This window comes from Pelobates fuscus, chromosome 2 (assembly GCF_036172605.1).
Source record: "Pelobates fuscus isolate aPelFus1 chromosome 2, aPelFus1.pri, whole genome shotgun sequence".
In the NCBI taxonomy this organism is placed as follows: Eukaryota; Metazoa; Chordata; class Amphibia; order Anura; family Pelobatidae; genus Pelobates; species Pelobates fuscus.
In genome coordinates this window covers 87,406,424-87,550,602 of record NC_086318.1, presented here as the reverse complement: position 1 = coordinate 87,550,602, position 144,179 = coordinate 87,406,424, and the positions used below count along the sequence as shown (strand labels likewise).

The 144,179-nt window shown below is 42.6% G+C and overlaps 4 protein-coding genes across 6 annotated transcripts; 1 reads left to right on the top strand and 3 right to left on the bottom strand.

The window, feature by feature from the left end:
* Positions 1-4,225: 4,225 nt before the first annotated feature.
* WDFY1 (WD repeat and FYVE domain containing 1) lies at positions 4,226-40,497 on the bottom strand. The gene is made up of 12 exons (XM_063442449.1): positions 40,326-40,497; positions 33,811-33,878; positions 32,462-32,535; positions 23,400-23,454; positions 23,165-23,315; positions 20,219-20,331; positions 18,006-18,132; positions 16,041-16,146; positions 13,716-13,817; positions 13,408-13,538; positions 7,991-8,099; positions 4,226-5,593 (listed from the first exon to the last, which is right to left on the bottom strand). The coding sequence occupies exons 1-12, from the start codon at positions 40,457-40,459 to the stop codon at positions 5,534-5,536; spliced, it is 1,230 nt and encodes a 409-aa protein (XP_063298519.1). The 5' UTR covers positions 40,460-40,497; the 3' UTR covers positions 4,226-5,533.
* Positions 40,498-55,843: 15,346 nt separating this feature from the next.
* Positions 55,844-86,016, top strand: LOC134585547 (dysbindin domain-containing protein 2-like). Of its 2 annotated transcripts, none has more exons than XM_063440978.1 (4): positions 55,844-55,939; positions 56,466-56,601; positions 83,073-83,210; positions 84,464-86,016. In XM_063440978.1, the coding sequence occupies exons 1-4, from the start codon at positions 55,922-55,924 to the stop codon at positions 84,667-84,669; spliced, it is 498 nt and encodes a 165-aa protein (XP_063297048.1). In that variant the 5' UTR covers positions 55,844-55,921; the 3' UTR covers positions 84,670-86,016. The 2 variants fall into 2 exon arrangements, with proteins under 2 accessions (XP_063297048.1, XP_063297047.1); XM_063440977.1 differs by lacking the exon at positions 55,844-55,939 and adding an exon at positions 56,162-56,309.
* A 12,133-nt stretch (positions 86,017-98,149) lies between these two features.
* POLR2D (RNA polymerase II subunit D) lies at positions 98,150-109,653 on the bottom strand. The gene is made up of 4 exons (XM_063440976.1): positions 109,514-109,653; positions 107,840-108,020; positions 98,723-98,818; positions 98,150-98,430 (listed from the first exon to the last, which is right to left on the bottom strand). The coding sequence occupies exons 1-4, from the start codon at positions 109,584-109,586 to the stop codon at positions 98,352-98,354; spliced, it is 429 nt and encodes a 142-aa protein (XP_063297046.1). The 5' UTR covers positions 109,587-109,653; the 3' UTR covers positions 98,150-98,351.
* Positions 109,654-114,268: 4,615 nt separating this feature from the next.
* On the bottom strand, positions 114,269-134,358 carry AMMECR1L (AMMECR1 like). 2 transcript variants are annotated; one of them, XM_063442448.1, is made up of 7 exons: positions 134,170-134,358; positions 126,848-127,174; positions 124,304-124,414; positions 119,714-119,828; positions 119,230-119,320; positions 116,459-116,555; positions 114,269-114,681 (listed from the first exon to the last, which is right to left on the bottom strand). In XM_063442448.1, the coding sequence occupies exons 2-7, from the start codon at positions 127,159-127,161 to the stop codon at positions 114,570-114,572; spliced, it is 840 nt and encodes a 279-aa protein (XP_063298518.1). In that variant the 5' UTR covers positions 127,162-127,174; positions 134,170-134,358; the 3' UTR covers positions 114,269-114,569. The 2 variants fall into 2 exon arrangements, with proteins under 2 accessions (XP_063298518.1, XP_063298517.1); XM_063442447.1 differs by having other exon boundaries at positions 134,236-134,358.
* Positions 134,359-144,179: the final 9,821 nt, after the last annotated feature.

Sequence of the window (144,179 nt, the reverse complement as noted above, 5' to 3'; positions counted from 1 at the left end):
GGGTGGGCTAGGACAGTGTTTAAACTAGGCGTTACACAATACAGGTTGTGCATACATATATATATAGCGTTAACTGTGCCAGCATGCTAGTGCTTTCTAATCATGTATGATATACAGGCTAGGTCTTGAGAGATTATTGTATACTTAAATAACAGATTAATAAAACATGCTGGGTTACAGATTAACTGACTGATGTATTGAGGTGTTGGTGTCACCTGCTTAATCGCCTGAGGCATACCATATTGATGTGGTTTAAGAATAAAAAGGAAAATCACTAAGCATAACATTGCTATCAGATAACAGTGCTAGAACAGGCTAAGACTTCTATGCCTAAGAGCTAATAAAGAGAGAAATATATCATGCTAACAAGACATGTCTGGGTATCATTGCACAACGCTAGGCTAGTGATACATGCTTATGCAGGGTATGTTAGTGGGCGAGTAAGTATTCTTGGAATTACAACGTTTACTTAGCAGGTAGCATCTAGAACGTTGTACATATTTAAGCATATTGCATAAAAGCATGGTTAGGCTTGTTACTAAACAAGCTTGGCAACGAATATGCTCGTTATCGATTATAAAAGAAATATGTGAGTGGCAGGCAACAAGCCTCATGGGGACATGGCCTCGTGTGGTGAACATAAAATGGTACAATAAGGAGATTATTAGTGTGAGAAAACAAAGTAAAGTGTTGAAGGGAGAAGCATAGGATATAAAACAAACATTCAGGCAGTGAGGGTTACTCAAGTGTCAAGTCCAGCTCGGTTGTGGAGGCTGTTGTAGGGTCTGGGTAGCGTCCTGAGCGGCAGAGGCTCTATTCAGGTGCTTCTGCACCAGACAGGAGTATGGGTGCTCTGTCAGCCTATACCACGCGTGGGAGAGGACTTTGCGGGCGCTTGAGAGTCCTGCTGGGATCGAGCAAGGAGGGACAGTGTGGATGCAATTGGTGTTCTCAGCCGCCTGTCGCCATGAATATCTGTGCCGTTGTTGACGGTGGGTGGTCTCTTTGTCTGGGTCACTGTGGCCCTCTTTGGCGGTGGCTGTGCTCGGTGCTGTGAGGCCGGCCCGCTGGCTGGAGGTTGCGTTGTGGTTCTCAACCGTGTGCCGGGTCTAGTGGGGGCCCTTGGGCCCATTCGAGCTGGCCTTGCCATGTGGCTCGGTCGTGGGTGTTTGCGTGCATGCTGGAGAGGCCTCCGTCTGCGGCACCATCTTTGAGATGTCGTCGGGTGCTTGTTAGCGCGGCTGTGGCAGGGGCCCTTTAGTTTGCGGTCAGGTGGGGTTGCCAGATTGTGTGTTGTAGCCTGTTGCTCCCGGATTGCTATCTTCCTCCAAAACCTGGCAAACAGCTCATCCATTTTGGCCTCGAGGTCAGTTTTCTCTGTGCTTCGAGCACACGTGGCATCGGCCATCTTGCCTGGCTGCGCCCTTTCTTGCTGCTCGCTGGGTTCCACCCCTGGAGTCCGGGCAGAGAGGTTGCCCCTCAGGGCTGGACCGGGATGACCCCCGCCGGTCCAGGGGGGGGAGCAGGGCATTGGTGGGTCTGTGTCAATACCGCTTGGGCAAGGAGAGCGGCCGTCTCTCCCCGTTCCCACCATCAGTAGGCCGCAGCTCTCCACCTTGGGTTCCCGGTCACCAAATCGCTTGTGACAGATATCGGGCTGATCCCCGGGTCACCCCTGTTGTAGGGAGTGTACCCCGGTTTGCTTGGTTTCTCGATTTTAGCAAGTATCTGTGTGTTATCGATAAGTAAGGCAGGAGCCCAGTTTACACACGTCTGCTCAGTTTGCTGGCTTGGCCCCGCCCCCCAAGAACGACTTATCTTAAGCAGGGCAGTGGCGGGTTGACGTAGGGGGTATCAGTGGCTCACACATTGTGTTCATTTAGCCTGAAATTTTATGTTTCACCTATGCATAGCGAATCTGTAGTATTTTACTTAGCAAGTTCTGTAAAGCAAAGCATCATTTCGCAATCACAGTCTAGTAGCTCTTATTACTGAATAGGCGTTCTTTTACCTTTCACAGCTAAACATATGTGCCAGGCTTGTGTTTAACTCATATTTAAGTAACTTGTCCAGTCCAGTTAATCAACACTACTGACCAGATTAGAACGCATCTCATGTCTAGACAGGTCAGTCTAACTTAATCATAATAAAAAAAATGTGCAATTGTTCACCATGCCTTACAACTGTATTATGTTGAACAATGTTAATCTTGCAGATGCTGTTGGGGCAATGTGAGACTGTCTGCCTCTCTTTCGTGCACAGAAAAATAAAGAATTTAAAAAAAAAAAAATACTGCATTGTAAAAAAGAAAAAAAAAAGAATTTAAGTCAATACTAGATAATCTGTGGAAATTAAGAAAGACAGAATTATCAGTGTAGTTTCCAGAATAATTTTATTAGAAAAAATAACAGATAATTGACAATGACCACTAAGGAACACAAAAGGCAGATCTCTGATAGTCTAGTAAAATGTTTTTAAAGGTAGACCTCAAATTTTCCGTGACTGGGATCACTATTATCACATACACAAATAAAAAAATAAAAAAAAAATCCAAAGACTGTTATTGTTATGACAGTCTTGTCGGTAGTTCTATAAAGTAATCTGGAAGATAGAACAGAGCAAGCATATTGTATGAATCTATTGCTGACCCAAAAGAACCAAAGTGCACCAACATACAACCATGATTGTGTGAGCTGTCACTTAACATTTATTCCATCATACGACGGCAAAAACATTGATAAAGATGTGTTCCACTAGCACCTAGCAATATTTGACTAAACGTATCAAACAATCCAACCGTAAATAAATTCAGACAAAATAGCCAACAAATGTGTTGATTTGCAGACATAGTGACAGATATTGTAGGTGCAATAGAACACCAGTAGACTCCACTGGAATCCTCAGAAGAGAATTGATTGTCATAATAAATCCTGTACATGTTGTTCTTGAAGATATAGAGCAGCACTCCTTATTTTGGGTAAATACTATTGCAGCAAGATACGCCTTAGTCAGAAGCACTAAAGTGTTCAGACATTCTAGAAACAAAAACAAAAAAAACAACAACAAAAAAACATGAGAGTGTTTGAGAATTTCAAGAATTAAAGTGTTTGTTGGAAATTCTGTCTGGATATCAGGAAGAGTTTAGCCAGTGTTCATTCTAAAAACAGTGGAGCCCAAGCAGTCCAATAGGACCGCCGTCAATATATGCATTTAAACACACATGGAGAATCCCTAAACTCTAGACAGTTGGCAGTTTTTAATACCTGAGTTGAAGTGGCACTACACACCATAACCACTACAGTTTATTGAAGTAGGCATATGAAAGAGACTTACGGGGCCCATCCTCATTTTAGTATACACTGGAAAGCAATTATAGGTATTAAGTCACTGGTAGATAGGCTGTTTGAGTGCAGTGACCCCCAGTTTTTGTCAAAACCATTTGATAAAACAGGAAGGAAGGCACTCAAAGACTGTTTGCAAAATATCTCCTACAATAAGCTGTAGTTGTAGCGTTTATGGTAGTTTCCATTTACAGTTAAGCCAGGCTTTATAACTGACTAACTTGGTAAGGAGATTGATGATCTGTTTTTGGGTACTTTAAATAAAATTAGGTAATTTACCATGAATTTACAATACAGATCTGGCAAAGATTAATGATTTGGTTGTTAAGAAGATATCAATACATAAATTCAATTTAAAATGATATCACTTTAAGAATATTAGTTCTCTTTGGATAAACCAATCGTTAGACCATAAACTGATTGCATTTAACATATTGTTAGAAAACCGTAAACTCCACCCTCAGAGATGTTCTAAAACAAAAAACAACTCACAATCACATATGCTCACACTTATATAGAGGCGTGGTGTGGCGACCAAGCCACATACGATATAGAATAAATCACAGGCATAACTCCATGTGTATTATATTGTACTGAAAAGGCAACCTACAAACGGAGACAAAGTGACAAATTACAAGGCATAATACATTTGGTTTACAGTTTGAGTTTCTTTTATTTAACAATTTTGTTGCAGTTAGTGAGAAATGTTGTGAGATGGTTTCAAGGCCAAAGGACAGAACTATTGCTTCCTAGACAATAAGTAACATGAAAAAGGTTAGTACGTAGTAAAATGATCCACACACACAATGCATTAAACATTAGAAGTGTGGAAAAATATAGATCGCCAACTTCACCAAGTAACTTTTCTTGTTTTATTGCAATCTTTTCATAAAATAGTTTTTTCCTTATGTGGAAAATGGACAGAATGAAAATTGTAATTCAGACCCGTGTCTTCAAAGCGACAGACTGAATAAGAATGTGTGACTGTGATGCTTAATAAGCTTGTGTGCCCAGTAAGGTAATTTTTCTGCATTTAAATTATCACATGAACAAGTTATTTTCTAAATAAGTTATCTATGTACCTGGCAAGCCGCCTCCAAGCACAATCTGTCACTGTTAACATGTAAGGATCTGCCAGATTCTTGACTGCCGCAAGGAAATGATGGTGATTCAGGAAAAATGTTCTTCATTTCAACAACTAAACATCCAGAAGGGATTACTTCCAAAGAGCAATTCTAGAGTTCTACAATGGAGGAGTCAGAAGAAACATTCCACTGGTTTCCCTGGTGACCGTTCCACCTTCAGAATTTTGCCCCAGAATTTAATTGATTTATTTGCATTGTATAAAAATCCCATCCCGGTTTGCACATAGGAAAGGATTTTGTATACATGTGCACATGATTATGTATAACCACACTTTTTACAGCTAATGTGTGTCTGTCTAGATCAGGGAGAGCCAAACATGTAGCTCTCTCCTGCAAAAGAAGCTCAGCTTCCAGTCTTGGAAGTTGTCATTCTATAACTATACGAAAGTCTGCTGTTTGCCACGTCTCACCAAGACCATCTATTTAGAAAACAAAAGACTTAAACATTTTCAGACACAACGAGAAAGACACCAAGACACACAGCGTTCCATACATTCTCCAAGAATGTGAGAGAGCTGTCATGGAAGTATTGTGGTTAGAGCAGGACCTAGCAAAGAAGCCATTTTAAATGGTAGACCTCATTAGATATGTTAAACCAAATATCTAAGAATAAATGTTGATAGTTACTAAGAGATCTAATCAGAACAATCACATGTAACTATATTTAAATTCAATAGGATCAATGCTTCCAAGAAATTATTTGTATTGTTTTAAAATACTGTCCGTTCGTCTTCTGTTTCGGCAGGTGCATTAAGCTCACTGTGGCCATAATACAGAGATAAATCACTTTCTTGGCTAAAGAAAGTACAGTTAAGACTATCAAACCTCTCATGGGTTAAGTGCACAGAATAATCATAAGAGAACATAAGTTGTATGACTTCCTGGTGATTAAGGCATCTCCTTGTTGAGGTGGGAGAGCTCTATTTCATTGACTTGCTGTCATAGGCTACAGAGAACTTAAGAGATTACAAATGGCTGGCTTGTGGTAGTGCACTCGTGCGTGGCTGTACATAAGGTGCATTCCTCAGGACTTCAGAGTTTAAGGTATCAGCGTGGTGAGAATCCAGTGGCCAGACTACAGCCAACTGTGGGCGTCATGTCCCAAATCTGAAACGATAAACACTTAAATTGAAGAAGTCACATCTGTAAATGCTGATAATTTGATTTCATTCCAATGCAAAATTATATTCAGATACATTTCTTGATTATAAGTGCTTTAGTTTTAAATGTCCCCCCCCCCCCCCCCCCAAGAGACAGATGTTTGCTTTTTCTAGCTCTATAATAAGTGTATTGACAGAACTTATATCACATATTCCTTTCATCATAAAGCATGTAACTTCCCATAGGATTTATAAACAGAAAAATACCAGCTGTGCCAGGATCTTTGTACGTCAAAATAAGATCTCGAAGTCTAGTGCTTCCCAAACCAGTCTGCAGTGTCTAATGGAGTTTCATAAATTTGGGGTTTCCAAATAGGATACTGATAACACCACTTCTTTATTCAAATAGCGGTTATGCCAACTCAGAAACAGGGACCTTGGTGTTGACATCTTTATTGATGTACTAACATATTTACTGACTAACTTGTGAATTGCTGGGAATTCAAAGTGAATTTCAAATTTTAAGTCGACATAGCCAAACAGAAAACGGCCAACTTGGAGAAATTTTCCTATTTACTTTTAATTCCCAAGAAGTCACACTTCATTGATTCATCATGTTAGAAAATGATACCCCTAGGAAACAGGTCTGCCTTGTTTTACAATTGGCATGGAAGAGAAGTAAAACGCTTGGCTTTTAAACAGATGTCAAATGCCACCATTTGGTAGTAGTCTACCAAATGTCCGAAATTCCAACTGGAATGGCAAATTTCATATTCACTAAAGCTTTTCTTGACTGAATTCAGCCAACTCCACTGAAACGGCAACTGACCAGTTAGATGCACAAGAGTTTATTATGGATTATATCTTGGAAATCTGATGGTAGGTATGATTAATAAAAAAAAACTTTTTTTTACAGTTATATAGTTACATAGCTGAAAAGAGACTTGCGTCCATCAAGTTCGGCCTTCCTCACAAAACCCAGTCTGAAGCGCTTCCAATTTTGCAACAAACTAGGAAAAAATTCCTTCTTTACCCAAAAATAGCAGTCAGATGTCTCCTTGGATCAAGCAGCTATTACCCCACTAATTAGAAATTATATCCCTGTATGTTCTGTTTTTGCAAGTATTTATCCAATTGCAGTTTAAACATCTGTATAGACTCTGAAAAAAAACACCTCTTCAGGCAAAGAATTCCATATCCTTATTGCTCTTACTGTAAAAAAAAAAAAAAACCTTTTCTTTGCCTAAGAGTTATTAGTGGTATTGGGCCCTCCCATTGCTATTATAAGATAAAGGGGCGGTAGGTAGGTTAGTTGTATTGGAAGGGAGTGGCTATGGGCTGGGGGATCCCTAGCCACCTGAAAGAGGAAGAACAATGACAATTTAGGGGAGACTGGGCAATAGTACATCCACCCCCACCCTTGTATTTTCAACTACAGCCCCAACCTGTTGCCTATGTGGGCCCATTAATTGGGGGAGACTAGGCCCCTCCCCCTTTATTCTACAGGCCCTCTCTAGTGACTGAGCAGTAATGGTGGGCCAATCTCTAATTAATCAATTTATTATTTTTTGGGGGGGGTGGCTGAGGGCTGGGACCTCACTTTTTTAAATATGGCCCCACCAGCACATCAGGGATGTTTATAACCTCCCTTATAGTAGGATAGTGGTCATACTGACCTCCCATAGGCTTTTTACATTTATTATTCTAAACTTTAATGTGACAGCTGGCTAGCAAGCACAGGCCAGTGACCACATGGTTAACTATCGCAGCAACAAGGTTTCGGGACCAGATTTAAAGCATCCAGGCCTGGATTTTCAGCATTTGTGTCCAAATTTCAGCCATCCAGATGTAAATCAGGTCCATTGGGAGCCTGGTTAGCAATATTGTTAAATAACATGAACAATGCTGGATTTTTTTTATTCTGAATGGCCCCATACAGCAGCAGACCGTTTTACCTGATTCAGTACAGGGCCATTCAGAGTTTAATGTTTTATCTTTATTGGAACATAAAAAAAAAAACATAATTAAGAAGAGTGTTGTCCGTTTACTTGCATGCTGTCTATGCCTTTTGTTCATAGCCTTGGAATATATTGGAACTGATATATATATATACATACACATATACATATATATATATATATATATATATATATATATATATATATATATATATATATATACACACACACACATATATATTTTAAAGATATGTTCTGTTAGTAAAATCGGAAAACTATAATAAGTTATTAACATGGCCTGCACTTCATTAAATAATTTGTATTTCCTTTAATTAAAAAAGGAGAGCTGGATGCTTCATACACTAGAATGATATAGAGCTATGCATGTATCTGTTCAGCTAAATAGCACCCCCTATTGTTTGAATGTTTGCTCAGATTTGGCATACCTTCACCAGCCGGTCTGTACCAGAGGTCACCATAAGCCCTCGAGAGATGTCCATTGTCATGTAGCAGATGTTGTGTTTGGCCTCATGGAATGTGGCCAGCGATGTTCGACTTCATGAAAAGGAAAGATAAGTTTGTGAATCACAGAAGCAACAGATGCCAGTAGCTATTTACTGTTAAAAGGAAGGCAGTTAAGGGAAATTAATTCTGCAAAATAAAAATGCAAACAGAATGACCATCATTTATGTGCCGAAATTAGTCCCACTTCCCTGGTCCGGCAGTTGTCACATAGACCACATCCTAGCCAACATTTTGTTGTAAGGAACACTGCAAACTGGGTGTCTAGCTGTGATACAGTGAAGTATTCTTTGCCAAATGAAGCAGTTTTTTTAGAACAGCAACAACAACAAAAACATGTGAAGAGAAGCACGTGAAGAGAAAAAAAAAATAGAGAGGACAATAATGGAACAGCTACAACATCTAAATGCAGTATTGTACACTCAGGGATATTAAAATCATCTCCCTGGGTACAGTAAAGTTTAAACTTAACGGTGGGGTCCATGCCATCCTCCACAGAGTGCGCTTTAATGACATTAGAATGTGAGCACGACTTGGTGTGAGCAGGGTTAAATTCCTGTCTCACACAAGGGAGACTTTGGTATCAATCACTTCCAGTGGTGTCCCCTTTGTCAGCTGGGGACATATTTAGTGGCCAAGGTGGACAGATAAGCTATATGAAGCACTCTGCATACAGTCCTTTAAATCTAATGAAATTCTGGCTTAGTGATCATGCAGCTGTGATTTTGAGCCTGCCCCCAGTTTGAGGGAGACCCTGTCAATGTCTTTTCAGATCCTGGGGGTCTCCCTCAAACTGGGGGCAGGCTCAAAATCACAGCTGCATGATCACTAAGCCACAATTGACGATTGTGATATGTGCTGGGCTTCGTCAGCTGTCCAGGACCAATCACATAGTAATCGTCAGGCACAGCAGGATAGGGAGATTGCACGGTTATGCTGAAAACAGCCAGATGGCGGCAATCGGACAGTACTCTACTGATTTAGCAGAGAAATCCCTTGTTATGGGTAGCGTTAGTATTATTGTAGGGTGTAGGGAAAGGGTTAATACGGAGGTAATCATAGGTTAGGGGTAGGGTTGTTAAAGGGTTAGCGTTAAGTACCAAAATTTCATTTAGATAATAGACATGAGGCATGGATCCATTTTGAAAATTACACCCCCCCCCCCTCACCCAAAATTGTATTCAGAACCAATGTTGTGTATACATTATATATAGCATATTAAATATGCCCTTTCTGTCCTTTAAAAGGTTACTCCAACCACCATGACCACTTCAGTGATTTCAAGTGGCATAGTGGCAGGAGTATGTATGTGTAGTATTTCTGCTTTAAAAACTGCACATACAGAAATCATTTTAATTGGAACTTCTGAGCTAAGCGTTCGAATCCACCGGGAGCTCTGTCGCAAGCAATAAACACTCACAAAACCAGCAGAAATTACCTGCCTGGACACCAGAGACCCCGCGGAGGAAAACAAAAAGCGGACAAGCCTAAGATGGGCTTAAACATCGGGGAAATGTGGAGACAGGCACATGGCACAGCCGGGCCCAAGATGGCCGCCTACCCTGATACATTCTCAGAGCTGTCGGTCGACCTGTGTGTCGAGGGGGAGATGGAGGAAATTCCCATCACGCGCTCATCCCAGTGGCCTCAATGAACTCTGATACATCACCAGTAACCACCGCAGTCCTAAAAGAACTCCTGGCTGACTTACAGAGAAATATGCTCAAAGACATCAGAGCAGATTTACAAGGCCTGAAAGGCCGGATTGGAGACCTCGAAAATACCTCCACCATCAATATGCGGCAGATAACCACGCTCCAGCAGGCAGTACAAAAGCTGCAACAACAAGAATTGAACGACAGACATTTCTAAATGCTGGAGGACGCCAGGCGCAGGAACAAAAGTAAGAGACATCCCAGAGAACATACCGGAGGCAGAAATACCCCACCTCTTATGGCGCCTAATGAGGGCTCTTCTCCCTCCGAAGCAGGCAAAAGCAGTAGGGGTGGATGGCCACTTCAGGGTAACAAAGTCACCAAAAGCTCCTGCGGAGGTACCAAGAGACCTAGTGGTCCGATTACAGCACAGTAGAGACAAAGCTGCGATGATGGCTGCAGTAAGGGGAAATACACCCTACACCTTCGAGTCAACGTCCCTGACCTTCTATGCAGATATCTCGGGCAGCACACTAGCATGAAGACGCACCCTCCAGCCATTCACCTCTTCTTAGAAAGCACAGAATACCATATCGCTGGAACATATCACGCACACTCCAAGTAGTCAGAGACGACGAGCACCAGGTCACAGATCTCCGTGAGGCAACAGCCCTTCTACCAGCTCTGGGACTTTCTCGGGACTCTATAACACAACCTGAGCCACAGACCTCGGTGAAAGCACAGCAGAGATGGAACCCGGCGACCGAATTTGTCCCGCAAGAACGGCGCAAGGCCGCGTATGCAGCAACAACGACTTGAACAACTATATGGTTTTAAAGTTTAGTTTAACCTGTTTATGTTTATAACCTACTTGCCTGACTCGTGTGACACTCAGTTTAACTTACACTCACCCCCAGCTCGGACGGTCTAACGAACAATACAACCCCTCCCCCCCCGCCTACTAGACACCTTTAGCCGCCACTCCCCAGGGCCACAGATAGGTAGGCGGAAAATCTGACACTAACAGCAATGGGACAGTATAGGAGATGTGGGCAAACCTGACGCATGTATTCCCTGGCTGGCCCCAACTCTCCACTAGAGACCTAGATGACACACCATCAGATGACGGTGGACGACACGTCTCTCTGCCTCAAAATAGTACTAACAACTCTCCCACAGGGGGAAAGGCATCAGACCTACCGCACTACTCTCCCCTTTAGCTCGACATCACCCCCATTAATCCAGACTACACATTCATATAACTTCTAACCATTGAGCAACACCAGATACATTCAGCGTGCTGTATAAATCATAAAATGTGCAACCGGACATGCCACTGCCTAATCTATATGTGTATAGCTATACTGTTGTGGCGTTTGAAAAGGTTTTATTCTTCCGCACAACCCCCAAAATTATTATTATTTTATTAAAAAAAAAAAATAGTTTTAATTGTGTGGTGGGGGCTAGTTGCACTGCCAGCACACGTGACTTAGGTCTGTCTAAATGTCAATTCTGTGCAGAAATTAGGTCTGTCAGCGCGCACTGCTGACAAATGTTAAAATCTTCACCTTACATATACATATACATATATATACACATACACATACACATATATATACATATACATATATACATACATATATATATATATACATACATACACACACACACACAGGGATGCTTAGAGAGAAAACCTTAAATTATGGTGGGAAAAACAATACACACAGCATTGGGTGGGGGGGAGGGGAGAGGATCATATCTCTGATCAGGATATAGGCACTGATAAAACTTACAAGGGAAAGGTAAACATGTATAGCTTGGAGGAAAGACGAGATGGGGGGATAGAAACATTTAAATACGGGGGGCGGAGTTTGAACTCTGAGCTGAGCGGACGTGTGCTGTATGAGCTCTCGCTCGATGGACTGGCCTTCTGGGAAAAACCCCGGAAACCTCCAAGCGACTGACGCCACACTAGGCTAAATCAACCAGGGATACTGCGATGACATGGCAGATACCTTTCCCAAAAGCCCACGGTACCGTAAACCGCGGCTACACGTTGAGGCCTGCAGACTGCTAGGAGGGGGAAGGGCAGCCGACTTCCCTGCCGACTGGTACGTCCAGCAGACCCACTCTGCTCCTAAACCCCCCCTCCCCCTTGGACCGGTGGGGGTCATCCCGGTCCCCGCTGGCCGGCAACCCGGAGTCTCTCTGGGAACAGAGACGCGGAGGAGCCGCACCCAAGATGGCGGCCCAGCAGCAAACCACAGCAACAGACACAAGCACCAAGCAAGCGACAGGGCCCCTGGAGGCTTTTGATCAGCACTGTAAGAGCTTCTGGACGAAACTCTGCAACCAGGGTCTAACCCGCAGACAAGCAGTGAAAACGGTGGCCCCATGGATCCGCCCGGTAACCCGGCGCCGCTGTTGTGGGCCCCTACCTTGAATCCCCAAAACTGCCGCCCAGCAAAGCAGAAACCAGCGACCAACGCGGCGGGCGGGGGAGCCGCATGGCATGGGTGCCGACACTCGCTCCCAAAAACACAGGAGCTGGAGCGTCAGGCAAGCCCAACAAACATGTTCCTCATATGACACCAGAACCTGGGACCGGCACGGCGTACCTCCACACAACACATAAGCCTGTGTAAACTAGAAATTCACTTTCAATGCTGGAAGTTACTAAATATGATTCCGCTTGTTTGCATGCTAATTTTACTTTTACTGCTGACGCTTTACTGAACCAAGCCTGAACACATAAAATTCTGCTAGTTAATTCAATGCCCTGCATGTTAAACGGGAACAAATGCCTGAGGACTGCTTTTGGGGCACCTCAAGTCTGTTTGTAATATTCATTTGCACTGCAAAAAAATAAAAAATAAACATTTAAATACATAAAGGGAGTCAACACAGTAAAGGAGGAGACTGTATTTAAAAGAGGAAAAACTACCACAACAAGAGGACAGTCTTAAATTAGAGGGGCAAAGGTTTCAAAATAATATCAAGGTGTATTACTTTACTGAGAGGGTAGTGGATGCATTGAATAGCTTTCCAGCTGAAGTGGTTGAGGTTAACACAGTAAAGGAGTTTAAGCATGCATGGGATAGGCATAAGGCTATCCTAGACTTAAGATAAGGCCAGGGACTAATGAAAGTATTTAGAAACTTGAACATACTAGATGGGCCCAATGGTTCTTATCTGCCGTCACATTCTATGTCCCTCTAAAGTGCCATAAACACACAAGAAATTAAATTTCCTAGGGTGAAAGCCCCCTCTTGCTCTATGCCAAAAACACCCTAGTGGATTCCTCTGTATTTAAAAGTTCTGATAACATGCAGTGAGCTTTGCATCAATATATACAGAACAGTGTTAAGAGGTCAGGCAGCCAAACGCAGTTCATAACCATTGAAAATGAGTGCTAAGTGGGTCATTTCTACTATGGACCATTTATGGACTACTTTTGGCACTACAAGTGCAATTGACTACCTTCACAATAACAACAGTGCAAACTGCTCAAATCATTGCACTTATTAGAAGAAGAAAATAAACCAAAAAAAAAAAATCATAAAACAAATCACTGGATTAATTGCAATTGGTCCAATTCAGCAATTGGCATCCATGTTATTATTTAAAAATTAAAATAAATTAAAATAAAAGAGAAAGAAAATCTCTCCAGTTCCACTGATACTCACTCTTCATCTTTGATTGTCTCGTAGCATGAGTCGCAAACTCGCACTTGAAACTCGAACCCCATGATGGGGTAAGTGGATCTCTTCGTGCTGCACTTCCCGCACACAGCCTGGCCACACTTCCTGCAGTGGTGCTGTTTGAAGAAGAACAGGTCTCACATGAATAAATACACCAGCTTTTTCAATGAGGCAAAGTAAGGAATGTGAGACAAATTCATAAATAAATAGAAAATAAATTACTGCAGACATGAGGCAGCAGTCCCAGAAGAAAAAAAAGAGCAAAAAGTTCACATGAAAAACTATTACAATACCTGTCGTAATCCCACTGTCTTCGTATCCCACATCTGCTTTATGTTCCAAAAGAATGGCTGAGAGCATTTTTGGCAGGAATCACTTTCCAGCCACTGAGGAGCCTGAAATATAGCAGGTGGAAGAAGGATAGCGCATCACACACAATGAAGAAAGATAGGGGCAATACCTGTGCATTTCGCAGAGATCAAGGCAATCAACGCTTTGAGAAAGATGAAAGGACATTGTGCTAGCTTGGGGAATGAGTGCCTATAGTGTGAATACTAAAAAGCGTTAGAACCAAAAGATAACCAAGATTGTCTCTGCATTTACAATGTGGTGCTTGTTCCAATAACTAGGAGAAACAGGTAACGCCAAGCATTGCCCTTCAGACAAATCACGTCAAAACAGAACTATAAAATAAGCCGTGACTTTCAGATGATGTGAGTTATACTGTAAAACTGTATTATAACAAATAGTTAATATCTACCTCTCCTCAATCGGATACTTTGTACTTGTAAATGAGTATCCTATTACCTAATTTAAAGGTACTCTCCAAGCTTTCTTGGCTTTCGGGAAATATGGTAAATAATGTAAATATGTCATTATCGTACATGACCCTTTGTGACGCTTTCACTGCAATAGCTTTACTCTACAATTTCTACTGGAATAGTTACTTCACCAAAAAAACAACTAATATATCTAGATTAGGGCAGCATCACTGTCTACAGTGTATCCAAGGTTTTTGATATACTATGACTTCATCCTCACCTGCATGGTACTGAGACAAACCCACATCAACTCTCAGCTCAGAGTGTAATGTAAAACCATTGATACTCTAAGCTATTCAATCAGTTCTTAATCAGGCAGCCCAAGTTCATACCTGATATAATTTTTCTATTCTTTATTTAGAATTTTTCAAACAATAAGAATAACAGCAGAGGAATAGTAAAAACAGTAAAGAATAGTACCCTGGGTTGCATTATACGTCACAACAAGTTCATAATCGGCATTTGTACAGTGCAATCCACAGCAATAGGCATGTGTCAATACATTTGTCTCATACCAGTGGTATTAGAATTTTAACTATATGTTATCTGTAGCCTGAGCACATGGAACGCACCACTTGGTCTGAATTCTCTAGTCTCCCCTCTGTTGATCTCTGCACACAGTGTCATTCACTTAAAGGGACACTATAGTCACCTGAACAACTTTAGCTTAATGAAGCGGTTTTGGTGTATAGAACATGCCCCTGCAGCCTCACTGCTCAATCCTCTGCCATTTAGGAGTCAAATCCCTTTGTTTATGAACCCTAGTCACACCTCCCTGCATGTGGCTTGCACAGCCTTCCATAAATACCACTCTAGTGCCCTGAGTGTGCCCCCACCCTCAGGGTCCCGCCCGATCCTCCTCCGTTCCGCCCCGTCGGCTGAATGTGCACGCGCGGCAAGAGCTGCGCGCGCATTCAGCCGGTCGCATAGGAAAGCATTTACAATGCTTTCCTATGGACGCTTGCGTGCTCTCACTGTAATTTTCACAGTGAGAATCACGCGAGCGCCACTAGCGGCTGTCAATGAGACAGCCACTAGAGGATTTGGGGGAAGGCTTAACCCATTAATAAACATAGCAGTTTCTCTGAAACTGCTATGTTTATAAAAAAAAAAATGGGTTAACCCTAGCTGGACCTGGCACCCAGACCACTTCATTAAGCTGAAGTGGTCTGGGTGCCTAGAGTGGTCCTTTAAGATTTTCTTATCCCCTGCTATGTTAATAGCTTGCTAGACCCTGCAAGAGCCTATTGTATGTGATTAAAGTTAAATTTAGAGATTGAGATACAATTATTTAAGGTAAATTACATCTGTTTGAAAGTGAAACCAGGTTTTTTTTCATGCAGGCTCTGCCAATCATAGCCAGGGGAGGTGTGGCTAGGGCTGCATAAACAGAAACAAAGTGATTTAACTCCTAAATGACAGTAAATTGAGCAGTGAAATTGCAGGGGAATGAGCTATACACTAAAACTGCTTTATTTAGCTAAAGTAATTTAGGTGACTATAGTGTTCCTTTAACACTGACAGCAATCATCCTGTTTGGCTGTTTAGAGAGTATTTGCATGAGTCTGCTGTGCAACTGCCAGTACCATTAGGAACTTTTACTATTTTGTATATTTTAATAGTTTATTTTTGTATACATTCTTTTAAACTCTACCAACTACAAGAGTAGAAAAACCTACCATAAAAAAAGCAACAAGAATCCTTTCTATCTAACTGCATTTCTTCACATGAGTCTTCTCACCCTGCCCCAATCTTTACTAGGTAATCCAGCATGTAACCGTACTATAAGACTATTACCTCTTCTCTGTCAATATCCATGTTCCAGACACAGATGCATCCATCGGCTGAGCAGGAGACTAACTGCCGTGTGAGCTGCAGGTAACACAAACCCTGCACTTTTTCACTAGAGGGGAAAAAAGACAAAAAAAATGATATATGAAATTAAACAGATCGCAAATTCCATCAATTCTACTGAAAATAAACAAACAAAATTTCTGGATTTTGTATTTAGTTTCTGCTCTATATAGAGTGGCATTGCCTCATACCTTGCACAGCAAAGAAACGGTAATTCTAAACCAACAATCTATGGAATCAATAGTTACACATACACTGGCTCTGAGTATAATAGTTTGCGTCAAATATAGGGTGACAGCTCCCTTTGGAACCTGGGCAACACTGAAGACTGGATCTATTTTTGGTAAAAATGCACAAAAAAGTGCTTTTTAATGAAAGTAAAAATAAATATCGGCATGCCGATTGAAAAAGCCTACAGGATAGGTGAAACGCGTTTCGGAGGATCTACACATCTTTTATTTGTATTTTACTTGTATTTATTTTTACTTTCATTAAAAAGCACTTTTTTGTGCATTTTTACCAAAAGTAGATCCAGTCTTCAGTGTTGCCCAGGTTCCAAAGGGAGCGGTCACCCTATATTTGACGCAAACTATTATACTCAGAGCCAGTTTGGAAGGCTCTGAGCCAGGTGAGCAAATTCTGTATTTTCCAATATTGTGTCTTACATCTACAGATCTCACTTAGAGTGTGTACCCCTTTATGTATCCCTTCTCCACAATATATATTGGAAGCACGACCTTTGAGGAGATCCAAAAGGGGGGTGTATGTTACCCTAAAACATACCAGCTGAAAAGTTTAGAGCCTATCCCTGAAAAGGCTCGTTACCATGTGAGTTTGTTATTTTACAGATAACTTCATTTTGTGGTCTAAACAACTCTGCACTATATAGTCTCTATTTTGTTTTTTCCATACATGTCCAACTTAGTTGAACCACCCAACCAATACTAATAGGGTGAGTCTATTTTATCCTTAATTAGCGCTGCACTACTATCGCACGGAGTGGAGACGACTCTCTCACTCTCTATCATCTCTGTGTGTTCTGTTTTGTTTTCTAAATTGGTGGGTGATTTTTGGAGCATCCACAAAGTGTTCAAGCTGCTACTTTTGAAAAATCACTAAACAAATAAGCGCCTGTAATTCACACATTTGTTTTTCTTGTAGCCACTAGAAGTGGCGTTGTCCCTCTAATGTAATTATTGCAGTTTAGCAAAAACTGCAATAATCACCATTGCTGGGCTAAGGAACCAGGGACACTGCATCCAGACCACTTCAATGAACTGAAGTGGTCTTCGTGCCTAAAGTGGCCCTTTAATTGAATTTGGTTTGTCAAGTCAAATGGAAAAATACACTATTTTACTTGAATTTATATAATTTGCACATAGTGGATAAACTTCCTATAGTTTAATCATTTACACAGAGTTAGATGAGCCAGCAATGTCCTTATTTTTAAATATCACCTTAATCTAGGACACCTTAATTTCTAAGAAAATTTAAAAATGTTCTATTTCTGCCACTTTAAACAGAAAAATGTCCTTTATCTAATGTACGATGACAGAAGATCATTAAAACCATGGTACACATACTATTTATTCAATAGATAATTCACTTTCTCTCCTGCTATTGGTCTATAAGCACTTCTTTTAGAACCTTAAGTCCAAACGTCAACCAACACAAATACGTAATCATTGATTTAAGCTTCACTAAATGTAGGCACTTAACGAGATTGAAAATATTTGGCCTTAAGCCAGGAGAACCAGCAGAGTGGTCCAAAATCACAGACTGAAAGGAGGAAAATAAATAAAATAAAAGAGCTAAGTTACATGACGTTCAAGCCCAAGTAGACCAACTAGCTGGTGGAGCAAGATAATCTTGACTACAGTTCAAAACATGGATTGGAAGGATACTAACTGGTGTCCTTGGAGAATCAGCGTTCGTCCTTTCCTTCCTCCAATATCCCACAAGATAATGCTGTGATCGAAGGATCCTGAAAATAAAAACCTCTGGATGGGATCCCAGTAAAGACAGGAGATGCTCCCTAAAAGAAAGATAGTGATTGATTAAAGGCATCTTTTGTCTTATGTGCAGCACATTTTTGAATAGCATGAATGAAGCTTTACAATACTTCTACTTTATGTACGTTACAGGTCTCTGAGATGTAATTTAAAGACTATCAGAGTTTTTCGCTCAAGCGAGAATTCAACATGAATTTAAAATGTTATGGCCAATGTAGCGGAACTAGCAGCATATTTGTTCCAATTGGGATCGTTTGGCCTTAAATTTAAAATTCTAATTTATCGAGTGGATATCCGCCCCTGTATTTATTACAGTTAATGTACGCAGGCGAATATAGGGGTTTCCTTAGTCATAGCTAAAAATTAATTATGCAACTAAATAAGCAAAATGAAGGCAGACTGGTTTCTGTTGACATGCTTAATATAGCATTAAACCATTTCAAACAAAATATATTTGTAAGTAATTTGAGCTTTTATAATTAAAGGCACACTATAGAGTTAGTAGTACAAATTGGAATTTCTAATGCTAGAGCGCCCTTCTAACTACTTAGGCTACCTTAGGTTACTGCAAAACGCCATGCTGTGCCAATCAGATGATCTGATAGAAATAGCTGAGTTTTATACAGCTATATTGGAGGAAGTGCCCAACTGGCTGTCTGAGTGACAGCCACTAGAGGTATTTAAACCCTGCAATGTAAAAATTGCAGTTCATGCACAACAGCAGTGTTTACATTGCATAGTTAAGCAGACATGCACATGACATTCTGACCACTTCATATTATTATTAGACCATGTGATTGTATTAAGTGTGAATTAATTCAAAGATTATTACAATCAGCATTAACCAAACAAAAGTTGTGTAACCAGCAGTTGGAGATAAAACTCAACCTGGTAATACTTGCATTTAGCCAACAGCTCAATATAAGAGATCTTTCTGTGTCTATAACCCCAGAGTACTGACCTCTGATCTTAAAAGTGGATCGGTCACTTTTCAGTATTTCATAAATATATAATGTTTATGAAGTAACGATTAGGTCTCTTGTCTTATGTTATCTTTTGGATTGTTTTGGAATTTCAATGAAATTCCAACGCAACCCAAAATATAGCATAAGACAAAAATATGGACTACATTGTCTTACAGTAAAGCCCAAGTTTGACAAAAGGTGGAGCTACTCAACATTTGTCCAATCCCAGCAGCCATCACAAACAACAGTGTGGGATTCAGGCTCTGAATATGAAGGGTCCTTCAAGGACCCTCCATAAACCCCTGTGTTGCAACTCTTGTGAATGCGTGAGAGTGCAGAACATACGTACTCCTGGCAACTAAAGCGCCAGGAGCTGAAAAAAAAAAGTGACAAGGTCAGCGAACATGAGGGACAGCCGGAGTTAGGTACTGGAACCACACTGGATCTTTTTAAAGCAGATCTATCAATTGCGGGAATCTATCCGTTTCCGGGGGTGAATGCATATTTTGCAAATGATAGATCTGCTATCTTGAAAAGTAATATGACCCATAGTAGTTTACAAATATATTCAAGATAAGTATGAGGACAACAGAACTTAATACAGATTGATTAAATAGCCAACACTGTGTTTCCAGCTTACACACAGGAAGGGATTATAAAGCGCTAAAATGAATGTATAAAATACCAAAGGCAGTGCACATGCTATTAATCCAGGACTCCCAACAATCCCAGTTTTGGTGGGACAGTCCCTATTTTAGGGAGCTATTTGGTATCTCCATGCTTGGCATGAAATCAGCAAACTTCAGTCCTGCAATCTTTGTAGCTGAAAGTGCCTGTGGTGGCTGTCTGAGTAAACCACTAGAGGTGTTCTTAAGGACAAATGCCAACATGGCCTTTTCAGAGTTAACACTGCAGAGACACTCTTTGCAACTAAACTTCTACATGTAGCTGTAGTGGTCCTGGTGCTTTTAGAGGGTTTCTTGAAATTCCCTACAAACTTTCACCTGATGTAAGTTGACATCACAAGTAGGACAGGTCACTTACGTGTTGCATAATAGAATGGCAGAGTTATATAATTACTAAGTGTTCACACGGAGATCTATAATACTGTGTTTATTATTTAATTCGTTTTCTAGAAGCTTACCCTCATGTCCTTTAAGTGTAGAGATAACAGTGCAGCTGCCCTTCTCCAGTTTCAGCAGTGTGATTTGCCCAGAGAAATCTCCAACAAAGGCATATTTGGTGTCTTCATCATACCTGCAGGCATACTAGTTAAGAAGTAACTCAATCAATGCACCTACATAATAAAAACGATGCACAATGCCATTTCCAGGAAGTTACTGGGGAACATCAGTAAAGTAAGTGGAAAGGTGACAAAGGATTGATATAAATAACAACTAATAAAAATGTGCACGACTTAAAATGAGGGGGAGGTGGGGAGGTAGGGAAACGACAAAGATTATTTTGTCATTCTGTGGGTCATGTTTTACTATGAATATTAATAGAATGAGCAACAGGAAATTGGTGGCCAAACAATTTTAATCCTTGTCTTGGTCTCTAGAGAGAAAGATTTTTATTTTTTTAAATGACATTTAAAATGTAGCCAGAGAGCCCCACCAAATGTGTCATGATTAAGTCGGAAAAAACGCCAAATACTTCCACAAATGCTCTACAACAGGAAAATGTAACTATTTATTGCAATATTTTGTCTTTGTTTTTAGCAACCAGGAAGTACTTGACAGCTGTAAATCATTTGTTGCATCCTTTGTTGAAGAATACTGAACAATTGTTACACATACATACCCTAACAACAAATGTTTAAAATTTAAGCCAAAATAGATGGGTTGGAAAAGATAATAAAAATATACAAAAATAAATCTCAATGCGTGAAGAAACACCACACTTAGTTCGTTAACTTAGATTTTTCTCATTTGGTAGATAAAACTACTGAAACCGACCACCCCCCTGGCTCATTAACTACAAAGAAAAACTGCAGATTAAGTTTTCTCCCCTGTGTTCACACGAAAAGAGGCACAGGACTTGGTCGTCGAGTGTCTGGAACTAAAATCGGTCACTCGACTTCCCGAACGCCGGTCAACTTTGCGAACACCTGCTTCTTTTCACTGACCAGTCAGGAGAGCGCTATTCAGTAGTTTTGTTCCCACAAATTAGGGGAACAAATGCTACCCGTGACCCAGGGGTAAAGTTTGTGAATTTGTTTCGGTTTTTAGACTTCCCGAAATAGACCAACCGCTACCTTTGAAACTGTGGAACTAATTTGGGCATAGGATCTTGTGTGCAGTCGGTCAAATTATGACCACCATGGAAATCCCGAACCCCTGAACCAATATGGGTGATTTTTGTATATGTTGGTCCCCCAGATCAGGGCTATCAGGGGATATGACTTTTGTGGGGTTTCAAGGAACTTTCTGGGTTTTGCTGAAATGTATGTTTTTTTGCCTGGAGATAATTGAGTTTAGTACAATCCTTGACTCCATTATCTCCCAAGCATAGGGGAAGGATTATCCTATTTTATGTGCGAGGGTCCTGGACGTGAGAGCCAATGTACTTACAGTATGTATTTTGTCATAGTCCCCTCTCAGGTCCAGTGGGGAAAGCCCCTGGAATATGTCACTGTTAACCCCGTTCATGGGGACGTGCATATAAACCGGCCAGTTGGCCTGAATAAATGTATTCCTGTTGTACCCTTCATCTAGTCTAGGCTGATGTTTGGGTATATGTCTGATTTGCTTGGTGAATTTACTTGGATGCTGTACTTCTTCTGGAGAACGTTTAACCCCTTAAGGACCAAACTTCTGGAATAAAAGGGAAACATGACATGTCATGTGTCCTTAAGGGGTTAAATCAACACCCGAACTGCAAGCTATAATCACTCAGCTTCTAGCACTTCGGGAGGAAACAAATAAACGGGTATCTGAAATATCAGCGTTCGTTACAGTAGTATTCTTGAAGATTCAGCAAACATTTTTTTGTTACCTTTACCCCTTGGATAAGAAATCTCTCAAACAGGGTATACTCCAAAACATTTACTATTGAATGTGTCCTTTAGCCTCTTAAGCCATTTATATGTACCACTGTAAATAATGATTCTTAGTAAGTATGTACACATTAAAAAAAAAAAAAAAAAAAAGAGAGAAATAAATAAAGTGCCTTCCGTCAAACTATATTTAATAAAATAAATAGGTTTTACAGTTTGATAGAATTCACTCTCAGACAGTAATCCCAAGATTACTGCATGTTCGGTTACTAGCAATTACAAATTGAGTTACTGTATTATGTGGACAAGTTCTTTATTTCAATAGCTACAACAGTTGATCTTGTAAAGGGACATTATAGCGTAGCATTAGGAATATAAGCCTTTTTAACGCTATGGACCCTTGTCCAAATTTGTATTAAGCCCACCCCATTAAAATAAAAGAAACTGCCTTGGTGCTGCGAACGTCTCAGTCTGCCGTAACGTCACAAAGCAACCATGGCCTCCACTGGCTTAGTCCAAATCCAAAACTCCTCATAGAGGAGCATTGAGGATCGAATGTTTGTAAAATGAATGGAATATTTCTAGGTATGGACTTGAATTTTTTTTATTTTTTTTCATAATGCAGCAGCACACATCCACTTTACTACAAACTGTCAAAAGATGTTGACAATATAATGGTAGCATTAAAGTCTGGGCTTCTTAAACACACTTTGTGACAGTTTTGGGCTCAGTGAACACTATTATATTTACAGGCAGAGCATTTAAAATATTGCTGACTTGCTGTGAAACAGTAAATCGTGCTTTTTAATATTTGACTTAACTGCAAATAGATGAAAATCCACAACAGCAGATATTCCCATAATCAGGACAAATCCTTATAATCTAATGCATGTACATGTACAAACTATTCTAGACAAACTGCATTGCTTGCCTCAGACTACCAAAACCAGTTAGGTGATACCCTTAACTTGCTACAGTTATAAAAATCTAAAATATTGGAAATATGAATACCATCTGAAATATTCTTCTGATATTGTGACCTAACCACAGACATGAACTTGGCACAACACCTTAAACACGTATTAAGGATACTGGAGGCAGGATGCCCAGGAAGTGAAGCTGTGTCTTCCTACCAAGGAGCCACTCTGTGTGCACATCCATGTGATAAACTTATCGTGTCCTGTGCTAATCACCCACTCGGGACCCGGAGAGTAGATGATCTCAGTCACACGACTCTGGTGAGCTGGGATGGGTAAAGGAAATTGTTAAATTTGCATGGGCAGGTACAGAAAATAAAAAGGGAAATCAGGGAGGTAAAGCCACGTACCTGGATACGTCTTCACAAAGTTCATTTTATTGAAGTCGTCTGAGATCACAAATTCCTACAGGAAGAAACACAGAAGAGCTTAGCGACACCAAGGGTCTCCTTTAAGGAGGTCCAGCTAACTATCCATTATTTAATGTCATGGTGTGCTGTGCATCAAACAAGAATACAGACTATACGAAAATGCAATATATAAAGTTATCAACAGTTTGAGTCATACTCCAAAAAAACTTTACTTGCACAATGCAACAAAAAGCCATTATTTACTATATAGTACCACTGTAAACAGCTTTCCAACATATTATTAAATATTATTTACTGGTAACTTACGCAAGGGCCCAATATACAGACTTTTACTTTGACAAATAACCTAGCATTATCTAAATGTTGAGTGCAAAGTTGCCAGAGTTTTCAACCCTGAGGTCTTTAATTAGATCTATATCTCTGCAGAAATAGAAAGCATTTTGTGTCTGCATCCTGAATAATTAGTATTATTATCCAATGTAACTATTTTTAAAGACCTTTCAAGCATGAAAGATGAACTGGCCTTGGTGGGTTTCAAATCTGAAATTCTAATGTCCTGTACCTCAGTCTTTAAAGAGTTACTCTCACCTTGTTTAGCCAATAATTATTGCTCCAATATTAACACATGCCATTGTTACCTAGTCGCTTCCCCTTGCCTTTTCACTATATAACATGTTAACGTCGTCAAAAACCTCCCTTGAATCCAGTGCCAGATCAAGTTCTCATGATCTATTCCACACCTTCTTCCAAATCAAAATTTGTTGTTCCGTGATCCACTTAAATGCTTCTCGCTTAGAAGCATTGTTGCCTTAAGTGCATGTGAGGCGAGCAAATGTGCACATTCTTCCTATTAGGAGCGTTAAATGCTACACTGTGCATGTACATAGTGTGAGCACGTACAGGCGGTGAGATGAGCCGGGTGACCCACTCCCACTCCAAAAAGGCAGCTCTTAGAACAGATTTACTGCTCAAGACTCAATCTCTCCACCCTAATCAAGTCAGTTTTGCTCCCATCAGACAATTGTATGAGAACACATGAAGAGGGGTGGACTTGGTTTGGTGGTTGGTCTCGTCTGGTCTTTTCCCTGGACACAGAGAAGGCATTTGATCGGGTAGAATGCCCTTAAGGACTGAGCCAAATGTACACGCTGTGATCAAAATAAAACGTAAACTAAACCTGGAATTTGCGCTATATGTCTGTTCAGGCATAATTCACCTCTTTCATATTATGTGCACCCACACTTATTATATATCATTTTATTCAGGGGAAACCGGGCTTTCATTTAACATCAAATATTTAGGTATGAAACAAAATTTAATATGAATAAAATATTTTAAAAAAAAATGTTTTTAGTTGTGAATGTCATAATACTGCTTGCTTTTACTGCAATAAAAAAAACATTTGTATTCAGCGATGTCGCACGTGTAAAACAGCACCCCTATGTACAGGTTTTCTGGGGTTTTGAGAAGTTACAGGGTCAAATATAGCATGTTACATTTTTCAGTCTTTTCACATTGAAATTCGCCAGATTGGTTACGTTGCCTTTGAGACCGTATGGTAGCCCAGGAATGAGAATTACCCCCATGATGGCATACCATTTGCAATAGTAGACAACCCAATGTATAGCAAATAGGGTATGTCCAGTCTTTTTTAGTAGCCACTTGGTCACAAACACTGGCCAAATTTAGTGTTAATATTTGTGTGTGTGAAAAAAACTAATTTGAACTCCAATTAATACCTTGGGTTGTCTACTAATGCAAATGGTATGCCATGATGAGGTTATTTCACATTAATGGGCTACAGGATGGTCTCCAAAGGCAACACAGATCCATCAAACTAATCTGGCAAACTGAATTGAGCAAGCCCTATATTTACCCTGTAAGTTTCTAAAGCACCATAACACCTGTACATGGGGAGTATTGTTATACTCGGAAGACAAATATGAGTGTTTAAAACAGTAAAATGTATCACGACGATGAAATCACCAGTAAAAGTGCAGTTTTTTTTTTTTGTTTTTTTTTTAAATTCTTTATTTTTCTTAGTGCATAGAGTAACATTTTTGCTTGTGATGCCACGACAGCATGACAAACATATGGCAAAAATCACAGGTAAATACAGTGTCGTGACAAATGAAGAACTGCACATTTTTATGGTTTAAGTAAACAGGCTGAAACATAAGTTTGAGCTTAGGACCTGAGAGACTACAGGAGGAAACATAGACATATTAGCATATGATAAACAAGCTTGATGAATCATGGAAGATGTGTTTCTAGTGCAGGCTAACTAAAGGTCCAAGCTTAGCTCCTGAGTTGGTGCAAAGGTAAGAGATAACGGTGCTAGCAATCAAGGGTATCAACTATATGGTAGTTGGTTTTAAGGCTAACCAAAGTGGGTGCCAATATTAGTAGTAACTGTTGCTTGTGTTACGGTGCATGGAGTTAGAGTAAAACGTATTACCCAGATTGCCAGGTGAGTATATTTGGCAGTTATGGGTATGCAAGCTTAACAATACATGTTTGGCTGGTCTGTAATTGCTAGGCAATATCAACTGTGAGTTACATCGAGCCCATCAGTCTAATGTGCCGTATTAGTAGCGACTATAGAGCATGTTATGGTGCATATCAAAGGAAACATATACTGGCAAAACCTCTGGGTATGACAGATTGACGCTCTCGCTAACTAGTGGTAGTCTAGGTCAGCGAGTGCTGCAAATGTCCTTGTGAGTGTTCAGCCCACCCCACAGGGTGGAATTGTGCTGCGGCATGCGAGAACCAGTCCATGTGGCTTCGTAGGGGTGCTGCCTTGGTCTCTTTCGCTGTTGGGGGTCCTCCCGGCTACCCCTGTATGCTTGCCCTTACCAGCCAGGTGCTTGGCCCTCCGTGTTGCAGCTCCCATGTTGCACCTCCCAGATGAAGAGTGGGGGTGGCTGCTGGGTGTGTGGAGGGTTCGCAGCACTCTTTGGCTGTGTTCTGGTGCTTGGTTTCTTCCAGTGTGTTTTCCTGCGGGCGGAGGGCCTCTCCGTCTGCGGCGCCATCTTGGGGCTCTGTGCAGTTTAGGGGTAAGTCGCTTGCGGCTGGGTTGCTTTGGTTTCTCGTTGCTCCATTGTGTGCTCGGTTTATTCAGCCGTGCTCGGTGTTCTAGCTTCGTCCAGAAGGCTTCGAAGATAGCAGTTAGGTTGGCTGTATAGGCTGGCACTTCTATCTGGTGTTCCGGTTTCTCGCATGGTGTGCTTGCTGCCGCCATTTTGGTTGCGCCTTGTGATCGCCTACCCTGGTGCTGTGTTACCTCGGGTTGTAGGCTCTGCACAAAGCCACCTCTCCAGGCTCTTGTTGTGGACCGAGATGATCCCCATCGGTCCAGAGGGGGGGGGGGGTAGGAGGCGAAAGCCCCGAGGGGTCCCCATCCAGGTCAGTCAGCGCGGGGAGCAGCCGTCTCCCCGCTGCTCGATCTCCGGTGGGCCTCAGGGCACTTTGTCGGGTTCCCGGGGGGTACAGGCTTGGTTTTGGTGTCGGTCTATTGCCCCGGGTGTCCCAGACATGATATCTCCTCACAGCTGTGCGTTTGTGCTGTTCTTTGGGAGGGATTACCCCCGAAAAGTGCATTAGTATGCGGGAGCTGAGGTGTAGCACATCCGCTCAGCCTGGATGCTAGGCTCCGCCCCAAAAGTGCAGTTTTTGTGTAAAAAAAATAAATAAAAAATATATGAACGCTAACTTTAGCAAGCATTTGTGGCTAAGTGGCTACTACAAAAGGCTGGACATTCCCCATTTTGAATACCGTGGGTTATCTACTTTTACAAATGGTATGCCATGATGGGGTTAATTTTCATCCCTGGGCTGCTATACGGTCTCAAAGGCAACATAGGCCCAGCAAACCAATCTGGCAAATTTCAACGTGCAAACATGAAAAAGGGGAAAGCCCTACATTAGACCCCTGTACGTTTGCAAAAAAGCATAAAACCTGTACTTTGGGGGCACTGTTGTACTCAGGAGATGTTGCTGAACACATATTGGGATGTTCTTTGTCAGTAACACATAACAGGAACTCAGAATCCATGCCTAAAGTACAATGTGAGAGAAAAATAACAAAAAAATGACTACCCAAAAGTTTGACAAAGACTGGTGGTAGAATTAGTGCATGGAAAGTGTTGAAATACCCTAGGGTGTCTACTTTTCAAAAATATGGCTTGATGGTAAATAACAATGGCCGGCTTCACAAATGTCCCAAATAGGACATGGGTGCATGATGACCAGCTATGAAAATTCCAAGTTGGAAAACTGGAATGTGCACCCTCCAAATAAGGTCTTTTAGCCCCCAGAGAACCCCTATACATGGGGGGTTATCACTGTACTCAGGAGATGTTGCTGAACACATATTGGGGTGTTCTTTGCCAGTAACCCTTAAAGTTCTCCGTACATGTGTTTTTAAATTGCTATGTGCGTAAAAAAAAAAATCAGTTATTTTTAATTTGGCATAGATTGGAGGTAAAATGGTTGCATGAAAAGAGTCAAAATACCCCAAGTTTAATACTTGTTTAAAAAAAATAATAATAATAATAATAATAATAATAATAATAATATTATTTATATAATATATATATATATATATATAATTATTTTATTTTTTTGAGTACACACACACACACACACGTGAAGGGATATTCAGGGATTCCTGACAGATAGTGTTACAATGTAACTTGTTAATTTTGAAAATAAATGGTTTGGAAATAGCAAAGTGCTACTTGCACTTATAGCCCTATAACTTTCCAAAAAAACGCTAAGAACATGTTAACATTGGGCATTTCGAAACCCAGGACAACATTTTTTAACTATTTAGGATAGGTGTTTTTGTTTTTTTTCTTCAAATGTCTCTTTTTATTAAGGTTTTCTTTTTTTGCAGAAACACATATAACATTAGTACATCACATTGTCATAGCCAAGGTGGCTGTTTTTCCACATACATATACAGCTTGATGTCCTGATTGTGTGATATCATTGTATAGTGTAGTTAGTTGTGGGCTGAGTATCGACTCTAAACGTATATAATAGTAATTTGGAAACCCGTCTGGGCCAGGTGCCTTGTGTTTTGGTAAGGAAAGGATAGCCTTCCTCACTTCCTCTTCCGTAAACGTAGCATGCCACTTTGTTGCGTAGTCAGGCATGGTAGCTCTACCTTGTTAAGAAAGGTTTGAATAGTGAGGTTGTTGTGTGGAGGAGTCATCCCGTAGATTATAGAGTTTGGTGTAAAAGAGGGCTAGTTCGTCCACTATGTCAGCTGGATTGAAGATTTTTACATTGTGGCTAGAATTTATAAATGGTATTTCAGAGTGGGTATATCTCGTTTAGTTTGGCTGCTAGTAGTTTCCCTGCGCCTTGCTGCCTTGTGTGTAATAGCGCAGTTTAAAGGGACACTATAGTCACCTGAACAACTTCAGCTTAATGAGGTTGTTTAGGTGAGTGCTACAGCTACCCGGAGCCTTTTTCTTGTAAGCACTGTATTTTCTGAGAAAATGCAGTGTTTACATTGGAAGCTTGGAACACCTCTTGTTGCAGTCAATCAGACGGCCACCAGAGGGACTTCCGAGTTCAGAGGCCCTAAAAAGGCCTCTCGTCCGATGCATTCTGGGTGAATGCATCAGACGCGCTATCAGCACACAAAGCACTGTGAACGCGCTTTGTGTGCTGACAGCCTGTCAGCACTGCTGTGGGCGTGGCTTCAGCTGACAGCTGAAGCCGAACCCACAGGGATGCTGTCTGGCCACAATAGTGGTTGAAGGGGGGGGGGGGGACCTACTCTCCTCCCCCCCCCCCCCCCCCGGCCCTCACCCCTGAGCGGTGGGTGGGGGCCCTAAAAATAAGGGTGGCACATACTGCCCCCCCGGCCCCCACCCCTGTGCGGCGGGTGGGGGCCCTAAAATTATCAATAAGGGGGGACCTATTGTCCCCCCCCGGCCCCCACCCCTGTGCGGTGGGTGGGGGCCTTAAAATAAAAAATAAGGGGGGGCCATACTGCCGCCTCCCCCCCCCCCGGCCCCCACCCCTGTGCGGCGGGTGGGGGCCCTAAAATCAATAAGGGGGGACCTATTGCCCCCCCCCCGGCCCCCACCCCTGTGCGGCGGGTGGGGGCCCTAAAATTCACAATAAGGGGGGGGCCTACTGCCCCCCCCCCAGCCCCCACCCCTGAGCGGTGGGTGGGGGCCCTAAAATTCACAATAGGGGGGGGACCTACTGGTCCCCCCCCGGCCCCCACCCCTGTGCGGCGGGTGGGGGCCCTAAAATTCACAATAGGGGGGGGACCTACTGGTCCCCCCCCGGCCCCCACCCCTGTGCGGCGGGTGGGGGCCCTAAAATTCACAATAAGGGGGGGGACATACTGCCCCCCCCCGGCCCCCACCCCTGAGCGGTGGGTGGGGGCCCTAAAATTATCAATAGGGGGGGACCTATTGTTCCCCCCCCGGCCCCCACCCCTGAGCGGTGGGTGAGGGCCCTAAATACAAAGGGGGTGGGGACCCTAGTTAACACTCTCCCCCCCCCCCCCCCCCCCAAAAAAAATAACTTATCTCCCTACCTACCCCCCTCACCCTAAAAATAATGAAGGGGGACCCTTTAACTAAAAACCTGTAATGAAAAGAAAAATAAGATAAAAACAACTTACCATTCGATGTTTTCTTTCTTCTAAAATCTCCTTTCTTCAGCCCCAAAAAAGGCCAAATAAAAATCCATAATAACCGACGCAATAAAAAAAAAAAAAAAAAACCCGAGCGCAAAAAAAATAATCCATCTTCACCCATGGAGGGCTCCGCGCAGACTGAGCTCCGCAGGGCGGGGGAAGGCTTATAAAGCCTTGCCCCGCCCTGCAATTAGGCTAAGAACACTCTGATTGGTGGGTTTAAGCCAATCAGAGTGCTCTTTGTCATTTTACAAGCGTGGGAAAGTTCTTTGGAATTTTCCCACGCTTGTAAAATGACACAGAGCAATGTGATTGGATGGATTTCAAGCCATCCAATCACATTGCTCTGTGTCATTTTACAAGCGTGGGAAAATTCCAAAGAACTTTCCCACGCTTGTAAAATGACAAAGAGCACTCTGATTGGCTTAAACCCACCAATCAGAGTGTTCTTAGCCTAATTGCAGGGCGGGGCAAGGCTTTATAAGCCTTCCCCCGCCCTGCGGAGCTCAGTCTGCGCGGAGCCCTCCATGGGTGAAGATGGATTATTTTTTTTGTGCTCGGGTTTTTTTTTTTTTTTTTTTTATTGCGTCGGTTATTATGGATTTTTATTTGCCCTTTTTTGGGGCTGAAGGCCGGGGGGTGATAATTTTAGGGCCCCCACCCACCGCTCAGGGGTGGGGGCCGGGGGGGGGACAATAGGTCCCCCCCTATTGATAATTTTAGGGCCCCCACCCACCGCTCAGGGGTGGGGGCCGGGGGGGGCAGTAGGTCCCCCCCCTTATTGTGAATTTTAGGGCCCCCACCCGCCGCACAGGGGTGGGGGCCGGGGGGGGGACAGTAGGTCCCCCCCCTATTGTGAATTTTAGGGCCCCCACCCACCGCTCAGGGGTGGGGGCCGGGGGGGGGCAGTAGCCCCCCCCCCTTATTGTGAATTTTAGGGCCCCCACCCGCCGCACAGGGGTGGGGGCCGGGGGGGGACAGTAGACAGTAGGTCCCCCCCCTATTGTGAATTTTAGGGCCCCCACCCACCGCTCAGGGGTGGGGGCCGGGGGGGGGCAGTAGCCCCCCCCTTATTGTGAATTTTAGGGCCCCCAAACGCCGCACAGGGGTGGGGGCCGGGGGGGGACAGTAGGTCCCCTCCCTATTGTGAATTTTAGGGCCCCCACCCACCGCTCAGGGGTGGGGGCCGGGGGGGGGGGGGGACAGTAGGTCCCCCCCTTATTTTTTATTTTAGGGCCCCCACCCGCCGCACAGGGGTGGGGGCCGGGGGGGGGGGGACAGTAGGTCCCCCCCTATTGTGAATTTTAGGGCCCCCACCCACCGCTCAGGGGTGGGGGCCGGGGGGGGACAGTAGGTCCCCCCTTATTGATATAGTTTTAGAAAGCGAGCTGAGCTGTCAGTCAGACAGCTCAGCTCGCGAACGCGCATTCCGCGCACATGCGCGGTAAAGCGCTCAAGTTCTTCATAGGGCGGCTGTCAATGCCGCTCTATGAAGAACGCGATTGGTGCAGCGCGAAGCCGCGCATGCGCACCACATCGCCCTCTCCATTGGGCCCCGCGATTTCGTCATTTTGACGAAAAAGGGGGCGCGGCCTGGCTGGGAGCTCGGCGCTGGAACGGAGGTAAGTTTTTAATATAAAAACACCTCGAATTTTTTTTTAATTAAATGTAAGTTCATATAAAAGCAAGAAGGAAGGCTGGGGGACCTGTCTTTCTTGCTTTTATATGTAGACTATAGAGTCCCTTTAAGGGCTCTCTCGCTGCCTTTCCGTTTCTTGTAGTGATATGGCACGAAGCTTGTGTTGTATGCTGGTAATCTGTTGTATGGTATCTTGAGAAAAAACATTTAATGGCGAGAAAAACGGTATATAATATGTGTGGGCACAGTAAATGATTAAGAGGAAAATTAAAGCTAAACACAAACACCGCAGAAATGTAAAAAGAGCCATGGCCCTTAACGGTAAGAAAATTGAAAAACAGTCTGGTCACTAAGGGGTTAAAGTTAACATCTAATTAAAAATGAAACCATTTTGTTTTCATGCAGGCTGTGCCAGTCACAGCCAGAGGAGGTGTGGCTAGGGCTGCATAAACAGACAAAAGTGATTTAACTCCTAAATGGCAATGAATTGAGCAGTGAAATTTCAGAGGCATAATCTATACACCAGAACTGCTTCATTAAGGTAATGTGGTTTCTGTAAATGGACTGTAAATGGACTACAGTGCCCCTTTAAATTAACCTTCTCAATGCAGTAGATAAAAACAAAACCCCCCAAACCAATGTTGGGGGGGGGGGGGGGGGGTAAAATTGAGAATAATAACATGAAATAGAGAATATTCTTTAATAAAATACTTACAATAAAAATATACTCACCACAATTGCCCCATTATCTTGTCCCACAAATATCTTCCTGCTGTCATGATGGTACCGCAGTGCTGAGCAAGGAGCTGGAAGAAGGGTCATAGAAATCTGACATGTAAAATGAACGCACATGGATTTATTCACTAAACAGAAATAGCCAGACTGTGTGTATATCTGAATGGCAACGGAATGTTTCCAAATCAGCGATTATAGCTTCAATTGTGCCGGTCTTTAGTGTATGAACCACCAAGAGTTAGTCACTAGACTGGGGATTGCTGGGATCGGCATATTTTAGGATGCCATTTCCAAGCTAATTATAGAAGAATTTTTCAAGCTGGCTGATTTTGACCTAAACATGACATTTACAGATTAATTTAGATTTCAGTAAAATACCCTGTAAATAAGTGTATAGCCTCTTTAACCACCCTCACAAAACCAAGTAAATACTGAAAAATAAAATGTCGTTAATTAGTAAAGCATAATACAACTTCAAAGTTACATTTCAACCAAATAGAAATATTAAGAGGTTTACATCGGATAGTGTGAAAAGATTAGAAAATGGAAGAAGAAAGAGACCTCTCAAGTGAATATCAGCTTAAGGTGGCTTTTGTTTCTCGTTTCATATATTATTATAGATTTCAGGGATACGCAGCACCATCTATTTAAAGACATAGTCAGGGATCAGGTAGATCGGTTGTTTTCTCCAGGCTGTTCGGATTCTTATAACAGTACTAATTGCAAACAAAGATTTAGTACTCTCTTTCTATTGACCCGACGGGGTATAAAGTACACTGTAATGAATATGAAACCAGGAAGAAAGAACTTAAGACTTTTCATTTTTTTGCAGACTGAACTGAAACCCGAAGCCAGTTTGTTACATATACAAGTTGCATTTATCTAACACAAATTCACAATTCAGGAGGATGGTTAGAAGCTTGAAACTTGTACAGTTGACATATAAAGGGATCTTGTGGGTTTTATCCCAGCTGTTTACACTCATTCACAAATGGCAGGTCTTATTTAAAAGATGCTACTTTGTGCTGCAGATGTAAAGGCATTTAGATTTAGAGATTTATATATTTTTTTGGTTTTAACCCCTTAAGGACACATGACATGTGTGACATGTCATGATTCCCTTTTATTCCAGAAGTTTGGTCCTTAAGGGGTTAAACTTGCTAGTGGTCAGATGTGTGCTAGTGGTCACAAAGACATAAGATCATTTCCTTTGCCTGAATTCACAATGAAAAGGCCAAATGAATTTTAGTAAGTATTGTTTACAAAGTACGGTAAGTGATATATGATGTGCTGCCTTTCTCACTGGGGAGTCACCTACTCCAGACAAAAGACACTTCTCTACTTGCCTGATAAGGTGTGATAAATGCTTGGCCAATACTGCCCGCTGTCTCTTTTCAGCCATACTCGCAATGTTCTAAAGAAATAAAAATATTCACATCGATTATATTCCAACAAAAAACACACTTTGAAATATGCATAACATTAGCCGTGATGGCCTAAATAAAATAATGAGGCGTTGGGAGGGAATTTATACAGTACCCAATATCAGGGATGTGGAAATTTAAGAAATATGTACATGTCCAAGAGTATAAAGTGGTAGCCCAATTTACTTGTCCTGACACACAAAATAATTTAATTGGAAAAAGTTTGGGGACCCTGCTTTGACCTGGACATTGCCAGAGTAATTCATTAAAAAGGGACACTATAGGCACCAGACAAATTCAGCTCATTGAAATGGTTTGGGTATGGTGTCCCTATTGCACTTAGTGCTGCAATGTAAAATAATGCAGTTTTAGAGAAACTGCAATGTTTACATTGCAGTACTAAGACTGCATCTATTGGCTGTCTACCAGAGAGATGCTTCTGAAATGTTACCGGATTTTTGGTCTGCTGCCGCAGCTATTTCCCCATAGAAAAGTATTGATTCAATGCTTTTCTATGAGAAGGCCTAATGCTCCTTCATGCTTAGCTTTTCTGGTGAATTTTCATGGATCCCTGGTAGTCCCGTGGGGTAATATTTTTCCTGTGTAGCAGGGGTCCTGGATCCCTGGTGGTCTAGTGGGGGAGCATAAGGTGTGCACTTCCAGCTGATGCAGACCTCAGTAATCGCTCCCGGCACTGAGTCAGAGTACATGCTGAGAAGTACAGCAGCTGCACACTGACTCACTAAAAAGCACTGCATCACAAGGGTGCTATTACTAAAGTCTACCTGCCGGAGGTACATAACACGTTCCTTGGCCTGACCTGTCCTCCCTCCCTATAGCGGTCTTCCCCGGTCTCGTGCCCCCCCACCAAAAAAAAAATTAAAAACTGTCTACACAGCACGTAGAAATATATTGATCCTAACGACAGGCACGATACAAATCCCTGGAGATACATCTGAAAAAATACCAAATATGGAGTTTGTTTGTTCACCAGCATGGGAATTGTGGAGAATCAACAATGGAGCAGTGAATTATGTGTCAAAATAGCTGGATTTGGAAAATAAATCAAAAGCTGAATTTTTCAAGCTTGACAATTTTTGTAATTCCCTTGTTAATTCTCCATAATTGCTGGTTTATCTAATAAATGTCAGTATATCAGAACATTTTGTTGTGTGTATGAACAGGTATATTGGTATATTAAATACCCACCAGTGCTCAGGTGTGTGACCTACTTTGCATTAAAGCATAATATATAAACACTAGAAGTCATTGCTGTCACCTTCCCCGGCTAACCTGCCCATGTATCCGCAATGGTCTGCTTAAAGCCACCACCCCTGTAAACTGGCCAGGGCTAGCTTTATTGTAGAGTCCTTGCATGTCGTCGTTGTCCCTTTTTATTTTATTTTATTTTTTTTAAGACATTTAGCATTACAGACTTTCAAGAAGACCCAGGAAGCCAAATGCCATTATCATTCACACACTAGTCACCCAGAACCAAAGGCCTGTGAAAACCACTTCCTACAGTGGAGTGGCAGTGACAAAAAAAAGGATCCTGCAGGTCCCTAGGAAGGTAACCACCTTTATGCTTCACAAAGAGATGAATAATGTGGTTAAGCAAAAATTCATGTTTCTAAGGCCTTGGTATAACCCGTGGGCGGCTTTATGATTAATCCTGCTCTGATAATGGCTGTAACTACCTATGCATTCCTTCCTACGCCTTGCCTGCACTTTCTCTAGACTCCAATAATTTTGTTTACTTAAGTTTAATTATATTTCCTTTCATGATCTACCAAGCGCTAAAAATGCTAGATCTCAGCTCACAAGCAGGGTCCTTTACTAATCTTCATACACCATAGTATCTATCCATTTCTCCCAAATTGTAGAGCACTGCTGGATAACTTGACTCTAAAATTAGAACAAAAAGGCATTCATAAAACGCTAGAGCATGTTTAAAAGTTCATGGTAACAAAAAGGAAAAAAGTGTAAATGAGAAAAAGAAAAAAAAAAAAAAAGTGAACGTGTCCTCCAAGTAAAGGAATAGTATTCCCAATCACAGGGGTTAAAGGGACACTATAGTCACTCAGACCACTTCAGCTCAATGAAGTGGTCTGGGTGCCAGGTCAGAGAAACTGCTATGTTTACATTTGGGGTTAAGCCAGCCTCCAGTGGCTGTCTTCCGGACAGCCACTAGAGGCGCATCTGCAACGCTGGAGGCATATTATGCCTCCATCACGCAGAGCGTCCATAGGAAAACATTGAAAAATGCTTTCCTATGGACACTTTGAATGTGCGCGTGGCACTGCCCCCTTCAGCACCACGGAATGGGGACCCTGAAGGTGGGGGCACCCTCAGGGTACTATAGTGTCAGGAAAACCGATTTGTTTTCCTGACACTATAGTGATCCTTTAATGTCTTAGGCCATGAAAATGGAAATTAAAACTAGAGAAATTAAAGGGCCAATATAGGCAAACAGACCATCTCATTGAAGTGGTCTGGGTGCATTGTCCGTGTCCCCTTAACCTTTCAGTTTTAGAGAAACTGCAGTGTTTCTATTGTAGAGTTAAGACTGCCTCTGGTGATGGTCTACCAGACAGGTGCTAGATGCGCTTTCTGCCGCTTCACGGAGTTTGACTCTGTGAAATGACACAGGAGGTTCTCACTCTTTAAATGAGGACATCATGCATTTTCAAATCCTCCACAGGAAAGCATTCACTCCATGCTTTCCTATGGGAAGGCCAAATGCATGCAGCACTCACCACATTAGAAATCCCCTTGGCGTTGACGTCGGAGTTCTTTAACTTTCGAGAATCGTGGGGGAGGCGCAGAGGAACACTTTAGTGTGAGGAATACAAAGCTATATTTCTAACACTACAGTGTTCCTTTAATAAAATAAAATTTGGAAAAAAAATGAAAAGCCCATAGCGAACATTTAGTGAGCTTTTCGCTTTTGCATACATTTCACATGTGAAAATTCCAGTTTTAAGTGCCAGTAAAATCTGAATTTACTTCCTGGAAAGTACGGCCAAATTGCAGTCTGCTGTCAGAAATGAAACTATTCAGTTGTCTTTCACAATTAAGGCAGCTAAACAGTCATACCCATTATAAATCAAATGATCTTTGTTCTTTTAGTAATTTTACCTTCACTGTTCAATTCAAAAATTGAAAAAAGAAAACAACCACAAACCATTATTAAATCTTATTAAATAGTAATGTTGCCAGCGAGGGGAGGGAAGGAGTGTTTGTATTTTTTTTACACCAATGTGCAATGGAGGGAGCACGAACAGGAAGGGAGGGGAGGGGCCTTATGTCGGCAGTGTGCAGCACAGGCTTAAAATAGAAGTATTTTATGCACAGAACTAACATTAGTCAGCCCGGAAAAGAGGGGGCAACCAGCCCCAAACACACAATTATAAATATCTCATTATGTGCAGCATTTCAAGCTGAAACACTGCACATACTGACTCCGATCACCACGAACACTTTAAAACCACTGAAGTGGTCATGGTGACTGGAGTAACCCTTTAACTCTTGTTTGGGGCTGGCTACTGACATACTAATGACACTGCTGGAGATGCAGTAACACCTCTGAGAGCAATATAAAATATCTTGGTATGTGCAGAGCTGCGTATTGAAAAGCTGCACCTACAGACTCCAAGCACCATGACCACTTCAAAACACTAAAGTGGTCAGGATGCTTAGAGTAACCTTTTAAGGTGAGCTGTTAATTGTGTGTACATAGATTTGCAGAATAACAATGGGATTAAGGTAGTTTTCTGAACTATGTATATTTATTTAGTTCAATTAACTTGAATTAATGAAATTTACCAAAAAATTTTATATTGCAAGAAAAACCACAGCCTCATGCTACATAACTAATCCATATTTCATGCTGAACAATCTTTGAGCAATTATGTATCTTAAATAAAAGACTATTGTTAGATAAGATTTTTATTTAAAGCACTTCATTCAAAGAAACCCAATGTAAACTTTAAAATAAGAAAACTCCAATTTAAATGAAATGTAAAAAATAATCATTAATTTTTGTCCACCTCACTTATGAAAAATGGTTAGATCACACTTTTTTTCCAACGCTGGTTCTGTGAACAAGAGCCCAATTTAATCTAAAGAAACAAAAATGTACAGTGCCTACAGCAAATTCGACAAAAAAAAAAAAAAGTAGATCATGAGAGGGGTGAGGGGTTAAGTGTGGTCCCTTGTCTCACATGTTATGATGAACACAAGAGATCCTTGTTCACTGAAAATAAAAGTACAACACCCCCTTTTATTAGGAACCTCTTGATATTAGTAAGTAGTTCTGAAAACAACTATTAGCACTGAATGAACATTGTGATCACGGATTCCATGCTAAAGAGAAGCTATAGACAAACAAGATAAAGGACTAAATGAAAAGGGAGCCAGGGTGCTGTGATGTAATGAATCAGCTCCAAGAGGCTTGTGAAATGTAGAATTGTTGGTCAATGTTGCATAAAGTCTTAATTGCTGTATTATGCATAGCTTTAATGATGCTGTATTTGTCACATTGAGAAATGGACCTCTGCTGTGGTTGCTGAATAGTAGTTGGTTGTAAAGCACAGCCTGGGAGAAAATTGATTAAATAAGCTAAATAGGGCATGTTAGGATTGAATGCCAGGATATGATAATAATGGAATTCAAGTTAGTGTATTTTTGAAGAACATAGAAGTTAAATAGAAACCATTAAACAACACGTTTTTCTTGTACTTTAGCTAACTTGTTAGTAATTGTTGGTTACAAGCACAATGTGATTACACTCATAACAAAGGAGCATTCTTAAAGGGACATCTAATTGAATTGGCTATAATGCCTGGCATCCTCTGGCACTGTCTCTCCCTTCAATATTAAAGGGCCACAATAGGCACCCAAACCGCTTCTCATTAAAAATTGATCTGGGTACAGTGTCCCTGTCCCATTAACCCAGCAGAATAAAACATTGCAGTGTTTATATTGCAGAGTCAAGACTGCCTCTTGTGGTTGTGTACAAGACAGCAACTAGAGGCTCTTCCTGCTTTACAGAGTTTTACTCTTTGAAACAACGCTGGATGTTTTCACTCTTTGCATGAGGACATCAAGCATGTTTAAATCTCCCATGGGATAGCATCGGTACCATGCTTTCCTATGGGGCAAGTTTAAGGCGCATGCCGTTTATACGCATTAGGTTTCCCCCTCGGTGCTGATGTCAGAGGAGGCAAAGAGGAAGCCAGTGGGAATAAGATGAGTGAATTCAGAGTGGAGACACGGCGTCTGTACCCCCGGCTGCGGTGGAGACACAATGTGTACCCCCGGCTGCGGTGGAGACACAATGTGTACCCCCGGCTGCGGTGGAGACACAATGTGTACCCCCGGCTGCGGTGGAGACACAATGTGTACCCCCGGCTGCGGTGGAGACACAATGTGTACCCCCGGCTGCGGTGGAGACACAATGTGTACCCCCGGCTGCGGTGGAGACACAATGTGTACCCCCGGCTGCGGTGGAGACACAATGTGTACCCCCGGCTGCGGTGGAGACACAATGTGTACCCCCGGCTGCGGTGGAGACACAATGTGTACCCCCGGCTGCGGTGGAGACACAAAGTGTACCCCCGGCTGCGGTGGAGACACAAAGTGTACCCCCGGCTGCGGTGGAGACACAAAGTGTACCCCCGGCTGCGGTGGAGACACAAAGTGTACCCCCGGCTGCGGTGGAGACACAAAGTGTACCCCCGGCTGCGGTGGAGACACAATGTGTACCCCCGGCTGCGGTGGAGACACAATGTGTACCCCCGGCTGCGGTGGAGACACAATGTGTACCCCCGGCTGCGGTGGAGACACAATGTGTACCCCCGGCTGCGGTGGAGACACAATGTGTACCCCCGGCTGCGGTGGAGACACAATGTGTACCCCCGGCTGCGGTGGAGACACAATGTGTACCCCCGGCTGCGGTGGAGACACAATGTGTACCCCCGGCTGCGGTGGAGACACAATGTGTACCCCCGGCTGCGGTGGAGACACAATGTGTACCCCCGGCTGCGGTGGAGACACAATGTGTACCCCCGGCTGCGGTGGAGACACAATGTGTACCCCCGGCTGCGGTGGAGACACAATGTGTACCCCCGGCTGCGGTGGAGACACAATGTGTACCCCCGGCTGCAGTGGAGACACGGTGTGTACCCTCGGCTGCAGTGGAGACACGGTGTGTACCCTCGGCTGCAGTGGAGACACGGTGTGTACCCCCGGCTGCAGTGGAGACAAGGTGTGTACCCCCGGCTGCAGTGGAGACAAGGTGTGTCCCCCGGCTGTAGTGGAGACAAGGTGTGTACCCCGGCTGTAGTGGAGACACGGTGTGTACCCCCAGCGTCATCAGTGTGAGTGAGTGACAGCTGCCGCCCGCCTCTCCCTGCAGTCAGGACATTATCACTCACCGGTCCTCGCAGGCCGTGATGACGCCGTCCTCGCGCGGGATGAAGCTGGCGGAGGTCACGTGCTCCCGGTGCCCGGGGATCTTGGTGAGGAGTGCAGGGCCGTGAGGGGACCGGGAGTGGATCTCAGCCGCCATCGCTGATCATGTGACCGGGACAGCAGCAGCGACCGTAATTGAGGGTATAGCGGCGCCCGCCGTCTCTCCGAGGACGAGATGACTACCGTATATACACTAATAGCCGGGGCTGGTATAGCAGGAGAGGGATAGAGTGACAGGTTCATGAATACAGCGTTATATCTTATTAAATGTTCCACATTGGACAATGATCTCTCTTCTAACACTGTATGGGATTAAAATGCAACTATCTTCATTAATACAATTATTTTACATGTATGAGTGACACAGTTATCTGCACATACAGATATATATTTTAATTGTGTGTTGGCGGCTAGTTGCACACCCAGCACACATGATATTGGCTGCCATGTACTCTGTTCCGGCTGACTAATGTCAATTTTGTGCATAAAAAAAGTCTGTTATTCAGCATGCACTGCACTCTGCCGACAGACATAGTTTATCCCTGAGCCTGAAGAGTAGAAACCGAAATCTATTGTGTCTCCTCTCTGATAGAATACCTCCCTCCTACCTATCCCTCTGCTATTTTTTTTTAATTCCCCATACTTCCTCCTCCCTCCCACTGCTTCTCCTCTTGCAGTTCAGAGCATGCACATGCGCTCTGAGCTGGTAAAATGGTCCAATCAAAGGTTTCTCTATGCCAATAGGGCATTAGTTTAACAACTATGACATTGCAGGCATCCAGGCCACTTCAGTTAAATGTCCGTGTCGCACTTAGTCCTGCAATGGAAATCATTGCCGTTTTAGAGTAAAATTAAAATTATATATATTTACAATGCTCTTACCACAGATTATTTAAATACACTTTTGCTTATTTAGCAATATCTAATTTGTCTATTACGTTTGAATTAGTGTAGGACCCACCGATATTGGGACACTGTGAAGTAGTGGTGGATTTAACACAATATGGCCATGTGGTGGAACTGAATCCCCATATTTTTGTTTGCTGAGATAGGTGATTTTAAGTAGCCTTATAAAATTAGAAAATGTATTTTTATGCATGCGCTGTTCCTTAATCTGTATTATCTATGAATTTTGGTAACTGCGACAGCACCATTCCTGCAAAATGCATGTCTACGGTGTGCCCCCAATTCCTTTTTGTCTTTATTAAATAAATACACACAAAAAAATCACACAGATAGAAACACTGACCCGGAAGCAAACACTGACACATATGCAGATGAACAGACACAAATACTGACACACATACAGTTGCACAGACACACTGATTCACATACTGACACATGCAGATACACAGATACAAACAATAACACATACAGATACAGACACACAGATACACAAAATGGCACATACAGGTGTACAGTCACACTGATACACACATAGACACACATACAGATGCAGACACATAGATGCCCCAGACTGCACATGGCACCCAGACCACTTCATTGATATGAAGTGGTCTGGGTTCCTATAGTGGTCCTTTAAGTCTTTCTCTGGAAAGCAGAAAAAGGGAGCTAAAAATAAGGTGAGTGGCTGGATGGTGGTAGGAGTTGTATTCAACATTTTTAATATGCTTTGTTTAAAGTGTACGTGTTATGGTACCCACAACTTTATTTAAAGGAATCATCTGGGCACCACTACAACTACATCTGTATGAATTAAGCACTAAACCGTTTAACAGTTAAGAAGTGCCTTAGTCCTCTTCTGCTCTGGCCTAATGAGGAAGCATTAGAACAAGCAATGAAGAGGCGGCAGTGGTTGGCTGCCCAGAGGATTCTCTAAAGAGATGCATTTTTAGAAACTTTGTAAAGAACTGGAGATTAGTGGAAATTCTTATAGAATGTTGTAAGGAATTCCGTAAGATCAGTGAAGCCTTTGAGAAATTCTGTAGGTGAGAGTTAGCAAAGAAACACTGCACCGAGACCATTTCATTTTAGGTGTCTTACTAATAGCAATTTATACAACTAAGATGTATTTTAGAGCAAGAACAATGTATCTTATTTACACAGACTGGGACACTTGGGAGGTATGTGATTCCATTTAATTGTCAGCTCTGTTAAGAAATCCTCTCGACCTTTAGACATTTCAACCCACCTCTAAACTTTTCAAGCTCAAACTATTGACCTAAATCCTGTTTATTCAGTTGCTGTATTATTTTGAGAATCTCTTTTCCACACCATCTAACACCAGGAGAAGTCAAAAGGAGAAAAGACAAAATTAAACCTAACATAGTGGAAAACCAGATTCAATAAACAAAATGGGAAGTGTGTGTGATTCATATGCTGCAGGATTCTACAGTGAGTAATTACTTGATTTCCCTGCAGCAGCATATGAATACTATGAAGTGCCGTTTTCTTACTTTGATCATCTATATGTATAATTGATGTGTACAGGAAATTGTGGTGGGTCGGTAAACCAACGCATTGCAGGGTACAATGGAAAGTCAGTTTCAATCTCACTGCTTAATGAATAAACCCTTGAGAGGAAAGTCATTTAGACAACAAATGCATGTTTTTCAGTTTAGGGTATTTAAACTTCACTTCCTCCTTCTCAGTGTTTATTTCTCTTTGTCTTTCCCACAATGACATCACCCAGGCTTTAAAGAGCCCAGCTGGATTTGGAAGCAAAACTCTTTACATACTATTTCCAAGAAATTGCAAATCAATGTGATACAATGTGACCAGTTATAACATACCAAGACGTGAAAATCACTGACACCGTGAAAACAGAAATATACATTTTACCAAGGATATAGTTAGTAAACACATATTTTACTGTGATGTGCATATTCTGTAAGATGGCATTCCAAACCTCCCAGGATATTAAACTGTTGAATATAGCAAAAATTTGCATTGTGCTCTGAAATGAGACCACTCTGACCACTTGTCATAGTGAAGTATGACAGGAGCTGTGTTTGAGTCAGAGGGTCCAACCGACACCTGTCGCCTTTGCAGGCACCATGGGGCCTTTCCTGGATAGAGCTTGCAACAGGACTGCAGAGAGGCTCGCCAGGGAGAGACATTTATAGTACAGAACACTATGGACTCAGAGTGAGGATAAGTGTATCTATTAGACATGTGCAATTCGTTTCGGGCCGAATATGAATTCGGCCGAATTTCGGGCAATTCCGACATTCGGGTACTTCCGAATGTCCGAAGTGCCAAATTACAGAGGTCCTGAAGTTCCAAAATTACTGAATTTCCGAAGTGCCGAAGTTCCGAAGCACAGTATTGCCTAAGTACTAATATACTTACCCAGTGGAAGAAGAAGAATGTTACACTGTATACAATTTTAAATAAAAAGTATGCAAACATAGCAAGGATTCAGCTGTAAGCATTTGCAACACTTACAACAATCAAGTAACACAGAAATGTAAGTTACTTGGCCAGTCAATGTAATGACAGGAATGAATAAGTAGATAACTCCCTAATTCCCACTAGGCATGTGCATGGGGAAAATTTTCGGTTCGGTTCGGCATTCCGAAATTCGGAATTTTCACAATTCGGGACTTCGGCAATTCGGAACTTCAACACTACGGAACTTCAGCACTTCGGCAGTTTGCCACTTCGGAAATTCGGGACTTCTATTGTAGCCGCTTAGTAGATAATTCCCTAATTCCCACGGTATTAGGGAGTTATCTACCAAAAGGCTGAAAGACCTAAATTGGTCTTTTAGACAAATTTACTAATACTAAGTAAAAATGACTTAGTATTAGTAAATTTTGCCCCTACTCGCTATACCGCGAGTAGGGGCATGTCTAGTAAACAGTGAACAGCTTGTGGCTGCTCACTGTTTTAAAAAAAAAATAGCCCCCCCAGCGGGTGGGGGCCCTAAAGTAAAATGATGGGGGGGACCTATTGTCCTCCACCCCGCCCCCACCCCCTGAGCGGTGGGTGGGGGCCCTAAATATTAATAAGGGGGGGACCTAATGTCCTCCCCCTGGCCCCTACTCCTGAGCGGCGGGTGGGGGCCCTAAATTGGTATAAGGGAGGGGACCTAATGTCCTCCCCCCCGGCCCCCACCCCTGAGCGGCGGGTGGGGGCCCTAAATACTAATAAGGGGGGACCTAATGTCCTCCCCCCTGGCCTTCACCCCTGAGCGGCGGGTGGGGGCCCTAAATTGGAATAAGGGGGGACCTAATGTCCTCCCCCCTGGCCCCCACCCCTGAGCGGCGGGTGGGGGCCCTAAATTGGTATAAGGGGGGGACCTAATGTCATCCCCCCTGGCCCCCACCCCTGAGCGGTGGGTGGGGGCCCTAAATACTAGGGGGTGGGGGCCCTAAATACCAATGGGGGGGACCTATTGTCCTCCCCCCCGGCCCCCACCACTGAGCGGCGGGTGGGGACCCTCAAAAAAAATTCGTCCCCCCCAGGTGACTAGGGGTCACCCTCCCTCCTAGGGGTCACCCTCCTAGGGGTGACTAGTCACCCACCCCCCCAAAAAAATGATCTCCCTACCTACCCCCCTCAACCCCTCACTAAGAACCTGTAAAAACAAAAAATAACTTACCATTCGATGTTTTATTTCTTCTAAAATCTTCTTTTTTCAGCCCCAAAAAAGGCCAAATAAAAAAACATAATAATAAAAAAATAAAAAAAACGAGCGCAAAAAAAAAAAAGTATCCTTCTTCACACATGGAGGGCTCCGCACAGACTGAGCTCTGCAGGGCGGGGGAAGGGGGGTAGGTAGGGGTTAATTTTTGGGGGGAGGGGTGTGACTAGGGTTTTGAGGACCCCTAGTCACCTGGGGGAGGGAGGTTATTTTTTTTATTTAGGGCCCCTACCTGACACTCAGGGGTGGGAGCCAAGGGGGAGGACATTATGTCATTAGGTCCCCCACCTAATTAGCATTTAGGGCCGCCACCCACCGCTCAGGGGGAGGACATTAGTTCCCCCCCATTCTAATTTAGGGCCCCCACCCATGCTCATGGGTGGGGGCCAGGGGGGAGGACATTAGGTTCCCTCCCTCATTCTAATTTAGGGCCTCCACCCACCACTCAGGGGTGGGGGCCAGGGGGGAGGACATTAGGTCCCCCCCCCTTATTATAAGTTAGGGCCCCCACCCGCTGCTCAGGGGTGGGGGCCGGGAGCAATATTTTAATTTTTATTGTTTTTTTTTGTTTTTTTACAGTGAGCAGCCACAGGCTGCTCACTGTTTAATAGACATGCCCCTACTCGCGGTATAGCGAGTAGGGGCATAATTTACTAATACTAAGTAATCTTTACTTAGTATTAGTAAATTTGGCTGAAAGACCAATTTAGGTCTTTATATATCCCTGGAGCACCTTCTCTGTCCAATAGAGCCCTAATAGGAGAATTCATGCCTGAGTTACAGCATGTTAAATTGTTACCAGGTCGTGTTTATTCTCCGATTCAACTAGAAGTTCCAGGCATGCAGTGGCTTTGTCCCAGTCTCCAGAAAGGGGATGCTGGAGCTCTTGGGAGTGTAGCAATGTCAAGCCCCAGGTATCCTTAAAGATCATTTGGACCTTGGCACAGTCCCGATCCAAGGAACAGTTCCCAGTCAGGTACTCAATGTGTAAAACAAGTCCAGGAGATCCCTAGATGCCCTAAAGTACGGCTGGGCAGCAGAGTAACCGTCTGGCCCCCATACACCTCACCACAGTGGCAATAGCCCTCAAGGGGCTCTTCGGACCAGTACCATAGTCTTTGCAGAGGAGGCTGGTCCTCTCCAAAAGTCCACGGCATGGGAGCTTCCATCACAGATCTGGGCAGCAGAGTAAGTTGCCCTCCCCCAGTCCAACCCCCCCCCCCCCCCCTCTCAATTTTTTTTTTAAAAAGTCCCAGCTGGTAGAGGCTCAATGCTGTCTCCATCTAGGTGCCACCTCAATTCACTAATAGCCATTTAGGGCTTGCCCTGGATGTTAAGCATTATTTGAGGGAAAGCGTTAAGACTGTGAGTAGCTGTTATTCTCTTAAATACTAAATATGATGTTCTGCATTGACTTAAAGGAGAACATTTACCTGTCTAAAATTACACCATTGAATAAAACATTATGTTATTCTAACTTGTCTTAGTTTCTTTTTCCATGTTTAATTTTTATTGGGTTTTTTAAAGCAAACAAAGCATACATAGCCAGATAACATGCTTAGTACAGTTCATATCACCCTGTGGGTCATCCCTCTCACTCCTCTCACCTTTGCTTCCCTTTCCTTCACCTACCTAGACAAATTCACAAGATTGATGCAGACACATGGTATTCTGTACATTGATTTTTTATACATATGTTTATAAACACGTACTTAACGAATGTGTGATGTGATGCTCTGATTTTCTCAAACACATATTAAAGATTTAGCAATTTACATCACAATCTAATACACAGGCACAAACAGGGCACACATTGCTTTCGGGAGGAGAAACAGTAACATTGAGGGATATTTATCAAAAACAGAGAATATAGCTGTGGTGCAAATAGAGATCGGTAAAACCTAAAAAATAATGTTATCAATGACCTTTCCAGGTAATTCCAGGTGTGACTGTAGACACTGAGTCCCCCTCCATGAATATTTGGAGACTACTTCAGGGCAACTGCCTTCAATGAGCCTGCACTCTCATATGTTTGCGTCCAAGCCCCTGACCTTTTTTCTGCTGGAGGATACACCCAGCTGCTTCTGTGTCCCATACATTTGTACCACAATTTTGTTGCTGTCGATGTCTCTGTATACCTGCAGAGGTTTTGATTATATGTCATTATTAGGAGACTGAGTAAACCACTAGAAACTGTACTCCTCTCCCCTCCCTCCCCCTTCTTGAATGCTTGAAATAATAAAAAAAAGATAAAAAAAAAAAACTTTAAATGGAAAAAAAAGAACAGCCAGAGAATATGAGAACTCTGAGAATCCATGTCTGGATTACCGTTTAACTTGGGGAGAGCCAAGTTAATGCATTGCAACAAAAACAGAGAATATGAGAACTCTGATAATGGACAAAAGCTTAGAGAAACTCAGTAGTTTGCCCTTCAGTAAATCTTTGCTCAGGTCTCAAAAGATGTGTTTGGTCACTTGAACCTTTACAGAGTGAACCTATACCATTGCACATCAGACTGATCTAACCCATCATGGCAGTCCAGAACCGAAATGCCGGCAAGTTCTCTCTGTACGAGAGACACAACAACCCCAGACGATCGCTTTGTAGGTGATACCCCTCAAGGCACAGTGAGCACGGGGTCCATGTCTAGATTACCCCTTCTAGATTACCCCTTTTGCTTAGAGAGAGCCGAGTTAATGCATTGCAACAAAAACAGAGAATATAAGAACTCTGACAAAAGCTTAGAGGAACTCAGTCGCTTTCCCTGCTAAGGTCTCAAATGTTTTTGCTTACTTGTGCCCATTACAGAGTGAACCTGTACCCATTACACTTCAGACTAATCCCACCCATCATATTTATCAAAGTGTTCTATTTGAAATAGTCGCGCAAACTGTGAAAGGGGAGGAGTCACCAATGGAATGTTCCCATTGGTTTCCATGTTGATTTTCCCATTTTTAGTATTTTAGACCACTTTTTAGAAAATAACATGTTGGTTTATCTCTCCATTGTTCTGCACATCATCCTTCCTCAATACTGACCAACAGGCAAAGGATTTTTATTTTATTTTAAAATTTTTTATTTGTTGGTTTTCATAATGACAGGAAAGGGTACAGCATATAACAAATATTGTCAGGAAGCCAAAATGGAGATACTAAGTTCCGTGATAGTAATAAATGCAGAGGTGTGAACTTCTACATTTAATTTTACTGTACACATATTGGCTAAATGTAAGCAACGAGCTTTCTAATCAAACCATGACAGCACTGACTTACTCCTCACAGCCCAAATGATAGGAAATAGGACTGTGAAAACTGTGAATTTAGTATAAATAGTACTGCCTGGGGCGGAGCCTGGCCGTCGACCTAAGCAGACGCAGGGGACTCGAGCTCCTGCTTCCCGGGCAGGAAAACCGGCATAACCGAGGGCTGAATAGCCCAAGGACCCACCAGGGTGCGACTACCAAGTCGGGGGTGCACCTCTGGGCACACCGATACCCTTTCTGGGCTCGTAGGAGCCGGAAAACCGGAACGGCAAACGCGGCCTACAGGGACCGGAGCTGGGGAGAGGCGGCCGCTCTCTCCGACACCGGATCCCTTCAACGACGAAGCAGGGTTCCAGCCCCCCCCCTTGGACCGGTGGGGGATATCCCGGTCCTACTAGCTGGACGGACCAGACAGGCTGCCCAGACTCGAGCACACACTACCGGGAGAAGCAAGCAGGAGTCAGGCGGAGCGTGTCCAAGATGGCCGCCCGCCATGATTCACAGAGGGGAGCCACGAGCAAAGGTGTGCAGCCCTCCTCCCTAGAGGCCCTCGACAGGCTCTGCTCGGCCTTCTTCAAGCTACAATGTAGCAGGGGCATGCCCAGTCTTCCAGCAGCGCGGGCAGTGGCCATGTGGATTCGACCGCTGACCCGCCGACGTTATTATAGTGCCCCACTACAAGCACTCCAAGCGGGTGTTCGCCCACACAAGCACAGACAAGCGACTAAAACAGAGACAGTTCACACCAACTTGGGCACCCCAACCTACTAACACGTAAGCGGTAAGGTGCGAGCCGTATCACCCAAAAGCCCAGAGCGCACCTCCGACCAGCTGACCACCATGCGGCTACCTGACACAGGAGTGGCACAACAAGCATCGCCGGCATCACCCGCCCGCCGCACGACCATCACCGCTGAAACAGACCCGCAGGGAAGAGGCGCTCAGTCACCAACCACGCACCTAGCCAGCAACCACCTCTTACCACTGCAAGGGACGAAGATGCCACAACGGACCAGCACCTCCCTAGCACCCCGCTTCAGATCCGCATCCACGACCTCCAAAGCAGCGAGAGCGGTTGGAAGACGGAAGGGACAGACGGCAGGGAGACACGGAACTCACGGCGACCCGGACTCTCCTTCCTACCTCATGAGGGGCAGGCCAGTGCAAGCAGATGCAAGGAGTCAGAGGGACAAGCCGGGAGACTCAAGCTCCCCCACAGGTGGATCTGGACTGACAGCCGCGGGCATAGGTTGAGTCGGCTATGTGTGAAGGGACGCTAGTTATATAAATGCCAGAATCCGCAGCTTCTTCTCCCCCATAATATTGCTCTTAAGGTGCCTTGTATACTTCCCACATACTATGCATAGCCTTGCTTTATTTAGCACGCACACAACCCTTCAATAGTTATTGCCACCGCGACTCTTATTTACATATTTATCTGTATTACCTCCCAGCGTAATGCAGATAACCCACTAGCTTATACTATAACACACAATCGATTTACTAACCCTGTTCCATGCGCACACATAAGCCTTATGCTGCCCTACAGAATTGTGATGCATTATAAAAAGGTGCAATACACCTATAATCATATGCACAACTAGTAGTGGTAGGTGCACACTTAGCCTAGCACGATTTACTGTAATAATTATATATTGTGTAAACTCCAAAGAAGCTAAGAGTTATTATGTCCGACGCATGTATATTTTGTATGTTTAGTATAATTATTTTATGTTTGACTAGCTTATGACATAGCGTAGAAACCATTATTCAGAAAGTTACAAGCGATAGTATTTTGTGTCATGTACTGAAATGCAACACTGAGCTGAGCCACTAGGGAGCTTCACTGTGACTGAACTATTCAGCAAGCAACTATAAAACTAGTAAATTAACTGTAAGATGCGACATACCAAACGGGCAGTAGCGCAGTAATTACACAAGCAAACGCAATCGTGCCTTATTTAGGATGGTACCTTATTTAGAATGTATCCTTCTTTAGCAGGTAATCAAGCAATTGAGCAATGCCCAAGCAGTTCACTCATATTTACTCCACGACAGTCTTACCCATGTTATATCTCAAGCATGATACATGCCTTAACACTGTTTTAACATGTCACTCAGAACACTGACAATTATTGTTGGGGCACCAGGGCCGTCTTTAAGGAGGGGCAAACGGGGCAGCTGCCCTGGGCCCAGTTACTCATGGGGGGCCCAAAGCAGCTGCCCCGTGGGCCCCGCTGCCTGCAATAATTATTATTTTTTTTTAAATATTTCCCTACCTAATGGGCCCGTGGTGCTAGTATTGCGGCTGCACCGGGGCCACCCAGTGAGCATGTTCCAGCAGGGGTCCAATCGGCGCTGTGGCCCTTTAGCAGCACAACCGGGCCCTTGCTTAACAGCTGCATGGGAGGAAGTGACGTCCGCGAATCACTTCCTCCCACCTCACAGACATCGGGCCGCGTGGGAGGCTGTTGAGCCAAGATCCAGTGAGGAGGGGGAGCAAGCAGAGCCAGACTCCCAACTACCCCTGCCAGCACACTGGACCCCAGGGAAGGAAGCCTCTTTCAAAGGTAGGAAACTGAAGAGTGTCTGTCTGTGTGTGTGTGTGTGTGTGTGTCAGTATGTTTGTCTGTGTGTGTCAGTATGTCTGTGTGTGTGTGTGTCAGTATGTCTGTGTGTGTGTGTGTGTGTGTGTCAGTATGTTTGTCTGTGTGTCATTATGTATGTCTGTGTGTGTCAGTATGTCTGTGTGTGTGTGTGTCAGTATGTCTGTGTGTGTATCAGTATGTCTATGTGTGTGTCAGTATGTATGTCTGTGTGTGTGTCAGTATGTCTGTGTGTGTGTGTGTGTCAGTATGTATGTCTGTGTGTCAGTATGTATGTCTGTGTGTCAGTATGTATGTGTGTGTGTCAGTATGTCTGTCTGTGTGTCAGTATGTCTGTCTGTGTGTCAGTATGTCTGTCTGTGTGTGTGTCAGTATGTATGTCTTTGTGTGTGTCAGTATGTCTGTGGGTGTGTCAGTATGTATGTCTGTATGTTTGTATGTCTGTGTGTGTCAGTATGTATGTCAGTCAGTATATGTCTGTGTGTCAGTTTGTATGTCTTTGTGTGTGTCAGTATGTCTGTGTGTGTTTCAGTATGTATGTATGTCTGTGTGTGTCAGTATGAATGTGTCAGTCAGTATATGTATGTGTGTCAGTTTGTATGTCTGTGTGTGTGTCAGTATGTATGTCTGTGTGTATGTCAGTATGTCTGTGTGTGTCAGTTTGTGTGTCTGTATGTATGTCGGTGTGCCAGTCAGTATGTCTGTGTATGTGTCAGTATGTATGTCTGTCACAGTGTCAGTATGTCTGTCACAGTGTCAGTATGTCTGTCACAGTGTCTGTGTGTGTGTGTCAGTGTGTATCTGTATGTTGTCAGTATGTATGTATCTGTTTGTGTGCCAGTGTGTTTACCTGTGCATGTATCTGTATGTAGCCAATATGTGTATCTGCATGTGTGTCAGTGTTTGTATCTGCATTTGTCAGGTTATGTATCTGTGTGTCTGTGTATCTGTATGTTGTCAGTGTATCTGCGTGTGTGTCAGTGTGTGCATCTGTGTGTTTGCATGTGTGCCAGGTTGTGTGTCTGTATGTGTGTGTGTCAGTGTGTGTAAATGTGTGTCTGTATAGCTGCATCTGTATGATTGTGTATATCTGTGTATCTGCAAGTGTTTCTGTGTGTGTATGTGTATCACAGTGTGTGTGTTTGTGACAGTGCATGTGTATTTGTGCATACATCTCAGCATTCAACACTACACGCAAATACACACCTGCATTCAAACTTTAACACTACATATAAACACACCTCTTTTTTTGAACAACAAAATTATATATAAACACACCAGTGTATTCATAAACCAACACTACACATAAATGCATACTTGCATTTAAATGCCATCTCCACATACAAACACACCCCTACATTCACACAAACATACTCCATACAAAAACATGCTTACACTCAAACACACAAATACTGCTCAGTGCTAAGTACAACCCTGCATGCATGGGAAAACGGTAGCGCCCCAGCTGTCAAAGCATTATTGGAGTTGCATGACAGATGGGGATCTACATTTTGCCCCCTCTTGCCAAAAATAATTCATGCACCAGAGCCCTCTCTACTTTACGTCCGCCTCTGCGTTGGGGGGGGGGGGGGCATGATTGCATGCCAGGGATGGGACGACAGGGTTCAGGGGGCCCAAGCAAATGTTTGCCCAGGGTCCAATCCATATTAAAGACGGCCCTGTGGGGCACAGTGAGCAATGGCACCGTATTACCTGAGCTCCGACTCCTAGTTACCTCTTAAACTTGTTGTGTTATATCCTTCCTGTTTCAACGCACTAGGCGCTAACATGAGTAGACCGGGCACGTAGCCGTTCATCCCCGACTTAAGCCTATAAAACGATGTTTTTAGCATGACCCTCACCTTTATTTTGTCCTAAACCACACTATCAAGCGGTAGACAAAGCGACTGTTCATTCTAGGTGGTTAGGAAGTATATGATGCTAACCTGATTGTTTTTTTTTCACTTTACAAAAAAAAAAAGTGCAATGTCTCTAATGCCAAGTAACATATGTGAATGCCAATAGATCTGCACCAGCTGTTGTGGCAGTGCAACTTGCATGTTTTTCTCTCTGCACGAACAAAATAAAGAATTAAAAAAAAAAAAAAAATAGTACTGCCTACTCCGTATCTGTCTTTTTTAGATTATCTGTCCCTCGCATCACATATATAGCTGAGTATTACCCATAAGTCAATGCTGCCATGGTTTGATTTCCTGCTTAAAACCATGGTAGCATTGCATTCTCTCCCTTCTTGAATATGGATTGTGCAGTTAGTTATGCAGACCTCCTGACAATTTTATTTATACTCATTTTACAATTGTGTTTCCTGTTCTTTCTGCCGTGAAGGGAGGAGCTAACCCATAAATCAATATCACCATGGCTTTAATCAGGGAAAAAATATGTTAAGTATAGAAGCCATTTTCTTTTATTACAAATTATGGGAAGTGACATTTCTCCTTCAATCACAAATCTTTGGTCAGGAAAGGGTAAAGTAATGGAAGGCTAGAAGACTAGAGTACGATCATTCTCTTCTTACCATGTATGGTTATCAAGTGCGTAACTGTTTCTTCTGTCTGTGTTGTGCATATTGTAACTTTGTCCACATGCATTCAGAATATGGAATTATAGGCTAAATGTCACTGATATAAGAACGTGCAGAGACAAGAAATGACAGGAATTAACGACACACGCCAAAACACAACTTCTATATAATACACACTTGAGATGAAGCAGCCTGTGCATGCTTTGCAACAATCCATTCTCTGGGTTATTCACGAAACAAAGAATTGTGTCGAATGGATAAGGGGATTGCAGATTTCAGACCAAAATACACAAATCAGAATATATTTTCATATTTTGATATCTTGGCTAAACAAAATCCTACAGGGTTTTTTTCCACTAAACTCCAAACTGTTGCAAATGCTAAATTCAAATGTAAATATTTAGGACAAAATCAATTATTTGAAAAATTATCCAGTTTAGCAATAGTCTCAGCTTTACAGTTTTAACTGAAATGTTTTTATTTAATATTCAGTCCATTACATTTCACAGACATTTTTACAAAGGACATCAAAGAATATCAGAATGATACATGAATACTGCATATACTGTTTTACAAAAAGGAAATAAAAACATTAGAGACAGACCAAAGGCAGGCTCGATGCTATGTATATCAAGTTAATAAGGAGAAATTGATGGACAATTTGTATCTTTAGCATCTACAATAAACGATAATGTGAATATTGTTGAGTATAGTTTGCAGATCCAAATAAATACCTTAATGATAAAAGGAATGCTTCAATTTAAATTCATTTTTACAGCAGACTGGGAGCAGCCAGCTTATTCTCATTAATAACATATTCTGCAGTGCTTTCCAAATACGCTATGGGTATATACTGTATAACAGTAAGCATGCTGTGATGGTTATAGTGCCAGAAGTTCTTTGGTTCTATCTCTGCCATTTGAGTACAGTTTGAATACTTACCTGGGTTCCAAGGGCACCTGCGCTCCAACAGATTGTAGAATTAAACACAGTTGATGCAGCGCCACTATCTCTGGCTCGAGTTCTTCACTAAAGCTCTCAGACACTGAGTGCAGTCCTACACAGCCTTTTTATTGTCTACAGGGCAATTGGGATTCTCCTGCAGGAGAAGAATGAATACAGTGAGTATGACACCAGGCATCCAGTGGGACCCAGGTAGGTTGTCAAACCATTCTAAAATAATTTTACTTCGTATTGTGGGACACCGCCAGGGCACTGTCTTTGATTGTTCCTTTAAATCAGGGGTGCCTAAAAGATAAATTCCCAGATGTTGTAGAACTACAACTCCCATGAAGCTTTGCATGACTTTAGAATGACATGGAAGCTGTAGTTTTAAAACAGCAATGGATCTAAATTTTGGGCACCCCTGTTTTAAATGATCTATCAATATAGAAACCTGTGAAATTCCTGGTCAATGACCATGATGTGATTTAAATCAGAATAATTCTAGCTTTCATTTCTGATGGGTCTCCTCTAGACTGAATGTTCTTCTATCCTACAACCTTTTCTGCAAAATGCAGGGCTTCTGGCAGCAGTAATACCCACTACAGGTAAATCTCATCGTCTTTTCTTATCTAACTTGTAATATGATAGCTATTTATGTTCATCCATGGCTGACAAAGTACCATATTGTTGAAGTTTGCCCTGAGCTCCTTTCTAGAATTCAATGACTTAAAGGACCACTATAGTGCCAGGAAAACATACTCGTTTTCCTGGCACCATAGTGCCCTGAGGGTGCCCCCACCCTCAGGGTCCCCCTCCCGCCGGGCTCTAGGGGGAGGAAGGGGTTAAACTTACCTCTTTCTCCAGCGCCGGGCGGGGAACTCTCCTCCTCCTCTCCTCCTCCATAGCGCCGTCATCGGCTGAATGCGCATGCGCGGCAAGAGCGGCGCGCGCATTCAGTCAGTCTCATAGGAAAGCATTCTCAATGCTTTCCTATGGACGCTGGTGTCTTCTCACTCTGAAAATCACAGTGAGAAGCGCGGAAGCGCCTCTAGCGGCTGTCAATGAGACAGCCACTAGAGGCTGGATTAACCCATTTATAAACATAGCGGTTTCTCTGAAACTGCTATGTTTATAGAAGAAAGGGTTAATCCTAGCTGGACCTGGCACCCAGACCACTTCATTAAGCTGAAGTGGTCTGGGTGCCTATAGTGGTCCTTTAAACAGTCTTCTAAATTCGGTCATATTTAGTGTCATTTTTCATTTTAGGAGAAAACCAAAAAAAAAAAATTTTTTTTTCTGCTTTGTACAGGCATATCAAGTATTATTTTAAGAAAAAACGGTGAATTCCTAAACTCAATGTGTCTCAATCTGATGAGGAATTTCCCTTTTTAAAGAAGACATTTAACCCATGCACTATCACTGATTGCCAAAAAAAAAGAGCTAGGCTGTCTCTGTGACACACACCACCCGCCTATGAGTAATGACATGTGAATGCACCCTCCCTCTCCACCCAGCTCACTGAGAAACTAGTAAAAAAAAAAAAAAGTCTTCAAAACACATGCAGCTTTGATTGAGCCTCAGGACTCAGCTTCAATATGACAGCAAGATCACAGGTAATACCTTATCTCCTAATATCAGCTATAGAATTTATACCCAACTGGCTGTTTGTCAACATTCTGAAAACTCTAAGAGTAACAGAATTCGGAGTTTAAAGGGATGACCTTCAGGGATGAGCAAACTGTGTGCAGCCTCCTCCCCACCGGGGTCCATGAGGTTATTCACTGAAATAGACTCATGCTGTGGAGCCTAAATGAGGAGCCAGACAGGGCAGATTTGGAGGGACAACAGGACACTTTATTTAATTCACTGCTACAAACCAACACCCCTTAATTCAGTCTTCTAGAAAACTGTACTCTTCTTCTTGTGCAGTAGGAAATGACTTCACTTTTTCCTTTCCTCAGTTGCCCAGTTTGTTGTTGGAAGGTGATATATATTGTTTTTTGTATTCCTGTCATGATTTAACCCTTTGAGTGACAGAAAGAGGAGCCGTGCATTGTTGGAATCATAGTACGTCAGACGATTTAAACTGGGTTACAGAGTTTGTTTTTCACGCGTTTTTTGTTCTTTTCTCCCATCCAGGGTCACCCGAAGTATCAGCCACAGACTCCCACATCGCAACTTCTGCGGGAACGTCAGCGATTTTTTGAAGATGTCCTGGATCATGATGTAGATTTGTGTTATCCCCAAATTCACCTGCTGAGAGGGCAGTGGCGACGTGAGTAGCATAGGGTGCAATGAGTGGGTGCACTATCTGAGAAATTGAGAAGGGGGGCTCTTCATTTTGTATATTCATAGGACACGATATAGATGAAGTGTGAAGATAAAACTAGTTAATATTGTCATACATAACATGCACAAAGGGAAGCAAAGCATGTCATTATAAATCAAACGTCTGCTTATCTATCTATCTCTCTATCCTTCCATCCATCCTTATTTAAAGCAGGTCTCAAAATGTCAGGTTTTAATGTTAAAGCCTGCCTGTGATGTACTTGGCACTGCCAGCAACATTTTGATGCAACACATGTCCATAGCATGGAGGATCACTATGTGTGAATGCCAGCCTTTGCTTGGAGGGTCACTGTGTGTGAATGCCATCCTTTGCTTGGAGGGTCACTGTGTGTGAATGCCAGCCTTTGCTTGGAGGGTCACTATATGTGAATGCCAGCCTTTGCTTGGAGGGTCACTGTGTGTGAATGCCAGCCTTTGCTTGGAGTGTCACTATGTGTGAATGCCAGCCTTTGCTTGGAGGGTCACTGTGTGTGAATGCCAGCCTTTGCTTGGAGGGTCACTGTGTGTGAATGCCAGCCTTTGCTTGGAGGGTCACTGTGTGTGAATGCCAGCCTTTGCTTGGAGGGTCACTGTGTGTGAATGCCAGCCTTTGCTTGGAGGGTCACTGTGTGTGAATGCCAGCCTTTGCTTGGAGGGTCACTGTGTGTGAATGCCAGCCTTTGCTTGGAGGGTCACTGTGTGTGAATGCAGGGGTGTATTAAAAGGGGACGGTGAGGTGGTTTGCTCCATGTGAAAGCTACCCATTCTCAGCAATGAATTGTCACTTGTCATAGCGTGGCCGAGAAGGATTATGGCAGAGACCTTATATGATCCTCTCTCCTGGTCACCAAGCGAGAATTGTGCATTGTAACTGAAGGGGACTATGAATGCATTATCCCACAATGATAGCCTGTGTGCGGTCATTCTCATGGGAAGGTACAGGAAGGGTTTCAAGAGGGACACACACACACAAGGAGTGAAAAGACACACACAAGGTGATATGTGAAGTGAAAAACATTCTTGGGATGAAGAGAGACACACAATTCATAATGATATCAGGGAAAAGAGACAAAAGTAAGGGAAAGAGATGTATGAGAGATTGGGGGCAGAGAAGACATGGGGGGGAGGGGGTTACATGTGAAAAGAGATGAATTGCTGCCTGTGGAATGCATCACGGGGAAATTTAATCGCACCACTTGACCAGCACACCTTCCTCTTGCCACGGTAAATGGACGAGTGTAAATGTCAGAGATTATTGTTAGAGGCATACAAAGTGAATCATTATTGTATGATGGAAAGATCATGTAATTTGCAGTATCAGGCCAAGTCTGTAGTCATTTTTTCCACTGGACAATTAAACCACAAAAGTTTACAGTTTTTAATATAAAAGGAACACTGTAAGCACCATAACAACTACAATTCAACAGTTCACTGTTGTAATTGGTGCCAGGAGTGTCCCTTTTGCAAACGGTTTGTCTTATCTGCGGACCGACTGATGGCTAGTGCCAGTGTCATCCCCCAACAGAGCTGAAGCTTCCATTAGCTCCCCTGAACAGAGCCCTGCAGGGCTGGCTGTTTGGCTGAGAGTGCTCAATCATCTAAGCCCACCACTGTCAGGCTAGCTCCTGGAAGAGTTCACTGGCATCCAGCAGACGACAGGTAATTTGTCCAACTGTTTGCAAATGGTTTGACTAGGTATCCAGGAAGGGCACTAGAGCAGACGTGGAAACGTGGCCGCTATAGCACAATGTAGTTGTTATGGTGATTAGAGTGTTCCTTTAAATATTTTTCTTGCCTAGTATAATTCATAGATAACAATAAAAGCACATTAATCTATAACTAATGTTAAGAAATGATCCTGACAGCTTTAAAATATACAGGCGACATGCAAACATATTTTTTAATTTGAAGAAAGCGTATTTTTGGTTGTAGAATGTAATTGTTTGATATATGTACCAACAGCCTGGCATTCTATCTGTGAGACCACATGAGACTGTAAGACATGATCACAATCTGCCATCATGTCACTGATCTAGCAATGGTAGTTTGGACTTGTCACGAAATAGCCTTGATTTGTCACATGACAGCCGTTAAACACGTGATCTACTTCATTTTTAGAAGGTCAGGCATAAAATGATTTTTAAGACTACCATTAAAATATTATAAACAGTTTGGCATGTATGTATAACTAAAATAATGATGTAGAGCCATAACTGTACTTTTCTCATGCATTACTTAAATGAACACTCCAAACACCTTAAAAACTACAGCTTTTTATGGTTTAAGGACAGTGGGTGCAATTTCTTAATTATTGCACCATAACTACTCCGAAAAGTTGGTGCATGGAGTGTCCCTTTAACTAATGTAGTAGAAAGAATCTTTATAATGTTTTAACCCTACTTGTTTTGAAAGTTGTTATGCCATGGAAGTTTGGAGCGCTTGTGTTTCCCACAATTTCCTGTTTTCTGTACCGGTTATAAAAGATAGGAAAAAAAGTAGCGAATCAGGAGGAGGAGCCCCAGTGCATGCCGGGAGTTATGTACTTCACAGCATTTGAGACAGGAAAAGTGCAATGTATTTAAAACATATGTAAACATAGATATACTTTTATGCAGCAATGGCTAATGACAATTTTTTTTGGTTTGCTTTAAAAGATAATGCTGGTCATTATATCAAACATCTTCACCATGTATGTTATAGCGAGTTAGGCTCTATACTCTATATCAGGGGTTCCCAATTAATTTTTCCCATGGAACCCTTTGACATATTGTATCAACATCGTGGATACACACAAACCTTGACTCACAGATACACACATACTTTATGACAGACACACATACACTCTCACTGACAAACACACATACTCTTTGACAGACACACATACACTCTCACTGACAAACACACACACTCTTTGACAGACACACATACACTCTCACTGACAAACACACACACTCTTTGACTCCATTTGACATGGAGTCCCTGTGGTCCAGTGGGGCGGCTGGCGAGCGGTCCCTGGGGTCCACTCGGGCTGCTGAGTGGCTGATGTGTGGGCGGCGAGGGAGCAGTGATCTCCCTACTCAGCTCCCTTGCGCGCCTCATAGTGATGTCATATTCCGGCTCCAGCATCACTGCTGTGTGCGCGAGGGAGATGACTGCTCCCTTCCCGCCCCTGGCCATTTTATTTAAAAAAAATTTGGTGGAACCCCAATAAGTGTTCCGCAGAACACGAATTGGGAAACGCTGCTCTATATAGTGCAATTTATTTTATTGTCAGGCTATGTTCTTGCTGTCCATCCAGTGTATACAGTGCTGATTACCTGCATATTTGCTGTAAAGGTGAGGTAATGTGTACAAAATTGCTAATTTTGCTAATTATATCTGTCTGAGCTCAGCAGCTATATTCGCCTCCTTTTGTAATCTCGTTCAACTTGTTGCAGAGTGTAGTTTTATGCTTTTTAAATTAAAATTGCCCAATTTGAAGCTTTGGCTACAGTATCAACAGATTACATTGGTAGGGCATCATTTTCATTTCAGTTTATGTAAGCCTCCAATTATCTACGTACTTATCTGGTAATTTGGATGATTTGTACACTTATATGTAATTATATATTTCTTGCACAAAAAGATAGGGATGACATACATCGTTAGGCAAATGTAAACTCCTTAATTGCGAGGGTAGTTATCTTTGTAATAAACTTACTTTAAAACTGTTTAACTATACACGAATGAACAAGCCACTACCAGAGCTAAGCCATAGGCTACTATATGAGAGACCTACCTTAAAACTACGCCACATACACTCACTAAAACATCTGCATTGGAACATACATATTTCTCCGTTTTTCTCTTTTGAGCTCTCACACAAAGCCTGACAATTGAGAAAGTTGGTCGAAACCAGGTTTTGGTATTTGTACACCAATGTTCCTCGTACTTGCCTGTCAGGGCTCGACCTACCCCCGAACACGACTTTCTAAGTGAACTTTAACGCCACTAGACTTACTCCTCTAATGTGTATTGTTTGCCAATCTCATGTTCAATTGTTTACCACTATAACCATTGTACAGAATATGCAAAGTATATACTGTTTCTCTTTTGTTACCCCTGAAAACTTAATAAAAATTGATTGACACAAAAAAACAGTTTAACTATTTCAGACCTAACTGATTCTCATTTTCTCAGGGCTGCTATATGAAACCATATTGCCCCTTACAAAGCCAATAGCTGGGGCCCCTATGAAACATGCTCCATCAGAAAAATGCTACCAAATACACAAAGCTACATGCGGTCAGGCAATCACACACAACTACACACTGTCAGACACGCACAGATGAATAATGTACAGTGCTAAGGAATTTGCTGGCGCTTTATAAATAAAAAAATAATAACAATGTCAGACAATCACAGATATTGTATTTAATTGAATCTAATGCACACCTTTTCTGGAAAAGAAAGTTTTTAAAATTTGAATGCGCAATAAATTCAATGGCGTATTATATTCGGGACAAATTTCAAAATTTTTCGACGAATTGCATTCCAGCAAAGTCGCACAGGCGAATTAAAACTGGTAACTTTAAACTAGTGAATTAAAACAGACAAATTTAAACAGGCAAATTAAAACTGGTAACTTAAAACTGGTAACTTAAAACTGGTAACTTAAAACTGGTAACTTAAAACTGGTAACTTAAAACAGACAAATTTAAACAGGCAAATTAAAACTGGTGAATTCAAACAGGTGAATCTGTCCACCAAACTAGTCACATTCACCAGTCAATCATACCACAAATATGAACACATCCAATTGTTACTATACTATATAGCACAGGGAAGGGGCATTAAGGACACCTGTCTTGGGCCAGCCCTGACTAATCCAATTAGTGAGATCTCTCCTCGTGGCCCTCAGCTGCATCCGAGGGGCCCCTAATTTCTCTGGCCACTTACTGGGGTGTTGGCCATACACCCCTGATGGAGGCCCTGCCCATAGTGACAAACTGCTTGGAGAAATAAAAAGCAGTTGCAGAACCTTTAAATATGTTTTCACTAGATCAGGCCTTACCTTGCTCATTAATGTCGAGTGGCCTTCCGTTTCATATACAACAATAACATACTAGAATTCAATAATATTACATTTCAAAGTGTGATTTTTGCTTTGTCTGGGTGGTATAACACTGTCATCGCCTTTTAACAACTTCCTGTCCTTTGATTATAATTTGTTATTGGGTTTGCCTTGCCCTACAGTGGCAACAGACATATAGCTATTTTCCGCCCAATCCCAAGTTATAAATCAGATTTATTTGTGAAGTTTAAAATCTAGAGTCTAGAGATTGATTTGCTCTATTCTTCAGTTAAGAACTTTCAATTTTTAAAACTAACTAATTACTCTGAACAGACTTTTTTATTGAGAAAATGAGTATTACAGAGAAATGATCGATGATTTATCTCCAGATTTATCTCCAGACAACGGGAAGTCATCTGTATTGCTTTTACAGTGAACAGGTAATCATAAACATTCACTGTTCAATTTTATAAGAAAAAAAAAGGAGGGGGACAATAAAATGGGAAGGGGAGTGAGTGACAAGGAAAAGTATATCAACAAGCCAGCCAACCCTGAAACCCGTAGAAGCCCACTATTACTTCTAAGGAGTACCAAACAGTGTATTCTAGTACCGATTGTATTGTGTGTTGAAATGAGGGATCTGGGGCCATAATGTAGTTTTTCCAGGTTTAAAGACATTTTTGATCCATGAATTTCTTATTAGTTATGGAGTCAGTCCATTTTGAAAAGACACTTGAATTTTGTAAAATATAGTGATAGAGAGGGGTTGACTCTATATCTGCAAAATAGTGTTCCAATCAACTTCTACTACAACTATGGTGATTTTTTTTTTTAATTAAAGTAATGTTGGTTTGGGATTGGTCTCATATCAAAGAATTCAGGTTTTAAATGCAGGCAGTGAATTTTGAGGGTGTTTAAATAGTTTTGGACCTACTTCCAGCGATCTTCAACCTCAGAGCATCCCCCCCAAAAAGATATATCTGTGTTTATGTTTTAAATTAAACATTTGTTGTTGGATTTCCAGCCCATTGCATGCAGCTTATTAGGTGTAAAATAAGCATAGTGGGTACGTTTAGGGCTAATTTCTTGATAAGAGTACTTAGGTAATAATTTGATTAAAATATGTGTGCTTTTAGAATATCATCTGGTGTCAGTGTGGGAATCTGAAAAGCCATTGGAAATACCAGCTTTGATCGTCTGCAAATTAGGAGTGTAGAATATGAGGGAATATTACATAGATGTCAAATAGGAAGGATTGGGGTGATGTGGAAAAGTTGTTATGAGGATTAGTCCAGAAAGTGGGGTTTTAGTTTTGAATAGGAGAAACCTTCTTTGCTTGATTTTTTTGTAAAGTGTTGTATTTCTGAAACATGGGGTTATTAAGTAAAAGAAGGTGGAGTGACTTCGTAAGGTAAGCTCCTCGTTTGAGTCCATGCCTTTATTGTGGTTGTTAAAAGCAGGTTTGCAGCTATGTGCTAAATGCTACGGGTAGTGTAGTAAGGCTTGTAAGGCTATAGCATGGGCCAGGGCAGTTTCCAAATGAGCTGTAATAAGATATGATAGGGATCCTATCCAATCTACAGCGTGCCTACTTGGACTTGCCTACACTTGTTTCCATTGGGTAAATTGAAGGCTCTGGAAATTTTTATTTGGATTAGTTTAGTGAATTTTATTTGAACAGGAGAGACTTTCCATATAAATTGACATATTTTCAAACAGTATTTTTAAAATGTTACAGTATCTATCCTTGAATCATTCCGATTACTTTAGTCTGTTAGTTTGATCAACTACTATTTTTGTATCGAGCTATGCTAATGGTTCTGCTGAAAGGTGGTAGGTTTTCTTTATTTAAATTACTCTCCCCCTGTCTATTGTTCTGTTGATCAGTGGGGAAGAAATCTCTACTCCTTATTGTAAGATGATTAGTGGAACACTATATGATTTTTTTTTTAACCAGTACATTTGTTTGGCATGTATTTCGTAGATTTTTTTATGGACTTACTCTATGCTAACATCTTTTTGTAGAAAAAGTCATGGCCTGTTTTATCACTCAGTTCCATTAACGGCTTGGATTGATCTAGTGAGCAAGAGGATCACAGTCGAACGGTGAAATATTTATAATATACCCGTTACCCACAATTCTAACTGTCAGGCAGAAAGTAGCAGATACCATTGCTATGGATGATACTTGAAATTATTCCATAAAATCTGGGAACCACGGCTGAGTATCCCTCTTATGAAGGAATGCTCAAGTAGCATAACCACGACAGCACGCTCGAAGGGTCTCCTTAACTTTATTTATTTATTTATTTGTTGTTGTGATAATGATTCCTTCTTCTTTGCTTATTTTTGGTGGGATCTTTTTCCACCTTCTGTGTCATTAATTGATGGACCATGCATTTTATGCACTCTTTAATGGACTGTTTTGGATTTTATTTCTGTGGATTCTTATAGTTGATTTCCTGTCCTTATATATTCAAAATAATAGAAGTAATCAATAGAAAATGTACAAAACATTTTCCATCACCCTGGGTTCTTTTTCTAAAATATGTACTGCCTCTTTTTATGCCATGAAAATGTCTTCCTGTTTTCCCTGATAGATAACACAATATAATATTTGCAATTCTTTACATTCTGTTATAGAGCAATGCAGGTTGATTATGCTCCCTTACGTTATACATATGCATTCTTAACCCATGTAATGACCTGTATATCACCTTGCATGTATTCCTACTATTACACAATCACACAGTGCTGCTATAGGGATAATATGTATTGCCAGGCATGGAGCATCAAGTACATTCCATGGATATGAGGAAATTCAATAAACCATGAACTTTGGTAATCTGACAAGGGAGCTGAAGATTGTATTTAAACCAAAACGCTGAACTGGAAACATCGAGCTACATTCCATTGCAGGACAGAAATATTCTTTGAAACTATATTCTCCATTATTTTTCTTTTCCCCCTGAGCTAATTTAAATCATTGTTTAATTGGTTTCTTATGTAGTCCAGTAAACATATATTTCTGCTTAGTATTTGAAACATAGGAACATACAATATGACGACAGATAAGAACCATCTAGTCTGCCCAATTTCTCAATACTTTCATTAGTCCATGGCCTTATCTTATATCTAGGATAGCCTTATGCCTTTCCCATGCATGCTTAAAGGAGCACAATAGTGGCAGGTAAACAAATGCGTTTTCCTGGCACTATAGGGTCATTAGGTCAAAACCCTTTCAGCCACTTACCTTTTTCCAGCACCAGGCTCCCTCTGTGCTGGAGAACTCTCCACCCCCTGCTGACGTCAGATCCAAATGCGCTATGTTTTCAGCTGCAGGGTTAAAACTAGAGGGACTTGGCTCCCAGATCACTTCATTGAGCTGAAGTGGTCTGGGTGCCTATAGTGGTCCTTTAAACTGTGTTAACCTCTACCACTTCAGCTGGAAGGCTTTTCCATGCGTCCACAACCTCTCAGTAAAGTAATACTTTCTGAAATTATTTTTAAACATCAATAATGCATTGAAGAGCTGTTAGTCGGCGAAACGCGCGTCGGACTAAGCTGAGGGAGGGTGGAAGTTTCAGACAGGGAGGACGCTCCTGGTTTACTTATCACTTTGGACCACTTCACCCCCCTTGAGACCTACTTTATCGATTAATATTTCTATTTAGGACAGTCACTCTACATTAGACTATAGTCTTTATTACGAAGCCGTTGTTTGCAGATGATTTCTTAGCAACTAGACTTACGTTTTTTGGACAGTGTGGGGATCTAGTTTACTTGGGCAAGTGGAGGCTTATTAGGGGATTCTTGTGTTGCAATTTCTCCCTCTATTTAACCCTCTTCCTCCTGTTCTTTTCTATTTTTGCCACCTACTAATGTGTGGTAGCTTTCCCTCTATTATCTAGTAACTAGATCTCCTCACCTCTCATATACAGGGAGTGCAGAATTATTAGGCAAGTTGTATTTTTGAGGATTAATTTTATTATTGAACAACAACCATGTTCTCAATGAACCCAAAAAACTCATTAATATCAAAGCTGAATATTTTTGGAAGTAGTTTTTAGTTTGTTTTTAGTTATAGCTATTTTAGGGGGATATCTGTGTGTGCAGGTGACTATTACTGTGCATAATTATTAGGCAACTTAACAAAAAACAAATATATACCCATTTCAATTATTTATTTTTACCAGTGAAACCAATATAACATCTCAACATTCACAAATATACATTTCTGAAATTCAAAAACATAACAAAAACAAATCAGTGACCAATATAGCCACCTTTCTTTGCAAGCACACTCAAAAGCCTGCCATCCATGGATTCTGTCAGTGTTTTGATCTGTTCACCATCAACATTGCGTGCAGCAGCAACCACAGCCCCCCAGACACTGTTCAGAGAGGTGTACTGTTTTCCCTCCTTGCAAATCTCACATTTGATGATGGACCACAGGTTCTCAATGGGGTTCAGATCAGGTGAACAAGGAGGCCATGTCATTAGATTTTCTTCTTTTATACCCTTTCTTGCCAGCCACGCTGTGGAGTACTTGGACGCGTGTGATGGAGCATTGTCCTGCATGAAAATCATGTTTTTCTTGAAGGATGCAGACTTCTTCCTGTACCACTGCTTGAAGAAGGTGTCTTCCAGAAACTGGCAGTAGGACTGGGAGTTGAGCTTGACTCCATCCTCAACCCGAAAAGGCCCCACAAGCTCATCTTTGATGATACCAGCCCAAACCAGTACTCCACCTCCACCTTGCTGGCGTCTGAGTCGGACTGGAGCTCTCTGCCCTTTACCAATCCATCCATCTGGCTCATCAAGACTCACTCTCATTTCATCAGTCCATAAAACCTTAGAAAAATCAGTCTTGAGATATTTCTTGGCCCAGTCTTGACGTTTCAGCTTGTGTGTCTTGTTCAGTGGTGGTCGTCTTTCAGCCTTTCTTACCTTGGCCATGTCTCTGAGTATTGCATACCTTGTGCTTTTGGGCACTCCAGTGATGTTGCAGCTCTGAAATATGGCCAAACTGGTGGCAAGTGGCATCTTGGCAGCTGCACGCTTGACTTTTCTCAGTTCATGGGCAGTTATTTTGCGCCTTGGTTTCTCCACACGCTTCTTGCGACCCTGTTGACTATTTTGAATGAAACGCTTGATTGTTCGATGATCACGCTTCAGAAGCTTTGCAATTTTAAGAGTGCTGCATCCCTCTGCAAGATATCTCACTATTTTTGACTTTTCTGAGCCTGTCAAGTCCTTCTTTTGACCCATTTTGCCAAAGGAAAGGAAGTTGCCTAATAATTATGCACACCTGATATAGGGTGTTGATGTCATTAGACCACACCCCTTCTCATTACAGAGATGCACATCACCTAATATGCTTAATTGGTAGTAGGCTTTCGAGCCTATACAGCTTGGAGTAAGACAACATGCATAAAGAGGATGATGTGGTCAAAATACTCATTTGCCTAATAATTCAGCACTCCCTGTATATTCGTTGTGAGTTCTGTCCTGTTTTAATCTTTATTTTTTTCTCTTTTTTGACATATTTTACTTTTAAATTGACTATTAAAAGTTACATTTTAACCCAGAGACTGCTGATCTTTATACTAAGTACCCTGTATTTGTAATATTACTTTTATACATGCATTTTCCAGGGTACTAGTATTAACCTTGTCATTTTGTTTAAACTCAGTAGGGGTTATCCCCCATTCTATTACAGCAGTTTGACACATTCTCTCTATTCATTAACTCTAATTCTGTATTTTTAAACATCTGTCCCTCTAATTTAAAGGGGCACTATAGTCACCAGAACAACTACAGCTTATTGAATTTGTTCTGGTGAGTAGAATCATTACCTTCAGGCTTTTTGCTGTAAACACTGTCTTTACTGTTTACATTACAGCCTAGTGATAACTTTACTGGCCACTCCTCAGATGGCTGTTAGAGATCCTTCCTGGGTCATGGCTGCCTAAAATGCATCCAAACATTCAGTGTCTCCTCCCTCTGCATGCAGACACTGAACTTTCCTCATAGAGATTCATTGATTCACTTCATCTCTATGAGGAGATGCTGATTGGCCAGTGCTGTGTTTGAATCATGCTGGCTCTGCCCCTGATCTGCCTCCTTGTCAGTCTCAGCCAATCCCATGGGGAAGCATTGTGATTGGATCAGGCTACCACTTCTGATGATGTCAGCAGACAGCTTGTTTTTCTGAGTCTAACAGCATGCAGATCTACAGCTTCAGGCTTGAATACAATAAGATTTTGCTATATTTATGGAGGCATGAGGGGCCCAGGGGGGCTAGATGTTGGTTTTAACACTATAGGGTCAAGAATACATGTTTGTGTTCCTGACCCTATAGTGATCCTTTAAGACTATGTCCTCTTGTTGTGGTAGTTTTTCTTCTTTTAAATATAGTCTCCTTCTTTACGGTATTGATTCCCTTTATGTATTTAAATGTCCCCCCTGTCTTGTCTTTCCTCCAAGCTGTACATGTTAAGGTCCTTTAACCTTTCCTGGTAAGTTTTATCCTGCAATCCATGAATCAGTTTAGTAGCCCTTCTCTGAACTCTTTCCAAAGTATCATTATCCTTCTGAAGATATGGTTCTTCTTTTCTTTCTTTTCTTTCTTACTTTTTTTCTTTCTTTTCTTTTTTTTTGGAAGGTGAGGTGCTTTTAATGTCCCTTTCAAGAGGCTACATTTGCAAACTTTGTGTTCCATAAATGCATTGTACAGGCTGCTGTGCAAAACTGACAATGTCCTTCTACAGGCGTTCTTCCAACTGCACATGGCGGATTGATATCAAAGTGTTATAACTGTGCACATACCCAGCCTTAGTATATATATTTAGGGAGAGTTAGGTTTAAATGGACAGGCTGGACATGCTCAATGAAGATTTAGAGCTTATTATATGTATTTATAGACCAGGAACATGGCTGGGTAGCTGAGTGATGACAGGCAGTCATTTTACATGGTGTTCTGTGAAATGACTGTCTGTCGTACCATGTTACCACTCAAACTGATTTTTTATTTTGCTCTACGACAGGGGCAGGCAAACTATTGTTATTGTGGACTACATCTCCCACAATGATTTGCCAGCATTATGGCTGTAAAAAGCATTATGGGAAATGTAGTCCATAACATCTGGAGTGCTGAATGCTTCCCACCCCTGCTCTTTGATATCTTAATAAATGCTGTTCGGAAAGCTCAGTGTAATTTTATTGCTAGCATTTCTTTTCTCAAGATGCAAGATCCTAAAGTCTCAATAAAGCATAAGGCTTTTTCTACCCTGGCTGGCCACCTAAGATAGCCTTGTGGCACAGTCACACAGGTATAACATATGCCCTTTACAGCTGTGTGGATCACCATTGATATCAATTATGTTGCTGGCACAAACACACGCTAGCTGAGCTCCACCTCCCCATGCCCAGCTCTAATTCTCTTGCCATACTTGCTAATGTTGGCAAGTTTGCACTTAATCCCCTTTGAAGCTGTAAAATGTTGTAATTCTTTAGTGCTGATTTTGCCCCACTTCCGTTCATATACACCTGTAGGCACCGCATTCCTAGGTGTTCTGCACCGTTCCAAACTCCCTACCCTGAAAAATAGACAAATGCACACTATATAAAACATTTTATATATTTGTTTTAAAATGTTTTAGAAAAAAATATCTATAACAAACAAACAAAAAAAAAAGCAACCACAATAAACATATAAAGTAGCACCAGTAACCAATAGACCCAGGCATGCCGGTGTTCTATCAGATAAGTATACTTATCAGAATTCTATACAGACGTCACTTCCAGTGCACCCGCGTCACCGGAAGTGATGCAAGATCATCTGCACGAATGCGCGCTAGCTGATTTCGGAATATAGAATTCTGATGGAGGCGCCGCGCGCATGCGCGCCACCTCCAATGACGCGGTATCAGCTGGTCCCCTAATCTGAAGGTGTACTGCGCATGCGCGCCCTCCAGATATAGAATTCTGATAGGTGTACTGCACATGCGCACGGCACATCCGTCAGATATAGAAATTTGATGTGTGTACAGCGCATGTGCGCGGTACATCAATCAGATTTCTATACAACAGGTTTTACTGTCTACTAACACAGTGGAAATAGGGGAGATGCAGGGTTATGGGATGGGGGTGACACACAGGGGAAGGGAGTTTAATGTTGGTTATATACTGGGGATGGGGAGGGTTAATGATGGTGATGCCCTGACTGTCACTCCGCAACCCCACATCATCTGTCTGTCACCCCATTAACCCCCCCAGTGTGTCACCCCTTAACACCAGTCACCCCATTAACCCCCCAATCCCCAGTGTGTCACCCCTTAACACCTGTCACCCCATTAACCCCCAATCCCCAGTGTGTCACCCCTTAACACCTGTCACCCTATTAACCCCCCAATCTCCAGTGTGTCACCCCCAATCCCTTCTGTGTCACACCATTAACCCCCAGCCCCAGAATATAACCCCATTAACCCCTCCATCCCCAGTGTATAACCCACATTAACCTTCCCATCCCCTGTGTGTCATCCACCCCCATAAACCACCCATCCCCAGTATATAGCCAACATTAACCTCCCTTCCCCTGTGTGTCACCCCCATCCCATAACCACGCATCTCCCCTTTTCAACTGTGTTAGTACATAGTGAAACATGTTGTATAGAAATCTGCGCACGGTACATCAGATTTCTAAATCTGGAGGATGTGCGCGGTACACCTTCAGATTAGGGGACCAGCTGATCCTGCATCATTGGATGCAGAGCGCATGCACCGGAAGTGACGTCCGTATAGAATTCTGATAAGTATACTTATCTGACAGAACACCTGAACTGAGTAGAATCTAAAATAACTACAGAAACTGTCAATATGTGTGGAAAACCAAAGTTAAGGGGAAACATTGTTGCAATGAGTGGTAAAGTGGTGCAGTGGTTAGGAGATATGAGCGGTTGGCCAAACACAAGTGTGTAGCTTCATGGTTGGCATTGTGGTATAGATCCTTTGTATGAGTATGCACTGTTTATAATGCAGAGTGCAGAAGGCTTAACTTGCCTCCGGTTTCCTTTTCCATTCTCCCTTTTGTAAGTGTCCCTGCTGGATTTTGGTTTTAATAATAAAGGCCTTGATTTAATACTTTTAGATAAGCTTTTCAAATGATTTTATATTTTTTGGATAAACGTTTAAAATGATTTATATTTTGAAAAAATATTTGGATTTATTGTTATATTTTATTATGTGATTTTTCAAATATTTTTTTTGGGGGGGGGGGAATCATATTAAAAGTTTCTCAAAAAAATATTAAATAATTTAAAAAGATTTTCCAAAAATGATTATTAAGTCAAGATCAAAGCAGTTTTTGTGTATAGATCGTGTCATTTTAGTTTCACTGCTTAATACGCTGCCATTTAGGTGTTATATCACTTTTGTTTCTGTTTATGCTGACCTAACCACACCTTTCCCAGGGTCTAGCAAGGTTTTAATAGACAGGACAAACAGAACAAACAAGAGGCTGCTCAAAAAGTTGCTGTGTGCACACCAAGGTGCTACTGGTATTTAATTGGAGGACAGAATATCACAAACGTTTCGGGTCTTCCCTGTCTCAATGATGCATGACATGATGTCCTCCAATTAAATACCAGTAGCACCTTGGTGTGCACACAACAACTTTTTGCACAGACTCTTGTTTGTTCTATTTAACCTGTATGCCTCCACTGTGTGAGCAGCATTTGGGGGCTTTATGCTGCATAAGTGAGTTTTTTTTGTATTTTTTATATCTTTTGTATCTATTTTTATCTATTTTGTATATTTTCTGTTTGTGAAGCTTTTAACAGAGCAGAAGATAAGAAATTCTAAATTAAAGGGAAACTCCAGTGCCAGAAAAACGATCCGTTTTTCTGGCACTGGAGGGTCCCTCTCCCACCCACCAATCCCCGGGTGAAAACCCCTTCAGTGACTTACCTGGGACAGCGGCGATGTCCCTCGCCGCTGTCTCCGCCTCCGCGACGCTCCTCCTAGTGTTTACGTCGGCCGGTGGGCGAGACTAATCTCGCTCACCGGCCGAGGAGACCTAATGCGCATGCGCGGAAATTCCGCGCATGCGCATTACGTCTCCCCATAGGAAAGCATTGAAAAATCATTTCAATGCTTTCCTATGGGGTTTTGAGCGACGCTGGAGGTCCTCACACAGCGTGAGGACGTGCAGCGACGCTCTAGCACAGGAAACCTGTGCTAGAACCCAGGAAGTGACCTCTAGTGGCTGTCTAATAGACAGCCACTAGAGGTGGAGTTAACCCTGCAATGTAAATATTGCAGTTTATGAAAAACTGCAATAATTACACTTGCAGGGTTAAGGGTAGTGGGAGTTGGCACCCAGACCACTCCAATGAGCAGAAGTGGTCTGGGTGCCTGGAGTGTCCCTTTAAACAGAATTTGCAATAATGAAAGGGTAAACATTAGATGACTCCTTACTGAAAGTGTTTAGGAAAGCTGTGTACATCACATGCAGGGATGTGTGGTTAGGGCTGTATAAACAAAGTGATTTAACTCCTAAATGGCAGAGAATTGAGCAGTTAGGTGGCAGGTTCATGATCTATACACCAAAACAGCTTCAGTAAGCTAAAGTTGTTTTGGTGACTATAGCATCCCTTTAAGTTTAGGGTTTAAGATAATGGTTGGGTTTAGGGATTAAAGGGACACTGTAGGCACCCAGACCACTTCAGCTTATTGAAGTGGTCTGGCTGCTGTGTCCCAATTGCACTTAGGGGAGCAATGTAAAACATTGCAGTTACAGAGAACTGCAATGTTTACATTGCAGCTCTAAGTCTGCCCTCAGTGGCTGTCTACCAGACAGCCACTGGAGGGGCACTTCCAGAATCGAAGTGGACATTTGGTCCATTATCCGACGCTGGACATCCTCACGCTCTGCATGAGGACCTCCAGCGTCAGGTTTTCCCCATTGGAAAGCATTGAATGACGTCGGCAGGGGAGGAGCGCGGGCGGAAACGTTTTAAACCCTTCAGCCCCACGGGAAGGAGGGGCGCGAGGTAGGGGGGCACATTTTAAACCTATAGTGCCAGGAAAACTGCTTTGTTTTTCTGGTACTATAGGATCCCTTTAAGTTAAAATTTGGAGGTAGGTATATATCATATAGAATACCATGTACAGTTACGTTATATTACATTTAAAATAAGATAGAATACGATTTGTTGTTAAGTGAGATTTATCACTAACCCATACATCCCATTTGTCTCGGCTTTGGTTGGACCATCCTGAATTTGCCAGGATGGTCCAAACTTTCTAACAGCCCCCTCTCCAGCTGCCCACCCACCTGTCCTAGATCCCATACCTCCCACGTTGCTAGATAAGCACGAACACTTATTTTAACCCTAAGACTTAACCCAATATTTCTAAACTCTGGTGGTGTTGTGTACTTTCAATACTTACTGTCAGAGTAATAGTAACTTTTATATCACATGGTATGTTCTTTACTGTTTACTTGAGAATTATTTATGTAAAAATAAACAAACATTCTTTTATCACAGCATCCACTTCCTAAAAAATGCATTTCTTGACATTTTAATGTAACGTTCTGATCAGCCTACTGTAATATTTGCTAAAGGTGATACAAATAGACTTTTTCTAACTATTCTAATAATCTGCAGCTGTGAATTGCTATATCCTGCTAATATGTTACAGTATTTGTAGTATTTACCCAAAGATACAGATCTGTCACAAATACATATAACAATTACTAAGAATTCTGCAGTGCCAAGATCCGTAGCATTATTTTTCTTGTTATGAACACAACATTACCCTTACCCTGAAGGTGTCATACTGTAGGTGCGTCAGAGTTTACGTCTGGTTACAGGTTCATGGGTACAAACTTGTAAATTGAGCACATAATGTAATTTAAGAAACCGTCAACTTTTAACCTGACCGTGAGTAAATAGCATGTTTATAATATATTCCTATGGCTACATTTCAGCTTTCATTTAGTGCAAAGTGCATTTTATTATAATTGTTTAAAAACAGATATTGCTTTATTGCTTCCTATTTCATAATTTTGGGTGTAGTCTAACGCTGATCCTACTTTTTAAATGCTTACTCTAAGCATCATAGCCAGTACAGCCTGCTGTAGTAGTTATGGTGCCAGCAATACCCTGGTGCCATTCCCTGGTAAGGTGAAAGCCACTTTGCCATGGTTTCCTTCTTACCTGGGTTCCTCCGCATGCAGTGCCTTCTGTCATGCCAGCTGAATAATGCCATCATGCCACCTGGCTTCTGCAGAGTTGTAAAAGCCAGGTGCCAATCTTGCCATTCATTCGTTGGCTGAGGGTGTCAGCTGAGTGTTCTCAGCCCACGAATGAAACCCAGCATGGAATATATCAGCCAGAACTCTCAATCCAGACTGGTTTATAAAAACTGAGATGGTGCTACACCTCCTGCAGCATCATAAAGTATCTCAGTATGTACAAAGTAAAATTCTGAAACATTGCACAGACAGAGTTCTTGCACCTTGACCATTTCAAAGCACTAATTGCTCATTTGAGAAGATCAGTTAGAATGATAAAAAGAAGATGCAATTAATTAACAATGAAATAATAAAAAGTCCCTCATGTGGAGCAGTTCCTTAGGAACCTTCAGTGATATCTGCAGAGGCCAGGAGGTGGCAGAGAACTTCCAGCAATCGGGTACTGTATGTATCCAATAAACCCTTAAACATATATGCAATTTCGCTTTCTGTTAAAGCAATTCGGTCGCCTTCATGGGTTCTTTGCATTTTTTGCAGAGGACCAGGGGTGCAGTGGGGGTTAGTTAAGATATTAAGCCGTCCCCTATAGGTGCCACCATCTTCTGTCTTTAGTTCCTAGCACCTTATCCACTAGTAGCTGCGTCAGTGCTGTTCTCTCTCGCATGTGCGAAATTAGTACAGCGCTAATGTCTATGGAGGATCAAACAAGACCACAGGAGCCTCCAAAGACTAAATCTGATAAACTGTGAAAATCGACCTGACTATCACAGACATCGCTAACCTTTTATCAAGTTATCTCGACCTCGTGCTTTACCATAAGTCAAAGTAGTCCTTGTAAACTGTATTTTGAAGAAGTTAGAAAAAGATTCTAAAGCTAATATGGAATATAACATGGTACGTACCTATCCTTTGGGAGATCCCTGGGGAAGTGAAGTAAAACCAGGCTGTAGTAAGAAATTTTATTAAAGCACTCTCTAAAGGAAAAAATACTTTGGCATAGAAGAACAGCAACATAGGGGGATTTAAAAAAAAAATGTATATTCTTTATTTTTGTGTGCATAAAGAGTACAAACATGCTGTTAATGCCACAATAGCTGGTACCTGCATCTCATAGTGAACATTCATATGGAATAGATTAAGACTGCACGTTTTTTTTATAATATTCAAGCGTAACTTCAGTACATAACAACAAAGTAGCGTAAGTGTAGATATAGGATGAGTATTAACAATAAAATGAAATAAACCACAAAGATATGAATCCCTAGAACATGGCTGTCCTTGCTAGATATGTCAGGCAATGTGGTGGTTCATACAATATATGCTCAATCACTATATGAAGCATGTAACTGCAAGATTAATAGAGGAAAAAGAGAAGAACGATAAACTCCACTGGTTAAATACATTGAGCTGTTTTTGCAGCTGGGTGAATAGCTCATTATTGGAGAAGGAGACAACTAAAGGATAGTTGGCATTATTAACTGTGAGAATGGCATTTTAACAACCCAGCCCTGCAAGACACTGACATGCCTCCTAACCAATGCCCCTACTTGCAGCCAAAGTTCCTGGAAAGTCCGTTCCGATCCTCTCCCCATAGTCAGCCCAGGTTTCCACTGGGGTTTGCAGTTGCAGAGCTGTGTGTCAGGGTACCTGAAGTCTCTACCTCGGAGGAGCGGGGCTGATTCTTCCAATCCTCACAGCTCCCATAGTCATTCCCATGCCGGCCGCGAGAACCCCACTTCCTTTTATGACACGACGCTCAGGAGCCGACGTCATGACGGCAATCACATCCCGACCTGCCAATCTGGTTCGGAACAACGAATCAGGGCTCGGCAAGGGCGGAGTCATGATTTAGAGAACCAGGGTATAAAAGAGGGATGTGTGTAATGGTTCATTGCCCTGTCGTGGTTCTAGCTTGTCTGGTTCCTCAGTGCTCTTATGTTTATCGTTCTATTTGGTTTTGACTCGGCTTGTACTATCGTTCCTGTTTACCTCTCGTGTCCTTTGACCTCGGCTTGTCTCTCGCTTACCTGTCCTCTCGTTCCCTCGACCCGGCTTGTCTCTGACTATTCTCTGCTTTCTCCATACGTTAGTCCGGCCATTCTAAGGTCCGGTATACGTACTTCTCTCCTGTTCGTACTCTGCGTGTTGGATCCCTGTCCCGATCCTGACACTACGACAGGGCCATGGATCCTGCAGGTACAAACGCTCAGCTTGGTTCACCTGACTCAAGGTTTGAAGCCATGGACCATAGAATGGACCAAATGGCTCTAGCGCTGCAAGCATTACTATCCCATCCGAGTAATCAAGCAGAGGAGATGCGTACTCCATCTATCTCTCTTGCTAACACAGGCCTAGAGGTAGCCACAGGGGGGATTTCTTCCCGTGTTACTTCCCCTTTACGGTATGGCGGTGCTCCAGATACTTGTCGTGGTTTCCTAAACCAGATAGGAATTCATTTTGAATTACAACCCCGCGCCTATCCTACAGACAGGGCGAAGGTTGGTTTCATAATATCGCTACTCATTGACAAAGCTCTTAGATGGGCTAACCCTCTGTGGGAAAATGATAATCCAGTAGTCTATAACTATAATGCGTTCATTACTACGTTTAGGAGGACTTTTGATCCTCCAGGGAGAAAGGCCAGTGCTGCTAGATTACTATTACGTCTTAGACAGCATAGTCTAACCCTTGTGGATTATGCGCTAGAGTTCAGATCCTTGGCGGCAGAGGTCAAGTGGAATGAACAAGCCTATATGGACGTATTTCTGAACGGATTGTCAGATGCGATCCTAGACGAGGTTGCCACAAGGGATCTTCCTGAAAATTTAGAGGAATTAATTTCATTTATTTCTCGTATAGATGAACGCATGAGACAGAGGCAAAACACTCGTGATTATGGCTATAGACCTTCCTTAAGACTAACTCCCGCACTTCAGAATTCTGAATCTACTATTCTAGCTCTCCCAGAACCTATGCAGATTGGTAACACTCACCTTTCAGAAAATGAAAGACAAAATAGGAAAAGGGAGGGTCGGTGTATGTATTGTGGAGTAGGAGGTCACGTACGCCTTAATTGCCCTAACCGTCCGGGAAACGCTCGCTCCTAAGTTTCTCCAGAGGACAGGCCTTGGGTGTTTCTATTTTGTCCTCTACATATGATTACAGGGATCATAGGCTACTAGTACAGGTTTCTTTAACTTGGGAAAAGGGAGTACTTAAAGCTATGGCATTAATAGATTCCGGAGCAGCTGAAAGCTTTATTGATCAAAATTTTGTCAAGAAACATGCTATCCCATCTCAGTTAAAGGAGACCCCCCTGGCCGTTGAGGCCATAGATGGTAGACCATTATTAGATCCAGTTATTTCTCGTGAAACTTTACCAGTTAAACTAACCATTGGTATTTTACACGAGGAGGAGATTTCTTTCATGCTTATCTCATCTCCTTCAGTTCCTATAGTTTTGGGGTATCCCTGGCTTAAAAGGCATAACCCTACTATTGATTGGGAACAAGGTGAAATAGTCTCTTGGGGTCAGGGTTGCCAGAAAGGTTGTGTACAGAAAGTCTCACCGTTGTGCCTAGTGGACACATCTAGCAACTCTAACAAGCCCACAGATTTACAGATACCTTCCCAGTATCAGGATTTAAAGGCAGTCTTTGATAAGAGGAAGGCTGATACTTTACCTCCACACAGGTCCTTTGATTGTAAGATTAATCTCCTACCTGGTACTATGCCCCCGAGGGGTAATGTATATCCTCTATCTGCTAAGGAGAACTTAGTCTTAGAGGAGTACATTCAGGAGAATCTAGACAAAGGCTTTATTAGGAGGTCCTCTTCTCCTGCCGGAGCCGGTTTCTTTTTCGTAGATAAAAAAGACGGCACACTACGGCCTTGCATTGATTATCGGGGCTTGAACAAGATAACAATCAGAAATGCTTATCCGATTCCCCTGATTACTGAGCTATTTGATCGCCTGAAAGGGTCTAAGATTTTTACCAAGTTAGACCTGAGGGGAGCTTATAACTTGGTGAGAATTCAGCAGGGTGATGAATGGAAAACGGCTTTCAATACCCGGTATGGCCACTATGAGTACACGGTAATGCCCTTCGGGCTTTGCAATGCCCCTGCTGTATTCCAGGACTTGATTAATGAGGTTCTTAGGGAATTTCAACATGAATGTGTTATAGTTTATTTGGATGATATACTAATACATTCTAAAGAGCCTGAAATTCATCACAAACAAGTCAGAAGGGTATTGCATAAACTTCTACAGCATGGGTTGTACTGCAAATTGGAGAAGTGTAGCTTTGACCAATCTCAGGTAAATTTTCTTGGTTACGTTATTTCTGGAGAGGGGTTTAAGATGGACCCTATTAAACTCCAATCTATCTTGGATTGGCCATTGCCCAAGGGACTCAAGGCCATTCAGAGATTCATCGGTTTCTCGAATTACTATAGGCGCTTCATTAAGGGATACTCGTCGATTATCTCCCCTATTACCAACATGACTAAACAGGGTGCTGATACTAAGACATGGTCTCCAGAAGCGCTTGTTGCTTTCAGTACTCTCAAGGAACAGTTTGCCTCAGCACCGATATTAGTCCATCCAGACACATCTTTGCCTTTCTTACTCGAGGTAGACGCCTCAGAGACAGGTGTAGGCGCTATTCTGTCCCAAAGGTTAAGTTTGAATAAACCACTGCATCCATGTGGTTTTTTTTCTAGGAAATTGTCTGGGCCTGAGAGCAGGTATGATATTGGTGACAGGGAACTGTTAGCGGTAATCTTGGCTTTAACCCCTTAAGGACCAAACTTCTGGAATAAAATGGAATCATGACGTGTCAGACATGTCGTGTGTCCTTAAGGGGTTAAAGGAGTGGAGACACTTGTTGGAAGGGACTTTACACCCGGTTACTATTTTGACGGATCACAAGAATTTGTCAGATATAGGGGAAGCCAAGCGATTATCTGCCAGGCAGGCTCGTTGGTCTTTGTTCCTTACTCATTTCAACTATGTTCTCACTTATAGACCTGGTTCTAAGAATTCTAAGGCCGATGCATTGTCCCGCCAACATGAACCTTCTACTATGCCTGATATGGTTTTTTCTTCTATAGTTCCCAAGCGTAATATTATTGCCAGCACTAGCATTAAGATTCACTCTCCGTTGCTGGATGAGATCAAGAAGTTACATCTGGCACCCGGACCTATTCCGGGGGACCGTTACTTCGTTCCTCCTAAACTCCAGCTGGAACTTATGCAGTGTTTTCATAACAGTAAATTTGCCGGACATCCTGGCATACGCAAGTCATGTTCTCTGATTTCTAAAGATTTCTGGTGGCCTTCATTACGTAAGGATCTTAAGGAATTCGTCGGGGCATGTGATGTCTGTATGAGGACTAAACAACCTCATACGCTTCCATGTGGGCTTTTGCAACCCCTAGAAATTCCTGTGAAACCATGGTCCTGTCTGGCTATGGACTTCATCTTTGATTTACCGGTTTCTAAAAAACATACGGTTATACTCACTGTAATTGACAGGTTTACCAAAATGGCTCATTTTGTACCTCTGCTCAAATTGCCCTCTTCTCCCGAATTGGCTGAAATTTTCGCGAGGGAGATTTTTCGTTTACATGGGATTCCTTCTGAAATCGTTTCTGATAGAGGTTCCCAATTTGTTTCCCGGTTTTGGAGATCCTTCTGTTCCCAGCTTGGTATCAAATTAAATTTTTCCTCTGCCTATCATCCCCAGTCCAATGGGGCTGCCGAGCGCACCAACCAAAAGGTTGAACAGTTCTTGCGTTGTTTTGTTTCTGAACACCAGGACGATTGGGTCGGTCTGATTCCTTGGGCGGAGTTTGCGCACAACAACAGTGTTTGCGATTCTACTCGTTCTAGCCCCTTTTTCATGAATTATGGCTTCCATCCCTCCGTTCTTCCGTCGGCCTCCCCCTCCCAGGGGATACCGTCGGTTGATATTCATGTTGCCAATCTGAGAAAGTTGTGGGATCAGACTCGACAAATCCTTGTTCATAATTCCATGTTCTCCAAACGACACGCTGACAAACGCAGAAGGGTGGCTCCTGTATTCTCTCCGGGCGATAGGGTATGGTTGAGTACCAGAAACATCCGCTTGAAAGTTCCTTCCATGAAATTTGCTCCTCGTTTCATAGGCCCTTACAGGGTTCTGTCTCGGATAAATCCTGTTGCATATCGTCTGGCTCTTCCGCCTGCTTTACGCATCCCGAACTCCTTTCATGTTTCTTTATTGAAGCCTTTGGTATGTAACAGATTTTCCTCCACTGTGCCGTCCCCTCGTCCTGTTCAGGTTGAGGGTCAGGAGGAGTATGAGATCAATTCCATTCTCAATTCTCGGATTTCTCGGGGGAAGGTGCAATATCTTGTGGACTGGAAAGGATATGGTCCTGAAGAGAGGTCTTGGGTGGTCCAGGAGGATGTGCATGCTCCTCGCCTTCTCAGGGCTTTTCATGCTCGCTTTCCGTCTCGCCCCGGTTCCTTCCGCCCGGTGGGCGTTTCTGAAGGGGGGGTACTGTCAGGGTACCTGAAGTCTCTACCTCGGAGGAGGTTAGACTTCCCGACGTCCGTTCTCTCAGCGGGGCTGATTCTTCCAATCCTCACAGCTCCCATAGTCATTCCCACGCCGGCCGCGAGAACCCCACTTCCTTTTATGACACGACGCTCAGGAGCCGACGTCATGACGGCAATCACATCGCGACCTGTCAATCTGGTTCGGAACAACGAATCAGGGCTCGGCAACGGCGGAGTCATGATTTAGAGAACCAGGGTATAAAAGAGGGATGTGTGTAATGGTTCATTGCCCTGTCGTGGTTCTAGCTTGTCTGGTTCCTCAGTGCTCTTATGTTTATCGTTCTATTTGGTTTTGACTCGGCTTGTACTATCGTTCCTGTTTACCTCTCGTGTCCTTTGACCTCGGCTTGTCTCTCGCTTACCTGTCCTCTCGTTCCCTCGACCTGGCTTGTCTCTGACTATTCTCTGCTTTCTCCATACGTTAGTCCGGCCATTCTAAGGTCCGGTATACGTACTTCTCTCCTGTTCGTACTCTGCGTGTTGGATCCCTGTCCCGATCCTGACACTGTGGTCTTGCGCTCCCAGCAGCAGAAGGCAGAGACCTTCAGTTTAGGCTCGTGCTGAAGGCAGGGGAGCAGATCCTCTTGCTGGTGAGGTGAGTGAGAGCGGGAACACCCCGTGGTATGTAGAGGAGCCGTCCGCAGCTTTTTACGCCATATCCTTTTCGGCACCTTTCGGGAGACACGTGTGGGATGCTTATGCTTGTGGTAGTGAGCAGCGTGGCGGCTCCGAGGAGTCACTGATTGATCAACAGGAGCGGAGGTGGGTGCCCTTTCGTATAGCTTTACCCTGAAGGGGGTACAGGTGCGGTCAGGTGCCCTAAGCTGCGGTTCCAAGCGTGTTGGGCCCGGCAGGGCAGCATGTTTATCAGGGGATGTGAGCGTTTCAGATCTGTGTGTCAAACGTTCCCAGAACCTCTGGCATATCTCCTCAAATCTTGTGTTGAAGTGCTCTGTCCACTCCGGGTCTGCTTGGTGTGGTTGAGGTTTGTGCATGGCGGCCAACTTGGTCGCGCCACGGTGCTTGTAGGTCTGCTGGAGTCTCCCGCACAGCGGGATAGAGTTTGCCCAGTGGGGCCCGGGATATCCCCCGCCGGTCCAGAGGGGGGTGGTGGGGGTAACAGGACTCCCTGGATGTTGCCACAGAGCCTGCACACTGCCCCGGGAGATTGGCCACCTCTCGCCATTGCCTGTGCGCCAGCCCAGTAGGCCTCAAAGATAACAGGCGGGAATGCTGGTAAGCTGTCCTGTGCCAGATATTTCAAGATGTACTGTTTTAAATAGTCGCTTTCGTGCTTTTCGGGTCCTCTGGTGTCAGAGTGTCAGCATTAATCATTGTTTTATAGCGCAATGTGCCAGGAACTAGTGGAAAGCACATCTGGCCATCTTGGCTATCAGGCCCCGCCCCCATGCTGTTATTTTTCATTGCACTTTCTCTTGCTCCCTCTGGTCTCCCAGGCTGCTGCTCCTTCCCCTGCTGAGGGGGATTTAAGAAAACAACAACACATGTTGGACTTCATTGCTTAGGCATACTGACAGACCCCACGGAAAACGTTAAGCACCAAACACAGGGGGTTGTAGTGATTATGGTGTCTGGAGTGCCCTGGTGACCCCCAGTAGGCAACATGTATGGCCGATCTTAACTCAAATGCTGGAGCATTCATGGGTACAGGAAGAGGTGAACAATGCCCAGCAAATCATACGTCAGTTGTCTAACCATTTCCTGGTAGGGTGCCAGGGCACTCCTTGCACCTTAACCATTACAGTGAGCTGTAGCGGTTATGGTACTTGGAGTGTCCTTTGAAATAGGTCCCAAATTGTGTGGTGATCAATAAACAAAATCTGCAAAATTAACGTTATTCTCTGTACTAGAGAAATAATTTACTGCACATTTCTCCGTGGTCTTATGGTGAAAATATGTATTTCTCTTTTATTTTACTCATTAGACGTGGGTGACAACAGGGTGGAGTTAAGTTGCAACTGTTTTTGCAAATCTTTAATAACATAATCATACTAAATATTGAAAAGGGATATATTTGATCAAACAGACACGCCTTAAAAGTGTAAGTTAAAAAAAAGTTAAAAACTCCAACAGGAAAAAAATATATAGTTTATTTATTTATTTTTATTGGAATAAGAAACTGCTGGGGAATTGCCCGAGCTGCCTGTGTGGACGAGCCTCCACTGTTGCCTGTTGAAAAACCTTTCCAATTCCGCTATTTTGAAAGTCCCTTTGAATTCCTAACAATTCTAGCTCACAGTGTTTTTCATTAAAATGAGAAGGCAAAGTGAATTTTAATCCAACGGTAAAAGCAGACGAAATGGGAAAATTCTCTGTTTCAGCTCTGCTTCCAAGCTCAGTTTCTTTGGCCTTAAATCTGACTTTTACTTTGAATATGCTTTGAATTCTCACGTTAGTGACTAACCCTGTAAGGCATGAACGTGACTTGAATTTCGGTAATAGCACAAACTATGTCTGTTTCTCCTCTTTGTGCAGCTCCGCTGGACAGCGTCTCATCCATGGAAGTAAATATCGATGCTTTGGAGATATCAGATCCTTTAGAAATCTCTGAGCTGGATCCTAATGATGCGTTTCAGCAATCTGATGATGACCTGGGCCCTTTAACACCATATGGTAAGTACAGATTTTGTTTGCTGACAATAATGACACCCTAGCCTCGCACATTGCTGGTTTAAACTATCATTCTAGGGTACTTTGTGTGTATATATATATATATTAATGTGCTGAATATGCTCAATACAAGGGCCATAAGGGTTTAGGTTGGGTCAGTCGGATCCATGTTGCACTTTCAGAGACGTTCAGGCAATAGAAAGGGAGCAGTTTCAGCTGTGTATGTGTGTATGCGTGCAAGAATAAAGTTAGATGTGTGTAGATAAGTATGGCTGTGTCTATATGTGGTTGGTGAATTAGTTAGGGTATAACTGGTCACAAGATGGCGCCAGATAACTTACAATGTACAAGGATTGACTTGAACTCTATGTATAACAAATGTAACAATTTCACGTTTAACAAGGAGCTGCTTGAAATCTCTATGTAACAATGTTCAGATCTCATCTTAAATTAAGTTAAATAAGCTGTGAAATCCTCAGATGTATGCACAAGCAATTTGTTTAAAACTGGTGCCTTAAGCTAGTTAAAGCACCACTGTCACCTCCCCCCCCCCGTGAAAAATTAGTATTTTATAAAGTAGAATTTTTATGAGATACTAATACCAGTCAAGAGATATACTTAGACAAAGTAAGGACTACTTTGTCTCTGTATTTCTCTTCAGCTTGACTTTCTTTGACACAAGGCAGAGCCTAAGTGTCAATCCCTGCAGCTGTCATCAGTGACGGCTGGAGGGAACTGGTTGTGTCTATGGAGCGTCCCTCAGTCCCATAGGATCCCCCATAGATCTCAGTGCTGTTGAATACAGCAACGACGTAAGACCAAGATGACGGCGCCCTCGAGGGCAGGTTCAGGTAAGTAAACTCACCTTTTCCTGCCCCCCTCGTCCACCAGACCACCAATGGCAATGTTACCGTCGGGGGACTTTGCAAATTAGGCAATGTCCCCAAACAATGACAGTGTCGCTTTAAATGAACACTTCAAGCACCATAACCACTACAGCGCACACATTTTACGGCTGTCTTTCCTCTTCCAGGAGCATTTAGGACATTTATAAATTAATCCAGCGCTTGAGCTACATTAAAGCAATGCTCTAAGCACCATAGCTACTGCAGTTTATTGTAGTTGCTGTAGTGCCAGACGTATGCTGATGCCACCTACAACCCCTTAAAGTTTAGAATCTGAGTGCAAAGCATTTTACCAATGTAATCAATTATTTGCCATGAAACTTTTCTAAATGGTCTATCTTCATTCCACAGCTGACCTTCCAAATATCAGTTGCTCCAGGCTCTGTTTTACTGCCTCTCCAGAAGAAGCTTCATGCACGGATTATGAAGAAGATGCTACGGACAATGCATCTGAAAATCCTTGTGAGAATTTTTTGGAACACAGCGAAACAGATATCTCCATTCCAGATCCTTCACACGGTGACGGGGCTGACACAGCTGGACCTGACTCACAATAACACATCAATCTGACAGTGCCTGTTATTTTATACAGAAGATTTAGGACTGATACTTGTTGTGGTGACACACGGCATAGGAAATCTACGCTAGCATTATGTAGCCTTTAAATTATGTTTAGGATTTTAGACTGTCAGTTGTTGGGTTTTTGGAAAAGAAATGTCATATATATTGTTGGACTCTTACATGTTCCTATGTTAAAACTAGCGGCAGAGCTATAACTGCTGCTGTGGAAACTATAAATTTACTGACAAGCGAAGTACAATTTCTAGACCAGAATAACTCGAGTAGAAGAACAGCTGAGTTTCCAGTTCGAGTATTCTTGTCTACAATACACAGTTCCTTCACAGAATAATCCGGTACAGACACAGCGTTTTCATACATTCCAGTGTGTTGCATGGCACATTCAGGCTGGGCAATGTCTGAGCTTTCCGCTGTTGTGGGTGGTCTCGCAGGCTAACAGATGCCCACTCGAGCAGAAGAGCTACAGTTTCCCTTGTCCTGTATCCGAGTAAGATAAGATTTGGTGTGTTACATTTTATCAGATGTTTGGCCTCGCAGCCAGAACCTGCTGGATGCTGTTTCATTATTTTGCACTTTGTAGTGAGAGATTGTAATTGTAATGAATAAAGATTCATTATAAGGAATGGGACAATATATGCTTCTGCCTATGTCATAATCTGTACAAAGAATACGGTGCCTAACCAGAAACTCCCATTGGTGGATGTTTTTGTTGTAATCACAAAGGAAGCAGCACAATAGCCAGTTATTAATGTTCTTATACACATCATATATCGCACAATTCACTTAGATCCTGAGATCTGACAGCCAGCTCCCATCACAATCAGACACAGTTTTGGCTAAGTGTGATAGCATACTGACGATGCTTATAACAGCTCACATAGACTGTAACACTCAACTTTAGAAAGGTCTTAAAAAGTATGTAAATTCATATTTGTCAGTTCAACACACCACACAATATAATAAATACAAGTAGATAAAAACTTTTTAAATTGTAGTGTTTTACTAGTAACTTTTGTTTCTATGTCTTTTCCTATTTCGGTATTGATGAGCAAAGCTTTTTTTAACACTCCAAATAGCAAAGATGTGGTGTGACATGTAGACTATTTTAACATTTTAAATACTGGGGCCAGTTACTGCTGGTACATAATTAAAGGGTTCCTCCACGACCTCCGCTGCTTTTAGAAGTGTCCATAGTGGTAGAAGTCTGTATGTTATACGGCACATACAGAAAAATATGCCCTTTTGTGCCAGGGCTAGTTACATCCACAGCACGTATGATTTAGACAGGCCAGAACCCTGATCCGCGCTACCTATTCCCATTTCTGTGCAAAATATGTCTGTCGTCAGCACGCGCTTCTTGCTGGTGACAGACGTCATCAGCTTCTACCACTGTCAAGCACTGCCAGCAATGGTAAGCTGCCTCTCTTCTTAATTTTAAACCTTGCTACTTTAGTTAGAGGGACACTATAGGCATCAAAACAACTTCAGCTTAATGAAGCAGTTTTGGTGTATAGATCATGCCCATGTCGTTTCACTGCTCAATTATCTTCCATTTAGGTGTAAAATCACTTTTGTTTATGTTTATGCCGCCCTAACCACACCTACCCTAGTTGTGACTCCCACTGCCCAAATGGAAAAAAAGGTTTTATTCTGAATCAGATGTTAACTTGCTTTAGAAGTTTTTACGTCCTGCTCTGTAAATTGAACTTTAATCACACACAGGGGGCTCCTGCAGTGTCTAGAAGGCTATTAACAGAGCAGATAATACATTCTAAATTAAACAGAATGTGCAATAAAGGAATTTTAAACATTACGTCTCAATACAGAAAATGTTTAGAAAGGCTGTGCAAGTCACATGCAGGGATATGTGACTGGGGCTGTACAAACAAAGTGATTTTATTATTATTATTGCTATTTATATAGCGCCAACAGATACCGTAGCGCTTTACAATATTGTAAAAGGTGGGGTTTAACTATAAATAGGACAATTACAAGAAAACTTACAGATAGGTTGAAGAGGACCCTGCTCAAACAAGCTTACAGTCTATAGGATTTAACTCCTAAGTGGCAGAGAATTGAGCAGTGAGACTGCAGGGGCATGATCTTATAACTACTAATGGCATTATACATTTAGAAAAATATTTCATGAAAGGGTTGGGGAAGTATGGAGGCACAGTAAGGTAAATCTGTTTACATTTTTTTTAAATGCTGGTTTACTTTGAAATGTTAGTGGATCCTCGGTAGATAGTACCTCAATTGATAACATCAAAATAATGCTTTCTCTGTTTTATGATGCCGATATTAAAGGACCACTATAGGCCCCGAGACCACTTCAGCTCAATGAAGTGGTCTGGGTGCCAGGTCCCCCTAGTTTTAACCCTGCAGCTGAAAACATAGCAATTTCAGAGAAACTGCTATGTTTACATTGCAGGGTTAATCCAGCCTCTAGTGGCTGTATACCTCACTGGCTGTCTCCCTTCTCAGTGAGAGAATTAACATTATGTGTTCAAGTACCTGACAGTTTTCATTAAAGTGAAACCTCATAATGATCATCATTGGATTAATGTTTAGGACAACCTGCACAACTATTGCTACTGAGCATAATCATCCCTTCCTTGTTTGTCAGTGTGCACATTCTATATTAATAAATGGTTTTGTTATACATGTCTGTGTACTTTGTCACTATATTTAGCATACAGCTTCTAACCCAGTATACAGCTTGAGTGTTAGTTTGCCAAGATGGCTTCATGATTATGATGAGGTGCAGGTTGGCAATGGACTCCTGTCTGCAACAGCAGTGGGGATCAAGTTTTTATTCCTTACATGCAGATTAGAAACAAAAATAAAACCACCTGCCTGATATTGTGTGGGTCTCCCTCGTGCTGCCAAAACAGCTCTGATTTGTCAAGGGATAGACTCCACAAGACCTTTGATCATGTCCTGTGGTATCTCGCACCAAGTCATTAGCAGTAGATGCTTTAAATCCTGCAAGTTGCTCGGTGGAGATCCATGGATCAGATTTGTTGTTCCAAAATATCCCACAGATGCTCAATAGGATTGAGATCTGGGGAAATTGGAGGCCAAAGCAACACCTCTTTGTCATTTTCCTCAAACCCAAATTAGGAAGTTATCTATTAAACAGCTGAAAGATCAAAATTGTTGATATGTCAACTGTTTAATAGATAACTTCCTAATTTGGTATGTCGAATTGCCATATTTAAAGATACCAAATTAGGGAGCTAGCTACTAAACACATACACATTCCGACACACACATAATCACAAACATGTACACATCACACACAATATTTATTTTTAAGCCATCCACCACAATTTTTCATCACAATTCCAAACAGGGACTGCACTTTGTAACCAGTAAGCTCAAAATATTCCTTAAAAGTACTCAGTTTATTGAAAAATATGCAACATGGAACAGAAAATACTCACAGATCTCATAAGTAACTAGATGAAATCCTAAATAAGCTGACAAAAAGTAAAAAAAAAATTTAAGATCCAAGTACCTGTGAGAAGTAGGGGGGAGAAGTAATGTTTCATGTTTACCCCAACACTCTATCAACATTACTGTTTATTACCCCAACACTCTATCAAACATTACTGTTTATTACCCCAACACTCTATCAACATTACTGTTTATTACTGTTGATAAAGTCTTAGGGTAAATGTAAAATGCATTCAGAACCTGCTTATGGTTATTCCTAGCCTTCATTACTTCTCCCATCCCACCTTTCACAGATACTTGGATTTAGGACTTTAAATTGTTTAAACGATTTTTGTACCTTTTGTTAACTTATTTAGGATTTCATCTAGATTACTTGTTACTTTGATGTCTGTAAGTATTTTCTGTACCGTGTTGTATATTTTTCAATAAATGGAGTACTTTGAAGGATCCACCTTGTGGAAATGATTTGGAGCTTACTAGTTACAAAGTGTGATCTTTTTTGGAATTGTGGTGAAGATGGAATTTGGAAATATAGAATCAGCACCAGAACCCCAGCAGTAAATCTATCAGCTGCAGTAAGTAACCACTGTGTACCTAATTATTTTTCCTTTTTTCAAAATCAGAGTTGCAGCATAAAGGCTATACACAGAGGAGATTTTCAACGTTTCTGTGTTTTTGTTTGGTTTTACATCCACCAAAATTATCCTACCGTTCCCTGGGAGAGCTGTAGTGAATACTTTTCCTGGTGCACAGTGATTGCCTCTGGGAAGAGCACAATGAGAACCCAACTCATATGCCGCTGTGCCTCCCCGCTCCTGAGGCCAGTCGCCCATGCTTTTATCGTGGGTATTCGCAAGCCCAAAAACTGCAGGGAGCCCACATCAAACCCTGAACTAGAGGGAAAACTAGTTGTTCTGGCCAATAGTACAGCAGTCCTCCCAACTGTCCCAATTTCAAGAGGAGAGTCCCAGGGGCATCAGGGAAGCTCATCATTAGTTGAGCTTGCACTGTGCAGAGAGCACTGGCACCATGCATGTTAGGGGCTTTTCTGGGAGGGCCTGCCCATTGTGTTTGTCACGAGTGGCCAAAGATGGATCACTGGAAATACTATGCCTCCCACTGTTGGTAGGTATGGAACTTGGAGGTACACCCTTAGTGCTAGAGGAGAATGTAGAAAACTTACAATATTAAAGGGAGATTCCAGACCCCAAAGCACTAGCAACCAGTGCATATTTCAATACAAATTCATATTTTTCTAAATGAACCTGACTACACCCCCTTGACTTTGAAGCAGACAATAATTCCTGTTACTTCCTGGTTTTGTTAGCTCAGCTGAGCTAATCTCAAGGCAACAATTACCCAGAACGCCTGCCCTACAAAAATACTTTATCAGTGCTGGACAGATAAAAGATTAGCTACCAAAATGTGGCATACAATACTTCTTAGTGGAGCACTAAATAATCTGGACTGTGTAGGGGTGCTTTAAACTTACCCCGCAAATACAATGTGCTAATTTACTCAAAGTTACATAAAATGACAAAAAATAATAGTGCAGATGGTACAAAATAGTTTTGGTCTGATATTAAACAAAAATCTAGAACCACTCACATGTTTTGGAGCCTATAGAATATTGGTTCCGTAGGATGAACCTTCGTGCTTTTAGGGCAGCACACCACTCTCATGGTATTGTTTCCTCCAGACGGGATATAAGAAGAAAAACAACCAATGTGCATTATCTTTGGTTGTGAACTTCAATCTAATAGTATATATTGAGCGCACCTTTTTTAGATCCTGGCTCTAAGAGTAACAAGCTGAGTGCCAATTTTCTGGGGATGGCACCACCCCCAATGAAGATTCTCTAAGGCTTCAAGGGACTTTGTTGGAAAAGATATTAAAATGGTATTTATTACAAATTAAAACAAATATAGTATATACTAATTTCAAATTAAAACATATATTGTATATGCTATTTACAAATTAAACATAAATAGTATATACTATATATATTTTAATTTGTAATAAATTAAATTTTTATATTTTTATTTAAGGTATTTGCCTGGGCATTTGGGGGGGCTGTTTACAGCACTGATCCAGGCACACCTGAATGAGACAACATTTCAGCTCCTCTCTGAGCCTTTATAAAGTCTTTATCCTTTCTTCCAATTGATGTCTCCAGGTATGGGCCCACCCTTTCAGGAGCACCCTGCAGGAAGTATTCCCCCTTTTTAGTGTGTGCATTATACTCTTGTTTTCTTGCAAACAACTGCATTTGTATGCAATGTCTATTTAAATGTAGGTATATTTTTGCATGAATAATGTGTGTGAATGCAAAAGTGTATTTCTGTGTAGTGTTTAAATGCAGTTTTGAGTGCAGGGGTGTATTCACCTATTTCCACATACACTGCCACACAGATACAATACACATACACAAATACACACAGAACACACTGACACAGAAATCAAGTATTATATACATATATTTTAGCTACCCTCCTATTACACGCCTTTTGGCAGGGGCTGAAAGGAGTAGGCTGGGGCAGTTGGAAGCTGCCCTGATAATGGTCCTAAGCATGAGGGCTACCCAATGGGCCTCCGGCCTCAATAAGCCCTCTACCCTGTAGTTAAAGGCTTTCTCAAAATATCATGACCACTTAAGTGGACATACTGAGATAAATCACTTTTCTGTAACTCTACCTCTGACAGCATCATAAACCATTCTGGACAAGAGGGGGATTGACATCACTGGGGGATAGGCCTGCAGAGAGAATTTGACTTAATTGTTTTGTTTTTTAAGGTGAGAACATGCCAGAAAATATAGATTTTTTGGACCTCTGTGACAACCACTGGGCTTAGCGCACACAGAGAGCTTGTCAGGCAAACACTAGGTAAGAAGTCAAACTGTAGCTAAACAATTTGACTACTTACATAGGAGGGATGCCAGGGCACCATAATTACTACCGTTTACAGTAGTGGTTATGGAGCACAGAGTATTCATTTTAGGGTATTTCAAAGCACAGGAAAAGTCTTCAGACATGTCGCCAGATCAAGTCTCCTGCACTACATTTCCCATAAGGCTTAGACAGCAAAAAATTTTCTGGAGTACCAAAAGAAACTTTAGTTCAAAAGTTATCCTTAAAACGTATAAAAAAAATAAAAATACAACTCCTATTGGACCTACGGGCGGTATGGAAAGCGGACCTCACGGGGGTTCAGACTGAGATAACTACCCTGACCCACCGCGTAGATGAGGTGGAATCCAGAGAGGAAGAAAGAGACGGCTTAATAGCAGAATCTCAAACTCAAATACATGCCATGTCCCTGCAGATCCAGAGACTTACCAACACGGTCACGTCTCTGGAGTCCAGACACCGCAGGAGAAACGTCAGGCTCCGAGGCATACCGGAGTCCGTGAACCAGGAGGCCCTGATGGACTTTGCTATCAAAGTAGCCGGAGCATTGGGGGTGCAGGCGGTAAACGGAGCACAGCCCTTGATGTCAGCGTTCCGAATCCGGAAGGCCCCCACTGCCCCTGCAGATGCCCCCAGAGACACCATCGTGATTACACGAGATATCTCGGTCAAGACAGCCCTCTTGTCCCGCTCCAGAAACCAGGACCCTGTGGCGGTGGAAAACAGCCATGTAAGACTCTTCGATGACTTACCATTTTCGGTACTAGCAGAGCGGCGCAGATTACAACCAATCACCAGGGCCCTGAGAGACCACGGAGTCCGGTACAGATGGGGAGCGTCCGGAACATTGGTGGTGTCCCATGGCAATTCCGTACTGGCCCTGTCAGCAGGGGAAAACCCAACCAAGTTTCTCAACACGCTGGGATTGCCCGTCACAACGCTGCAACCATGGGGAACAACAGCAGGGACGACCAACCCGGTACCTAGCCAGAACGGACCAGCCCAAAGCAGGGACCGAAACCCTCCTTAATTTACCAGCAGACCGCGGTGGCCAACCTGACTATCTATCAGGCGGTACCACACTAACACTGAACGATTGCTTGAACTGCAAAGAACAGCTAGAGCCTGCTTCCCAATAACTTGCAGCATAGCCCCTCAGCCCTTGTAATAGCTAATCACTAACCAGTTCCGCAGTTCAGTTTAACAGGTGTTCACTAGTGGGACAGTTTAGCCATATAAACCCCGCATATAGATCAAACATCACCATGAAAGTCTGCATGGGTATAGGGTGGTGGTCCAGGGCATTGGGGCGGGAGAGACACGCATCTATGCCACACATGTAGGCTGCACTCCCCAATAAAGAATAGTGGCTGTGACACATATCCCCTGCAGAGTATAACATTCCCGCAACACCCAAAGCTTCTGAAGCTGCAAAGCTAACAATCCCTTATGTTTAGCGCACCCTGAAGGGTCACGACCTCTAAATTGCCTATACATTGCCTGATTTAATTTTTTGAATGTTTATAATGTTACTTGACGTTTTATCAGCGTGTAAGAAAATGTTAAATAGCCTGTTATCTAGCCTGTGATTAACATGACAGCATATACTTATTATGTTCTGTCCTATAGTTCGATACTGATTTCTAACATATACGATACCATACCTGTTGTCTCACATATAGTGCATATTATCATCTTATGTCTTTAACCCCTTAAGGACCAAACTTTTGGAATAAAAGGGAATCATGACATGTCACACGTCATGTGTCCTTAAGGGGTTAACTGCTTGCATACCGCACATGCATTGTTCTATTATACCTGCTACAAAAAAGGAAGCTTTTTTTTCGCTGGAGATTATTTCCCTTGATTGCATTCGGGGCTCATGTGAACTCCCACTGTTATATTCTGATATGTATCATTTAAATGCCTCTATATTTAAAAATGTGCGCACATCACACTAAGAAGGTCAACCATGCAGCTGTCCGGCTAGTGAATACTAGTGTAGCTATATCGGTGATCCTATACTTTTATTTTTGGTTTTTGTGTTTGAAACATATGCCTACCATTAACCGCCTCATAAGCTTGGCCAGCTCCTCAAACAGATGTGTTGTCTCCTCTTCTGCCCAGATAGTGGAAGTAAACGCCGTCATTGTGGGAGGTTAAGACATACAAACTAAAATATGTAACTACTCTGTTCATAAATGTTGTTTACGCTACTTTAACCATAAAATAACACTACACTCACCTCTGCCCTGGACACTGCAGCCCCACTCCAAACATGCACCTTGAGGAGAACACACCCTCAAAGGTGGCACACTAAATCAACATGTTACCTGCAGAGGTACTCGCGTTCTGCTGAACGCTGCTGGAGGAAGTCACGTACCCAGTCTGCCTTCCTCTACTACAAGTTCATACAGCACAGCCCTTGCCAAACAGTCATACTTTTCCTACCTCATTAGCTCATGTTCTCGCAATCCCAGGCGTCTTTTTAATACCTTTAACTCCCTTCTTCGACCTGCTGTGGCCACCCCCCAAACTAATCTTACAGCCGATAGCTTTGCATGCTACTTTACCGACAAGATTGCACAGCTAAGGAAAGCACTCTCACCACCTTACCCCTCTCTTTCTCAACCACACCTAGGTCCTACCCTTCAGACTTTCTCTCAGGCTACTGAACAAGATGTGGCTGTGCTTCTCCTTTCCTCTCGACCCACCACTTCAACTTGTGCCGTCTCAACTTATCAGATCTCTCTCCTCTTCTCTTGTGCCTTCCTTAACACACATCTTCAACTGCTCTCTCTTCTGGTGTTGTCCCTGCTGTTCCAACCCTCTCCTTGACCCTCTTCAGGCTGGTTTCCGGCCTCTCCACTCCACTGAGATTGCTCTTGTTAAAGTCACTAACAACCTAATCACAGCTAAATCCAAAGGGCACTACTCTGTACTAATTCTTCTTGACCTCTCTGCTGCCTTTGACACGGTTAACCATGTTCTCCTTCTCCAAACTCTTCACTCGGTCTCTGTGACACTGTCCTCTCTTGGTTTTCCTCCTATCTCTCCCAGCGCTCATTTAGTGTCTCTTTTTTTTTTTTTTTTTAATTTATTTATTTTAAATGATACCTCCTCTCTTTATCCTGTCTCTGTTGGAGTCCCCCAAGGCTCTGTACTTGGTCCCCATCTATTTTCTCTTTATACTGCCTCTCTTGGCAAACTTATTACCTCATTTGGATTCCAATACCACCTGTACGCTGATGACACTCAGATACACCTATCCACCCCGGAGCTTGCCTTTCTTCCATCTCTGATTGGATGTTCTCCCACTTTTCTAACTCAATCTCTCTAAAACTGAGCTCCTTGTCTTTCCTCCTCCGAATACTGATCCCCCCCTTTCTCTCTCCCTTCAAGTGAGTGGTACACACATCAGCCCATCCTTGCAAGCGCACTGTCTTGGCGTTATAGTTGATTCTGGCCTCACATTTGAGACTTACATCCAGTCTGTAATTAAAGGGAAACTCCAGTGCCAGGTCTCTCCCTCCCATCTCCCAATCCCCGGTTGCTGAAGGGGTGAAAACCGCTTCTGTTACTTACCACAGGCAGCGACATGTCCCATGTCGCTGCTTCTTCCTCCGCCGCCGCTCCTCCCAGTGATTACGTCGGCCGTTGGGCGAGACTGATCCCGCCCACCGGCCAGGAAGACCTAATGCTGGAGTTAAAGGTTGCATGCGCATTAGAGCTTCCCATAGGAAAGCATTGAAAATGCTTTTCAATGCTTTCCTATCGGGAAAAGAGCGACGCTGGAGGTCCTCACACAGCGTGAGGACGTCCAGCGACGCTCTAGCACAGGTTTTCTGTGCTATGATGCAGGAAGTGCCCTCTAGCGGCTGTCTACTAGAGGAGGAATTAACCCTGCAAGGTAATTATTGCAGTTTATAAAAAAAACAGCAATAATTACACTTGCAGGGTTAAGGGTAGTGGGAGATGGCACCCAGACCACTCCAATGGGCAGAAGTGGTCTGGGTGCCTGGAGTGTCCCTTTAATGCTGCAGCTAGACTAATTTTCCTCTCCTGTCGCTCCTCTACCCTCGGTCAGTCCTTACATTGGCTTCCTGTATCCTATAGGAGTCAATTCTAGCCCCTCCTATATTTCTTCACTGATCCGCAGGTTTGCATCTTCTCTGTCTCTCCGCTCTGCCCATGACCTTCTCCTTTCTTTTGCTCGCACCTGTACAGCCAACTCACGCTTGCAGGACTTCTCGCAGGTGGCTCTTTTCCTTTGGAATAGCCTGCCTACAACCATCAAGCTCTCCCCTAGTCTTCAATCATTTAAAAAGTGCCTCAAAACACATCTCTTTAGGAAAGCTTATGGCTCCCCAGAGTAACCTCTACCTCACATACCGGTCTCTTGCTCTGTTCTAAAGGGCAGCACTCTACTCTCTCCTCCAGCTCTGCATCACTCCACCTGGTGTGATTGCGACCTCTTGTCCTGTTGTGTTTTTTTTTTTTAAGTCTTTATTTTTGTTATGCAAAAAGGTTAACATATTAGCCCGCAGTGCCACAACAGCAGTAGCAGGCATAACAAGGTATTTAATGTAACAACATATGAGTGAATTGCACCTTTTGTTAGGTAAACATAGTCATACTAGTCCTGTTATCAGGTATTAAGGTAAGTAGTGAGACATAGCTAGGAGTTGTGCAGTGACTGACTATTTCAGATTTTAAGGTTCAAACAAGGGAAAGACATCTTGCTAACCATAAATTAAGACATGAACATATAATATAATAAAATGAAGTAACATAGTAATATAGTATAATTATGGCGTTTCGGTTAGGTAACATCCGTTTCTGGTATGCCTGTAAAATGACCTGTGGTTGTGGGTGGCCAGGTGGACCCTCCGGTGTCATGCTTATATGTCGTGTGGCTTGTGTGATGTACATTAGGCTACCCCACTGTTGTTATAGTCGTGCGAGGATTGAGTGTGTGTGGCCGTCGGGTTCGGTTAGTCCTTAATCTTTTTGCACATAACAGATGTCAGTGAGGGACAGCTACACAGGTGAGTTGGGCTATGCAAATAGTTTAGGTGGTCAATTAACAACTGGCACTTACTGCCCTGTCCATCACTTCCATAGACCGGGAATGATCAGTGTTCCCAATGCTGAAATTAAACGTGTGTTGGGCTTAGTCGGTATGTCCCCCATGCGTCCGTGCATGGGGCTGGGCCGTTATCGTGGCGGAGTCAGTTGCCTGCTAGTATGTGGGGAGGGAAGAGTGTCACCTACTCTCTTCCACCCAGGTTGGTGGGCCGGTTCCAGTTCCCGTAAGCTTACATATCCGGGGCAGGACAGGAGGCACTGTGTCTGGTGTATTTACTCCTCTCAGTGTGTGTGCTCTCCCCCTCCACCCTCCGACCTTCCGTCCGCTAGGTCAAGTTGTGAGTTCCCTTCCCTCTGTGCCCCTACACCCTGCACCTGAGCCAACACATACAGTCATCTTTCATAGTCTTCACAAAGTCCAATAGCGATCAACTGTTGGCAGGTTAAGATGTGTATATCACATTTTCTGACCGGCGTTATAAGGGGTTCTGCCGCTTGGTAGCGACTCCGCCATCTCTCATCTCATTGTCCCTGTCTTCTGGTAGCTTGGTTGCCGTGTGTCTCTGGGCGCTGGCCCTCTGCTGTGTCAGGGGTTGAGTGGGCTGAGGGGGCAGCTGGAGTCGCTGCAGAAAGTCTGCTGGGTCCTCAGTGGCCGATAGGACATGGATCTCCTCCCCCCTTGGCACCACCAGGGTACCCAGGACTCCCCATCGGTACCTGATGTTGTGTTCCCTCAGGAGCTTGGTGATGGGCAGGAACTTGCGTCTGGCTAAGAGCACTGAGAATGGTAAGTCCGCGTATACCGTTATCTTATTGGCATCTACCAATATACTGGGGCTCTTCCTGGAGCGGGCCATGATGGCCGATTTTGCTGATGCGTCTCGGGTTACTGCAATTATGTCCCTAGGAGCGTCCGCTGGGGCGGTCGGAGCCTTCCTGATCCTGAAGGCCGATACAAATAGCGCTGAGTCTCCCGCTCGTTTGACCCCCATTGCCTGCGTCACCTTGTGGGCGAAGTCCAGCAGGGAGTCCGGGGTCACCGTTTCTGGTGCTCCCCGGATCCGGACATTCCTCCTACGGTGTCTCGCCTCCAGCGATGCCACCGTACGTGACAGGTTGTTAACCTGTTGTGTGAGGGCTTCCACCTGTGCTTGGGTGTCTGCCTGTCGCTGTTCCCGGGTCGTCTCTCTGGATTCCACTGCTGTAATCCGCTGCCGCAGCCCGCCAACCTCCGTCTGTACTCCTGCCAGGTCTGCCTTCCATAAAGCTCTCAGGTCTTGGAGGAGTTTTTTTATGTCCCCTTTCGTGGAGGGAGAGGCATCAGAGTCCGAGTCTGCCTGCAGGTGTACTCCGCTGGTAGGTCGGGGCAAATCCTCCCCATCTATTGATTCACTGGAGTCGCTGGAGCCGCATGGTCTGCTCAGCGCCATTTTGCTGCGGGCCTGTGACCGGACAAAGGAGAGTCTGATATCAGAGTAATTTGCGCTCTCCGGACGGGCGTTTTTTTTGTTTTTTCTCCCCATTATACTCTAGAAGGTAGTGAGGCGTGCTTGGGCTCATTTCCGAGGTAATTCAATTGTAAATCAGCCGTTCTTTAGGGATTTAGAGCCGGAGCTATCCGCCTGCACGTCTGCTCTGGATCTCAGCTAGCCACGCCCCCCTGTCCTGTTGTGTTTTACATCCCACCTCCCATAGACAGTAAGCTCGTTTGAGCAGGGGCCTCTTCAACCTATTGTTCCTGTAAGTTTTTGTAATTGTGTCATTTATTGTTAAATCCCCCAATCTTGGTTGGAAGTCTCTGGATCCCAAGTTCCATATATATCAGAGGTTGTACTTCTACAAGATTTGTGCCCCTGCCTTAATCCCCTATAAAACAGGAAGGGGTTTATACTGGCCGAGGAAGAGTCTATAGTATTTTCCAAAGCACAAAAACACTTTTGGAAATAGACATACCAGAACAAGTAAAACATCCTTTAGGGATTCAACATTACAAAATAAAATCGCAATAATAAAAATTTATTAACAATTCGAAATGAACATAAACACAATGATAAATGATAATTACACGTATACTGGGTCCTTGCCATAGAAGCAATCCACGGAACTAATTGGCAGGAAACAGAGCACAAAATCCAGTCTGTCATGATCCAAAACAAAAGTACAAGAAAAGTCTTTATAGGAAAAGCTTGTTCAACATGGAGATCTTAGTACTGAAAGCTTCGCTTGGTCTGAATGTCATCAAGAATTTGCTGCAGTTCCTCCTCTTCAAACCTTCCCTCCAAGCTGCAAAGTAGAAAAAAACAAAAAAAAGTTAACAAAAGGAATTGTTGAAGGGAACCGAAAAAAATGCAGTACAAATGGAGGAGGAATACAGTTACTTATTAAAAAGGCATAGAAACCGCTATAAGAGCGCTCTCTCATATATATATATATATATATATACACATACATACACGGGCAAAGCATCAGAGGAGAGTAGTTCACAACATCTGAAGAAATATACATAGTAGTCAACCTTCTTCCCCCCCCCCCCCACAAATATTAGGAAAAGAACAAGCACTATCTTTCTCAGTACCTTGGTATAAGGGCCTTGGCTTCATCTGCTGTTTCTGGGCACAAATTGGCCAAACACGCCAGTTCGAACCTATGTAACTTCTTCTGTAATAGCAAACTGTCAAAGGCAAACACATTTACACCACGTTCATTAATTCACATTTACATCATACTGCATGAGATAAACAAAAAAAAATGCAGAAAATTACCGGGTACACATTTTTGACTAGGTAAGAGCAGTTAAAATACCTTTTTTTTTTTGTCTAAATAAGGAATATTTGCTGTATTCCTTTAGTGGAGAAGCACATCAAATTGTTACAAACTCCAATGGCATCAATTATATAGTATTGTTACAAAGAATAGGTGCCTAGGTAAAAGTACTTTTCATCCAGTGATAAATTATTTTTGCGTGTGGATCCTTTATTTTCTTAAAGGGACACTATAGTCACCTGAACAACTTTAGCTTAATAAAGCAGTTTTGGTGTAAAGAACATGCCCCTGCAGCCTCACTGCTCAATCCTCTGCCATTTAGGAGTTAAATCCCTTTGTTTATGAACCCTAGTCACACCTCCCTGCATGTGACTTGCACAGCCTTCCATAAACACTTCCTGTAAGGAGAGCCTTATTTAGGCTTTCTTTATTGCAAGTTCTGTTTAATTAAGATTTTCTTATCCCCAGCTATGTTAATTGCTTGCTCGAACATGCAAGAGCCTCCTGTATGTGATTAAATTTCAATTTAGAGATTGAGATACAATTATTAAGATACAATTATTAATTAAGGTAAATTACATCTGTTTGAAAGTGAAACCAGTTTTTTTTTTCATGCAGGCTCTGTCAATGATAGCCAGGGGAGGTGTGGCTAGGGCTGCATAAACAGAAACAACGTGATTTAACACCTAAATGACAGTGAATTGAGCAGTGAAATTGCAGGGGAATGGTCTATACACTAAAACTGATTTATTTAGCTAAAGTAATTTAGGTGACTATAGTGTTCCTTTAGAGGGACATTACAAGGTACACTTAACCTCCCTGGCGGTATGATTATGTCAGGAATTTTGTACCAAAAGCGGTACCATTTTTTTGCATTTGAATTACCCGTCCAGTTCCGCCCCCATGTCAGGCATGTCAATCAAATTTTAATTTTATAACAAGACACGGAGGCTCATATTGCATATCCCTTTCTTTACTGTTGACAAATAGCAGCAAAGGAAACAAACAGAATGAAAAAAGAATGAACATGTGATAACATAGGCCCCTCCCCCTCAGGTCCCAGTATAACAGGCAGCACTTCCCTTCCATTTCCCTCTTTCTTTGCTGCTCTGACACAAAGATAAGTACATGCCATATTTTTCTCCTCATATTTCTCTTATATACTGTTCATTGATAATTTTCTCTTACTTAACTTGTATTGATTTAGTCTTTTATTTCTAAGGTTAGTATTTGTCTCTTTATACACTAGCCTCAGGGCCCAGACCTCCCCTGCTTATGTAATCTTGTCTGTTTCTTCTGCTCGAGCGCCTTTCTGCGCACTTCTTCTTGTTTCATAGTTTTACCGCGTATCTCGCGGGTGCCGCGAATCCCGCGAGATTCCCGGCGGCCATTTTTTCTGACACCCTGTCCCTACCTCTTAGTGTGTCGCTGGTCTGGGCCCTGGTGAGAGCGTTTTTTCCTTGCTTAGTTTGTTTGGGTGACTAACCCATACGTCCTTTATTTCCTATCACCATCATGCCTAAACCCAGACTATCTACTGGGTCCGCTCATTCTGGGGAGTCGGATTCCCCAGTAATCAGAACTGAGGCCCCTGTCACCTCAGATATTTCGCCTTCTATGGCGGATGGGAATACCCAACCCGGTGGACCACAGCTTCTAGCGCTACAGCGCTCAGTGACAGACGCCATTATGGCTGCTATGGGGTCTATGTCCTCCACCCTCTCCCACACCATTTCACAAGCCCTCTTGCCCCGTCCTTCAGACGAGCAACTCTCGGGCACCTTGACACCCCAGGGAGAGGTGTCTAAAGGGGACTTCAAAAAGGCTGCCCGTAAATCCAAACACTCCTCTGCCTCCAGAAACACCATGACTGGCGTACCTTCGGTCGCCCCAGAAAGCGTGTCCCATCCACGCAAAAGAGCCTTTCCGCGCCAGGCAGAACGGGCGCGGCTATGGAAATGTGCTAGAGCACAGATTGAGAGCGACACCGACTCAGAAATCGGGTCAATTGAGGAGGCTATGAACGAGTCAGATACCGACTCTGATGCGGATTCCGCCGATGGCGCTCTCGACCTCCTTTCCTCTGCTCAGGCAGAGATGCCCGGAGGCGAGACAGGGACCAGGAACCCCGCGGCTGCGGGGCCATCCCTTGTGGATCCTTCGGGGGTCCCACTCTTCGACCCGGATGACCTTCATCATCCGAGGTCGGCGGAGTGGCTCCCGGCCGACCACGTTGCCACATACCTGGAAAATTGGGTCAGAAAACCTTTAAGTAAGGCGGCCCGCAACAAATTGAGGGCGGAGTGTCCTAGGCCTCTGGTGCCCAACCAGGTGTGTGACACCCCAGAGGTTGATCCCAAAATGACTCAGTTCCTCACTAAACTGGGCTGGAATCCCCGTAAAGGACTAGAGTCCGCTTTGAAGTCCTGCCAGGACAAGCACCTGGACATATTCGGGCCTTTGGCCAAACTATTTGACTTGGCGGAAGACGCCAGAGCGGAGAACCGCATGGTCGACCCTGAAGACCTTAGAGGTTGGGTCCAGAGAGCAATTTGTATTGCTGGGAGCGTAAATACCTCCCTATCTATTGAAAGGCGTAAAGCCATATTGTTCAAAATTGAGCCCAAACTGGCCAACCTCGCCCTTACGGAGGCGGGCAAAGACGCCCAAGGACTCCTCTTTGGAGATTCCTTCATTAAAGATTTAGGGCGTTTTGTGGGAGCATTCATGGCTCTAGACAAGGCCCAGGCCTCCATGAGGCGAGTATTCCAGGGGCGGGTCTCTACCAGGGCCGGCAGAATCAGGAGCCGTCTGCCCGGCCGCAACTATCCCCAATCCCGTGGCACGGGAAGAGGCTCCTTTCAACGCTATAACCAGTACCAGGAGACCTCCCGCCCCATGTTTTTTCCATCCCGCGGACGTCAATGGCGCTCCAGAGGCCCTCGGGGTAACCCGAACTCAAGACGAGTGAGTTGCCTTATACCACACATTTCTTCTCCGGGTTACATAGGGGGCAGACTCCAACATTTTTTCCCAGCCTGGTCACAAATCACTTCAGATCCCTGGGTACTGGCCACTATTCGGGGCTTCAATATAGAACTCACCTGCCGCCCTACACACATTCCCCCTCCTCGACCGAACCGCTTTTCCCTCCAGGATCGCGGTCGGATCGACGAAGAACTTTCAACCCTCCGGTTCAAAGGGGCTATCGAACTAGCACCCCCCAACCCTGCGGGCGTAATAAGCAATATCTTCCTAGTGGAAAAGAAAGGCGGCCAATTGAGGCCAGTCATAAATTTGCGCCCCCTCAATGCCGTAGTCAGGTACCGCCATTTCAAGATGGAGGGTATTCACCTACTAAGGGATCTCCTCCTCCACGGAGACTGGCTAGCGAAACTAGACCTAAAAGACGCGTACCTGACAGTGCCAATAGCGGAGGCCTCTCGGGACCTCCTACACTTTCACTGGCGACACGAAACATGGCGGTTCACCTGTCTGCCCTTTGGCCTATCCTCAGCCCCGTGGTGTTTCACAAAGCTTCTACGGCCCGTTATGGCCTGGCTACGCAGTCGAGGAGTTCGGCTAATCGTCTACCTAGACGATATTCTCCTCATGGCTCAGGAGCGCTCCACCCTCCTCACACACCTACGACTAGCCATAAACCTCCTGTCACGCTTAGGTTTCATAATCAACTGGGAGAAGTCATGCCTGACCCCCGCCACCCGCTTGGAATTCCTAGGATTCCAAGTGGATTCGGGGGCAGCAACGCTGAGTCTCCCGATATCCAAGATTCGATCCATCCGCAAAGAATTACGCAGGGCCCTTATCCGGCCCCAGCTCACCTTACGCCAATTGGCACGCCTCATAGGCCTGCTGGCCTCTTCAATCCAGGCCGTGTTCCCAGGCCCACTCCACTACCGAGCGCTACAGCGCCTAAAGATCGCTCACCTAAGAGCCGGGGCATCCTACGCAGACCTGGTCTCTCTGAGAATCCACCATCGCAACTCGTCTTTCGTCTCGTTGTCCAACCTGTCTGCATGGAATGGCAAAGCCATCTTCGGCTCAATGCCGGAATTCACGATCGACTCGGATGCGAGTCTACACGGTTGGGGAGCCCACTGCGAGGGAATCTCAACTGGGGGCCGGTGGTCGGAGTCCGAAGCCCGACTACATATCAATGCCCTGGAACTTCTGGCAGGCTCCTTCGCCATCCGCAGCTTCGCCAAGGACCGTGCCCTATCATGTATTCGGCTCCGCATGGACAATGTTTCGGCGGTGAGATATGTCAACCACCTGGGTGGTACACAGTCGGCGGTCCTGGCCAGGTTGGCGAAAGACTTTTGGGAATTCTGCCTGGAACGGAACCTGATGGTCTACGCAGAGTACTTACCTGGTCTGCACAACGTCCAGGCGGACTGGTGTTCACGTTATCTTTCAGACACCAGCGACTGGAGATTAGCCAGGAAGGTGTTCTCCAACATATCATCTCTCTGGGGACCATTTACCATAGACCTTTTCGCCTCCCGGCTCAATGCCCAACTCCCACGCTTCTTCAGCTGGAGGCCGGACCCAATGGCGGAGGCAGTGGATGCCTTCCTACAAGATTGGAAGGGAGGCCTCCTCTATGCCTTTCCCCCGTTTTCCATGATCCCTCGCTCACTCCTGCAGGCCCGCAAACACCGGGCGGAGCTAGTCATGGTCACCCCATTCTGGGAAACGCAGTCTTGGTTTCCCCAAATGCTCGAGATGACGTTGGACTATCCTCGGCTCCTGCCGGGACGCCACGACCTGCTGCAAGACCCGACGGGACGCTATCATCCCCTCCGGCTAGAGGGCTCTCTCCCACTTCTGGCATGGCGCATCTCCGGGGACCCTGGGAAATCCAAGGAGTTTCGGACGCAACTAGACACTTATTGGCAGCAGCATGGGCTCCCGGCACTAGACGGGCATATGGGTCAGCTTGGCGAGCTTGGGCTAGCTGGTGCATGGCTCGGAACGAGGATCCCGTTTCGGCCCCTGTAACAACGATCCTGCAGTTCCTGACGTCTCTCTTCGAAGCCGGTAAGGCTTACAGGACTATTAACCTTTACCGTTCCGCTATCTCGGCGATTCACCAAGGTTTCGAGGGCCGCCCCGCGGGACAACACCCTCTAGTGTGCCGACTCGTCAAGGGTTCTAGATTTTCTAGGCCGCCCAGGCCCCGCTACTCCACGACCTGGGATGTTTCAGTTGTATTGGCTTTCCTCTCATCCTGGCCCGCTAACACAGGACTCTCACTCAAACAGCTGTCCGCCAAATTGGTGTGCCTGCTCTGTCTCATCTCATGCAAGAGAGTCTCGGATGTCAGTGCACTGGACGTCAATGCCAAGTCATACACCCCGGACGGGGTAACTTTTAACATCAGCAGGCGCACTAAGACTTCCATCAGAGCGGTATCCTACCCTAGTTTCCCTGCCTCTCCTTCGCTATGCCCAGTGACCTGCCTTCGTGAATATGAAGCCCGCACCGAACCACACCGCTCTACTGCCTCTCATCAGTTGTTCTTATCTTTCCGTCCTCCTTTTCACCCAGTTTCCAGCACTACCTTGTCACGCTGGGTTAAGTGTTTGGCGCCCACTCAGTACGAGGGGCATCAGCCTCTTCTATGATGTCGGCGGGCGCCCGCCTAGAAGACATTATGAGAACAGCTGATTGGTCTAGGGAGTCTACCTTCCGAGAATTCTACTTTCGGCCGGCCCCACACACATTCGCTGTAATAATGGATCAGCTTTAAACTTGCAATATGAGCCTCCGTGTCTTGTTATAAAATTGCATGATTTTGCTATTACATGACGAAAAGTCATGATTTTATTAAAGACACGGAGGCGAGTATTGCCCCACCCTTTTTTGTTATTCTTACACGCTGGTAAGTATGTATTTCCCCACCCAAATTACTCATACCACGATACACCGCATAGTATAGTTTGAGACGGTAAGTGGGGCCGTCCTTAGACTTTGTTGTTTTCAATATTACTGGATATGTTAACATTGATTGTTTTGTGGGACTGTACATACAAGGGTCTTTGTTCTCACTGGTGTAACCTTGTAACTAGTTGCAAGTATCGACTTTAACCTGTTGGCTCCTGTCCTTTATATCTCCACAGCTTAATCTGGCAAGACGTCTAGCAAGCGTCCGGTTTATTGGTCTCCTCCCGCTGTCCTCCATCGGTCCTATGGATTCTACGGTCACACTTCCCAGTTTTTGATGTTACACCTTCTTCGGTTTTTCTGCTATTACCTTGGGACTTTATTCTCGCACTACTCTAGTTATGGACATTGTTCTTTGGTCGCATCTGCAGAAAGAGGGAAATGGAAGGGAAGTGCTGCCTGTTATACTGGGACCTGAGGGGGAGGGGCCTATGTTATCACATGTTCATTCTTTTTTCATTCTGTTTGTTTCCTTTGCTGCTATTTGTCAACAGTAAAGAAAGGGATATGCAATACTCGCCTCCGTGTCTTTAATAAAATCATGACTTTTCGTCATGTAATAGCAAAATCATGCAATTAAACAAATCACATAATTACGTTAAAAGATTATTTAAATATACATGTAGAATTTTAATATATATGCATTTATAGGTATTTAAATTCTACGTGTATACTAATGTAATCTTTTGTGTAATTATATGTATTTGTCTATATATATATATACATTTGCGCTTATTTGTATTTTATATATATATATATAGATATATATAGAATGTCATTCTAAGTGTATTTTGTTACCGATATATATATATTAATAACAAAATACAGTTAGAATGAAATTACATATGCATATATAATTTATATAAAATTTTGTTTCAATATTTTATTTATTTATTTTATTATTTTATTTATTTATTATTTTAATTATACGTATTTATATATAATATATATGTACATCTATTATATATATAATATATATACATATATAAAAATATATTTAATTTATTTTTACACTTGTCTTTTTTTATTTTTTTTATACTTCCCACCAGCAGGGGGACTGTCTGATATTTCAAACAGTCCCCCTGCTGGCAGATCCACAGCCAGCTATAGAGGGCCATGTGATCGCTCTTTGAGAGCGATCACATGGCCCCCGGGGCCCTGATTTGCCGTGGGAGGGCTGCCTGGGCTGTGAGGCAGTCCTCCCGAAGCGGATCGCGGCGGAGGTAAGTAAATCTTATCTACCCCGAGCGTGACTCGGGGTTACCGCTTCTGGCAGCGAAAATTAACCCCGAGTCACGCTCGGGAATACCGCCAGGGAGGTTAAAGGTCTATTTTTATAGGAGCTATGCCAATCCCTAAGCTCCCAATAAAACAAGCAACAATTACAAATTCTCTTCACTCCAGTAATAAGATAACGGTCAGGATCCTATTCGGACAACCAGGAACATTTTTTTTATTTTCTTCTGTTATTATTTCATGCAATACTCGTTTCTTGCCTCTAGTGGCCTCCCTAGCCACTAATCTTCTCAGTAACCTTATCATCCTCACCTGCCTGGACTAAGGAAGAGGCTTCACAAGGCTACAACCTGCTCACAACAGGGCCTTTCCATTGAAGTTGGTGATTTGCCTGAAATACTTCAGTTCCTGGCTCCTGTGAACTTGCTCCAGACTTACGTATGATTTTGACCTCTGCCTTTGTAACCAACCTGACTGTTTCAACCCTACCTGGAGATCACAGACTTTCTTTATTATTTGCAAGTATCCTGTTTTGTGGCATATTGCCTTAATTCTGTTTTTTTCTCAAGTTTCATAATAAGTCTCCTATCTGACCTGCTCAAGATCATGACAATAACATATCACTTAAAATATGTTTCCTAACATGTTAATTATATTTGTTGGCAATGTCATTTGGCTCAGAGATATTAAAATAATTGTTTTCTATATTTTTTTTTCTATCCCGTAAAAAAAGAATATATATATATATATATTTATTAAAAAAACAAAAAAAAAAAAAAACAACTAATTTACTAGATGCGGCCAAATCTTTCCCTCTAAATCAGTGGTTCCCAACACAGTCCGCAAGTACCCCTTACCTGGCCAGGATGTAGGGAATACAGAGTTGTGTCTAAGGTATTTTTAGAAGAAAAAAAAAACCACACGATAGACACATGGTAATCTCTATTTTAAGTTGCATCAACAGACTCCTTGGCACAACAGATCTTTCTCCAGCCATGTGATAAACAGAAATCTCAGATGTCAGGTCGCCACGGAGACTGAAAACGTTGTCCGGATGCCTTGGAATTGTGAGACTGTTCCCTCGTCCTGTCTTTCTATGCCGTGTTGCTCACTGGGCGCCGGTGTACCGGGAGGAAGTGAAGGGAATTATAAATTACTCCCTCCCGTGGCTTAGGCCACAGAGGGGAATGGCAAGCTGGCAGGACAACAGGTAAAGACAGCTTTGCTCGCCTCCTGCTCCCATTCCGCAGAGCTGGCTGACCGCCCATTCCCCTGTTAGATCTGCCATAGATCTGTCTTTTCTCACACTTGAGAGCACAACAAGAATACAGCAAAAGTGCTGCATTGGCTCTTGGCAAATGAAGGCCCATGAGCTGAAGACAAAGGACGGAAGACGCTGGGGAAACCTTAAGATAAGTATATCTTCTCCTTCTGCCATCTTACATCAAGCACGCATGTCACCTTTTGGGGGGTAGGATAGTCTGTGCATATTTTGTAAAGACCCAAAAGGGCAAGAGGAGCTTTAACATGGATGGATGAGCGTACTATATAAATAGGGTTAACCTACTACATGGAGTGCCCCTTTAAGATACTCTTAGATTCTGTCTATTAACTGGCTGACTTTTACATATTATTTGACGGTTTTAAGCCACCAAACGTAAAGAAATACATGTCTTTTGTGTTTTCATTCACAAATCTTCCAAGTAGTAATGTAACAGGAATATACCTCCTGACACTGGCAATTGTCTCTCTGTTCTTGAAACGGCTGAACCTTGCTGTGTAGTTAAGGGTTTTCATGAAGACTTCTGACAATTCCTGTTCCTCTTCTGCGCTTTCATTCTGCTGCTTTCGGTGTTCCAGCAGCATGTGGACCTCAGAGTTTAGCAGTGTTTCTGCACTCTCAAACTCTAAGAGCAAAATAAAAAAAGGAAAAACAAACATTTCAATACAATTCCATTTAAAGAACAAAACTACATAATTCATGCAATATCGCTTTGTTTTCACACTGCTGGAGATTAGAACGTTTTAGCTTTGACTCTGCTCATTTTTAGAGTCAATATGCCACACTTAGGTCAAAATTAGAGCAATTCCTATGTGAGTATTTGTTTTACATTACTGAGAAGTCAAATTAACCTTCACTCTGCCTCTCTCCTATATTTATCTATAACAGGGGTCCTCAAACTCCGGCCCCTCAGATGTTGCTGAACTACAACTCCCATGATTCTCTGGCTATCTATGTAATTCAAAGAATCATGGGAGTTGTAGTTCAGCAACATCTGGAGGGCCGGAGTTTGAGGACCCCTGATCTTTAATATCTTTGATCTAATTTTGGATTTATCTAATCCAAACATTATTGATTTAGTGTATGTCCTGTATAAGCATTATCCTCTGCCCCCTATATTCCATACACTGCATTTGCCTTCGCATGTTCCTCTTCCATTAAGCAGTTCCAATAACGAGACAGAGAATACAGAAAAATAAAATGAATATCCCCCTCATTGCTCTGTACTCTTAGCTGAAATCGGAGGGTACCCTATGTGTATTATTGCCTATAGCGACCTATTAAATACTCCTCCTTCACTCTGACCCCAGACACCTACCAAGACATTCCCTATTCCCCATTCAGAGCACAAGCTCCCTCATTACCCCAGTACCAGCATCACCCTGTATCTCCTGCACATCACACAGGAGCTCAGTCCCAAAACCCACAATCCATTCTAAGAGGGACCCAGGCAGAGCCAACGGAGACCAGGCTCCCTCACTCCTGGGGACCTAGGCAGAGCCAATGGAGACCAGGCTCCCTCACTCCTGGGGACCCGGAGACAAGGCTACCTCACTCCTGGGGACCCGGGCAGAGCCAATGGAGACCAGGCTGCCTCACTCCTGGGGACCCGGGCAGAGCCAATGGAGACCAGGCTCCCTCACTCCTGGGGACCCGGGCAGAGCCAATGGAGACCAGGCTCCCTCACTCCTGGGGACCCGGGCAGAGCCAATGGAGACCAGGCTCCCTCACTCCTGGGGACCCGGGCAGAGCCAATGGAGACCAGGCTCCCTCACTCCTGGGGACCCGGGCAGAGCCAATGGAGACCAGGCTGCCTCACTCCTGGGGACCCGGGCAGAGCCAATGGAGACCAGGCTGCCTCACTCCTGGGGACCCGGGCAGAGCCAATGGAGACCAGGCTGCCTCACTCCTGGGGACCCGGGCAGAGCCAATGGAGACCAGGCTGCCTCACTCCTGGGGACCCGGGCAGAGCCAATGGAGACCAGGCTGCCTCACTCCTGGGGACCCGGGCAGAGCCAATGGAGACCAGGCTCCCTCACTCCTGGGGACCCGGGCAGAGCCAATGGAGACCAGGCTGCCTCACTCCAGGTAATATCCTGTTCCACTAACGCGAGTTACCTTTCGGGAAAAGCAGCTGCGAAGCATCCTCTTCAATATCCCCAGTCCGACTCTCCGAACCCCCAGCAGCCATTGTCAGCGCTTCAGGTCCCTACTAACTAGTAGCACGGCCGGAAGTGGAAACAGACTACCATAGAACGTTACGAACGCATGCGCGTAGTGTAGGTCAGGGCCGCTCTGTCCCGCCGCTGATCTCGCTTGTGCTGCTCTCTTGCCCATGCGCAGTAACGTGCTGCTCGCTAAGCATTGACTGAGTCCCATGCTAACCTTACTTTGTGTGTCTTTTCTATTTAACATATATGCGTTTTTGATGATTGAAAAAAATAACATTAAATGTAGAAATAAACACAGCTGCATTTATCTGTTGCCTGAACTGAGTACCTCCATCACAGCTCCCTCCCTGACAATTTTGAGAGTGAAACCAATTTGAATATAGCAAGGGTGAAGAGTATTAAAGGACCACTAGGCACCCAGACCACTTCAGCTCATGGTCTGAGTACCAGGTCCATCTAGGGTTAATCCTGCCTGCTGTAAACATGGCATTTTCAGAGAAGCTGCTATGTTTACAAATGGGTTAATCCAGCCTCTAATGGCTCTCTCATTGACAGCCACTAGAGGCCGCTTCCGCGCTTCTCACTGTGATTTGCACAGTGAGTAGACGCCAGCGTCCATAGGAAAGCATTGAGAAATGCTTTCCTATGGACTGACTGAATGCGCGCGCGGCTCTTGTCGCGCATGCGCATTCAGCCGATGACGGGGAAAGGAGGAGAGTCCCCAGCGCTAGAAAAAATGTAAGGGATTAACCCCTTCCTCACACTAAAGCCCGGCGGGAGGGGGCCCTGTGGGTGAGGGGGACCCAAGGACCCTAAGAAGCCAGGAAAACGAGTATATTTTCCTGGCACTATAGTGGTCCTTTAATGCAGCACTGTCACACCATACTTATCTTTTCCCACTTAGAATCTTTTCCTAAACGGGGACCACCAAAATACCTCATTTAGAATGTTAGTATAGAATGTTCACACCTCCCAATCACCTTGCAACAGAAGTGTTAAAAACGCAAGGGAAACAATTAATGAGTGCTCTCCTGGGTGGCCGCCATTCGTATAGACGAATATCACCAGGGGGAGCATTCGTGGATTGTTTCCTGACTCGTTCACATCCCGAACGAGGGCCCTCCCGGTGCCCCATTAGAACGTTCACACCAATTATTCAGAATGCTCACACCCTCAACATAGGGGTGCAACCCGCAAGGGAAGTAATTAATGAGTGCTCCCCTGGGTGGCCATCATTCGTACAGACGAACGCCATCCAGGGGGAGCATTCGTAACCAGAAAGGAGACACTTCCCTTGCCTGGGTCTCATACCAGGACCTCGCGAACGGAGACTAGTCGAGGGACTGAGGCGAGGATCCCTGAGATTGGCGTGGGCACTTCTGGGGCACTGGCGAGTTTTGGCGGGCTCTCATGAGCCAACGAAAACAAAGAGACTAGCTCTTTTCCTGAGGGCGGGCTTTTCTGTGCTTGTGAGACAAAAGGGACGGTCCAAGATGTTCAGAATCAATGCTATTTTAGATCTCAGTTCTATATTATCACACCAAACCCTGTCATTGTCCAATTAAACCAGGGGTTGGCAACCTAGGCCCAAACCCTGCAATAAACTAGCCCACCATCTGTCCCTGAGTTCTACACACAAATCCAGGTGGCTCAAAGTGTAGTAATAAAAGCACTAAAGAACAGCCGCGAAGGAACGGTGTGTAGAAAAGAGCAAGTTGCTCCACATGGCTCCTTGCACAACCAGATGAGACCCATGCAGCAAGTGAGTGAAGGGCCTGCCTTCTTAAAGGGTTACTCCAACCCATTTCTTGTAGTCTGTTTTAACCCCTTAAGGACACATGACATGTGTGACATGTCATGATTCCCTTTTATTCCAGAAGTTTGGTCCTTAAGGGGTTAAAGGATAATGCCCTATTGTATGTGTCTGGCTTATTGGACATCATATTTTAGATCCTTCCCTTCTTAAGTAAAAAAAGAAATAAAGTTTTACTTACCTGGAATCCCATGTACCTTTCCACAACCCAAATGGACTGCTTAAGTTATGTGTGCCAGGGATGCAAAAAGCGCTAATTACACTGTATGTGCAGTGATACAAGCAGAAGCATTGTACATAAACACTCCTACCACCATGACCACTTCAAATCACTGAAATGGTCATGGTGCTTGGCAGCACGCCTAAATTAAAAGATTACACTAAAGCACAGCACAACGTTTTATTAAAAGAACACTATGTTGTCAGGAATACAAATTTGTATTCCTGACACTATAGCTCTAAGTAGGTGGTTAGTACCCCACCCCACCTTACCTCCTGTTAAAAAGATGATCTTACTCACCTTTTTCCAGTGCCGCACGGGCCCGGTTGTTGCTGGCCTTGCACGCACTGCGTCCTCCTTTGCTGAGATGATCAAACTTGGTGATCTCAGCCAATCCAATGGTTTCCCATAGGAAAGCATTGGGAGGCTATCACGCAAGCGCAGCAAAATATCATGCTGCACCAATCAGAATCTTCCTATAGATATGCATTGAATCAATGCTTTTTATAGGGAAAATTCGGCGCCTCAAGCAGAGCGTGGACAAGCTGAACATCAGGGATGGTCCTAGATAGCACCTCTAGTGGCCGTCTGAGTGACTGCCACTGGAGGTGTCCCTAGGCAATAATGTAAACACTGCCTTTTCTCTGACAAGACAGTGTTTACATGAAAATGCCTGCAGGGACATACTATACTCATCAGTTCTGGTGACTAGAGTGTCCCTTTAAGCTGTCTTCTGTGTCTATATGAGTGTGTGTATGACTGGCTGTATGCCTGTCTATGTGACTGTGTGTTTTTATGGCTCTGTGGGTGATATTTTAGTGGTCTAAAAGGAACAGTTTGGTCCATTATGAAATGGAAAAATTGTATATATTCAAAAATCACAGGTGACATGAAGAGAAGAGGTAAGACATTAAAACATGAGAAAAAGTAGGGGTATGGGGAGAAAAACATCTCTTCTTAATTTTGATCTTTAAGCACATAAGGAAAACAAATTAGATGGATATCTACTAAACTGAGGAACGATCAGAATTAAGAAACTGTCTCCTTTTTGTGTTACCACTATTTTTATTTACTTGGATAAATGCAGCCCTCCAGTGAAAAAGGTTGACTACCCCTACCTTACAGAATATCAGTAAAAAATATATACAAAAGGGGGAACAAAAACTTGTTCCAGTTACAAGAATGTTTTTCTCAGAAATGGCGGAGTCTCTAGACTGAGCTGCTTTAGAGTGACATTCCATACCTATTTAGAACTACCCTGACATTCCAAATGTATAGCTGGTATGTCCAGCACAGACTTATAACAGTTTGCTAAATTGTCACCAGTTAGTACAATCCTTACTTTACTTTAGAATTCCTTAAAAGTATTACTAGTCCATCCAGTGCATATGAAGACATTTTTTATTTTGTTACTCGTGAAAGCCCCGGGCATGCACATTAGTGTTATTGCGGCTTTAATGAATGGAAAGACATGTTGCCTTCACTGTAGATTTAGAACTACATAGAGTGTGATCTCTTCATTGCAATCATTTGATCTCATAAGTAATACTTCAAAGACACAGCTCTGATCCTGGATTCAATCAATTTCAATTTATTTTCAGCAGCATGGAAGGAAAAACAATCTTTGTGATTCCTTAGAGGAAGGGGGTTGCGCTTGGGGAATCCTTACCCTTCTACCGCCAGTGGGGTCAGCAACGTTCCTGTTACTGACCCCTCGGGTAACAAAAGGATGAAGACAGAGCTGACATTAGGGAAGTCCGACATTTCACGTGCAAAAACAATCCGCTCTCCTGTCTCTGCCACACATGGTTACACTCTTCCCTTGAGCTGCCTCTCCAGTATGCCAACAGGCTTGGTCATATTATACAATATGACATATGATTTATGTTATACATGTGGGATTATATGGGAAAGGAGAATAATCACTGAGCTTTAACTGTGCCAATCAGAGTACAAAGATCTCATTAAATGGACAATGGTTTCCTTGTGGTTTATGTGCTTCTAGTACCTCCTATGTCAAAATCCTGTGTTTCAGGTTAGACTAGAAGCTGTATACCCAGACATTTGAGGGTAAAATAAAAATACACGTCAATTTTGTTAATACTGCCAACACCCAAAAATGCATATTGTTAGGGCATTTTGGAAAACTACAGGAGCATAAGGTGAATGATGAACCCAGTTGTTGATTTGCCACCTTAGTCCCACAATTTGCAGAGGTAAATGAGTAACCCTGAAACAGAAAAGAAACAGGAAGGAACACGGGGAGATTATTCAATTAACTCCAATACCACACAGAAACATCTGCCCAAACTCCAATACCAAACATCTGCCCTAACCTTTCGTACAGAAAAAGTATACACTCTTTCATTTAAAAAAAAAACGCTCTCAGAGTGTGTAATAGCTACCTTAAATGTACAACACAGGACCTGGGCAGCTTAAATGTTCCTGTTGCAATAACAGCGTAAGCTTTTATTGCCCCTGTCAAGGCAAAATTAGGTGCTGTGAGAGAGCAGGTTCTTGAGCTTTAAAAAAAAAAAAAAAAAAAAGGATAAAATAAAATATATATATGTATATATATATATATATACGTATATAAAAAAAGAATATTATAATAATAATAATTAGGAGTTCAGAATGTAAAAACCGATAAGTGCTTTTTTTTTTTTTTTTTTTTTTTTTTTTTTTTTAAGGGTGAATGACCCCTTGCAATGGTGGAGTTGGATGAGGCCACAATACCCATCTTAGCTCTCCCTCCCACTCAGAGTCCCATGGAGAGCGTGGGGTGAGGTAAGGCTGTGTGTTCTGCGAGTCTCTGGGCACTGCTCCCCCCTCTCCAGTGAAGCTCATAAGATGGCGCAGTAGTACAGGTAACTGGACCAGGAGGAGGGAGTGGAGGAGGAGTCGGATGTCAGGAGGTCACAGGCATTGCCGGCGAGCGGGGGACAGGGCTGCGGCGGGGGCAGCGCTGTGTCAGGAGTAATGAGTATAAAGAGGCGGTGCATGCACAGTGCCGTTCTGCTGTGCGGGTTGGCGGGAGGCCATGTATTCTGTGTAACTGATTGTCACCTTCTCACTGCGATACCTAGGCCAAAAAGACATCACAAGTTATTACACTGTAGATCAAATCTTACAGTAAAATGGTCATCATTTTGTGTTATTGAAAATAAAATATCACATGAATTTATGTGTAATGCATACATATAAGCAATACATATAAGCAACCAATATACATAAATAAATATGTAAATACCTATTTTCACCCTTGTTCAATGTGGTCATCTTTGAGTCCTGTTTGGTAAGAATGGACACCTCTCCGACCAAAGACCAAGCCGGTAATTGAAAACTAGCACATATTAACAAACCCTACCATCGTGAGCAAGAACTATATACTGTAGTCATTTTAAAAACATACAACCAGGATAGGGTGAACCAATTAAGATAAAGTATAATCACATGTTCAGTTATAGAAGGTCTGCACTATTATACGCTGATTAACCGCTTAAGGACCAAACTTCTGGAATAAAAGGGAATCATGACATGTCATACATGTCATGTGTCCTTAAAGGGTTAAATAATATACTGATAATTCTCCAAAATATTTTTATTTTAGAGTGCTGTAACTTAGATAAGGCTAGCACTCTATGGTTCTTTCATGCTAGGAAACGGTTGCAGATCTAATGAAGAGAGAAGGAACAAAAAATGTCATCTTATTATCTTGGGCCTATTTCATAAGATACTCTAAGCACCACAACCACTAGAGTAGGCTACAGCGTTTGTGGTATGAAGAGCCCCCTGGTGCTATGCCTCAAATTTTCATAAAACTCTTCCTGATCGGAAGTATGCAGCGTGTGTGCATAGCTCATAGCGTGAAAATGAGGCCAAAAAAAGAGAAGGAAAGAGTGCAGCTTAGATTCTTTAAAATTAATGATATGTGGGTATTTGTGTTGAAGAATGGCAGTGATTTTTTCCATTGCCAAAAGCCCCCATAAAATCATAGTTTGGGTGAGAGCGGAGCCAAATGTTTGCTATACATATTAGAGTAGTAATGCAAATCAGTTTATTGATGTGTTTGTAAGAGTTAGCAAATAACATTTTCTTCATGGTCAAAAATAACAGATTACAACTGTGCGGATCTAATAATCTAAATAATTCCAAAATATAGTCTGAAATTGAGGAGCTTAAAATAGTCAAAGCTTAATAAAACCATCAGGAGTTGTATACATCTTACACCCAGCACCTAATTTAATTATTTTATACAAAACTCCAATGATGAATTTACTTGTTAATTAAGAGAAAGAACTGGACTATTGACAGACAAACTGATACCAATATTTTACAAATCTCAGTAAACTCCAGTTTAAAGGAACACTCCTCACAAGAATTTTCAAAAATAAATAGATGGAATCACTATTTAGTAGATATACCTCCAATGAAAACCATGCAGGCATTTAGTTACGTATGTTGGCATTGGGGGTATATATATATATAAAATGAGCTTGCAAAAGCTGCAGTTCTTATGCCTGGATCATTTACAAGCCCTCCCCTTTTTCCCAGCACAGAGTTTTAGTCTGTGGTGGGAAAGTGGCCAGTCAGAGTCTTCTCTGTGGTCGCAAGTGCAGAGGCAAATGCACCCACAGGCTTACTATGACTCGGGTAAGCTCTAACAGTGCACACCTGCCACATTCATTAGCTCAGGGGAGCTATCGTAAGGAGGTAGAAAACATCCTAGTGAGGTGTTACTTAACTGATTTATAAAAGTGCTGCTTTCTAATAGAAATATATCAGACTGTTTAGAAGAATAGCAATTTTTAGTTAAAAAAAATTCAGACAAGGTGTAAAGGAAAATGAGTTAAACTCACCTTGTGAGTTTGATGCTTTTTCTAAATTCGTTGGTAATGGGAGCCTTAAAGCCACCTTTCCTGAGCAGAGAGTCTATGGTCTGTATCTGATCCCAGTCTGAGGGGAAAACACACTTCAATTAGTACAGAGTAAATGAATGAGGTTTGCTTTGCACTTTCCGTTCTAGAACACATCTTTTTTATTATTATTTATTTATCAGGGTTTTTATAAAAGCACAGTGTACAAAACAATAAGAAAATAACAATGTGTGGTCAGAGGGAAATTTACATCTCCCAAGAATGTCCCAGGTTTGAAGTTGTTGCGTATTGGATACATGGGTACTATATCTCGACCAGCATAACGGATAACAGAGTACATAGAACATTGATGAAACAAATAAGTAAAGTAAAACTTTTAGGTACACATTGTAAAATGATACTATGTTGAGTTATGTCTGAGAGGCCCCAGAAATTGCAATAGGTAACGCAATATTGTGATGATCGGTAGAGCTTCCCAAAATTCTGAATTAGTAGCATGTATCTCTCTTTGAGATGAGGCCAAGGCCTGGTAAGGTTGCGTGACATAGTGCTGAAAAATTTAATTAAGCCTCAGTATGTTGGGATAGCAGCGAAAGTGTATATAATAAACATATAATTTTTCTATTACCTTCAAGGAACACTATAGCCTTAGGAATACAAAACCCATGTCCCTTGTTGTATTAAGGCTCCACCCATTTTTGACATAAAAAGTAATAAAACAAATGATTTACTTAGCTTTTTCCAGTGCCAAGGCTCATTGAGCTACTTTAGAGCAGAGATTCATGGGGCCACTGTAGTACCTATGCTGAAAAAAACATATCTTGACCCATCCTCCCCATCTAACTATCGTCCCATATCCCTGCTCCCTTTTTCCTCAAAGCTTCTGGAAAAACTTGTCTTTACCCATGTGTCTTGCTTCCTCAATTCCAACTCTCTCCTTGACCCTCTTCAGTCTGGCTTCTGCCCTCTCCACTCTACAGAGTTACTAATGACCTAATCGCAGCTAAATTCAAAGGCCACTACGCCATATTAATTCTTCAAGACGTCTCTGCTGCCTTTGACACCGTTGATCATGCTCTCCCCTCCTTCAAGCTCTTCAAACGCTCGGTCTCTGTGACTCTGTCCTCTCATGGTTTTCCGCTTATCTCTCCCATGCTCATTCAGTGACTCCTTTTCCAAGGATCTCCTCCCTTCATCCTGTCTCGGGTGGAGTTCCCCAAGGCTCTGTCCTTGGTCCCTTTCTATTTTCTCTTTATACTGCCTTTCTTGAAAAACGTATTGACTCTTTTGGATTCCACTACCACCTGTACGCTGATGACACCCAAATATATCACTCCTCCCCGGACCTCTCCCCTGCCCTCCTGCAACGTGTCACTGCTTTCTTCCATCTCTGACTGTCCTCCTGCTTTCTGAAACTCAATCTCTCTAAAACTGAACTCCTTGTCTTTCCTCCTCCTAATACTGATCCTCCTCTCTCGCTCTCCCTTCAAGTCAGTGGTATCCACATAAGTCCATCCTTGCAAGCACGCTGTCTTGGCGTCATACTTGACTCTGGCCTCACCTTTGAGCCTCACATCCAGTTTGTTGCCAATTCCTACTTAATTCCAACTTAAAATCATCCGCCCCTTTCTTACAAAAGATGCATCCAAGGAGCTTGTCCATGCTCTAGTAATTTCCCGCATGGATTATTGTAACCATCTCCTGATTGGTCTTCCCAAAAGCTGTATTGCCCCGTTACAGTCTGTAATGAATGCTGCCGCCAGACTGATTTTCCTCTCTAGTCGGTCCTCTCACACCTCACCCCTCTGTCAGTTTTTACATTGGCTTCCTGTATCCTATAGGAGTCAATTCAAAGTGCTAACCCATACATATAAAGTACTGAACAATTCTAGCCCTTCTTATATCTCTTCACAGATCCATAGGTATGCCCCTCCTCATTCCCTCCTCTCTACCCTCCTGACCGCTGCTCGCACCTGTACGGCCAACTCACATTTGCAGGACTTCTAGCGGTCGGCTCCCTTCTTTTGGAACAGCCTGCCTACCCCCATCAGACTCCTCCCAGTCTTCAATCGTTTAAGAAGTGCCTTAAAACCCATCTCTTTAGGAAAGCTTATGGGCTCACAGAGTAACCTCTACCTCACATACCTGTCTCTTGCTCTCTCCTAAAGGGCAGCACTCTACTCTCTTCTCCAGCTCTGCTTCACTCCAACCTATTTTGATGTATTTTTCCTGTCTTATTGTGTTTTATACCCCACCTCCTATAGACTGTAAGCTTGTTTGAGCAGGGTCCTCTTCAACCTATTGTTCCTGTAAGTTTTCTTGTAATTGTCCTATTTATAGTTAAATCCCCCCTCTCAAAATATTGTAAAGCGCTACGGAATCTGTTGGTGCTATATAAATGGCAATAATAATAATGGGGCAGAGATAGTGAGATTCAAATCTTGGATGTTAATGAACTGGGGGAGGAATAGACTGAGATGCATGTTTTTTCTCCTCTTCCAAAGACTGAATTTCTCTGAGTATGTATATTAATCCAGGTAATTTAATTTTACCAAAAGTTATAACATGCATCAACGTTATCCAGAAATCTGCAGAGTCTAATTAGTATTGGAACAGATTATATATGAATATATTGCTGTCCACTTTCTGATGGCAGCTTATATTCTGCTTTTTATCCAGTGGCATATTATCAGTACTGGCCAGAGAAGTAGACAGCTGACAGTAGGAAGTAGGGACATATATCAGAAACACACCTTGCTCCTTGGCTACTTCTGGCAGGTAGGTCGCTGTGCGTTTCACCCCTTTCTCGTTAAGAAACTCAATTCTGATCCCATGGACTCCAACCTGCAAAAGGAGATTAGTAGAATACAAGACATTACTCTTTAAAAAAGTTACATTTTTAAAAACATTTCAGTCATATTCAGATTTTATTTTTTTTAAATGTTTTCTACTGAACAAAAAAACAAAAGCAAACCTTTTCACTATAATTTACCTATTTTTAATGAGCAATAAATGCCACATAGCGAGCACAAATGTTCTAAACAGAAATACTTCTCAACTAATGATATGTTATATCAAAATAAATGATGCAGATTCCTCCTCACTCATTCAACAGCTCAGATTTCTCCACAAAATCGTCCTTCAAATGGCAGGCATGAAAATAGCAGCTTGTGACAAGCTAGCCAGTAGACGGCTCTGCACGATTTTAGAATATTTAAGTCACATGCAACTGCTCACCTCCCAGTCTAGGAAGTCACCCACGTCCTCAAAGTTAGTGAGCAGAGAGACAGAGCAAGACAGCTTGGGCAGCTCCTCACGGGTGAGCGGAGGGAAGCGGCTGTCCTTAAGGGCACTGCAGGGTGACAGCTAACAGGTTCATTACTTATACATATGCTATCTTTGTAGATATTTCATGACAGCTCACTCTATATACTTATTACAGACCATTCACAATGTATAGGGTTGCACAAATTTACACAACGTTTTGGAACCAGAAACACAATTTTAAGAGACAGTCTAATTTCCTTTAGAACCAACCATAGATATCTATTAAAATATGTTAAAAAATAAAAAATAACAACAAAGAGTTAGGTGCCAACAGTGACATTTAAGGAGCCATGGTTATCTGTATGCAGAGATTTGTCTATAATTGAAGATATTCAGTATATTTCATCTAGATTTGTGTGTGCAGTGCATATGCTATTATCTAGACTTATTGCATTTTATCTCATCATGTAATATGTGTACATGCACTTAAAATGTGCACAATGTATAATCTATACAGTAATTTCAAGAGATTAAGATATACACTATGTGTTTCTATCAATGCAACCAGGGTTCAACTATACATTACGAGGAGTGTTCTCTATATCTGTGAGCTATCAACGTTTGCAAAAGTGAGTTAGGGTTACGCATTGCAGATGGTTACAGTATGTGATATATCAATATTGGGATAAAGATTGTGGAACGATGTTCACTGCATGTGACAAAAATATTTGTCTCTGGCTGTCACAGTACCCCATTAAACATTATTGCAGTGTTTAGAAAGGGTCAATAAAGTAGTGGATGGAAGTACAAAAGGCTCTTACACAACGAGGGCAACTCCAGCATCTATACAAAAATTCCATAATAAGGCATTAATGCTCAGACATTCATTAACCCCTTAAGGACCAAACTTCTGAAATAAAAGGGAATCATGACATGTCACACATGTCATGTGTCCTTAAGGGGTTAAAGAGGTTCTGCCATGGTGCTTGAAGTCTGTATTTGCAGAGTTTGAAATGTGGCACACACAGAGTTAAAGGTCTTTGTTTCCGGAGGTCTAAATACATCTAGGCAGCGTCATTAATCAGCCCAGAAAGAGAGTTCTGGGCTGGCTAATGTGAATTCTGTGTAGCTTTGGCATCTGTCGTCAACACGCAATAATGGAACATTTGTTTACATTCACTCTGTGCAAACTATCAGTACTGACTAACATTTGAGAAGATATACTGGACATGAGCTGTCAGTGCTGGGAAAAGGTTTGGATATGCAAATATAATGCAAATGAACTACGGAAATATTTATTGCACAGAATATCAAAATAATTAAAACACAGAAAATCACATAACTTTCTTGTTAACCTTTTTCATGTGATGTTCCATTTTCTCTTTTAATTAAAGATTTAGCAAATTACATCGCAGTCCAGTTCAGTCCAGGTACAACCAGGCAACATATTGCATAAGAGGAAAAATAAATAGAAACATTGCTTTATTTACTCTTTTTCTGCATGCTTTCCCTATACTGACTGCCAGATGCAAGGATAAAACTTATAATGACGACAAGACTAGTGCATTTGGTTTCAAACAAATTGCGATTTGTCTGAACTTTGGGCAATCAACAATTCGTCTGAATTCCATAACTCGGAATAGGTTAATTTATAAATCATAAATAAACAATATGAGTAATGAACCAGCTATGATGTTTGGGAAACATAAAAAAAAATTTGATGGTTAGGGACGGGTACAGCCTCTACATGTCAATTTAAGTCACAGATCAAATGACAATTGACCAATAGAGGTGAGGAAAGGGAAAGCTGTTTAAAAAACAAAACAAAAATGAAATAAATTGATATACTTAATAAAGATAGATATTTAGATAGAGTGGTATAAAAATCACATATACAACTTATGCTATTTTACTGCTCCCTCTATGGATCACTTATTCTCACATATTGGAAGGGAAAAAAAACTTCCAATATATAATGAATATTAAATATTTATATTATGTATATATTTTGAAGTACACTAATAGGAGCACTTTCACACCATTTTTGTTAATCCAAATTGCTGCATGGACGAATTTCATCTGAACAAACCGCAACGCCAAAGGCTCGAATAATTATCCATCCAAAACAATTTATTTTTAATCCAAGTTAATCTAATTTTTCCACCATGCACAAGTCTAATGATGACGGTCAGGGAGCCAAAATGCAAGCACCCAGTTGCAGAGTACAGTTCTACATTAAAACATTTGTCATACCTCACAAATACACATTTGTTCAATATTGAAGAACAGTAAATCCAATATTAAAAATTAATAGGAAGTGACAGTTCCCTTTAAATCAACGTATTTTTGCATAGTAGACTTGGGCTCCATCAGCTAACCCTATCCAATATCCAAATCGAGCATAAATGTTTTTAATGTCATGTAATTTGCAGTATGAAATCTAGTCCACAAAGTCTCCCTCTCCCTCATTTATACGTTAGAAATGATTACCAGCTTGTAGAGGAATTATTTTATTTGCCAGAAGCCATTAGTCAATGATGATGCCTGTAAATTTGCTGAAATTGGTAGACAATCCCCTGCTTTCAAACAGTATAAGAAGTTTCAACGGGTCATATCATTCCTATTGTCAGGGAGGGGTGAGTAGTGAATGGACTCTACCATTTCACTGAAGACATTAGCAGTCCACAGATTGATGACTATTGCTATAGCCGTTTTAAATAACTTTTTAATTTATTTTTTTCTCCAAATATAAAATGTAAGTATATTTACTTTATGTGGGTATTATGTTTCAGATGCAGACATTTTTACATTCGGTTGCCATTTTTAGAAAGCTGTACTGCTAGTATTGCCTTATAGGTCCTTGCAAACACTTATAAGTATTGACCATTTTTATGTATCTAGATTTGTATCTATATTTGTCACTTATACTGTATTAACCCCATTTTTGCTTTCATACTAACATTTCAGACCCTGTGTGAAATGGTCCACAGTAATTTAGAATACCACAATATTTTTTTTTTTTTATAAAACAAGAACGATTTAGGCATCGATGTTACCTACATTATATCATGTGTATCATGTGACTCATATGCTAAAACTCCCTGCTTTATATTCTGTATTGAATTATCTTTTGCCTCAATAAAACAGAGTTTGACAAAAAAAAGTTGGGTAAATATACAATGTAATCTATACACAATAATCCCATGTTATGATATGTTTATAAGCTAGCTGTGCATCCCTTCAAATAAATTGTATGCTAATATTTTTTCAATCGGTAGTGAAGCGGTAAAAGATATAATATGTTATGTCTAGCATTTTGTGCTCAATGGTTTACCTATGGAAAAAAACAAAACAAAACAGTTCTGTTCCTCTGACATTTTGCACAACCTCCACAACATAGAATTGCTCATGCAATAAAATCGGATTCTGCATGTTATTGATACAGCGATATTTTATGCTTGGCAAAGTCATGGATGTTATGTGAGAAGCACACATCATTAGCTAGGATAGCTGAAGGTTATGGTAATGTACATATTTTGCTGGTACAAGAGGGGTTAAGAGACACACTGAAGTCTCACAGACAATTCAGGTTAATTTCTAGAAATTTGCACTTTGTTGAGGCATCCTATGACTGAAATTCTAAGAAAATGTACTGGCAACTTGGATTTGGAGCATTTTTTTTTTTTACTTCTGGTGCCTTTAAATCAAGCAAAAAATAGTCCTACACAAAAATTAGAAATTGTAATTATTAGCAAACGTGAAATGATGAGTGCACTGAAAACAAACTCAGATAATGCTGCCAAGATCAAATCTTCCAAGCGACATTTGTATTGTAACGGAAAGCAATGTGTCACATTACTAGAACATGCATACATTCTCATCCGAGGAAAGTTTAGAAATCTTGTAAGCAGGAGTGCTTTCAGTAATAGGTTGTAAATGATCAGTCAACGACTGTGTGTTACATTTCTCTTGAACAAATATTAATGTTATGACTACACTTTCACATGATCAATTAATGGTGTTCATTCTGCATTTTAATTATCTATGTGAAGAATTCTGAAAGGGTTATTAACCAAAGTGAGAATTCAAATTTAAATTTAAGGCAGCCAAACAGGAGAAAGTTACCGGTTTAGCCAATGTGACTTTAAACTTTAAATTTACTTTGAACTCTAACTCCAGTGAATAACCCAGTGTATGTAAAAATAAACAGATATTCACTAACTTAAGTTGTCCTTAATTATGCACTTACCATGCCAATTCACTGTAAATCCCATATGTGTCTATTCTTAATATATCTGGAATGTGCAAGTATGCAATATTTCCTGATCGGTAGTAGATGTGTACACTAATATCATATCCATTAGTTAATTTGGAAAAATACATGTAGATAGGCACACAGTGAATTTGCCGGCTTTCTCCGTATAATGGGAATCATGCAAAGTGTTTACAATGGTCTATACCTGGGAATAGTATGTGTACACACATACAAAGGATGGCTGTACATTTGCTACCTGTGCTTACTGTGACAATGCGTACTCATTAATTCTGCGCCATCAGTACCTGGTTAAGGTGTATTCCCTGAGTCCTGAGTGGAGATTCATTGCGGAGAATGTCCCAATACAGCCACGGAGACGTTTGTCACGTCCAGCCTTCCATGTGACAAACAGAGGACTGAAGCAAAACACAGAAGGATATTAGGAATAAACATAAAACTACAGACAATCGTATGCATGTCAGTAACAAGATTCTGTTTGTCCTGCTCCCCGATAAAGCACGTGCTTCAAAACGCACTCCTCCAATCAAATGCTGCTACTGGCAACATTTGATTGAAAAGCGAAGTTTACTCGGTTATGGAGGCAAAAGCACCTCTAGTGGCTGTCAGGAAGACAGCTCCAATAAAAGTGTACTTAACCTTTTAGTGTAGACATCGCAGTGTTTACAAAGTGACAATGCTTTACTTTAAAGGGTTATCACTACAGGATTACTGCACATAGATGGGCTTTCAATGATTAATGGCTATGTATGGATAATGTAAAGTGAAACTTCCCCATTATCAAAATGGGAATGGTTGGATCAGCTTTGGGTTCTGAGTGAGCCCTTATCTTTGTCTATCTGCTTAAAAATGTGTTTGTTTGTTTTTTTGCAAAAACAGGGGCAAGGCCCCAGAATACTACTTGCAACATAACAACTACAACAAGCAGTATTGGTTATGGTGCAAGGAGTGTTAATGTAATAAACATAAATAAATGGCAATACATAAGATTTCGAACTGTAAATTATAAACAACCTGCAGATGTAGTTCTGCTTGACTCTGCCACTAAAAGAATATAATGGCAGTGATGTATGTATTTATTAGAAAATAAAGTAGAAATCACCATTTAGTAGATATAACTCCAATGAATGAATGCAAACATTTTTGCTTCAAATATTCACGTTTTTGTATCTTAAAAGAGCTTGCAAAAGCTGCACTTATTATGAAGCCTTTGCAAGCCATCCCATTTTCCCCTAGAAGACTTATGCAGTATCTTCACAGGAAAATAGCCCACCAGAGGCTTCTCACTGATAAGCCTCTAAAGCTCCCCCTCCGTGCATGCAACTGCTAACAAAAGCAGGAAGTAACCTCCTTGGTTGTTAGACAGTGCGCAAGTGCTTTGTGTGTGTGGAGTGGTTGTTTAATAATAGAAGTTTGAATTTGACCTTTTTGGAATTGTGCTATTTGGAAACCATGGTTCCACAGATCCATAGGTCAGAAATGAAGTAAAGAAGAATGCTCACCACACATGCGCATTAGGTTTCCCCTCTGCGCGGATGTCGGAGGAGGGACTTCTGCGTTGGAATAAGGTCAGTGAAAGTAAGGGTTAATTAACCCTTTCAGTGCTACATGGGTGGGGACAGAGAAGCACTTTAGTGTGAAGAATACAGCTATGTACTCCTAACACTATAGTGTCCCTTTAAAAGGCCAAAATATGCCAGAAAAATTCTCTAACACAGCTATGCTTTAAGCTACTTGGGCAAAAAAAATGAAATTCTTTAGTAAATAACCCTGTTAATGTAATGGTTCTGGTGCATAGATTATTCCCTTTGGTCTAAAGGTGTAAACATTTCTGTTTCTGAGAAACACCATTGTTTACATTATGCTGAAATCATGCCTCTAGTGGTTGTCAGACATCTCTAGAGCCACGTTCTCCATCAGATCCTTTAATTATTGAAGGTTAAAGGTTTAATTATTGAAGGTCTATAGGTTCAGCATCAGCATGCACTGTATGAGGACGCAGAAAGCAGCTTGCCGCACATATGCCAGACATCCTCAATGCTTCTCTATTAGAAGCACCAGATTAGACAGAGCTCATGTTTGATGATCTCTCAGAAGACAAATTTGGCAGCAGAGGTGGTACTGTACCGGTGCTGGATTACAAGTTTGTTTTATGTCTTTTTTTTTTTTTTTAAATGTAAACTCTTCTCTTGCCATTAGCAAGTAAAAATATAGCCATTGTAAGCATGGATCCTCCAGCCTAGCTAAGGCTTCAAATTCTAAGCACGCATAAAGAACTCTAAATATGAACTAAAAATGGATCACAGAGCACTTAAAGGAACACTATAGTGCCAGGAAAACAAACTCGTTTTCCTGGCACTATAAGGTTATTAGGTCCCCCCTACCCCCTGCTGGGCTGAAGGGGTTAAAATTGAGTAATGCTTTCCTATGGGACTGAATGCGCGTGTTTGCCTCTGGCCGTGCATGCGCATTCAGCTCCACTTGAGAGCTGACATCGGCAGGGGGAGGAGCGCTGGTGCCCTCTCCTCCCCCTGCCGATATCAGCTTTCGAGTGGCGCTGAATGCGCATGCGCGGCCAGAGGCACACGCGCGCATTCAACTCGCCCATAGGAAAGCATTACTCAATGCTATCCTATGGACACCCAGCATGAGTTCAATGCGATTTTCACACTGAGAATCGCAGAAGAGGCCTCTATGTTTTCAGCTGCAGGGTTAAAACTAGGGGGACCTGGCACCCAGACCACTTCATTGAGCTGAAGTGGTCCGGGTGCCTATAGCGGTCCTTTAATACAAAATATACATATAGATTAGACTGTTCCTTTTAAACTTACTAGGGGTCATTGGTGAAACGTGGCAGGCGTGGCTGTGGGAAGCCATGCAGGTGACAGTAGAGGACATCAAAGCAGTAGCAGCCCATTTCAGCTGTCACCACCAACTGTTCCCTGCCACTTGTGGACCCGTTGGGCCGGGAGAGTGGGGTGAGGGCGCCTGGCCCCACCGTCTTGTCCTCTGGAGGTTGGCAGTTATGTTGGACGGAGGGCGGAACACTGCTTGCAGGTGAAGGACACAGCTTTGGTTTCTTCACTCCACAGCACCCTGAAGATGGCTTGTTCTCTGCAGCCGACACACAGCGTCTCTTCCCCATACTGTGAGACACCCTGTGAATGACAACCTGCATGTTAGAGAGGATAAGAAACTGGATGCATGAAACTTATAATGCATATGCAATAAGAAAGAATATGTCATAGAGGAGCAATAATACAAGTTCCCTCCAACCTCAAAAATTCTGGATAAGTTCCTCCTCTGTCTGGTTGTGGTTGGATCTGAAATTTCTGTGGGTTGGCTTTAAATTAGGTGTGCCTCATCTGCATTGAAAATGTTTAATTAAAAACAGCTAGTGACTGACACGTAGCTACAAATATCTGTGCAACACAAGCTGCAATACAGACCAGGAGAAGTATATGGGTTTAACTTCCACTGAGAGAAACAACACATGCCTTCTAGAAGAAAACAAATTCGATAAAAATTGTGCCAGGTACACTGTCAACAAAAGTGGTGATAGGGGCCGCACTCAATCCCAGCAGCCACCCGGTGCTCTGTAAACTGTCAGTGTGATATTGTGTTAACTTTTTCTACTAGATTTTACTATAAGAAAGTCACACAACTATTCTATAGCCATTATAATGGCTAATTTGCCACTAGGGAACCATTTTAGAAGGTTATTGGAACCCAAACACTGTCAATAGGCATACAATTGTAACTTAATTTCAGTACAAAGGCTAATATTCTGCCCCGACAGCTTATATTTCAATTTCATATGAAACACATCCTATGTTACAAACAATCTTGAAAGGCAACGTACAGCACAAAGATTTTCCAAAATCATTGACGCAATTATATATTTTTTTCAATACTTTTTTTTTTTTTTTTGCTTTCAGCAACAGAGCATACACTGTACAATGATAGGTTGCCAATGGAGACAAGCACTTAAATCTCACATCTCAGCAGTACCAATACCAATTTACATATAATGCGAATTAGAGCATGAGAGTATGTTCATCAAACAGAGAGTGGCATTCTCCTATGGAAAGCAATTAGACTAATTGTCGTATGCACTGTAACATTGATTCGTGAATCATGAGGTATTACATGAATATGACAAAGGAAAACAAAAGGGGGAAAAAAAAAAAACAAGAATAATTATAACAACATAAGTCAAGTGTACAGTAGCCGAAATTTGCTCCGCAGTGTTCATCATCCCACCCTTAGTGCTAAGTGTTGTGGAGAGAGGATTAAGACCTTTTATGCTGACAGTGAAAGTTAACAAAGTGACCGAGGGATATCAACAGTGATAATCATGCATCAGGAACATAGATAAGTCCGTCATTCAGCTAACCAGCTACACCAGGCATAGGCAACCTTCGGCACTCCAGATGTTTTGGAATACACCTCCCATGATGCTTACTGTGCAGTCCCAGAAGATATGTCTTATGGTCTGACACAATTATTTTAAAGTCTGTAAAACCACTTCCTGTTAACCCCTTAACTAGCACATAAACATAGGATAAAACCATGGATATCGAGTCGGAGTAGGACTTGGGAGGTTTTTTTTATGGTTAAAATGTAACGGTAATACGGTAACTGAAATATAATTTTATATATATGTGAGTTGGAGGTACCAAACATTATCCTCAATTCATACCTCCCAATGTTGGGAAGTGTGGCATAACAAAAAAATTTATTCAAATATGTAAACTTACACAAATAGTTTTTTGTTTTTATCTATTCATTCATCCTTTGGTATTACATTTTTAGAGGGACTGAAACATAGTGACAGAAAGATATATACAAGCCGGGAGAGTTGTGAAAAGCTTACTAAATCAAGGATATGAGTTTATATGTTTAGACTGGTAGATAGTGACACTTTTGTTTTTTTTAATGCAATGGCTGTAGTGGAATGATAGATGAGCAGCATTTGTATAGATTTGAGCGGAGTCAGTCGGGTGTCTGAAATGTAAATAAGGTAGTAAGCAGTCAAGCTGGGAGATAAGAGCATAAAATCAGAGTTTTTGTAGTGTGAAATAGGATGAATATTTTGGAAGCTGTAATACCAAGTCATGGATTGAATATAATGAAGGTTGGTTAAATGTGGAAGTGGCAGAATTTGGATAATGGGGAGGAGGGAAATTGGGGAAAATTGATACATTGTAGTTTAGAGAGGATGAGCTGCAAAAAAAAGATATGCATGGTAGTATGGCTATATGACTGAAGGATAAGGCTACCAGCAGCAATGGTAGGGCACAAATAATAATGAATATAAGTGAAAACATTATGTATGTACATTTTTATATACACATTTTTTTATGAATAGTGGTATTCCCAACACTGTAGTATCGCTTGAACGCTCAACTGCAGTGAACTAAAAACATAATTGCAATATTTGACATTTGAATTTCTGACAATATTTACATTTAGTTTAGTTTTCGTGCTCCTATAAAGTCACAATTTGGCTAATTTAGCCTATATTTTGCAATCTGGTTTTCAATTCACAACAATTTGTAATTCAGCGAGTTAAAGGACCACTATAGGCACCCAGACCACTTCAGCTCAATGAAGTGGTCTGGGTGCCAGGTTCATCTAGGGTTAACCCTGTCTGCTGTAAGCATAGCAGTTTCAAAGAAACTGCTATGTTTACATATGGGTTAATCCAGCCTCTAGTGGCTGTCTCATTGACAGCCGCTAGAGGCGCTTCTCACTGTGATTTTCACAGTGAGAAGATGCTGCCGTCCATAGGAAAGCATTGAGCTCTTGCCGCCCATGCGCATTCAGCCGATGATGTCGGAAGGAGGAGGAGAGTCCCCAGCGCCGAGGGAGCGCGGTGCTGGAGAAAGGTAAGTGTTTAACCCCTTCCTCATTCTAGAGCCCGGTGGGAGGGGGACCGTGAGGGTGGGGGGGGGGGGACCTATTAATACTATAGTGCCAGGAAAACTAGTTTGTTTTCCTGGCACTATAGTGGTCCTTTAACCACAGTGTCCCCAAAAAGCTATGTGCCTGAGATGAAGCATAGAGTTCCATTTCTCACATTAGCGATTCTTCTTGTTTACAGGCCTTCCTGTGCTAATTCTTTTTATAATGTATTTCATATAGATGATTGCCTAGAGTCTGTATGTGCAGCATTTCGCCCTGACACACTGCACATACAGAGTTTAACCCTTCTGCTCCTGGAGAGGGAATGCCATCTCTGGCAGTTGGCTAATGTCAATTATGTGAATTTTTTTTGCATAGTGTGCCATTCAATGGCAACTGGATCCAGATCTGCAGAAGCGTGTTAGTTGAAGAGAAAGGATCGTCAGAGCCCAGCAAGGACCAAGATAATGGGGTAAATTATTGAAAAACTGTTTGCCATATTACTGGGAATCAGGCCAGGGTAAACCTGACATCATAACCACTAGAGCAGGATGCAGTGGCTATGGTGCTTGGAGTAAAACTTCAGTCCATTGTATTTCCTTCTGTAACCCCCACATTCTGTTGAAAAAAGATTAAATATATTATAAGGAACAACTAGAATGCCTGGGTTTTTCTAACATTAGATTTCCACTTTATTTGTTCACTAAGAGTAACAGCAGCTTCCACAGTGCTTTACAATTATACAATGGTTTTATTTAACAAGAAACTGAAGGACAAAAATAATTCAGACATCCAGGATGTGGATAGAGACACATATCTAGCATGTAAGCTCATCAAGCAGGGCCCTCAACCCCTTTGTTCCTATGCGTCCAACTCGTCTGGTCACGGCCTTTATTACAGGCAAAGACGGTGTGTGGGGAAAACAGAATATGTGATCCTAATCTTTAGCCCTTTCAATGCCAAAATGGGGAGCCATTCAAACAGAGGGACAGAATTTACAGCACTGTGCCTGCTATCATTAATTCCTTCTGTGTGTCTGGGCAATGAGCATGACAGGGTGTGTGTGTGTGTGTGTATGTGTATATATATATATTTATTTATTTATGTATTAAGACAGTGTGCATGGAATATATATCTCTTTCTCCCTCCCTCCCTCCTCCTCCCCCCTCCCCGGTATATTACAGTATTTATGTACATATCTGACCCCTGGATTATGACAGTCTGTACATACATGTAAGACTGTCTGTATATACATGTATGACCCCCCATAATATGACTGTGTGTGTACATGTATGACCCCCCTTAATATGACCGTCTGTATGACACCACTAAAATATTAGTCTGTGTGTACATGACATGTATGACCCCCCTTAATATAACAGTGTGTATGTACATGTATGACCCCCCTTAATATTACAGTGTGTCTGTACATGTATGACCCCCCTTAATATTACAGTGTGTCTGTACATGTATGACCCCCCTTAATATTACAGTTTGTCTGTACATGTATGACCCCCCTTAATATTACAGTGTGTCTGTACATGTATGACCCCCCTTAATATTACAGTTTGTCTGTACATGTATGACCCCCCCATAATATGACAGTCTGAGTGTACATGTATAACCCCCCCCCCAATAATATGACAGTCTGAGTGTACATGTATGACAGTCTGAGTGTACATGTATGACTCCCCCATAATATGACAGTCTGCATGTACATGTATGACCCCCCCCCCATAATATGACAGTCTGTGTGTACATGTATGACAGTCTGTGTGTACATGTATGACCTCCCCCCCCCATTATATGACAGTCTGTGTGTACATGTATGACCCCCCCCCCATTATATGACAGTCTGTGTGTACATGTATGACCCCCCCATTATATGACAGTCTGTGTGTACATGTATGACCCCCCCCCATTATATGACAGTCTGTGTGTACATGTATGACCCCCCCCCATTATATGACAGTCTGTGTGTACATGTATGACCCCCCCCCATTATATGACAGTCTGTGTGTACATGTATGACCCCCCCCCATTATATGACAGTCTGTGTGTACATGTATGACCCCCCCCATTATATGACAGTCTGTGTGTACATGTATGACCCCCCCCATTATATGACAGTCTGTGTGTACATGTATGACCCCCCCCATTATATGACAGTCTGTGTGTACATGTATGACCCCCCCCATTATATGACAGTCTGTGTGTACATGTATGACCCCCTCATATTATATGACAGTCTGTGTGTACATGTATGACCCCCTCATATTATATGACAGTCTGTGTGTACATGTATGACCCCCCCATTATATGACAGTCTGTGTGTACATGTATGACCCCCCCATTATATGACAGTCTGTGTGTACATGTATGACCCCCCCATTATATGACAGTCTGTGTGTACATGTATGACCCCCCCATTATATGACAGTCTGTGTGTACATGTATGACCCCCCCCATTATATGACAGTCCGTGTGTACATGTATGACCCCCCATATTATATGACAGTCTGTGTGTACATGTATGACCCCCCATATTATATGACAGTCTGTGTGTACATGTATGACCCCCCATATTATATGACAGTCTGTGTGTACATGTATGACCCCCCATATTATATGACAGTCTGTGTGTACATGTATGACCCCCCCATTATATGACAGTCTGTGTGTACATGTATGACCCCCCCATATTATATGACAGTCTGTGTGTACATGTATGACCCCCCCATTATATGACAGTCCGTGTGTACATGTATGACCCCCCATATTATATGACAGTCTGTGTGTACATGTATGACCCCCCATATTATATGACAGTCTGTGTGTACATGTATGACCCCCCATATTATATGACAGTCTGTGTGTACATGTATGACCCCCCATATTATATGACAGTCTGTGTGTACATGTATGACCCCCCCATTATATGACAGTCTGTGTGTACATGTATGACCCCCCCATATTATATGACAGTCTGTGTGTACATGTATGACCCCCCCATTATATGACAGTCCGTGTGTACATGTATGACCCCCCATATTATATGACAGTCTGTGTGTACATGTATGACCCCCCATATTATATGACAGTCTGTGTGTACATGTATGACCCCCCATATTATATGACAGTCTGTGTGTACATGTATGACCCCCCATATTATATGACAGTCTGTGTGTACATGTATGACCCCCTCATATTATATGACAGTCTGTGTGTACATGTATGACCCCCCATATTATATGACAGTCTGTGTGTACATGTATGACCCCCCCATATTATATGAGTCTGTGTGTACATGTATGACCCCCTCATATTATATGACAGTCTGTGTGTACATGTATGACCCCCCATATTATATGACAGTCTGTGTGTACATGTATGACCCCCCATATTATATGACAGTCTGTGTGTACATGTATGACCCCCCCATTATATGACAGTCTGTGTGTACATGTATGACCCCCCATATTATATGACAGTCTGTGTGTACATGTATGACCCCCCATATTATATGACAGTCTGTGTGTACATGTATGACCCCCCATATTATATGACAGTCTGTGTGTACATGTATGACCCCCCATATTATATGACAGTCTGTGTGTACATGTATGACCCCCCATATTATATGACAGTCTGTGTGTACATGTATGACCCCCCATATTATATGACAGTCTGTGTGTACATGTATGACCCCCCATATTATATGACAGTCTGTGTGTACATGTATGACCCCCCATATTATATGACAGTCTGTGTGTACATGTATGACCCCCCATATTATATGACAGTCTGTGTGTACATGTATGACCCCCCATATTATATGACAGTCTGTGTGTACATGTATGACCCCCTCATATTATATGACAGTCTGTGTGTACATGTATGACCCCCCATATTATATGACAGTCTGTGTGTACATGTATGACCCCCCATATTATATGACAGTCTGTGTGTACATGTATGACCCCCTCATATTATATGACAGTCTGTGTGTACATGTATGACCCCCCATATTATATGACAGTCTGTGTGTACATGTATGACCCCCCATATTATATGACAGTCTGTGTGTACATGTATGACCCCCCATATTATATGACAGTCTGTGTGTACATGTATGACCCCCCATATTATATGACAGTCTGTGTGTACATGTATGACCCCCCATATTATATGACAGTCTGTGTGTACATGTATGACCCTGGGTATATTACATGTAAGGGCCACATACCAGGATACCGTTCCATTGTTGACCGGGCCCTATAGTACATATCGCTATGTAAACATTCCATCTCACCTTCTCCTCCCGGTTCCGGTCTTTGCCAGCCCTCAGCCCGGACTCTGCCATCCGCAGCCGAACCGAACCGGGCCGAACCCAACCGGAACCGGAAAGCAGCTGCCGGGTACGTCAGAGAAGGGAGCTGACCAATAGCAGCGCGCGATCCATACCTGCCGTTGCGTGTCCTGGGAGCGGCCAATGAGAGGCGAGGGGCGGAGTCAGGGCTAATAATAGGAAGGATCCAGTTATTATTAGTCAGTCAGATCATGGAGCAGGCTGCACAGTGCTCCTTCCTAACCAATGGCTTCCTTCTATGGGTCTCCTTTCCAACACAGGGCTTGTAGGGAAAATAAAATGTCCCTCTCACCTCTTATTGCACCAACTACTCTACCGTAATATCTCCATAGCATGTATCATGGGGCGTGATCTGGAAATATTACATGTATTGCCATGCCACAGCCTGTCCTACTGCTCAACACTTTAACAAATACTTACGTTTAATTACCAAACATTGAAAATAATTATTTTGTATAAAACCTGCTATTGTGGCGTCAATTTGACGTTTAAGGGACATCTATATAACCTCTAAGTTACAAGCAGCCTTAACCCCTTCAGGACGGAGTCAATAGTACACGTTCTGATCAAAACAAAACGTAAACAAAAACTGGAATTTGCGCTATATGTCTGTTCACCCGTAGTTCCCCTCTTTCATATTAAATGCACCCACACTTATTATATATCATTTTGTTCAGGAGAAACAGGGCTTTCATTTCATATAAAATATTTGTATATGAAACAATTTATTATGAATAAAATTAAAAAAAACTGTGAGAAATTTTAATTTTTTTTTTTTTAATTTGTAGTTCCGCCTCACATTTTAGCTGTAAATGTCATAATACTGTTAGGTTTTACGGCAACAAAATGCACATATTTGTAATCAGCGATGTCTCACGAGTACAACAGTACCCCCCATTAACAGGTTTTATGGTGTTTTGGAAAGTTACAGGGTCAAATATAGAACGTTCCATTTTCAAATTGAAATTTGCCAGATTAGTAATGTTACCTTTGAGACGGTGTGGTAGCCCAGGAATGAGAATTACCCCTATAATGGCATACCATTTCAAAAAGTAGACAACCCAAGGTATTGAACGTGGGGTATGTTTAGTTTTTTTTAGTAGCCACTTAGTCACAAACACTGGCCAAAGTTAGCGTTCATATTTGTTTTTGTGTGAAAAAAGCAAAAAACTAATATTTGGCCAGTGTTTGTGACTAAGTGGCTACTAAAAATGACTGGACATACCCCATTTGCAATACCTTGGGTTGTCTACTTTTGCAAATGGTATGCCATCATGGGGGTAATTCTTATTCCTGGGCTACCATACGGTCTCAAAGGCAACATAACTAATCTGGCAAATTTCAATGTCAAAAAAATGAAATGCAAGCCTTATATGTGACTCTCTAACTTTCCAAAACACCATAAAACCTGTACATGTGGGGTACTGTTATTCTCGGGAGATTTCACTAAACACAAATATTAGTGTTTTAAAACAGTAAAACATATTACAACAATAATATAGTCCATAAAAGTGCCGTTTGTTTGTAAAAAAAAATGCAAAAAACGTCACTTTTACTTAAAATATCATCGTTGTAATACAATTTACCAGTTTGAAACACTAATATTTGAGTTCAGCGAAGTCTCCCGAGTAAAACAGTACCCCCTATGTACAGGTTTTATGGTGTCTTGGAGAGTTACAGGGTCTAATATAGTGCTTGCGAATTAAATTCTCTGCACTTTCTCCCTGTGTTGTCAGACATGTCAATCAAATTTTAATTAATCAAATGACATAATTATGTTAAAAAATTACTTAAATATACACGTAGAATTTTAATATATATGCATTGATAGGTATATAAATTCTACGTGTATACTAATGTACCGTATATACTCGAGTATAAGCCGACCCGAATATAAGCCGAGGCCCTTAATTTTACCCCAAAAAACTGGGAAAACTTATTGACTCGAGTATAAGACTAGGGTGGGAAATGCAGCAGCTACTGGTAATTTTCTAAATAAAATTAGACCCTAAAAAAATTATATTAATTGAATATTTATTTACAGTGTGTGCGTATGAATGCAGTGTGTGCGTATGAGTGCAGTGCGTGTGTGTGTATGTATGAGTGCAGTGTGTGTGTATGAGTGCAGTGTGAGTGCAGTGTGTGTGTGTATGAGTGCAGTGTGTGTGCGTATATATTAATTGAATATTTATTTCCAGTGTGTGTATATAATGAATGCAGTGTGTGTGTGTGTATGAGTGCAGTGTGTGTATGAGTGCAGTGTGTGTGTGTATGAGTGCAGTGTGTGTGTGTGAGTGCAGTGTGTGTGTGTGAGTGCAGTGTGTGTGTGTGAGTGCAGTGTGTGTGTGTGAGTGCAGTGTGTGTGTGAGTGCAGTGTATGTGAGAGTGCAGTGTGTGTATATGAATGAAGTGTGAGTGTGTGTGATGCAGTGTGTGTGTTGGTGGGGGTGGGCATTTTGATATATTATTAATTATTTTATTAATTATTATTTTTTATTTTGTAATATTCTATTTTTTTATTATTATTATTGATTATTTAATTGAATTATTATTATTATTATTTTTTAATTATATATATTTTTTTCTTCCCCCCTCCCTGCTTGATACATAGCAGGGAGGGGGGCTCCTTCCCTGGTGGTCCAGTGTCATTGGCAGTTCAGTGGGGGGAGAGGGGGGCTGGCAGAGCTGTACTTACCTGTCCTGCAGCTCCTGTCAGCTCTCTCCTCCTCCGCGCGGTCTGTGCAGCTCCCTCTGTCAGCTCCCACTGTAAGTCTCGCGAGAGCCGCGGTTCTCGCGAGACTTACACTGGGAGCTGACTGAGGTGCTGCACAGACCGCGCGGAGGAGGAGAGAGCTGACAGGAGCTGCAGGAAAGGTAAGTACAGCTCTGCCAGCCCCCCTCTCCCCCCAGTCAGGGCCGGCGCTACCATAAGGCGGCCCAGGTGGCCGCCTTAGGGCGCACCGGCCCTGGGGGCGCAAAATCAGGGTGACCGGAAGGAGGGAAGCGCACTGCGCTCCCCTCCAACCGACGACCTATTGTAGCGTGGCCGAGCGCCCGGTTCTGCGGGCGCGCGAGGGAGCACTCTCCCATGTGTGCTTCCTCTTCAGCTCCCTCGCGCGCCGCATACTGATACCGGAGCCGGAAGATGACGTCATCTTCCGGCTCCGGCATCCCTACGCTGTGCGCGAGGGAGCTGAAGAGGAAGCACACATGGCAGAGTGCTCCCTCGCGCCCGCCCGCCAGCCTGCCTACCCGCCCGCCCGCCAGCCTGCCTACCCGCCCAGGAGCCCAGCAGCACCACTGGACCCCAGGGAATCCCTTCAGCACTCCAAAAAGGTAAGGAGGCTGGGGGATTAAATAAAAAAAACAAAAAACGTGTTAGTGTGAGTGTGTGTGTGTGTCTGCTAGTGAGCGTCAGTGTGTGTGTCTGCTAGTGAGCGTCAGTGTGTGTGTCTGCTAGTGAGCGTCAGTGTGTGTGTCTGCTAGTGAGCGTCATTGTGTGTGTCTGCTAGTGAGCGTCAGTGAGTGTGTCTGCTAGTGAGCGTCAGTGAGTGTGTCTGCTAGTGAGCGTCAGTGAGTGTGTCTGCTAGTGAGCGTCAGTGAGTGTGTCTGCTAGTGAGCGTCAGTGAGTGTGTCTGCTAGTGAGCGTCATTGTGTGTGTCTGCTAGTGAGCGTCAGTGAGTGTGTCTGCTAGTGAGCGTCAGTGAGTGTGTCTGCTAGTGAGTGTCAGTGAGTGTGTCTGCTAGTGAGTGTCAGTGAGTGTCAGTGAGTGTGTCTGCTAGTGTCAGTGAGTGTGTCTGCTAGTGTCAGTGAGTGTGTCTGCTAGTGTCAGTGAGTGTGTCTGCTAGTGTCAGTGTGTGTGTCTGCTAGTGAGTGTCAGTCTGTGTCTGCTAGTGAGTGTCAGTGAGTGTGTCTGCTAGTGAGTCTCTTACTGAGTGTGTTTGTATTAGTGAGTCTGTTTGTCTGTTAGTGAGTGTGTGTTTGTCAGTGAGAGTGTATGTTTTGTAAGTGAGTGTGTATGTATGTCTGTCACTGAGTGTGTCTGTCAGTAAATGTGTGTCCGTTAGCTGGTGTGTATGCATCTGTTCGTGAGAGTGTGTGTGTGTCTTCAGCACTTACCTTTCTCCCTTGGCGCTGGGGATTCCTCCGCCTCTCAGCTCCGAATGCTCTTGCCGCGCACGCATTCAAACCGCCCATAGGAAAGCATTACTCAATGCTTTCCTATGGACGTTCAGTGTTTTAGAATAGCGGAAGCTCCTCTAGAGGCTGTCAGTGAGACATCCACTAGAGGCTGAATTAACCCTCGGTGAAACATAGCAGTTTCTCTGAAACTGCTATGTTTTCAGCTGCAGGGTTAAAACTAGAGGGACCTGACACCCAGACCACTTCATTGAGCTGATGTGATCTGGGTGTCTGTAGTGGTCCTTTAAGTGTGTGTGCATCTGCATGCACTGGCGTACATACCGCGGTCGCAGGGGTCACAGCCCTGCAATCCCTGCGACCAGGTGCCCGCCGCCATGTGTTGCGGCCCCGGCCCGCGCAGAGTAAGCGCGAGGGGGGGGGGGGGCACGGATCAATTTGCGCACTGGGGCCCCATGGGTCATGTGTACGCCACTGCACCTACCCTGGTGTCTGCCGCAGGCTGTGTGGAGGGGGCGAGGATATGAATGAAATCATATTCCTGCTCCCTGTGTACCACACAGCGTGGCTGGCGCCCTGTGATGGGGCTGGGCTGCAGGACAGGACTCCAAGGAGCCAGACAGCATGCATCCAGGGGACAAGATTGAACTGATGTAAGTATGTAATTGTGTATGTCTCTGTATGTATGTATGTAGGTAGGTCTCTGTATGCCTGTATGTCTCTGTATGCCTGTATGTCTGTACAAAATGTATGTGTCTGTATGTTTCTGTATGCCTGTATGTCTCTGTATGTACAAATGTATGTGTCCGTATGTCTGTATGTCTCTGTATGTACAAATGTATGTGTCTGTATGCCTGTATGTCTTTGTACGTATGTGTCTGTATGCCTGTATGTCTCTGTATACCTGTATATATGTATGTGTCTGTATGACGGTATGTCTTTGTATGCCTGTATGTATGTGTCTGTATGCCTGGATGTCTCTGTATGTATGTTTCTGTATGTCTATGTATGTATGTATGTGTCTGTATGACGGTATGCCTCTGTATGTATGTCTTTATATGCCTGCATGTCTCTGTATGCATGTATGTCTCTGTCTGTGTCTGTATGTCTCTGTATGATTATTTCTGTGTTTGTATGAACCTTATTTTAAACGAGGGTGGGGGGCACCAAAATGCATCTTCGCCTGTGTAACTAAAAATCCTAGCACCAGTCCTGCCCCCAGTCTGTATTATGGCAATGCAAATTGTGCTGAAAAACTCGGCTTATACTCGAGTATATACGGTAATCTTTTATGTAATTATATGTATTTATCTCTATATATATATTTGCGGTTATTTGTATTTTATATATAGATAGATATATATAGAATGTCATTCTAAGTGTATCCTGTTTCCAATATATATATATATTAATAACAAAATACAGTTAGAATGAAATTACATATGAATATATAATTTATTTTATATTTTGTTTCAATATTTTATTTATTTATTTAATTATTTTATTTATTTATTATTGTAATTATGCGTATATATATAATATATATATGTAGATCTATTATATATATAATATATATACATATTATATATATGTAACGTCATTCTAAGTGTATTTTAATATTAATATATATACTAATATTAATATTAAAATACATTACGTATGACGTTACATATATATAATATGTATATATATTATATATATAATATATATACATATTATATATATATAAAAAGGCATTTAATTTATTTTATAACATTTTAATATATATTTTTTTTTTTACACTACCTACCAGCAGGGGGACTGTCCATAGCCAGCTATAGGGGGCCATGTGATCGCTCTTTGAGAGCGATCACATGGCCCCCGGGGGCCTCATTTGCCGGAGGGGGGCTGCCTGGGCTCTCAGACAGCCCCCCAGAAGAGGATCGCGGCGGAGGTGAGTACACCTCTGCTCCTGGGGCTGCAAGCCGTTACGGCGTTCTATGCCGCCGCAACGGCTTTAAAGCCCTTTAACCCCTTAAGGACACATGACATGTGTGACACGTCATGAGTCCCTTTTATCCCAGAAGTTTGGTCCTTAAGGGGTTAAAGCCGTGACGGCATAGAACTCCGTAACGGCGTTAAGGGGTTAATAAAATAAATAAAAATTAGATTGATACCTAGGGTTTTGTTACAATCTATGCAGGAATTAAATCTCTCTTTCCTGAGTGCATTTTGGTTTTAGGATTTATACACGCTCTGTCAACAAATTTTCATTATATCCACTTCACTAAACTTTCAGTTCTTAATTAGTTAGATGATGACAGCGTATGAACTGGAAAGCTGGTACAAACCTACATTAGCCAAAAAAATAAATAAATGGAGGGACATTTTACTTTGTATTTCTGTCATTTTGTTGGCATTACTATATAGATCCTTTTCATTTATATGACCTTTTGTACATATGTTTCAATGGGTGTGGTATTTATCAAAAATTGTTTTACTGATCTGTTAAAAATGTGCAATGGATATGGGTAGTAGATATGAAATGTTATTTGAAACAATGTGGGAACAATAAAACATGTATCCACTTATGGTGGTACTGGCCCTGTGTGAAGATGTTGCCAGAATGGCATCTAGGCTTTTACAGAAAGATATTTCACTTAACCTGTGGATCAGGCTGCTCTCAAAATCATGGGATATGATCACTAGGGCGCAAAATAAGATGGTCAATAGAATAGCACTAGCCAGTGACGCGAACAAAAGAGGAATTATGGGGCTCACAGAACATGCCAACACTTGTATTCCTGACCCTATAGTGTTAAAACCCACTATCTAGCCCCCTTTGCCTCCCTAAAGATAGTAAAATCTTACTTGTATTCAAGTCTGAAGCTGCTGCCTCTGCCTGTGAACTTCCTCTGACATCATCAGAAGTGGTGGCCTGATCCAATCACAATGCTTCCCCATAGGATTGGCTGAGACTGACAAAGAGGCAGATCAAGGGCAGAGCCAGCATGATTCAAACACAGCCCTGGCCAATCAGCATCTCTTCATAGAGATTAATTGAATCAATGAATCTCTATGAGGAAAGTTCAGTGTCTGCATGTAGAGGGAGGAGATACTGAATGTTTGGATGCATTTTAGGCAGCCATGACCCAGGAAGGACCTCTAACAGCTATCTGAGGACTGGCCAGTGAAGTTATCACTAGGCTGTAATGTAAACAATGCATTTTCTCTGAAAAGACAGTGTTTACAGCAAAAAGCCTGAAGGTAATGATTCTACTCACCAGAACAAATTCAATAAGCTGTAGTTGTTCTGGTTGACTATTGTGTCCCTTTAACACAGTAATCCCTAAAATTACAGAGGCAGTTGAGGTGGACAGATTGATGACAAAAATCCTCAAAATCTCTAAACATTTCCATAATATTTGGGATCCATGTCTTAACGATCCTCACAGAAAGTAACTCGCATTATGTAGTTCTCTCTGCTATTTCAAGATCTGGACTGCACACTATACTGCATTAGGTCAGGGCTTTAGGATATGTGATACCAAGGGCCAATACTGTGTTATCCCTTCTTACCCTGGTTGATTTTACCTCTTCTTCCCTCCCCCCACCCCCATGCCAATTTATATTATTTTTTTTTTAAACCAAATTTCTCAAACTATCTGAAGTACAAGTGCACAACACATAGCACCTATCGTGGTTGTCTGAAATCAGACCATGGAGTCCACTACATCGAAGCACTAATTCAGTAAAAGGTTTTTCTATACCCATATGCCTGGGCTCTAGTTAGCTTGTTTCAAGGCCACTAAAACGATGTTAGTTTGGTGTAGCTAATCCACTCACTTTACTAATGTGTGATTTTGCAATTTGTATGAAAACTGTATAAACATCTGGATGTTACAGTGCGGTCTTGCCTTGACCTCTATCTGATGTGATCTTACTTTATTTGTACTTTGCACAGTGCTTTGCCGGTTTGTGAAATTATCACAAACTCATTAAACAGAAAATGTTAAATAAATAGATGTTAAGGTTATAGGGAAATTTTGCATGTTCATATTTAAATTTCACCACAATTAGTTTCAACGAATAAATAAAAAAGGAAAAATAGTAAATTCAGAATAGGTACATAATTATTCAGGCGTTATTTACAAGGTGTATACATAGAAAGCCATGGTGCTCTGAATACCAGCAGAAAGAGGATAACTAACGTTTATATATATATATACACACACACACACACACATATATATATATATATATATATATAATATCTATTGTTCTAATGCAGTAACAGACCACTGCTATACATGGGAATGCTTGCATTCTGTTGCATGTTTACAATAAACTCAACTGTATTATGAGGAGTCCTTACATTGGCTCCCTGTATCATGTAGGAGTCAATTCAAAGTGCTAACCCATACATTTAAAGCATTGAACATCCCCTCTTATCTCTTCACTGATCCATAGGTATGCCCCTCCACGTTCCCTCCGCTCTGCCTGTGACCATCTCCTGACTGCTGCTCGCACCCGTATGACCAACTCGCGCTTGCACGATTTCTCGCGGGCGGCTCCTTTCCTATGGAATAGCCAGCCTACCGCCATCAGACTCTCCCCTAGTCTTCAATTGTTTAAGAAGTGCCTTAAAACCTCTGTCTTTAGGAAAGCTTATGGCCTCCCAGAGTAACCTCTACCTTACATACCAGTCTCTTGCTCGCTCCTATAGGGCAGTGCTTCACTCCCAACCTATTTGATATTGATATTTCCTGTCCTAACGTGTCTTATACCCCACCTCCTATAGACTGTAAGCTTGTTTGAGCAGGGTCCTCTTCAACCTATTGTTCCTGTAAGTTTTCTTGCAATTCTCCTATTTATATTTACATCACCCCTCTCATAATATTGTAAAGTGCTACGGAATCTGTTGGCGCTATATAAAAGGGTAATAATAATATGATTGAGTTAGAATAGTAGAAGAATAAACTACCACCTGAGCTTCTTAAATAGCTAAATTTAAGTTTTAAAAGGACACCCTACTACTCAATTATTTTTTTTTTTAAATTACTGTTTAGTAGATAAACAAAGAAAACATGCATATATTTAATTCTAAAGATTGTTTAATGGGGTAAGTAATAACAGTTTGCAAAAACTGAAGATCTCTAATCTGAAGCCTTTGCAAGCTGTCCCCTTCATACCCCACCCAGACTTTGTGGCTGTCCAATTACAGACTTCCCAATGTAGCTCAATGAGATGTGTTTGCAAGGCATGTGCTCTGAACAACTGCCTGCCTGGGGGGAGTTGAAAGGTTAATTTTAAATATAAGAAATTTTTATTGAAATCTGCACTTTTTGCAAAAAAAACAAAAAACCGCAAGGTGAAGTGCTTTAGGGATCTGGAGTGTCCCTTTAACCAAAGAAAACCTATTTCAAATTCAGGGGAATCGAACTAATACCTTTAGTGTTAAATATGAGTACATTGAAAAAAATCTTAACACAGATTACAAAGTGCAACACAAGAAACCTTTTCAAATGATATCCACTTGAGAGAAACCGTTCTATAACAGAAAGATGCAGATACTAGATCAGTCTACACAAAGCATTCAGGAGAATCCTCAGGTCAGCATTCCTTATACAAGACCAAATATGGAAATTTTCAATTTTTGAGCTCATGCCACATGCTTTGTTTTTTTAAAAAGATTAAAGGCACTAGATTTTCCTCACAGAAATTGCAATTAAATTAGCTTATATAAACTACACAGAAAATATATTTGC

Coding starts and splice junctions, on each gene's coding strand:
- POLR2D (XM_063440976.1), bottom strand. CDS start 109,586: ATGGCTGCTGGGGGTTCGGAGAGTCGGACTGGGGATATTGAAGAGGAT. Junction 98,819..107,839: donor ACAATTGCCAGTGTCAGGAG/GTATATTCCTGT, acceptor TGCCTTTGACAG/TTTGCTATTACAGAAGAAGT. Junction 98,431..98,722: donor GCCAAGGCCCTTATACCAAG/GTACTGAGAAAG, acceptor TCTACTTTGCAG/CTTGGAGGGAAGGTTTGAAG.
- AMMECR1L (XM_063442448.1), bottom strand. CDS start 127,161: ATGGGGAAGAGACGCTGTGTGTCGGCTGCAGAGAACAAGCCATCTTCA. Junction 124,415..126,847: donor CGTTTCACCAATGACCCCTA/GTAAGTTTAAAA, acceptor GTTTTGCTTCAG/TCCTCTGTTTGTCACATGGA. Junction 119,321..119,713: donor GTGACTTCCTAGACTGGGAG/GTGAGCAGTTGC, acceptor CTCCTTTTGCAG/GTTGGAGTCCATGGGATCAG.
- LOC134585547 (XM_063440977.1), top strand. CDS start 56,262: ATGACTTCACTTTTTCCTTTCCTCAGTTGCCCAGTTTGTTGTTGGAAG. Junction 56,310..56,465: donor GCCCAGTTTGTTGTTGGAAG/GTGATATATATT, acceptor TCTCCCATCCAG/GGTCACCCGAAGTATCAGCC. Junction 56,602..83,072: donor GCTGAGAGGGCAGTGGCGAC/GTGAGTAGCATA, acceptor CTCTTTGTGCAG/CTCCGCTGGACAGCGTCTCA.
- WDFY1 (XM_063442449.1), bottom strand. CDS start 40,459: ATGGCGGCTGAGATCCACTCCCGGTCCCCTCACGGCCCTGCACTCCTC. Junction 20,332..23,164: donor TCCTGGGCATCCTGCCTCCA/GTATCCTTAATA, acceptor GTATGCCTGCAG/GTATGATGAAGACACCAAAT. Junction 16,147..18,005: donor CTGATTCTCCAAGGACACCA/GTTAGTATCCTT, acceptor TTTCCCCTCTAG/TGAAAAAGTGCAGGGTTTGT.